Source organism: Cololabis saira, chromosome 1 (genome assembly GCF_033807715.1).
Source record: "Cololabis saira isolate AMF1-May2022 chromosome 1, fColSai1.1, whole genome shotgun sequence".
In the NCBI taxonomy this organism is placed as follows: domain Eukaryota; kingdom Metazoa; phylum Chordata; class Actinopteri; order Beloniformes; family Belonidae; genus Cololabis; species Cololabis saira.
In genome coordinates this window covers 53,682,312-53,826,490 of record NC_084587.1, presented here as the reverse complement: position 1 = coordinate 53,826,490, position 144,179 = coordinate 53,682,312, and the positions used below count along the sequence as shown (strand labels likewise).

At 41.9% G+C, this 144,179-nt stretch overlaps 1 protein-coding gene across 1 annotated transcript; it reads right to left on the bottom strand.

Moving 5' to 3' along the window:
• Positions 1-48,047: 48,047 nt before the first annotated feature.
• Positions 48,048-109,353, bottom strand: LOC133447351 (protein jagged-1a-like). Its single transcript, XM_061726027.1, has 26 exons — positions 109,069-109,353; positions 106,738-107,040; positions 95,731-95,788; positions 89,644-89,901; positions 88,120-88,180; positions 87,607-87,737; positions 87,283-87,402; positions 83,066-83,179; positions 82,877-82,990; positions 81,380-81,493; positions 81,044-81,090; positions 79,556-79,729; positions 77,530-77,680; positions 76,242-76,406; positions 76,016-76,129; positions 75,787-75,900; positions 73,706-73,819; positions 73,513-73,629; positions 71,523-71,550; positions 70,891-70,976; positions 69,572-69,685; positions 65,325-65,434; positions 58,330-58,572; positions 56,867-56,998; positions 53,062-53,212; positions 48,048-50,046 (listed from the first exon to the last, which is right to left on the bottom strand). The coding sequence occupies exons 1-26, from the start codon at positions 109,180-109,182 to the stop codon at positions 49,520-49,522; spliced, it is 3,774 nt and encodes a 1,257-aa protein (XP_061582011.1). The 5' UTR covers positions 109,183-109,353; the 3' UTR covers positions 48,048-49,519.
• Positions 109,354-144,179: the final 34,826 nt, after the last annotated feature.

Sequence of the window (144,179 nt, the reverse complement as noted above, 5' to 3'; positions counted from 1 at the left end):
CTTTTTTAATTTTCTCGACAGCCACCAGGTTTATGAACATCTGCACCTCAGAGTTGGATCACCAAACAGACGTTTGTGCTGTATAATAAAATCGCTGCGAGCCGCGAGTCCCCTCGCGCTGACTCCCGCTTCCTGATTCAAACGTCTGACGACCCCGCCCCCCGACCAATCGGTGGCGCGGAGGGTGGTGACGTCGGAAATAGTCCCGGCTCAGCCCCGTATAGAACCTCGCTGAAATGGTTACAGAAAAAAGTATCGGCTTGGAGCGGCTCTACCCGTCTCAGCCCTAGTGCGAAAGGGCAAAACGGGTAGAACCGAGCTGAGGTGATACTAGTGCAAAAGGGGCATTAGGAAAGTAGTCATTGATAAGTCTTTGATGACTTAATAACCCATCATATGTTCATCACCTATTACATATTTAACTGACCGCTATCTTATCATCAACTAATCAAAAGATTATGCGTAACATTTTATCCCAGAGTTAATCATTATGCAACAGTTAACAATAGTCTCTCACATTTTCGAATTACTTATTCAAACATTTTATTACTGCAACATTTTTTCGAATACTATTATTGATAACTTTCTCCATTCTTGTATTTTCAAAGAGGCAAGTTACTGATGCGTCCGCTCCTGTGGATATCCTGCAACTATTTAAAAAATGACAGATTACAGGTTAAAATCTTAATAAATAAATACATCGTTGAACATGTTCATCATGTATTTGCATTATTTACCATTGAATTCATTTCAGTTCAATTCAATTTTATTTATATATATATATTACAACAGAAGTTGTCTCTAGGATCTTTCCAGAGATCCAGAACATGACCCCTGAGCAAGTATTGCATAAACCATAACACTGGCAGGTAAAAAACTCCCATTTAAGAGGAAGGAAACCTTGAGCAGGAGCTGGATCAGAAGGGGGGGACCTCCTGCTGAAGACCAGCCAGGTAGAGCAGGAAAAGAGAGATAGGAAAGAGAGAATGAAGAACAGAGAGAGTTTTACAGGGACCAATGTAGTGAAGCTAACACTGGAGAGACGTGGTCTCTCCTGCTGATTCCTGTCAGCACTCGTTCTGCTGCATTCTGGATCAGTTGGAGGATATTCAGAGAATTACTTGGACATCCTGCTAAAAACACATTACAGTAATCCAGTCTAGAAGATACAAACGCATGAACTAGTTTTTCTGCGTCACTCTGCGAGAGGATTTTCCTAATCTTTGCGATATTACGGAGATGGAAAAACGCTGTTTTACAAACCTGATTAATATACGTTTTAAACGACAAATCCTGGTCGAAAACAACACCAAGGCTTCTCAAAGTTGCACTGGAAGCCATCACAACACCACCTAATCCCTTCCTAAGAAGCTCTGGACCAAAAATGATAACCTCCTTTTTATCTGAATTTAGAAGCAAAGAATTTACGGACATCCAGTCCTTGATGTCGCTAAAGCTGGTCATACACTGTGCAATATTTTAAATCGTTTGATTCAGCCCCATCTCACACTGTACGACTAGATCGCGGAGTTCAAGAGTTCACAGCCCACGATTTATGGTCTCTGTAGTGTGTGCACAGAGCACACACTAAAGGCTGATTTATGGTTCCGCGTTACACCAACGCAGACCTACGGCGTAGGCTACGCGGCGACCCACACCGTACGTGGAAATGCGGTCTTTTTTTCTGCTATTAATACATGATTTGAAATGTGAATTTGCAACACTTAAACTACAAATAATAGTTTTACTACACTTTGGCCAAATCAGTGTATACTTGTAGTACAGTATGCGAATTCGGAAACGACCATAGTCTTCACTACTGAGAGCTGCAGGAATGCACGGCTCAACAGAGCTGTGAATTTCAGCTCTAAAAATGTCAGTATTCTTTCCTTTGAGCATACTGAATACAGCTGCACTGCAGGATGTTTTTCCTCTTCTTTTCTGTGGGGATGATTAACGTCTTCCCTCTAGTGGACTGAGAGGAGAACTACACCATCCCTGCTTTCCTGCATCCTACTGGGTTTCTGTCAGAAAGCTTTAGTGTGTTAAGGTCTATATTTTCTTTTTTATATACATTAACAGAACACTTCCCCAAATAATTATTTTTATTTGATAATGTAAGACTGAAATAATTGCTGAACAATATGTTGGTTACTGGCTTCTATTTCTCTTTTGTTGTTATTTGTATAATTGATGTTTTCTGTAATGTGTCCTTGATTGCTGTGAAATACGCCTATAAATAAAATGTATTCTTCTTCTTCTTCTTCTGATCATTTATTATCTTGATGGTCACAAAACGCTACAGGTGAGATCAGGCTGCATCTCTTTAGATGAGTTTAGATTTCCCATCCTGTTCTGTTTAAATCAGACATGGTTGTGTGGGTGTATATATATATGTGTATATATGTGTATGTAAATGGACAGTAACAAGTACATGTGTATGCTTCGTGCAGAAACATAGATAATACATAAATAATGTAGATATTTCTGTACAGATGAATACAGGGACTCAGGGTCAATAGTGATTATATACAGGGAACTAACTGCACATGGCAATAATCACTCAAGTATCTACTAATTTATACTTAGGTATACAACAACATATATTTATAGTGTGTACAATTCTCACTATTAATTTATGTAACTTCTGAATACGTCAAGATTTATGATATGGTCATTGTTATATAACAGCAAAATTAAAAGGGCCATCAGTCAGTACTAAAAAAAATATAGATAAATACTATAGTATATAAAACATTTACACGGAACATAAAATAAAACACACAACTGATTAGAACCAATAAATAATTAAAAATAGCCTACACATGCACACACACGTTACAGATAAGATACAAATTGAGAAATGGGGGAGAGTTGGGGTTAATCAGTGTTCATCAGGTTGTGTTATATTAAACTCTCAAAGAAATGTTGCAAGTTCTTGATATCAGTTTCAAGCCCCCAATCATCTGATCTGAGAGCTTTTTATTCGGTCACAATTTAAATGACAAATTCCAGCATTACATAGTCAGACCAAAAATCTAAATATTTTGGCCAACATGTAACTAACATGACCAAGCATATATGACATATAAACAACTGCAAATAAATCACCCAGAGAGTAAGGTGATAAACAGTAGTTTAAACAAAAAGTCAGAGAATTAATCTGGAATTAAAGTAATTAAACCTTCATATATGGTCACATATGGTTTGTTTAGTTTTTATATGTTTTAAGGATTTTTTGAAAGTAAGAATTCCATTAAAAAAAAAGTAAAACAGTGGAGTGCTATCTGAAAACCAGTCTGTGGATGAAACATTTGGGACATTTACTTTATAAAAGCTGTTTTTTCGTTGTATAAGTTTTTTAATGCACTTTATTTTGATAGGCTCCCGGTGTAGTCACGTGACTCGCATAGGCGCCCGTGTTGCTGCCTGCTTTCAAGTTTGTTTACAATCACTGCTACAGAACATATATTTCTGAGAAACAATATCCGTGCCAGTAGATGTATATTAAAGTTTATTTATTTTACCATCTAAGAGTGGTGTGAGGTGAGCAGCAGTGAACACCGAGGGTAAATGTTTCAGGCAGCTCCTGAACCTCCTAACCCCGGCTCTATCATCATGGCTGCAGGCAGCAGCTGCAGCTGAAGGTGAGGACAACATTTACATCATCCAGGTTAGCTCTGCTCTCTGTTGGCTTTTATTTATTTTAACTTTGCTATGAAAGGAAAGTGAGTTTTCTCCCTGAGTTTTGTAAACAGGTCGTTGATGCGGGAGGACAGTTTACTGAGACAGTTTATGTCACTGCTGGCTGCACTGGCCTTTCAAAATAAGTTGTACAAATCTGTTTATAAACTAATCTTATCGTGTTTAGACCTTTCCCCCTGATTATATTTTCTCTAAAACGTGAGGTTTTTATTACATCCTTCTACGTGAAATGTTCCTTAATCATTGATAACCTCCTCAAGGAAGAGCTAGTTTGATCAAACTCACATCTTTGATAGCTCCATTCTTCCTGGTGCTGCACTTTCACAATAAAATCCTTCAACTTGGATAGAACTTTGTAACTCAATCGAGCTGTTGTTCATGCTATGTTGTTGTTTGATCTGGTAAAAGGCTCTATAGTTTATTTGTATTGCACAATTCAACACAAGGTAATTCAAAGTGCTTTTATCGAGATTGGATTAGATTCAACTTTATTGTCATTGCACACATCAAAAGTACAGGGCAATGAAATGCAGTTAGCATCTACTCAGAAGTGTTTATGCAGTGAAATAAACACACACACACACACACACACACACACACACACACACACACACACACACACACATATATATATGTACATACTGCAGATTAATAAATAACTGTTGTTATAAGGTGCAGGTCAGATATGAATGGAGTTGGCCTATACAGTTACTTATAAACAATATGAATGATATAATAATATATATTATGATATATATTATGAACAGATGAGATGTGATTATATGATTTACACAGATTTGAATTACAGTATATACATGGGCGATTGCAGTATTTACTTTTTTTACATCAACATTAAAAGCAGCAAGACACAATTAAACAGTAAATAACAAATACAATTATGAGAAAAGAGGTAAAATAATAAAAAGCAAAAGTAAGAGCAATAGAGTACAGCAGGTAAGTATTTAATTTAAGAGTACGCTTAAACCTTAAACCCAGTGATGTCTGACAGTAATAACCTCCATCCTGTCATTTCCTTCCTCTCTTCGTTGCTACATGCACCTCTCCTGGTGTCTCCACAAGTCAGATCCTCGTGAAGAGGATTGGAATTTGGGAAATATTTTAAAAACTTGCACACAAGTACCTGCTTACTGTCAAATATCTCACATCAGAGACAGTAGAATCACTCTTGTTGCTTTGGCCATGCTTCTCTTTATTTTGGAGAGATTTGACATTGTAAAATATTGATGAAATTGACCCCAAAATATCTCTTTCTTGGGAAATAAAGACAAAAGCAAACAATAAAAGAACACACGGAACACTTTTTAACCAATACTGTGGGGAAGTATCATATGTAGAAATTAAAATATAGCCATTCTAAACATTTGTTTTCTTTCTAAATGAAATTGAACTTTACAAAAAGACCGTCCCCAAATTCCTTGAAAATCTGTTCAAAAATAGAGATTTAAAGAGTTGTTACTCCACAAGTTGCTGTAGTGTACATGAAACATGACCAGAGAGCCGGCATTAATCCTTGGTGTGTTTTTCCGTCAGCAGCTCAGCCGTCAGTCATGGGTCTGCGGGACGTCTGGAAGAACTACAAAGTGCTGATTGTGATGGGCACAAGTCTGGGACTGATCCACTGGGGCTGGTACAATCTGAAGTCCAACCCTCTGCTGCACAAGAACAGGGAGGAGTACATTCCTGAGCCCGGCATCGTCGCCTACGTTTCAGCCCCTGCGTCCTCTCCTCCTCCTGCTGCTGCCGCCGCCAAGAGCAAGTAACAAACCGAGGTACGGCGTTCCTGGGATCACCTGTAGGGCTGGGGATCGATTCAAATGTCAAGAATCGGTTCGATTCCGATTCTTAAGATTCACAATCGATTATCAAGATTTGATTCGATTCGATTCCGATATTGATTTGGGTTAGTGTTATTAAAACTGTTTTTTGAGCTGTTGCATGAATTATATGACTGTGGTTCTGCAACATATTACTACTAGTATTATATTGAGATTAAACAGCAAGTATTGCAGCTAATGATGCTGTAAGGACCAATCAGCTCCCAGAATGCTGATAGAACTGCTTTCAGAAACATCGTGGGTCAGAATTACCAAACAGATCCAGGGAGGAAACAGACGGATGAAATCGGTTTTATTTTTTCCCACATTCCGTTTTTATTTGTTCCATTTTTGGTCTATTTTGGTTTTTAATTTTTGAGCATTTGGTTTTTAGCATTTTTTGCAAATGAAACCCCAAGACATTATATAAAGTAATGAAATATAAACAATTTATGCAATTATAACCTAACACTTTAATGTTTTCATACCTTTAAACATATTTAAAGGCAAAAACATGGCACCAGTTATTCTCGTGTCCAACAAAACATTCCTTTTTTGGGGATAAACAAAAAAATAACCAAAAGTTGTAATGTAATGATGAAAAAAAAACAAAAACATAAATAAATAAAAGAAAAAAAGAAAAAAAATCGATCTTTAGACATATGAATTGATTTTTAGGAATTAATATGAGAATTGATTTAGAATTGGGAAATCGATTTTTTCAACACAGGCCTAATCACCTGCAGCAACGTTCTCAGGGCATCAGTCTGCCAGAGGTGATGCAAGGTTATTAGTACTGGACAATTCAACAACAAGGTGATTCAAAGTACTTTACAGATATTAAAACATAAATAAAAACCATGATTTAAAATTTAAACGAAAAAGAAGGGATCAAAATCAGATAAAATCAGTAATTAAAATATGATCAAGTTTCTAATCAAGTCTAAAAGTAACAGTGCAGGTTTAGAGCTTCACTCAAATGCAGCTGAGAACAGCTGAGACAGATTCCAAACATTTCTGGATGTAGTTCCTCATGTGTCCACTAGATGTTGCACTGTTGCTGTTTTGATACAAGATCGACCAAGACTCCCCACATAAAGTTTTAAATAGTATAAGACAGAAAGAGAAGGGGAGGGGGGACCCACTTTAAGTATTTGTCTTTATTTGCAGCGTTATACACATACAAGGGTCCAGAGGTGGCACCTTTTTCAAACAGAAACCAGAGCTAAACCTAATTAATTACATTGTGGAAGAAGAGTTTTGTTTTCTCACACTTTACAAATACAATTAGCTGTAACTTGAATGCAAAAGTACACTTACCCTTTTTCCAATAAATATTTTCTAGCTGTGTGTTTATCCAACTACTTATTAGGAATTAAAGTTTCAGTGACTAATATTTGGATAGATCTAAATGAGATGTGGAAGTAACAAACAATTAACTAATACAAATGGAGGTAAGGACAAATAAGTGAACAGTAAAAATGGGTATAAATTGAAAGAAAAACAAACATTGAAGTAAGTAATGGCATTGATATGTCACATATACAGTATTTGTTCTGACATAATGAATATAATCTTCTCATTTCCTCAGTGCTGTAGTCGGTCATTATTCACCACTAGAAAGCTGCTGTTGATCCTTTTAGAAAGTTCCCCTTAAATGTGAAAAATACATGACTGGAAAAATATTCCAGTCATGAAAATGCTTCCTAATAGGATGATATGTATGTAGATTAAACTGTGTTGCTCTAAAGACTGGATAGTAAAGTAATCATTCATGGCACGTAACTTGTATTTGTGAGTTCCAGTGAGGTGGAAATGGAAGGCGGTGACATTTTCCTTCTGTTATGTGTCAACCAGCACTAAATGTTCTGGCTTAAATGTATTAAATGTAAATGTAGTACTAATAAGCACCTCGTAAGTTAAAATCCTGAGGTGTTGAAACAATATTTTGAGGTGAGGTCTTTCTTTGCGACTGGGTACAGCAGATACTGTTTCTAGGGCTGGGGATCGATTCAAATGTCAAGAATCGATTTGATTCCGATTCTTAAGATTCAGAATCGATTATCAAGATTTGATTCGATTCCGATATTGATTTGGATTAGTGTAATTAAAACTGTTTTTTGAGCTGTTGCATGAATTATATGACTGTAGTTCTGCAACATATTAATACTAGTATTATATTGAGATTCAACAGCAAGTATTGCAGCTAATGATGCTGTAAGGACCAATCAGCTCCCAGAATGCTGATAGAACTGCTTTAGGAAACATCGTGGGTCAGAATTACCAAACAGATCCAGGGAGGAAACAGAGACGGAGGAAATCGCTTTTTTTTTTTTTTCCCACATTCCGTTTTTATTTGTTCCATTTTCGGTCTATTTTGGTTTTTAATTTTTGAGCATTTGGTTTTTAGCATTTTTTGCAAATGTAACCCCAAGACAGTATATAAAGAAATGAAATATAGACAATTTATGCAATTATAACCTAACACTTTAAAGGAGCTTGAGGCTCCTTTTAAGAAATGAGACTCTCTAGCGCCACCCTTCACCACGATGGCCGTCGGGGGTACTGCAGCCAACAGTGAAGCCGGCACGGGAGAACGGGGAGAACGCTCATGCAGCGTCATGTGACGTCACATCCACAGCCCAGCGCGGGAAATTCGGAGTCCGAATTGCAGCACATTTTGCAGCACACAGCCTGTTCAAGGCAAAGGAGAGATACACTAGAGGAAACATTCTTTTGGGTTTGGAACGCTTCATCTGACATTATTACTAGAAAACTTAAAACGTTTACGAATTTTTTTCATAAATCCTGCCTCAATCCTGCCTCAAGCTCCTTTAATGTTTTCATACCTTTAAACATATTTAAAGGCAAAAACATGGCACCAGTTATTCCTGTGTCCAACAAAACCCTCCCCAAAAAAATAAAAAATGGATCTTTAGACATATGAATCGATTTTTAGGAATTAATACGAGATTCGATTTAGAATTGGGAAATCGATTTTTTCAACACAAGCCTAACTGTTTCCCCAGGTTATTGCAGTAACTGTTTCCTGTTCTGCTGCAGAGGAGTCAGCATGAAGACTCAGAGCTGGCTGAGGAGGAACTGGCTGTGGGCGGCCGGCGGGGCCTTCCTCTCCATCCACCTGGCCACCTGGATCCTGCAGAAGGCTATGAAGAGCAGCGTGCGCTCCGAGGTGGCGCTCAAACACAAGCCTGTCGAGGACAGAGCAGACTGACGTTTGTGCAGATCGCTGGCCGGACAGGACACGAGAAATACTCAGCCACCATGAACACAACTCTGCACTGAAGTTGTTCAAACATGACTGTTGGACAGTTGTTGTGATTTCTCCTCTATTATATTTAATGGTTGCTTCTTTGTTTTATTTGTAATCTATGGTAAATTTTAGTTTTCTATCAAGAAAACAAAGAAATAATACTAAATGTCGACAAATCTTAACTTGATAAGCAGCTTGTATTGAGCCATGCACTTCCTGATGATAATGTGCACAAACCATGGGCGCAATTTCCACTGGGGACAGGGGGGACATGTCCCCCCCACTTTTCAAAATCGTGTTTTTGTCCCCCCCACTTTTTACAGTTTAAAAACTAACCGTAGGCTCAGCCTGTAATTGCGAATCATCAAGACACCCTGTGCGACGGTACTGACGGCCCGGCAGCCCCGCAACCCCTCCCTCCTCCCCTCCCTGCTCCCCTCAGAGCTGCTCAAGGCTGATTTATGGTTCTGCGTTACACCAACGCAGAGCATACGACGTAGGTTACGCAGTGACGCGCCCCGCACGCCGTAACCCTACGGCGTAGGTTCTGCGTCGATTTAACGCAGGACCATAAATCAGCCTTCACAGACAGACAGCCAGGACGCGGCAGCAGCAGAAATGACGACAGCTCAGTTTAAAATCCATTTTTGCAGCGGGACAAAAAAGCAGCAGCACTGCTGTGTTGCAGGTAGCCTGTTCAGAGATGAGTAGCCAAATATTACTCAACTTAATATGTTGTAAATGGTTAGGTGATTTTGGTTTGTTTATAAGGAAAGGAAGGAATGAACATGATCTATTTTCATATTTCATAGGAGAAATATGTGGAAACAGGTGCAAGTGAAGAAGTGCAGGCAGGAACCCAACCATGTTAGCCCAAAAGTGATTGTAGAACAGCATGTCAGGAACAAAACCTTAAGATCAAGAGTAGTGTTACTGTGAATTTCCTTGGCTCATTTATAAACAAGGAGTCAATGGAATTTTATGTTTTTTCTGTGGCCAAGCTTTTGAAAATGAAAAATTAAGCCTGGTCAAGAACTATGTTTCTCCAGAGGCCTGCAAGTAAGCCTGTAAAGCTTGTATACTGTCTTAAGGTAAGAGCTGATGTGGCATGTTAATGTTGTGTTGTGTCAAAAATAAAGGATGCCCAAAGAGAAAGAGGTCACAAGATTAAAGACTCTTTTTTATCATTGTATAGCCCTAAACGAAAATAATAATAAATACATATATCAGGAAAAAAAAGTTAAAAAGTGTCTAAAAAAGTAAATCCATATTAAAATTGTCTGATTGTTTGCATTCACACACACGTAGTCTTACAAAGCCACACTGCACATCCACGCTACAGCTACATGCACAAATTTACCATTCCTAATTGTGTCCCCCCCACCTCTGAAACTAAAGTTTCGCCCTTGGCACAAACACATCAATAAAGTCAAAATCTCCACATGAACAATATGAATTCATACTAAGTTCTTTTCATTTGATTTTATTTATTTTTGTTGTTTTTTCTTTCTTTTTCATCTGGTACAAATATCTTCAATTCAATTTTATGCATATAGCGTCTATTACAACAGAAGTTTACTCTAGGATCTTTCCAGAGATCCAGAACATAAACCCCCGAGCAATTATTACATAACCCAAATCATAAACTGTTACGCTTTTATATCTTATTTATATTTTATATCTGTCAAGGTAAAAGACATTGACGCTGTGTTTGTCCGGAGACTGAAGAGCAACACGCTCCTCTGGCAAAACCGGAGAGGTCAATAAATGTTCACCTTTGGTCTAAGCCAGGGGTGTCAAACTCATTTTGCTTGGCGGGCCGGATTTGACCAATTTTTTTCTCGCGGGCCGCACGCTCAAAATAACAAAAACGGTGCGGAAAATGTTTTCTCTAATTCTTTTTACTATTATCTAATCCAATATCAGTTTAGTTAATTTTAAAGGAAATATGCACTTCGTTTACACTCTAATTACGTAAAAAAAAATTCTTCAGGATCTTTTCTTGAAATTTCTCATTTTTTTTTCAAATTATGTAAGATACTTTTAATATCATTATACAAAGATAAACAGAAACAAGTATGTTTTTTTTATAATTCGCTTTTTTATAGGAAATTTAATTAAAAGCAAAATCTTTCTTATTACATCCGAGTGTTTCTTTGTGATTTAGAGATTTTTCCAGTACAATTAAGTGTATTTATTTTTAAAAATTGGCGCGGATATTTACCCCAGTGTGCCGAAAAAGTCAGCACTTCTCTTTTAACTGTTTTACTTTGTCACTATCCTCGTATTCAAAACTGAAATTCTCCGAATAAATATCTTCTATCATCTTTTTTAGCAGTGATATTTTTCCTGCGAAAATATATAATAGTAGTCAGTTAATAAAAATAAACGACCGTCTACAAAGAAATAAAATCGGCAAATGCATTCTAGAAAACTAAAAAACTGTCAAACTGCTCTCTTTGTGGAATAACGATGGGTTTGTAGAAGAAATATATTATGGGATATGCTGCGATTCATGGCAATTATTTATGCCTTCCTTTTTAGTAAATTAACATTTCGTTTTTTTGCGTTGGAAATTTCTCGCGGGCCGCATGAAAATCTCTCTCGGGCCGCACATTTGACACCCCTGCTCTAAACCATAGAAATAGAATCAGAGGATGTCTCAGGATGTTGAGACGAGCCAAAATATGTATCCTGTTGAATATAAAAATCAATAACCAACGTTTATAGCCACTAGACCCATGTTTATTGTTGAAGTCATAGAATAGTCAGATAAATCACCAGAAGTGTCTGAAGGGCATCGTGGTGGACTGTAATGGAGTAAAGGTTGAGCAAATGCTGTATAATACCTTTAACCTGGCAGCTCCAAACGCACAGCTCCGACGGAGATAAATATCAGAAGATGTCAAGGTTTAGAAAATACGTTGTCTTCCTTTGAACTTTTTAATAGTCTCTTGCCTTTGAAGTGACTCTTACCTGAGGCTGCAAACATATGGAACCGGCTTCACCCACATGCAGCAGCAGATGTTGATGGGTAACAGCACCGTTAAACAGCCATGACTTTGTTAATGCACTCATTCAGTCATCGTTCCAGCTGCGCGGAGGGAAGTACAACCACATGCAGGTCCGAAGAGTCAGCTCAGAGCAGAAAGGAGATCATATCCATCAATGAACACCATGAAAGCTGGTCTGAGTTGTTCTGAAGCAGAAGGACCGCTGAAGTTCAGCAGGTAAACATGTTCACCTGTAGCTCGCTGGTCAAGACGGTGGGAAGAAGCGGGTGCAGGAAGATTCTGGGAACAAACCTGATGGTCAACTGGGACCGAGTTCCTCTGCCGCCCCCCCGATGTCCAAAACTATGTCGTTTAGCTGGACTGGTGATTCTAAATTGCTCAGAAATGGGTCGTGTTGGTCTTTTTTGCCTCTCACCACCTTCCACTGGTGAGTGCAGCCAAAGGAAAGAGTTGCATTTAAATGAACATCAGCCTCTAAATGAAACTGCGGCATTTCCTTTTATCAGAGGTGTCTTCAGTATTCACATTCATTACTCAGGTAGAAGTATAGATACTAGAGTTTAAAAATACTCCTGTAGAAGTTGAAGTATCATCTCAAGTTTTTTACTTAAGTAAAACTATAAAAGTACTGGTTTCAAAACTACTTAAAGTATAAAAGTAAAAGTAATGTAAGGGGGAAAAAGCCATTAAGTACAAAAGCCATTGAAAATGAATGTATCTTAGTATAATGCAAATATATTAAAGAAGCATATATGTGTACTATTGAGCATTAACGTGTTAATATAAATATATTAAAGAAGCATATATGTGTACTATTGATTAACATGTTAGCATTAACATGTGTTTCAGAGAGCAGCAGATATGATGACTAGTTCCTAAGTATTGTAATGGTGCAAAAAGTCAAACTTCAGAGGCATGTTATCATTTATCCTAACCTTTATTGGAATGTACATCCAAGTTTAGTTGCAGGAATCTGAGGGAACGGATGTAAGACCAAAACTGGACAAGAACATCTGAAACAACCACAACCAAATTCACTCTATCCGGATGGAGCAATTTAACTGGATAGTTTTTATTTAAAGGCCCAAATGAAATAGAGTAACGAGGCTGTTTTTAAAATGTAAGGAGTAAAAAGTACAGATAATTGTGTGAAAATGTAAGGAGTAAAAGTAAAAAGTCGTCTGAAAGATAATTACTACAGTGAAGTATAGATAACCAAAAGTTCTACTTAAGTAAGGTAACGAAGTATTTGTACTTTGTTACTTGACACTTCTGCCTTTTATGCTCCACGAGTATACGGCTCAGACATGTGGCAAACAGTTAAAACAGTTAGCACACGAGCAGGTTAGCTTTAGTTCCTTATTTCCACCGCCACAAATGCCACTTAAAGCGGCACTATGTAACTTTTCCACCTTAATATCATATTTCATCATCATCATTGTGATGGTACATCAACTTCCAACAGGTTTAATGAACCTCTCTCATGGTCTGAGGGGTCTGTATCGCCTTCACTGGCACTATGTAACTTTGAGGAGCATGGTAGGAACCCTGCCACACTAAAAAACTACACATTTTTACGACTTTGACTGCTTTACGGCATACGTCACTTACCCCTCCTTCCCGATTCGCAGTCGAGACGAAAATGGGCGGGGCGTGGAGCGCAGAGCTCAGGAAAAGCTGGTAACCCGTTGCTGCGTTGTGGCTGCAGCAGCTCCACACAACAGACGTGGGGAAAAGATCGCTAATGGTTTAACTTTTCACCGCTTTCCTGCTCGGAGGCAGAACCACGGAGACCAAGTATCTGATATAACAGAGTAAAAGAGTAAAAGAGTCGTCGGCTCGCTTGGATCGCGGCTGTAACGACCAAACATAACGTTCCTCAGTAAACAAACAAACACGCACACAGACGGGCGTCGGATCAAAACACGGGTTTATTAAACCACAAACACAAAGACCGGGGTCGGATCATTCATACGGGTTTTATTCCCCACTTCTCCAGCTAAACGCAGTTGCTGGCCAGCTCTCTGCAGTGCGATTCATTTTGTTGAGGAAAAAATATTAACTATCTGATTTGTAGCTGCAGGGGAAAAAAATAATCTCACGAGGAAAAAAAAATATTGCTCACGCCTCGGAGCCTCTTCAAAACAGTCAAAAGAAAAGAAAAGAGAAGTAAGAGTAATACAAAACATGTACTGTATGTTGTACTATTATACTAATTTATTGAAACACATGGCGAGTCAAACATTTACCAAAGCAGCTGCCAAACACTCCTAAACAAGGTAGTAAGACGTGGGTTGTGCAGAACTGCGGCAGTAAATCCTTCTAAAGAGTGGAGCTCCGACGAGGAGCTCCATTCTTTAGTAGGGATTTCATATGGATCCAGACCGTTAATAATCATTATTTTCTCCATATACCGCTCCCTGGCTTCCTTGTTTAAGGTATCCCGGTAAATTCCAGTTCCTTTCCAGCAGTTTAACATCTTTTTTTTGCGTTCCGTCTGTTCACTTGGTGAAACAGAAAAGCGTCCCGTCTTCTCTCAAAACAAATGCAGCGACAGGACAGGAGTTTTCCGGCAGTACGCGCTGGTGCTCATGGGAAACGTAGTGTTCTTTCTGGTAAAGCACTACCGCTTTTGTCCAAAAGATGCCGCCAAACTCAGAAAAGCTGAAAGTTACGTTGAGCTGCTTTAAAGGGGACCGGATTAAATATCTTTTCTCTTTTTTCTATTTTCTTTTTGTTTGGAATCACATGTCAACATTAACTACATCTTTGTCTCATAGTTACTTGTTTCAACACAGTGCTCCAATTAGTTTTTTTTCCATTCACAAAACATGTTATAACAGAACACGTGAACATGGGTGTTTTCTATTATAGTAATACAAGAATATAAATACTTAAGCAAATCTTGTTTAAAAGAGGTAAAAGAAAAGAAAATTAAACAAAAGCAGGGCGTTTCAGGGAAATATACATTTTCCATTGCTCCCAGATGTCTTTGAGTTTAGCTGCAGCCTCATGGAGAAAGTAATTATGTCTATCACAAATATATCATAAATTATATTATACCATTCATCTATAGATGGGATGTCTGATTTAAGACATTTCTTTGTTATTGCTTTTCTTGCAGCTAAGCTCAGTATTCCAAATAAGTGTTTAGTTTCAGAACTTACAGTGGTTGAACATACAAGCCCAAGGAAGAGTTCGTCCCAATTAAATGCAACGTCCTCCCCAAATATCATCACTAGCTCTGTGTGAATGTTACGCCAGAAAGTATTTATTTTTGGACCGGCCAAAACCAGGTGGTAACGATTGTCTTCCTGGGAAAGACACGTCCTCCAGCAACTGGAGGAACCAGAATAGTGACCGTGTTGAGCCGGTAATGAGACACTTCCGGCCAAATGATCTCCATGTATTTGAGCTTGTGATCCTCTACTGAAATTCACAGGATTTTCCCAGGTATCTTCTACAAGACAGATGTTGGATACCCTGTCCCATTTTTGTTTTATGTATACAATATTTGCTGTTTTAATGTTTTTAAGTCCTCTATAAAGTCTGGAGATGATCTTAAACCTGGATTCTGACCTGTAGGCACTTATGAACACTTTTAATAGACTGTTTTCAAATGCCTTTGGCTTTTTAACATAGAGCTGTTTAGGTGATGGCGTACCTGGAGAAATCTAAATAAGTCACTATTGTTGAGATTGTCTAGTCTTTTCAACATATTAAAGTTCGTGCAACGATGTGCATTACTTTTCTCAGTCAAAAGTGTTACTGTGGCGACAATAGACGCCAAAAAGTGCACCCCCCCTTCATCTGATTGGTCCATATTTGATAGTTCCTATTTTCTGCCATAACCTTTGAATAGTTTGACATAAAGACTCGTGGGTGGTGTCATCGGACTCGGTTTTGAGTCCTTGAACATAATTGGTTTAAATTAGCCCCGCCCCTTCTTCTGATTGGTCGATATTTGATAGTCCCTATTTTCTGCCATATTTTTTGAATGGTTTGACATAAAGAGTCATGGGTGGTGTCATAGGACTTAGTTTTGAGTCCTTGATCTTTGTGGGTGAAAATTGCACGTGCGAGGGCCCGTTCATCATTGCTTGCAGCTTTAATTAGTCTTTTGTCTCCTAAACTTGCTTGAATTGGTACTGTCTCTAATACATTTTCTTCAATTTCCTTCCATCTTGCCTTGTAATCTGAGTCACACCAACAAACTAGGATCCTTGGCCAGGCCGACATATAATAGTCTTTTAGACAGGGGAGTGTCAGTCCACCCTTGTTTTTGGACAATTGAAGAGTTTGGAATCTTATCCTCAGCTTTTTCCCTTGCCAGATGTAATGTGATATTAATTTATCCCATTCATTAAATTGTTGAAATATTTTCATTATATTAGGGTGTTGAAGCAGACGCCAACTCAAAAACTGTGGCACAAAACTGCAACATCCCAGACCCAGATCAGAGTGGGATTACCAGCTATATTCCCCCCCTTCTCCTCCCTTTTCTCTCTTTTGTCCATGTTGCAGCATCCTTTGCCGGACACCGGAACCTGCAGTGTGGGAGTGAGGGGGGCAGGGTAACAGCCCGGGCAGGCGGGGGAGAAGGTTTGTCCGTCAAGACTCCTCTCCTTGGCCCTGCCCCTTTTCAACCCTTCCCCGACCCTGCACCCCAACCTGGGACCTGATGATTGGGCCGGAGCTTCGGGAGCTGCGTGCTGGCCTGCGGTCCCCACCCCTGGTCATCCCGTTGCTGCTTCCACCTGCCTGCTGTGCTGTTGCCGTCCCTGACCCACCAGTCTGGCCCTCGGCAGGAGGGTCCCCCCCTACGAGCCTGGTCCTGCTCAAGGTTTCTTCCCTCCTAAAGGGGAGTTTTTCCTTGCCACTGTTTGGCTTAAGGTTTTTCTCCCACAATGGGAGTTTTTACCTGCCATTGTTTATGTAATAACTGCTCGGGGGTCATGTTCTGGGTATGGGTCTCTGGAAAGCGTCTAGAGACAACTCTGTTGTATTAGACGCTATATAAATAAAATTGAATTGAATTGAATTCATCTTAACCCAGTCTTACAACAAGCTTGATGTGTTTGCGCTTCATTTGCAGTGAGTAACACAAAGCTGTCAGTAAAGAGGCACGTGAGTCAGAAGGGAGGCTGGCAGACTCCCCAGACCAGGCTGGTATGAGCAGCACGGTACGACACGTTAGAAGCTGTACAGTAGTACTGTATGTCCCGTCAAAGAATTTCATTAGCTGAAAGAATTTAGTGAACCCTTGTAAAAAGTTTGCGTGCGTTTTCTGACCTGTGATTGACGAAAGCCTCCGGGGGAAAAAGCTTGACTTTCTACAACCCGGCTCTGAATTCAATCCTACCTTTGATGTTTCAACACCATAAATCACATTCCATTCTTGATTAATGTCGTCCCAAGTCTCTGTGTCAAATCACATCATTTTTGACGTGCCGGACTGTCAAATCTTACACTAGAACGGCACTGAGGTACGCAGGCATCATCCATCCATCCATCCATCCATCCATCCATCCATCCATCCATCCATCCATCCATCCATCCATCCATCCATCCATCCATCCATCCATCCATCCATCCATCCATCCATCCATCCATCCATCCATCCATCCATCCATCGCTTCAGGCAGAATGCAGGAATGATTGTAAAGATTCCAAAGAGGTGTCAATCATCCAAATAGGTCAAAGGGGCCGTGTTCGTACAAGCCTGGTGACAGTCACAGTTAATACGCGCTTGTTGAGGGAAGTGGTATTTCATAATTACTCATAAAACGTCCCAACGCCTATGGGTGCTCAAATAAAAGAAGAACCAGATCCCATGGAATCACGTTCCATAGGTTAGATATCTATATCCACTGTTGATTATAAGTCATTGAATGACATTTTCTTTAATTCAATTCAATTCAATTTTATTTATATAGCGTCTAATACAACAAAAGTTGTCTCTAGACGCTTTCCAGAGACCCAGAACATGAACCCTCGAGCAATTATTACATAAACAATGGCAGGTAAAAACTCCCCTAGTGGGAGAAAAGTCTTAAGCCAAACAGTGGCAAGAAAAACTCCCCTTTAGGAGGGAAGAAACCTGGACCAGGACCTGGCTCATAAGGGGGGACCCTCCTGCTGAGGGCCAGACTGGGGGGTCGGGGACATCAGCAGCACAGCAGGCAGGTGGAAGCAGCAGCGGGATGACCTGGGGTGGGGACCGCAGGCCAGCATGCAGCTCCCGAAGCTCCGTTCCAATCAGCAAGTCCCAGGTTAGGTGCAGGGTCGGGGAAAGGTTGAGAAGGGGCAGGGCCAGGGAGAGTAGTCTTGAGGGACAAACCTTCTCCCCCGCCTGCCCGGGCCGTTACCCTGCCCCTCTCACTCCCACGCTGCAGGATCCGGTGTTTTGCATTTAGAGATGCTCTTCGCCACTGACAGAGGATGCTGCACCATGTACAAAAGAGAAAAAAGAGAAGAAAAGGGGGGGCCAGCACAAGAAACTACAGAAGCGACTCTGACACACTAAAGTTTACACTACCTAGAGATTTCCCACCAGCTAGAGGTTTACTAAACACTAACTATAGGCTTTACTAAACAGAAAGGTTTTAAGTTTAGTTTTAAAGGTGGAGGTGGTGTCAGCCTCCTTAACCCAGATTGGAAGTTGGTTCCATAGTAGTGGTGCCTGATAGCAGAACGCCCGCCCTCCAAATCTACATTTAGATACTCTAGGAACTACGAGTAAACCTGCACTCCGAGAACGGAGAGCTCATTTTTACACCCTTAGTAGCACATACACAGTATATACATAAACATGCATATGTGTATTTGCTTCCACCCTCTGAAAGCTGGGTTAAAACTTGGCTGAAATTAAACAGAAGCTGAAACAACATTGCTGTCTCCGATTCTCAGGACAATTCCCCCCATAAAACTCAGCGTGAAGCTTTATTTTCTGCAGATCACAATACAGACTGAAGCCTTGTTCTATGATAAGCTCATGTCCGCGGAAGGAATCAAATTAGCTTGTTTTAAACTAAAAGGCAAAGCTCTTTGAAATTCTCTCACAGTCGAGAATAATCCTGAGAAAGATGCGATCTTCGAAGAGCCTGAAGACCAAAACAATAAAACATTCTCTGACAAAGCAGCACAGACCTAATGGCCCTTTCAGGCACCATGTATGCAACCATTAAGTGAAATGTGTTCCCTCCGGGGAGGTTTCCACTGGGACCAGCGATGAGGCTGGAATGGTCGGATCTTCTGCTGATTTATCTCTCCACAAACATGTTCCTCTGGTGTGGACAGTGTAGCTCCACATGCTCCTTCCATGCAACGTTCATGTGTCATGTTCATGTGTGTAACCATGTGTCTTAAATCCTCCGCAGCTGCTCCTACAGCTTAAATCCAACTGTTTCCAGGTGAATCACATGTTTAAAGTCCCCACAGGAGTTTTGGACATTAAGGACTTTATCTGCGCAAGGAGAGTCTAAGGTTACACAACCCAATATTCTGTGCCGCTGTTGATTGGTATGGAGTTGTACACACGGTGTGTGATACACCACACAAAATCATCTGGTTTACATGCACTCAAGAGAATAAAATTGTCTATTTCCAATTGTTTAATTTTAGTGCAGTTGTATGATATGTTGAATGTCAGTAGTCATACCACCGTATCACACCAGCTAGGTGACGCTTCTTAAGAATAGTCATATAAGCCTTGAAATTAAATCAAAATAGTTATTTTAACATGAAAAAAAATCCTTATGATTTGAAGGGCCGTAGGATAACATTTTAAAATTGTCTTCACAGCTAAGAGAAGCTACAAGCGGAGGAGTACGATGTCACCCGAACTCTGCAGCACTCGGACCAGCTGGAGGCTGGAGATATTACTGCATCCTACTGACAAATAACCCAATCATGATGGAACAACGGCATGCGAGAGGACGTTTCTACGTTTGGCAGGTTAGAAAGGTAAAAGAGGGTTGTTCTCAAAACTTGATTGGGTACAGTAACTTCAGAGATACATTTGGGTCAGGAATGGCTCAAGCATTAGTCGAGAAAGAATGACAGGGCAAGAAGAGTAGAGGGGAGCTTGATAGCTGAAGGCTTTGTGTTATCCAGGAATCCTGCCCTTTAAAGACAAAGAGACTTAGGGCCAAATCCACTAAAGGATTGCGCGGCTTTTGCGGCCGCTAAACCGGTGAAAATGAGACAAAAAGAGAGCGTCTAATTCACAAAGCACCCGCAAAGGGCGAATTGCACCACAAACTGTGCTGCCAAGCAAATAGTGTCATGGTGCGCCTGTGCCATTTGCATGCATGTAAATTAGGTAATATTGATACAAAATTGAACAAAATTGCCCCCTTTCTATGCAAATAAGCCTCATTGAAAAAACCGTCTAATTCACAAAGGCCAGCGCTATTTTCCACACGCAAAAATAGTGGAGCAAATACCGTCTTTTCGAAGTGTGTATTAACTGCGCGCAAACTCACTCCTCACTCCTGCTCTGTCTCTGTTTCTCTCTCTCTCCAATATCATTCAAGCCTGTGTGATACTGAATGATATTAAGGGTGAAATCTACAGTCAGACATGACTGTAGACAGTCAGATCAAGTGGGGTTGTGGACTTATCTCGGATTTAAAAATAAAAATAACAGGACGGAGCTCAGGATTCATCCATACATAAGGGGCTGCTTTATTACAAACAATTCCACCATATAAACATATAAATCTAGAATGTGTGTGTTTAACAGCTGACCTGTAGGTGTGTGTAGCAAAACAAAGAACATGAATTACCGTCAGATCCTGATCTGATCCCGATCCGGTGTTAATGAAGTTACCGGTGCTGTGCCTTGTGCGTAAATGCGCACAGCCTCTTAACATTTGACATTTCATTAGCTTATGACATACATGCGAAATACTAGAGAAGTACAAATACGTGAAAGTTGAGGCTGTTGTGCTCTCTGCAGTTTTCATTATGGACCAATCTGTGTGCAGAAATATGGAGAACACTGGAAACAGCTCCGCTCACTTACTCAGACAAGCGAAAATTGCACTCAGCTGCAAAACTTTATGGGCGTGTTTGCGCCGGCATATCATTAGAGCAAAATCTTTTGTGAATAGAACCTTAAAGCGGGGCAAATTGCGGGGGCAAATTGCGGGGGCAAATTGCCGGCACAAATGCGGCACAATTCACAGCGCTATTTGCGGGCGCAATCTGTTCTTTGTGGATTTGGCCCTTAAAGACAAAGGGTGCAGGACGCATCTACCAGACATCCACACAGACAGGTGGAAGCAGCAGTGGGATGATCAGAGGGTGGGACCGCAGGTCAGCGTAGCTCCTGAAGCTCTGGCCTGCAAACATGCACAGAAGAGAAAAGGAGGGGGCAGACCAGCACAACAAACTACAAAAACGATGGACAACAATGATGGCTATGAGATATCTATAATTAATAACTGAGAAAGGAAAGAGAAGGAGAGATGATGGGCACCGCTCAGTGGATCATGTCCGTGCCCCCCTGCAGCCTAGCTCTATACCAGCATATCTACCACAAAGCTACTGTATGTTTGAGACTAACTATTATAGTCTTGTTCTATAGCTGAAGCTTTGACTACTGACTCTAACACACTAGAGTTTACTTTATTCCTTTACTTTATTTTTTAATGATGAATTAGTTGTATTGAAGTTATCAAATGTGGACACCATCTGACCACGGGACAATTTTTTCACTTTGTCTAATTGAATTTAAATTGACTGTTGATCCTGTTCATATATGTCTTCTTCTTTGAACGACTGAGGTTTAAGCTGAATTTGTGGATGGGACGGACACCAGTTGTTTCCGACTGTTCTGGAAGGGTTTCCATGCCAGACTCATGTCTGTTTTTAATGTCCACCCAAATATCACTTAGATCTAATAATGATCTGTGGCTTCTCTGTCTTGTCCAATTTGTTTAATGATTTATGTTCTGTAGAAGACAAAATATTCAGTCTTTGGACACTTATAATTAAATAGTCACTTTATGTTTGCATGTTTCTTAGCTTGATGAGCCTCCATCCATCTTCATTCCTGAGAAATTCAGCCTTTTTACAAAGATTCTTTTAACCCAGTCATGTCACTAATGACCTAATTAGCTGCAGACGCTCCTGAGGTGTTTCTTTTTCTACCATTTACTTTTCAAGACTTTGATGAACTAATAAAACTAGTTCTTTAGTTGTTGTTTTTTTTTTTTTACATCTGCAGGACAGCCAGTCGCCTTCTACTATCTGATGCCTTGAAATACTTTAGTGCGTCTTCATATTTCAAAAGAGTAATACATTGATATGTTTGTATGCCAATTAACATCTATTGTTCCATGCACATCGTTATAAATGATTACTACACCAATACAAACAAAGTAATTAAACCCCAGTCTGCAGTCTAAAACGTGAAATGTAAGAACAAAAAAAGCAGGTCAGAAATAAATAAATCAATACGTTTAATGTAAAAAAGTCTGGGACATGAAACTTTTCTATCCATAATGTATTTGTTTGGTCAATAAGTTAACAAGGTTACATAATGACACTGAATCAGAGATTAATTACTGTTGCTCATTTACAGACATTGATCCTGCTCAGACCTGGAGTCACATGGTGCCGCTAACTGATGCTAATCCCAGAGCTAAGTGCGTCTGACATGTGCGATTTATTACATGTGCCTCCAATCCCGTTACGTTCATTTGGACCAGTAAATCAATACAGCATTTATGAAGCGACTGCGGACTCTGCACAAAATTTGATTATGTGTCTTGATGATATTGAGGAACACGGCTTGGGCATCTTTTAATGGATTTTTTCCTAAAGTGTGTTTTGGGATATTGCTCCCATTCATATACCGACAACATCTTAATGCACAGTGATAGCACTTATAAAAATGGACTCTCCACCTTATACTGTATAGTGTAATTCATTTGCCAAGAAATATGAGACACAAGTAGCTCAAACAGAGAACTTTTCAGGGGCTGAGATTTTTTTTATTTTATTTTTTTATTCAGACACAGCTGCATCAGTCCTGAATCTAGAAAGTCATTTTTGTATTTCATTGGGTATCAAAGTTTATCCTGGACTTTGAGAAAAGAAGAAGAAGCTTTATGTCACATGATCCATTGTTTTCTGAAGAGTGGGTTCAAAGCTTCTTGTTCTTTGTTCTGAGCACAGCCATGTTGCTGGGAAAGCTGCAGAAAACGCTGCAGGAAACGCTGCAGGAAACGCTGCCAGCAGACGTTCCACAGCAGAATATCCACTTTCACAGCTGGTTTGATGGAGAAATCAGACATCACTGCTGCGTTAGCTGAAGCTGGAGGAGAACCAGCTGATGATTGCTGAGTAATGCTGGCAGCATCCATCCATCCATCCATCCATCCATCCGTCCGTCCATCCATCCATCCATCCATCCATCCATCCATCTACCTATCCATCCACCTATCCATCCATCCATCCACCTATCCATCCATCCATCCATCCATCCATCCATCCATGATCCATCCACCTATCCATCCGTCCATCCGTCCGTCCATCCGTCCGTCCGTCCGTCCGTCCGTCCGTCCGTCCGTCCATCCATCCATCCATCCATCCATCCATCCATGCATCCATCCATCCATCCATCCATCCATCCATCCATCCATCCATCCATCCATCCATCCATCCATCCATCCATCCATCCCTCCATCCATCCATCCAGGGTTCACCTGGACAGGTCACCAGTCCATCAGTTACGTTATAAGAAATAAATGTAACGCTTTATATAACCTCTCGTTGTCATGGATGTGAAATCAAACAGCTGAGACCAAGACAGTTTTTTACAGAAGAGTATTAGGGCCATGCAGGAGAAAAGATATTTGAGAGGGGAAGATTTTTTTTTATTATGCACTTCGAGAAAAAAGTCGAAATGTCGAGAAAAAAGTCGAAATGTCGAGATTAATGTTGAAATACAATTTCGAGAAAAAAAGTTGAAATGTCGAGAATATGTTGAAATACAATTTGAAGAATAAAGTCGAAATTTCACCTTTTTTCTCAACATTTAAACTTTATTCACGAAATTTTGACTTTTTTCTCGACATTTCGACTTTTTTCTCGAAGTGCATAATAAAAAAAAATCTTCCTCCTCTAAAATATTATTTTTATTTTTCTCCTGCCTGGCCCTAATACTCTTCCGTAGTTTTTTAACCAGGCTCTAAACATGTTTATTTCAGCTCTAAGTTGGACATTTGGGACAACATGGGAGTTAGTGGAGATTGACTGGCGTTTGCAGCCTCCAGTGGTCCGTCAAGGAAATGCAACAAATCTTAGCTCTGCATGAGCCTCAACCTGGAAGTTTAGATGCTCGGCGGTTTATAGGAACCAACCTGTGGAGAAATGGTTTTGGTACTTGAACAACTATTTGCTGAAACAACAGCAGCCAAGTGGTCTATCACTCCAGCGTTAAAGGGGACATATTATGGCATTTAATGTATATTTTAAACAGGCCTTGAATGTCTGAAAAACAATCTAAAGCTTGTTTTTTCTACATAAATCAGAAATTCAGCCTGTGGGCCGTGTCTATAGTTTTACCGCTTCTAAAGCCTTTTTCTGTGCTTCATTCTAAGGGGAGGGGAGGCTATGATAATGAGGCTCTGCGCTGATTGGCTGCTTGAATGACGTGTAGCAGGGGAGGAGACAAAGCGTCGCTCCGGGGAGAAGAGCAGCGGCTGCGTAGCAAAGCGTGTCCACGGTTCTGCGTTAAATCGACACGTACCCTACGCCGTAGGCTCTGCGTTGGTGTAACGCGGAACCATAAATCAGCCTTTAGTCACCTCGTCTTCACACAGGAAGATTGAATTTAATTCTAAACAGGTACACCACAGTTATTTACTCCGATTCCTCATCATTTCACTTCTTATGTTACAAGACAAATGAATCATGTTAACTGTAAAGAAATCACAACACTGAATTTTCACAAATGGCAACTTTATTGTTAAAATATATAAATAAAATGTATGCACTATTGCTGGCTCAAGGAAGGACCGCGCGTCTTCCGAATGTGTCGTTGAACAGCTCCAGGTGCATTGCTTGGCAGATCTGAAACCACAGAAGAAAAATGTATTACGGTACTGTAATGAAATGTCAGGAGGGTCTCTGTGCCTGCCGGTCTGGATGCTGCAGGGAGGAGTTCCATTACCTGATTGTGAATCACTTGCACCTGTGTCAGCTAGGAGAGGAATAAAAGAGGTCTGTGAATGGCTGGACGGAGAGTGGGGAATACTTCAGTTTCTGTTCGAAGCTGCGGCACCAGGCTGGGAGGGTGCGGATCGCAGCTTTTATTGTGCCGGCCTCGTCTGGGTTTGTGGACTTGCATTTCGTGTGGCAGGGTTGTAGGGTGGCCATTGGTGTGCCATAGCTGTTAGCCTCTAGTTCTCAGCCTGTTGCAGGGGTCATATTGCCATTTTTAAACAAAGCTATATTTTCTAATAAAGATTATTTTGTATCCTATCCCCATGTATTTGTGTGGTTGATTAACATCCTCTTGCTCTCATACCGGACCATACCGGTTTAATAAAGGTGGTGGCAGCTTTATATTATCTGTAAAAAATATATATATAATCTAATAAACGAATAATTATTACACTGGCGGCAGTGGTGGGATTCAGAACTAAATATGTCAGAGGCGGAGAATGATTTATCACACTCAGGATTAGGAGAAATGAATGCAAGTGGAAATAACCCCTCTAGCAGCATGGGTGCCCCGCTAGCGCCCTTTCCAGCTAGTGTAATCCCCCGTCCTGTGTTCATGCCTGAAGTTTTTTCTGGGGTGGGCCGAGAATGGTCTGATTGGGTGGAGCAATTTGAGCTAGCCGCTAGTAATGGGTGGGACGAACCTGTCAAACTGAAATTTATGGCATTGTTGGTGTCCGGGCATGCGCGTGACATGTATAACGGTGTTTCTGCTGAATCAAAAGCTAATTATGCCCGCTTAAAAGCAGCTCTGACTACATGTTTTGAGCCCTGCCATAGTGATGAGTGGAGTAGGGTTGCTTTTGTGGAGAGGAGGCGGTCCCCAAATGAGACTGCCCAGGAGTTTGGAAATGCTCTGCGTAGGCTAGTGGCAAAAGCTTATTCCTCCGTGGATGATCACACTCGAGACCTGTTGGCCAGAGACCAGTTTGTGACCCATTTTAGCACTGGGGACTTCCGTATTAGCCTCCGTGCTGCAAAGCCCAAGACGTTAGAGGCTGCAATCCACTTAGCTGCTGAGATGGAGCTCCTTAGAAATTTGGAGCAAGCCCACTCCGTTCCTGATGCGAGAGTAAGGGAAGTAAAAAGCACCAATGAGACTGACAATCGTTTTGAGGCCTTATTGGGAGCAGTAGAAGGGCTGCGTAAGGAGGTCAAAGCCATGCAGTCTGTAGTACAGGTGCGGCAAACTCCCTCTAGCACAGTGGCTCCACCCACTGCCTCTTCTAGTTTTCCCAGGCACCCTGTTCTTGTGGCCCCGTCCACTTCCTCCTCTACTTCTCCCAGGTGTCCCGTTCTTGACACTGGGGGTGGTTCAGGAGGTACTTTTGGGCGTAGAGCCCATAACCGTGCTCGAGTGTGTTGGGAGTGTGGGTGTGACCGACACCTGCGCCGTGACTGTCCATATGTGCAGGGAAACTAGAGGGGGTGGGTACAGCGGGCCAACTGCCTGCCCCCTCACTTTTGACTCAGACTGTGGCCTCAACCAAGAGAAAGGGCAGCCATGTAGCTGCCAGAGTGGGGGGGTTTGACCTCCAGGTGTTAGTAGACAGTGGAGCTGATCGATCAGTAATCCCCAAGAAGCTGTGGATGTCAATTACCAAGGGGGGATGTGAGCTGACTGAGTACCCGGGGAATGTATCGGCTGCTAACGGGGGGGGGCATGTGCATATCAGGAGTGTGGCAGTCAGTTTGCCAGTTCGACTCCCTAGCACTAGTAGCAGAGTTCCTCGTTGCTGATATTCCCTCCTCTGATATCCTGCTGGGCTTTGATTTTTTGTCCAAGTATGGGGCGGTGATTGACTACAAGGAAAGGGTTTTTCGGGTGATGGGGAAAACCTTACCTTTGTTGTTCCAAGATGATTTTGCAAAACCACGTACTGTCGTGATAAAATCCGACACCGCAGTTCCACCACGAAGTGAGGCTTTACTCCCTGGCGTGGTCACAAGCCCACTTGGTGAATGTGTGGAAGGTATATTGGAACCCTCAACATCATTGCCTGATCACTGTAGTGTTATGGTGGCCCGGGTAATTTGCCAAGTTGAACAAGGTGTTGTCCCAATTCGTGTGATTAATGTCACTGATGAGCAGCTAGTGTTGCGGAAGGGCATGAGAGTCGGTACCCTGCATACAGATATTGAGGTGGGAGGAAGCTTGGGGGAGGCTGAAGGGATTGATAGGAGGGAAGACTTCATGCCTTCCTGGACAGTAGATTCCCTTGTGAAACAGTTGGGGCTAGACCGGAAGGGGTTGGGGACTTCAGAGCAGCAAGCTATCTGTGATCTGTTGTACAAACATTTGCCAGTCTTTAGTACAGGAGATACAGATCTAGGGAGGACCCCCCTTGCGAGACATAAGATTGATACTGGCACTGCGAATCCTGTTAAATTACATCCACGTCGTGTTCCCCTCCATTTACAGGAGGAGTGTGCAGAACACATAAAACAGATGCAGGCAAGTGGTATCATTCAGCCATCATGTAGCCCTTGGGCCGCCCCGGTGGTCCTTGTGAGAAAGCGGGATGGGAGCCTGCATTTCTGCGTTGACTATCGTAAGCTTAATGATCTCACCAGGAAGGATGCTTATCCCCTCCCCAGAATTGACGATGCTCTCGACAGCTTACATAAAGCTTGTTGGTTTTCAATGCTTGACCTCGCCAGTGGGTATTGGCAGGTTGAAATCGATCCTAAAGACAAGCATAAGTCAGCATTTGTAACGCGGCAGGGACTGTTTGAATTCAATGTGCTGAGTTTTGGCCTGTGCAATGCACCAAGCACTTTTCAGAGGCTCATGGATGTAGTTTTGGCCGACTTGCAGTGGACCACGTGCTTGGTCTACCTCGATGACATCATTGTGTTTGGTCGCACATTCCGGGAGCATTTGTTACGCTTGGATGAAGTGTTGTGTAAGCTGCGGCAGGCCAACCTTAAAGTGAAACCCTCCAAGTGTAACTTGTTTGCGACTCAAGTGCAATACCTTGGCCATATCATTTCAGCAGAAGGGGTGAGTGCAGATCCAGCCAAAATACAGGTGGTGAAAGAGTGGCCTGTGCCTAAAAACCAAACGGAGGTAAGGAGCTTTGTTGGGCTAGCTTCATATTACAGACGTTTCATGAAGGGGTTCGCAGAGATAGCCCGCCCCCTGCACCAGCTGACTGAGAAGGGCAGACGTTTTAAGTGGTCAGAAGTCTGTCAGAATGTGTTTGAACAGCTGAAGACCAGTTTAATTTCTGCCCCAGTGCTTGCCTATCCAGACCCTGCAAAACCTTTTATTTTGGATACAGATGCCAGTGACGCAGGCATTGGTGCAGTTCTGTCGCAGGAGAGTAATGGTGCCGAGCATGTGGTAGCATACGCAAGTAGAGCTTTGACGAAGCAAGAAAGGAAGTACGCCACCACTAAAAAGGAGCTGTTAAGTATGGTGACTTTTATGAAGTACTTCAAGCATTATTTGCTGGGGAAAGAGTTTATACTGCGTACTGACCATAACTCACTCAGGTGGCTGCATAACTTTCAGGGCTTGGAGGGACAGTTGGCTAGGTGGGTGGAGCAGTTGGCCAGTTTCCAATATAAGATCAGACACAGGCCAGGGAAAGCACATGCTAATGCAGATGCCCTCTCTAGGCTGCCAGCATTTGGAAGCTCAGGCCCAGAGTCTAGTCAGACTGAAGCTGCGGGACAGCCCCTCCCAGGTCCAAGTGTGTGTGCTGTGCAGGAGGGGAGGCCCAGAATACAGGCCAGTCAGGAATGTGTCGAAGATGAAATGGTGAAGGCCCAGAATGAGGACACAGAATTACAGCAGTTGATCTATAACAAAAAAAGGGGGCTGGACCTTCCTGAAGATCCAGCACTACAAAAATATGCTACTGTGTGGTCGCAATTGCAGATGAGAGATTCACGGTTGGTGAGGGTGCCTCCTGCAAATTCAGATGCTGCATCTCAGGTGCAGGTTGTCCTCCCCCAGGCTTTGGTCCCCAAAGTTTTGGCGCAGTTGCATGATTCCCCCACTGGTGGCCACTTAGGGGTACAGAAGCTGCAGGGGAAGGTGAAGGATCGCTTCTATTGGTTGGGGTGGTTCGGGGATGTGAAGCTGTGGTGTAGGCAATGTGTAGATTGCGCCTCCCGGAAGGTTCACGGTCATCCCCCTTGTGCTCCCCTTCAGACATCAGGTGTCTCCCGACCACATGAGAGAGTAGCGCTCGACATTCTAGGCCCTCTGCCAGAGACAGCCAGTAAAAATAAGTATATTGTGGTTATAGGGGACTACTTCTCCAAGTGGACAGAAGCATTTCCTCTGCCAAACCAGGAGGCTAAGACTATTGCTAAGGTGTTAGTGGAAGAATGGGTTTGTAGATTTGGGGCTCCACGTAGCATCCATTCAGACCAGGGGCGGAATTTTGAGTCAACTCTGTTTAGAGAATTGTGTCAGCTCCTAAATATCCACAAAACAAGGACTTCCCCATACCACCCACAGTCAGATGGTCTCATTGAACGATTTAATCGCACATTGCTGTCTATGTTATCACTGTTTGTCGAGGAGAATCAGTCTAACTGGGACACTCTTATACCATACGTAATGATGGCATATCGCAGCAGTGTGCATGCCAGTATAGGTTTCACCCCCTATAAGGTGTTGTTCGGACGGGAGATGGTTCTCCCAGTGGACATAATGCTTGATGTGGGGGCTGGAGAGGGGTTCCCTTCAGTTAATCCTCTCACAGAGTGATGCAGAAAAACTAGTTCATGCGTTTGTATCTTCTAGACTAGATTACTGTAATGTGTTGTTAGCAGGATGTCCAAGTAATTTGCTGAATAGGCTCCAGCTGATCCAAAATGCAGCAGCACGAGTACTGACAGGAATTAGCAGGAGAGACCACGTCTCTCCAGTGTTAGCGTCGCTCCATTGGTTACCCGTAAAATTCAGAATCCAATTTAAAATTTTATTACTTGCGTATAAAGCCCAAAACGGCTTAGCTCCGCATTATTTGCAAGACCTGATAGTGCCTTATGTTCCTGTCAGAGCTCTCCGTTCTCAGAGTGCAGGTTTACTCGTAGTTCCTAGAGTATCTAAATGTAGATTTGGAGGGCGGGCGTTCTGCTATCAGGCGCCACTACTATGGAACCAACTTCCAATCTGGGTTAAGGGGGCTGACACCACCTCCACCTTTAAAACTAAACTTAAAACATTTCTGTTTAGTAAAGCCTATAGTTAGTGTTTAGTAAACCTCTAGCTGGTGTTGGTAAATCTCTAGGTAGTGTAAACTTTAGTGTGTCAGAGTCGCTCCTGTGGTTTCTTGTGCTGGCCCCCCCTTCTCCTCCCTTTTCTCTCTTTTGTCCATGTTGCAGCATCCTTTGCCGGACACCGGAACCTGCAGTGTGGGAGTGAGGGGGGCAGGGTAACGGCCCCTTTTGGGCGGGGGAGAATGTTCGTCCCTCAAGACTCCTCTCCCTGGCCCTGCCCCTTCTCAACCTTTCCCCGACCCTGCACCCCAACCTGGGACTTGATGATTGGGCCGGAGCTTCGGGAGCTGCGTGCTGGCCTGCGGTCCCCACCCCTGGTCATCCCGTTGCTGGCCCCCCCTTCTCCTCCCTTTTCTCTCTTTTGTCCTGCAGGTGGCCGTGGGTGGCTTGTAGCTTGCATTACGGAGCACAAGTCTTTTCCTGACCCTGCACCCCAACCTGGGACTTGCTGATTGGGCCGGAGCTTCGGGAGCTGTGTGCTGGCCTGCGGTCCCCACCCCCGGTCATCCCGTTGCTGCTTCCACCTGCCTGCTGTGCTGTTGCCGTCCCTGACCCACCAGTCTGGCCCTCGGCAGGAGGGTCCCCCCTGATGAGCCTGGTCCTGCTCAAGGTTTCTTCCCTCCTAAAGGGGAGTTTTTCCTTGCCACTGTTTGGCTTAAGGTTTTTCTCCCACTAGGGGAGTTTTTACCTGCCATTGTTTATGTAATAACTGCTCGGGGGTCATGTTCTGGGTATGGGTCTCTGTAAAGCGTCTAGAGACAACTCTGTTGTATTAGACGCTATATAAATAAAATTGAAATTGAAAATTGAAAGTTAGTGAGTATGTTGGCAAATTAGTGGAGACATTATCCACTGTAGTGGAGGCAGTGAAGAAGCATCAGGCCAAAGCTTCTAGCCAACAAAAGACCAATTTTGATGTCAGAGTGAACTTTCAGTATTACTCTGACGGGGAACTTGTGTGGGTTCTAAACAAAGCAAGGAGGAGAGGATTGTGCCCCAAGCTTCAGAGACGGTTTAAAGGCCCTTACAAAATAATAGAGAGGGTCACAGAAGTGTTGTACCGAGTGGCACCAGTAGGGGGAGGGCCAGAGACTGTAGTACATTTTAACCGTCTTAAACCCTATCTGGCTTCCTCTTTAGGGCTGCCATCAACCCAGGATGATGGGGAATCAGGCCCGGTTCAGATGGGGAGTGGTCTGGCGGAAGGGAGCCCTGCTGATGCTCGCCTGCAGCGGCCGCCATCATCGCCTGATCCTGCTGGGAGGGGTCCTTCTGACGCTCGCCTGCAGCGGCCATCATCACCGCCTGATTCTGCTGGGAGGGGTCCTTCTGACGCTCGCCTGCAGCGGCCATCATCACCGCCTGATCCTGCTGGGAGGGGTCCTTCTGACGCTCGCCTGCAGCGGCCATCATCACCGCCTGATTCTGCTGGGAGGGGTCCGGCGGATGCTCGCCGGCAGCGGCCGTCATCACCACCTGATTCTGCTGGGAGGAGTCCTGCTGATGCTCGCCTGCAGCAGCCGTCATCACCGCCTGATTCTGCTGGGAGGGGTCCGGCTGATGCTCGCCTGCAGCGGCCGTCATCACCACCTGATTCTGCAGAGAGTGGCCCTGCTGATGCTCTCCTGCAGTGGCCGCCATCACCGACGGCTTCTGCTAAGCGGGGCCCTGCTGATGTTCGTCAGTGGCGGCCATTGCCATCTGATTGTGCGACACCTGCTGCACCACGGGATGCCAGTGTGACCCCGGAGGAACAGTGCGGTCAGCACTTGCTCCCGCCAGAGGGGGGGAGCTGTTCGCCTGGATGCGCACGGGAGGGACGCCCGGTGCGTGAACGGAAGGCACCTGGGTGGTTAAAAGACTACGATGTGGCGTGTTAACTCGAGGGCGAGTTCTCTCCGTTAGGGGAGGGAGGAGTGTAATGAAATGTCAGGAGGGTCTCTGTGCCTGCCGGTGTGGATGCTGCAGGGAGGAGTTCCATTACCTGATTGTGAATCACTTGCACCTGTGTCAGCTAGGAGAGGAATAAAAGAGGTCTGTGAATGGCTGGACGGAGAGTGGGGAATACTTCAGTTTCTGTTCGAAGCTGCGGCACCAGGCTGGGAGGGTGCGGATCGCAGCTTTTATTGTGCCGGCCTCGTCTGGGTTTGTGGACTTGCATTTCGTGTGGCAGGGTTGTAGGGTGGCCATTGGTGTGCCATAGCTGTTAGCCTCTAGTTCTCAGCCTGTTGCAGGGGTCATATTGCCATTTTTAAACAAAGCTATATTTTCTAATAAAGATTATTTTGTATCCTATCCCCATGTATTTGTGTGGTTGATTAACATCCTCTTGCTCTCATACCGGACCATACCGGTTTAATAAAGGTGGTGGCAGCTTTATATTATCTGTAAAAAATATATATATAATCTAATAAACGAATAATTATTACAGTACTAATAGAGCTCCGGAACCCGGGGCTCCTCGACGGTCCAGTCCGTGAGCAGCCCCCGCAGCTCCGTATGCGGCCCCGGTGCTCCGGAGCTAAGCTAAATACTTAGCCCATGCAAAGATCATACAAATATAAATAACATAAAAAATTAACGTCACTTACCGCTGACTTGTGTGCAGTTACCGGGTCCGTGCTGTTGGAACTGATCCTTTTATGAGGGTAAATGTCGATGCAAAACCTCATTTTAACTGTCCCTCGCTGTTCAAACCAGTGGAAAACAGTCACCGCTGCTGAACAATGGCGGAAGCTGGAGCCGGCGGAGAGAGCTGGTTGTGGGCGTGGTTTCAGCAGCGGAGGCCGACCTATGGAAATCTGCTCCTGTCGTGACGTCACGACAGGAGCAGATTCTAAACGGCTCAAAAAAACCACATGACACTGGGGGATTCTGCCGGGCGGGGGTCACAGACCTTGCAGAAATTCATGGGATTTCATCTCCCCTGTGTTGGCAGGGTGAGGGGAGACCACTTTATATATGTTAAAACAAGAAGAAACGTGTTTTTCATAATATAATATCCATCATGAAGTTCACAACCAGCATTAGAGGCATTTTGCTCTGTTGACTTTAGAAAACAGTCAACTCCAGCGATCACATGACGGGTCTCTGGTATCAGCCTAAGAACTATTTTCATCTATCAGTGCTGGATGCACTTTACAATTTATAGAATGTTTGTTATTTAAATTAATACAAATCCTCATGATTTAGGGTATTTATTCATGATGCTATGTTTTTTTTTCTGTGAAAAAATAAAGAAAAGATTTTGTACAGTTTTTGACAATGAATAAATACGCCAAACGTTAATAAAGAGGCCATACAAACTACACTTTTAAGGCTAACCCTTGTGGCTCAAAAGTAATTCCAGAGCCGAGTTATGACGTTCTGTGGAGAAAATGAAAATAAATGGAAGTTCAAAGATGTGTTGTGTTATCCATCCATCCATATTCTATACACGCCGTATCCTCTGCAGGCTCCCAGGGGTCTGCTGGAGCCCGTCCCAGCTAATTACAGAGAGGCAGGGGTCCACCCTGGACAGGACGCCAGTCTATCGCAGTCGTAATAATTTACCTTATTAATGTTCTGCCCCTGATAAATAAACCCCAGCCTGACAAATACCACATCCCTCACAAAGTAAACACATTAAAACATCACAGCCTGTTTGCCCATCAAGCCCAGTGGCTTTAAAGCTTTTCAAGTTGGTTTTAATCTGATATCAATTGACTGAAATCTGATTGGTTCCGGAGAGGGGAGGAGGAAGAGGAGGAGGAAGAGTGTGTTGGGGGTTCCAGACATGCAGCTGGATAATGAAGGGTTATTACTTCTGTTCCAGATAATAAATAACTCATTTTCTCAATCTTCCCTTTTCATTTACCCTTTCTTGCGACTCACAATAGAAGACAGAAGAGCTGGCTATAGGAGTTGTTTTCTTATACGGCCAAGTTTGTTCGTCATCCAAACACATGACAGATTGAGAGCAGGACTCAGTCGCAGCCTTGCACACGTCTCTGCAGCCCCCTGTTGCCCCTAAAGTCCCACAGTAACAGTGTCTGCTCCCAGATCACCCAAATATCATCATCCAATAAACACAAACACAAATCATGAACATCTAAAAATCCAGATAGAAATATTTAACATAATTAGTCTGCTTTTCTCATGATCAGATTTCTCTTGTCCATGTCTGTGCTAGTTAATGATTTGGTTGATGATCATCATATTGATTTATTTTGTTTTACAGAGACTCGGCTGCAGCAGAAGGATCATGTTAGCGTCAATGAATCAACTCTAACATTTAACCATTTCAATCTTCACATTCATTTTACCGAGGAGGAGGAGGAGGAGGAGGAGGAGGATGAGACATTTTCAAGTCGTGTGTTGCGTATCAGACCAAGACCCAGGATTACCTTTAGCTATATCGAGTCCTTGACTCAATATTTTTATTGTTGTTATGAACCTGCACTCCTTCTTTACAGCGGATGCTCCTGATCTTTTTCTTGTTCTCTCCTCATTCCCGTCCCCTCAATCCCCAATCTGTCAAGGCGGATGTTCCTCCCCTCCTGAGTCTGGTCCTGCCGGAGGCTTCGTCCTTGTGGCAGGGTGGAGGCTAGCCGTAGCACTAGCCCTTGCTACACTGGCGCCCAACGTGGGGCAAGGGCTAGTGCTACGGGGGTCACCCGACAGGACAGAGGACACAGGGTTTCGTGCAGGAAACGGTTTATTTACCCCTCTTTCACCCAGACACACGTGTCAGCGCCTTCCTCCCAGCAGACCTCTTGCTGGTGTGCAGCTGCTCCTTATGAAGGCAGGCAGGGTGGAGAGGCCGATTGGGCACAGGTGTGCCCAATCGGCTGAGTGGCTGCTCCTCCACCCTGCCACAGTCCTGTTAAAGGGGAGGCTTTGTCCTGGTACCTGCTCAGAGGAGATTGTTTAGAGCTGTCTGTCTGTTGATCAGATCAAGTTGGAATGGGCTGAACTGTATTCTTGAGGTGCCTTGAGATTCAGCACTACATGAATAAAGCTAAATAGAACTGAATTGAATTAAATGATCATTACTTCTCCCTAACCTAATAGATCAGACCCACATCTGGAAAGACGGTTGAGTCTAGAAACAATCCAAAGGGTCTCCCATGCAAGGACCAGTTTAGTCTGAGACTGAATGCTTTTGCTGTAACCTGTCGGCAAAACAGGAAGTACATCTGCAGTACCTCGCAAAGGAATGATTTGAGTGTCGTCTTTCAATTTTCAAAGATAAAGTCAAAGGGCCAGTCCCAATACTCCCCCTACCCCTACTTTTCAGTCCTACCCCTAAATTTTGTGCGTTCCCGTGAGGGTAGTGGTGTCCCAATTCCTCTTTGCATGTAGGGCTAGTGGACATAACGAGGGTAGTGTGTATGAATCTAACCCTTCACAGCGAGGGTTTTCAGATACTGACTCGCTGACCGAGGGCCAGAAAAATTTCCCAGAATGCTTTACGTCATCATTTGCAGACTGAATCAAACAAAAAAACATGGCGGACATTTCTAATTTTTAGTGAATAAAATCAATATTTTGAGTTAGTTTCTGTGTAAAAATGCGTTTTGATTACATTTCTAGCAAGAAATATATATTTTACTTTCATAATATTCACTCAGTGAATGTACATAATCACTTGCTTGCCCGTTGTTGCAAAGTTTTTTCAGACCTCGCCAGAATAAAGGCTGAGTTCAGCGTTACACCAACGCAGAGCCTACGGCGTAGGTTACGCGGCGATGCGCGCCGTACGGTGTGTGTCGCCGTGTAACCTACACCGTAGGCTCTGCGTAGATTTAACGCGGAACCATAAATCAGCTCCCGAGCCGGCGGCTCTAGATATCCCCCGAAAACATCAGATCAAATTTCTTAACAGGCGTTATTTGGATAAACTGAGCCCAGGTTGAGGATCTTTACGGTTACTTTTACACCTGAAAAAATATTAAAACTTAATATTAACATATTAGCATATTAACAGCGCTACAGCTGAAATTAAAACAGCTTTTAGCTCTGGGCTTCCTGATATGGTGTGACGTTTGTGCAAACGTAACTACGCAGTCGCTTACGTACCTGAACGTAAACCACGCAGTGACGTAGCAAGTGGTGTCCCAATCCCTAGGGAACATTACAAGGACCTACGCCTGTGGCTTCATTTTTAGGGCTAGTGGTAGAAAGTAGGGTGAACATTGGGATTGGCCCTAAGTCTTTAATTGTTGATACAAAAATTGATTTGAACGATAGTTATTCCTCAGCTGCAGCCGTTTAAACTCTCTACATCCAGATTACAATGTTGCTGCTCTGTTGTCATTGCATTAGCCCACCCAGACAGCCGCGCTGCAACGATAGACAGATTTGATTGGCTCCCCGTGGCTATTAGGATAGTTAACACTCTCCAACAGATAGTAGTTAGATGTACCTGCAAAGTAAATTTAAATTAGCTGGCAATACTACTAGATTGTTAGGCTAATTTATGCCATTCCTTCTCTGCAAACTCTTCCTGTTACCTTTGGTTACTGAGGTGGGTCTTTGTGCCCAAATACACAGATCCAGGATTTCTTTAATGTATTTTTTCATGTCAAGCTCAGTACAAAAGAGTGAAAGGTATCTCATTCCACCAACAAGTTTGAATCATTTAAATGCTGTATTTTTGCACCGGGCAGCACTCAAAGTCCTTCCAGTCGTTGGGGTAAGAGCTTTGTCCTGAAGCCACATTCATGTCAAAAGATATTTCCTGTTTTCTCATATGTGACTTCATCCACTGTTGCCATTTACTGTTGGTGAGCAGTTTGTGGTTCTGGTCTGGTGGCTGTAAATCTTACGACTTGGAGATGAAGAGATGCTCATGGCCATCACTCTTTTCCTAACGGCTTTTCTCATGTGGCTTCTGACCAGCAGATGTTGGTGAAGGGCAGATTGTGCAGAAAAGCCTGCTGGGAACATTTCCAGCAGCATATAATAGCTTGTATTGCTAATTTACACATTTTAGTGTGGATTCTGTCTTTTGCATTTTAACCCATAAGGGCCCCACTGCTTTTAAACGTCCTGAAAGTTTCCCTACACAGTCCACTTCATCTGTGCTATGGACCCCGTATTTTTTCCTTTTTTTCCATTTTCTTTGCCATTTTCTTTCGACAACAATCATGATTAACAACCAGTTCATTAAATATGCTGATGGTTCCAGACTGAACATTTCTGCTCAGAGGATGTCGTAATATTGTGTGCTTTTTCTCACATGACTTTCCTCCAGGTTTCGGATCCCTGGGGCTGATTAGGACCGCCGCAGACCAAACCAAAAGTGGAGAAAATGGATCTCAAGCAGTAATTTTTCTGTCAACACAAGCAATCAGTACAATTGAGAAGAGTGGACCAGGTTGAGTTCAGACCAGTGGAAAACGCCGGCCCGCCCAGACCGGTCTGAGTCCCTTCAGGAGGAAAAGGTTGCTGGTTTCACATCCTATGGCAGCACTCTCTTTGACAAAGAGTCATTAAATGCTGCTGAAGTTGAAATATCACTTTTCTACATCGTTTGGCTTTGAGGAAGCGTGTTTTCTGAGTGTGACTGGAGGCAGGCGGCGGTGCAAACACCCGGGTGGACAGAGCAGCATGTGGTAGTCATTACAGTAACCGAGACGCAGGCACTTCTACACACACACAACTGGAATTTATGGTATGTTGTACAGTCTCTGCTGTTGATTTAATATTTGGACAAGATGGTTTGGCTTCAAAACTAACTGTCTCAATTGATAAGCACTTTCAATTATAAAGAATTCAAAGCAAAGCAAAAGCTTTTCCTTTGGACTGTGGTTATCAGTAAAACTACTGTAAAACCATACTGAGTATAATTATATATGATATTTATCTGCAACTATAATTACAACAACAGCATTTTAAAAGGAACCCCTTAATGGAAAAGACCGTCCCAAAGGAGGTGAAACAGTTAGAGATCAGCAAAATGAAAACATCATGATTCTTTATCAGATATAACACAGAATGATCTTTCTCAGCTTTGGAAGTGAAGTGATACGTCCAGATCAGCTGCAGGGCCCAGAGCTCCTCGTTATGCATCTATTGACAGGAAGACTCCACACATTTGGTAGTCAACAGGAACAGATTTGCAGTGGCAGCATCCTCAAGGCAATAATTTACTACAGATTTTAATATATATATTATTTTTAATAAGAGAAGAAAATATTAACGTCATCAACCCCCCTGGGGCTCACACCTAGCAGTGCACGATCAAACACATGAAAAACATACAACATACATCACACATGCATCATTCATACAGGACAGATTGGTACAAATTTAAGTAAATAAGTAAAAACCTTGCACTCACTTGAACTATTAAGGAGACACAGCAACGGGTACGAGGGAGCTCTGGAACCTGTTGGTCCTGCACCTCAGTAACATCTGCAGCACAAGCTCCAAGCAGATTTCATTTCAATTTCAATTTACTTTATTTGGTAAGGGACAATGTACATCAAGCAGCATTTTTTTTAAAGAAAAAAAAATGTAGATGCACCCAGATTGCAGCCATAGGCTGGTTTCCATCGGTAGTCCCCCTGCCAGATGTAATCATCAAAAATCATACAAACAACAATAAGACAAGATGACAAGATGCAGCGGCCTTCTTCAGGGTTCTGATTTTGTTAATTAAAACTTCTAAATATGTATACTGACTGACAACTTCTACTGGCTGGTCATCCATAAGCAGTGCAGGGATGACTGCAGGATTCTTCTTCTTCTGAAATCCCTCCACTGCAGGACCAGGGCCAGATTAACACTTGGCTGTACCCTGGGCAACACCATTTAAGGGCCCCGTCATCACGGCCACAGAATCACCATAATCTGTAGTTTGATAGTCAGTTTGTTTAATGTAATATACAGTAAATATACTCAATACCGTATTTTGCCGACCATAAGGCGCACCGCATTATAAGGTGCAATAATGGGTCTATTTTCAAACATAAGGTGCACCAGGTTTTAAGGCGCATGATTAAACATATATAAAGCGAAACAAAACAGTCTGGTAAATCTAACTTTATTCAACTCGTTCACAATAACTCTGAATATCATTCAGTATTTCAGTATTTCAGTTCAGTAACAAATACAGAAAAATACCTCACATTTTAAATCAATTATCTTCCACAAATCCACCAATAAAAAGAGGAGGAGGTAAGCGTCGTACTATGTCCTGTTCTCTGATTGGTTCATCGTTGCCAGTGAGCGTGTACACCTGAAGTTAGTGTGATGTGGGACAACGTTGTTTTCCAACATTTGATGATAATTGATGATGATATAGATTTGAGAATTGGGTTTACGTTAAAAAACTAATGTTGGCTTGACGTCTAATTATAGTAAAGTAATGTTGACTAGATGTTGGATGATGGTTGCTTACCAGCGCTACATAATTAGTTATCTAACATTGTCTGACGTTGCAACCCGTATCCAACCAAGACTTCATGTGTCTGAACGGTCCGACCATCAAGCGGAGCGGCTTCGTCGCTACCAAAGTTGCACTAAAACTGCACTATTTTTGAGTGCAGCTTCAGGACAAAATTAATGGAACGCTGTGTTTCTGTAAAAGGTATCAGTTTATAGAACAATCTGGATACAGAAACCAAAGAATGCAAATAAACATTACATTTAAAAGAATAATAAAAGCCAGTTTGATGAAGAAATATCATGATTATTAAGTTAGGTGGCTTTTCTTTTTTTCTCTCTCTCTTTTTAACACCATTGTCATATTTTTTTTCTTTGAATCAAAAAATAATACAACTATCTGTGTTTGATAACAGCTATTTAGTGTTATTTAAAAACTTTGTTGTAGTTTAGTTTTTTGTTTGTTGTGTTTTTTTATTACGTTTATTGGAAAGTGTTTTTTTTTTTAAATTGCGTCATTTGTAATTTGTTCTTTTTTATTATTACATTAATTGAAATTTTATATCTTAGGAAAAAGGGACAGATAAAATAACCTTAGTCTTCTTTCTGTTCCCTTTCATTCAAGGAAAGAGATTTGTTGTAATTATATTGAACTGTTTTGTTTTTCTTTTAATGAATGAAATAAAGAATAGAATATATAAATAAAATTGAAATTTTATTTTATTTTAGACTTCAGGGTCTTAACAAAAAGCTCAAAATACACAGCAGGTAACCAATATAAATCCATCAACATACATAAACAAATAAATAAATAAAGTTTTTGCTAAGATTTGCTTTGTTGGCCCCGGGGCCTCTTGTGCACTCCAGCACACACTGACGTCTTAAATTACCAAAGCCGTAGCGGCCGGGACGGAGCGGAGCTTTGAAGCCATTCTTCTGCAGCTGAGACCTGATAGTTTCACATCTGTTGGTGTTATCGGCTCTCGGGTCGGAGCGTTGAACCACCAACCTCCATTCCCATCATGCCTTGCTCCACAGACGCTCCGCTCCCTCTGCTCGCCGTCTGACTTCCACACTTTAACCTCTCAGTGAAAAACATAAACCTCTGGCTGTGCCTGCCAGGATCACGTTTCCTCTCTGAATGAGAGGAATTTAGCGGCGGTGGGCAGATGTCGGCAGCTCAGAGATCATGTTAGGTCTAGTTCGCCCGCGGCTTTGAAACTGTGAGAGCACTGAATCACATTTCATGTCTCGGACCATTGAAAACATACACACATGTCAGTACTGCAAAAGAAAACACCAAAAACTCCAGCAAAGTGTGTGTGTGTGTGTGTGTGTGTGTGTGTGTGTGTGTGTGTGTGTGTGTGTGTGTGTGTGTGTGTGTGTGTGTGTGTGTGTGTGTGTGTGTGTGTGTGTGTGTGTAGGGGGACAAAGCGATGCGCAGAAAAAGACAGAGTGTGTCAGTGTGAGTTTGCAGGAGACTGTGACACAGAGGTCGGGGATTATACAGTATTATTATGTTCAGGGCACGAGAGGCAAGATTTGCAACCAAAACTGGGGAATAAAAGATGAAATAGGCCGGTTGTTTGTCTGTTAAATCGTACCCATACAGCCTCTGTTCATTTACATTTAGATTCCAGTAAGGGTTGCCAACTCCCTGTAACATAAATAAGGGACCTCTCATCCTCAGGGCCGGCCAACCCGATGGCCTTCACCTTTCTGGTGTGGTGAATTTCTTTAGCCCCTTTTTTTGTGAGTGAAACCATTTTTTAACTATTTGACTCGAACCTGAATTGAATTAGATGCATATTTTTGAATGTCATGAACACATGGAAAACAAATTATTATCCAGCAATTCACTTTAATACAAAATAACAAAATAAACTGAATAAAATAAGTATATTTCTTAAACAGAAACCTGTCCTGGAATTGTATAAATTAATATAAAACAATAGAAAGAAAGCAGAACATCCATTCTGTAATAGTGCACATTTTTAGTGCAATAACAAAAGTGCAAACAGAAAGTCTGTAGAAAACTTGTAAACATATTTGTGCCTCAAAGGCCATGACTGTAGCTACAGTTGTAGTTAAACAGAAAACAATAACTTATGAACTCAATGCCATTTTCCATTGGCATTTTATGACTACCGTATTTTCTGGACTATAAGCCGCTACTTTTTTCATAGGTTTTCAACCATGCAGCTTATACAAAGGTTCTATTCTGGGGATTTTTCCACCGCTTGGCGCGCTCTAACCGGAATTAGAATCAAAACTAAGACAAAATAAATGCAAAGAAGAATACGCTACTTGTTCTTTAGCAGATAGAAGTAGGTAGAAGCAGATTTCAAACAGATAAATAGATAAATAAATAGCGGTTCTTTTCTCTTGGTTCTGTCCCGTTTTAATCAGCAAAGTTGCTGCCGTGTTAAAAGACACTGTTAGGAAATGATCTATTTAGGTACAAACATGTACATCATTTACAGTTCAAAATCCTTCTGTACATGTAGTAAATATCTAATCTAACAACATAAATATCTGCGGCTAAATATCTTTTTTTTTTTTTAAATAGATCAGATGCGGCTTGTATGCAGGTGCGGCTTATAGTCCAGAAAATACGGTATTTCACAGTAATACGGGACAAAGTGCGTCCCTTTTCAGCTCAATACGGGACGTACTTTAGTTTATATATACGGGACGATTCCGTTTTTCAAGGGTCAGCTTGTGTTTGCCACTGAGAATCATCAAGGTTACATTAGTGCAGAAAAATGCTCATAAACACCGTCTCCCAATGAGCCACGCTGAGGCAGCGCGTTGGGAGGATGTGGATCCCTCCGTGTGTTGGTTTGTTTTGAAGCAGGAGTGTACGGTGGCAGAGACCCGCCATTGCTGAAAATAAAAGTAACGCTGCAAACAGAAACAAACGCTGCTGCAAATAAAATAAACGCTTAGCAAACAAAAAGAAACACCGCTGCAAATAAAAGAAACGCTGCAAATAAAATAAACCCTTCTGCAAATAAAATAAACCCAGCTGCAAATAAAATAAACGCTTAGCAAATAAAATAAATGCTGCAAACAAAAAGAAACGCCGCTGCAAATAAAAGAAACGCTGCAAATAAAATAAACCCCGCTGCAAATAAAATAAAAAAAACATGCAAATAAAAAAGCCACAACGGAAGTGAATTACCGGGGACTATTTTTGCTGATGTTGCACATTAAAAATGACACGTAGCGACGTTGAACACTAACCTTTTCACTTATTTTCTCGTTCGTTGTTCTTCTTATTCCTCGCTCTTCTTATTTCTTCCTTTTCACTTACGTCCTCTTCGTCTTCTTCTTCTCCTCTCACGTAAAAAACACTGGTGCATCAGCAAAAATAGTCCCCGGTTATTCACTTCCGTTGTGGCTTTTTTATTCGCGTCCTTTTTTTTTTATTTGCAGCGGCGTTTCTTTATATTTGCGGCGTTTCTTTTTTTATTTGCAGCAGCGTTTCTTTTTATTTGTAGCGGCGTTTGTTTTTATTTGCAGCGTTTCTTTTATTTGCAGCAGCGTTTCTCTTTAGTTGCAGCGTTTCTTTAATTTTCAGCAATGGCGGGTCTCGGCCACCGTAGGACTGGACATCAGGGCAGGGATTCCTGCAGGGAAAGCAGTCCTTCACGGTGTTAGGGTTGTTTATCTGCTGGTTCTGCTCTCACGTGTCCAAACAGAGCAGCAAACAGCCAGAAACAGTGTGGCAAAGATAAAAGTTGTAGAAACTGAAACAAAGCAACCTCTGTTCACAGCCTCTAACAAAAGCCCCCATTAACGTAATGTTTGGGTCAAAAGAGCAACAAACCAAAACCTGTGGCAAATAGCAACCAAACACATACGTGCATCAATTATCAGTTCTATTGTGGAGAGTTTTGAGATGTCTGGAGGAAGAACAATGATCCCTCAGTGGCAGAGCCGTCAGCTGACGGTGTCCAGACATGAGCAGGAATTATTACTGCAGAACAGGGACTTATTGTTCACGGAGCTGAAATGAAGCAGGATTAAGTGAAATTAGATTATACTGGAAGTGTTTGACAAATCTAAATCAACCATCAAATATGCTTCTTGAAGCAAGATGATTCTTTGTGAAGCTTTCTACACCAGACAATCACCTAAGTCATGTCAACATCAAATCAAACTGAGATGAGCTGCAGAAAAAAGATGTTCATTTTGAAAATACATATTACTTATATAAATGTAATGGGCTTGAATTGAGCCTTCTTAAGCCATCAGGACCACCTCAACCTGTTTTTTTAACTTTAGCCATGTTTTGATAGAACATTTCCTTGAACTGTTACCTGGAAATTATAGGGAAAACCACACAAAGTCTGTGTATGTGTGTAGATGTGCAGCATACTTGTATTTCAATGCTTTCATTAACATTTTGTAAAAGGATGGAGAGACTTTGTGATCATGTTCGGTCATGAGAACTGGGCAGGTCTGAGGTCAGAGACGCACCGCAGTCGAATCGTTGACGGGAGGAAACCCAGACGAGAGCGAGCCGGTCTCTGTGTGGATGTCAATGACTACGTTTCCATCAGTCAAAATTGGGGTTATTGCTAATATTCCGGTTACTGAAACATTGGGAATATTCCGTTTACATGGTAATTAATCATTTGGGATATCTGGATCAAACCAGCGACGCGCGGAGAACGTCATGACGCAATTCCCATCATTTCCGCTTCTTCTTCCTGTATCCAAATTCAAAACAAATGCTGCTTCACGCAACTTTTCTCTCACCTTCTTGTAAATCTGTCTATCCCGGTACTTTCTACCGTCTACAAATGCAGAAATGTTCATATCCTTCATTACATTTATGAAGTGATTAGTCTCCTCCTGGTCTTGGTTTCTCCGTGTTTATAAGAACTTCCTGGACTCAAAAGACCAGGATTCCTTGTGAACAGAGCATGAGCAGAAAACAAATTCCTGTTCCGTTTGATGGGGATATTCCGTTTGGTGTTTACATGACCCAATATTCGGGTTTTAAAAGGAGTAACCCGAATTTGCTCATATTCGGGTTTTTAAAAACCTGAATATGAGCAAATTCCGGTTATTAAAAAAGGGGTTATTGGTGTTTACATGGCCGTGCAAAACCGGGTTATTGCCAATATTTGGGTTTTAAAAGGGTTATTGATGCATGTAAATGCAGTCAGTGAGCCATAAGTATTTTTAACCTTTGTTGTAGAAAAGATAAACCTGGATTTGTAATGCTGATCACAAATAAAAGCACACTGGAGCAGGGAAACAGATGAACCTGATTATAATCTGGAATATTTCAGTCTCAAAAACCTTTAAAGGAGACCTATTAAGGCATTTAATGTATATTTTAAACAGGCCTTGAATGTCTTAAAAACAATCTAAAGCTTGTTTTTTCTACAGAAATCAGAAATTCAGCCTGAGGGCCATGTCTCTAGTTTTTCCGCTTCTAATCTCTTTTCTGTGCTTCATTTTAAGGGCGGGGAGGCTATGATAATGAGGCTCTGCGCTGATTGGCTGCTTGAATGACGTGTAGCAGGGGAGGAGACAAAGCCTCTCTGGGCAGAAGAGCAGCTGCTCCGTGAACAAAGCTTGTCCCATGCAAGCGAGCGTCAGCGACAGAATCAATTCCATTGCTTTTTTTTGGATTGGATTGTCCTAACTGACCGTGTGTTTAACGGTTTCAGTGTGGACAGAGAGCGTCCGATGTCACGCAGCTCGACGCGAAAGTCGGACGCTCTCATTCAGTTATGACACGGTGTCAACGGATCTTAAAGCCTGATTTACGGTTCTGCGTTAAATCGACGTGTACCCTACGCCGTAGGCTCTGCGTTGGTGTAACGCGGAACCATAAATCAGCCTTTAGTCACCTCGTCTTCACACAGGAAGATTTAATTTAATTCTAAACAGGTACACCACAGTTATTTACTCCGATTCCTCATCATATGTTACAAGACAAATGAATCATGTTAACTGTAAAGAAATCACAACACTGAATTTTCATAAATGGCAACTTTATTGTTAAAAAAATAGGAACATAAGTTGTATATAAATAACATATATGCACTATTGCTGGCTCAAGGAAGGACCGTGCGTGTTCTGAAGGTGTCGTTGAACAGATTCAGGTGCTTGGAAGATCTGAAACCATGAACAGAAATAAATCTATTACGGTACTAATAGAGCTCCGCTGTGTAACGAGTGAGTGGCTCCGTTAGGGAACACTGGAGCTGCTCACCAGTCCGGTCCGGTGAGGAGCCCCGGTGTGTGGCCTCCGGTGCTCCGGAGCTAAGCTAAATACTTAGCCCATGCAAAGATCATACTTGTATTATGTCACTTACCGCTGACTCGTCTGCAGTTGCCGGGTCCGTACTGTTGGAACTGATCCTTTTATGAGCGTAAATATCAATGCAAAACTTCATTTTTACTGTCCCCTCGTTGCTCAAACAGCCACCGCTGCTGGCTGAAGCTCCAGCCGGCCGAGTTGGTTGTGGGCGTGGTTTCAGCAGCGGAGGCCGACCTATGGAAATCAGCGCCTATTGTTACGTAACGACAGGCGCAGATTCTGAACGGCTCGTAGAAATCACATGACACTGGAAGATTCAGCCGGGCGGGGGTCACAGACCTTGCAGAATTTCATGGGATTTCATCTTTCCTGTGTTGGCAGGGTGAGGGGAAACCACTTTATATATGTTAAAACAAGAAAAAACATGTTTTTCATAATAGGTCCCCTTTGTGATCATATTCGGTCATGAGAACTGGGCAGGTCTGAGGTCAGAGACGCACCGCAGCCGAATCGTTGACGGGAGGAAACCCAGACGAGAGCGAGCCGGTCTCTTTCTGGATGTCAATGATCCATAAGTATTTCTGTGCCTTTTAACCTTTGTTGTGGAAAAAATTAACCTGGATTTGTGATGCTGATCACAAATAAAAGCACACTGGAGCAGGGAAACAGATGAACCTGATTATAATCTGGAATATTTCAGTTTCAAAAACCTTTAAGAGTTCTCTCCGGGTGTATATAGCATCTTTTGTAATAATGTCAGATATATTCTTATGCTGCTTTTATTGGATTCTACTCATCTTAATGTATTTGTAAAGCAATTATTGTTGCCTTTGTGGATGAAATGCGCTATAGAAAAACATTTGACTTATTTTGTCTTGCCGGTTCTGTAAAGCTTGTATTCAGGTGTTACAGGCTCAGACCAGCACTGACCTTCTGTCCTTGTTCTCCGTGCTATTCTTGAACGTGGCACATTATTGTTATTACAGCTCACTTTGTTTTCTTTTGTGAGCGTTTAAAGACAAAATATAGGTTTTAGCCATTAAACAGAACATGCAAACGTTTTCGCATGCCTGTAGTTCATGACTTGATGGTAAAATACTGTAAAACTCGTAGGAGCCAAAGGTGAAAGATGTTGGGTGGGATTTCCCACGAGTTCACCAGCACCATCAACACAGACGCTTTGACTTCTCACCAAGTTACAACCCTTGTGAGATATGTTATAAAACCAGTGAAACTTCTGCTCCAGTGATGTCATCATCAGTCAGTCTTTGTGCAGCAGATGGATGCTAAAGCGTCTGAGGGCTGAGCTTTGGTAACAAATTGCTTTAAACACTTTCTTCTGGATCGGAGTCCCACTGAGACAAGAGACATGAACAGGGATTGTAGCATTTACTCCTGGATTTACTGAATTTTGATCATTTATGTATGAGAGGTAAAATATGTTTGGTGTCCTGGAATGCCCTGAATTCAACTTTTCATATTAATTATGCTCATGTATTTGTTCTTTTTTTATTTATTTATTCTTTATTTTATTATTTATTCTTGTTTTTGAATTAGGACATTTTCAGGCCAAAGGTGGAATGAAGGGAGAAAAATATTTTTTTTGTCCTGAAATGCCCTGAATTCCAAAAACACAGCTTTAATCAGCCATGCACCTGCTGTTTATCATAACAAATGTAACTGTGAGAGAGGCGCTAGTTCACACGGAATTTTGCTCCCGTGTGAGGCGAGACTTATTTTGAGAACTTGCGGGCGGGGGGGCGAATGGGCCCTCACCCCTCCGCAAGGTGCTGAGTAAAAAAGGTATAAAGACGGGACAGCCGGAGGTTCGGGTCAGAGTCAGCTGCGGGTCTAGTGCACGACGCCCAGCGGGTTTTCGGCTACTTTGCCAGGACTGTCCGGCTCTCCAGTCCTTCTGTGTTGAGGTAAGATTTTCTCCCAAAACAACGTATTCAAGTAGTCATGAAATTGAGTTAGCATTGAGAGCAAGGCTCGTAGCCAGGAGTTTTACTACCTAAAGTCCATACACTTGAAAGTGAAACATACAAGAAGTAACCTTTTTTTTTTCTTTTTATTCCATCATTAACTGAATCGGACAAATGAAATCAAATCTGCTTTCACAGCCTTATTGTATCGTGTTCAACAGAGCAACATGTCACATGACACTGCTGTGGCGCTCACACCGGACTCTCTTCAAGTATTTTACAACGATGCAAAATCCGGAATTCATATTCCTGCACATGGAAAGAGACACCAGGGCTGTCAGACTATTTACAATGTACAAAAACACAATCTACACGTGAAAAGATGCATCCCTTAGAGAATTTGTTTTCAGTAGCAAAAGCAGTAGGTCTACAACGGGGAAGTAAAACTACTCAGAGGAATCTCTGCTCTTCTTCTCCATTCTTTTTCCAGAGGAAAAAAAAAAAGTATAAACTGCTTTTTTAATAAAAAAAGCATAATACTCCACGTGTGGCCTGTTGCACGATGACATCTGGAATGGGATCCAGCCCCCCCAGCGACCCTGAACATGCTGAAATGGGTGGGAATAAAAATATGACTTTTGCGACTGCGGAGGCACTTTTTCTGGTGAATTATGGCAATAAGATCCTACTCTGAGCTGTAGTGTTCACTCATTGTGGGAAAGAAACCCAAACATGTCCATTTGGACAACGGAACCACACGCGCTGAAAGACTTGCGTGTAGTTCTGGTTGAGTCTGTTCCAGAAACGATCAGCTTTGCAGCGTTCGCCCTAAAACACCACGGAGCTGGAGGAACTGGGGTTTAGTGCTGAAATATGAAGGAATTGTTTGACCAAACTGAACATCACATACTTGTTTGGGATGATTAAACGCACTTTTACAACTCCAACTCAACTATGTTGGTTTGTAATAAAAAATAAAAAAAGACCCTGCAGCAGCAACCGTCCAGCACTTACTTATCCCTTTCCATTTGGATGAAAATCACTTAGAACCAACAATATTTAGCAAAAGAAAGGCATGAAAAAAAAAAAGAAGCAAAAAAAAAATGCCCAAATCCAAAATGCTTAAAAAATAAACTATTCTTTCAAGGACAATTGTGGCACTGATGAAAAACATGAATAAAGATCATTTCCATCGAAAACTTAGGGGACGCTTACAAAGCTGTCAAACATTCAACTCATAAATAAAAGGAATATTTTAGGGTTCTTGATGATTAAATTAACAAATCAAATATAAAGTGATTAATTCAAAGAACATGTACATTTCTATACAGAAACATTCCACATGGACAGTTCTTGGCGCTGGCAGCAGCTGCTGCAGCGGGAACGCTCCAGCGCAGACGGAAGGCTTTCTGGAGAGAGTCAGTGCTGGAAATGATCGCAGCATCTCCACGCTGGAGATCCAGCCAATCCAAGAGGACCAGCATCATTCAAAACATAAATTAAACAACAAAACAAACAAAAAAAACCCATCTCGGAATTCATTTCTGTACAAAAAGAAAGTAAAAAAAGGCAACAAGCGATCAAAATGTCCTGAATGGGTCATAAAAATGGTCCGATCTCCACGTCGGCTATACAATAAACTCCACCCTGTTGATGCTCTGCGACTGGAGCCTCCGGTTGTTCTGCTTACTAGTCCGGTTGGAGGGTTTGCTGGTCCCGTGCTGGCTGAGTTCCTCCCAGTCCACCAGCGAGTACGCGGGCGGGGCCGGGGGGAACCGGGCTTTGTGCAGCCTCTTCTCCACCTCCTCCTCGTCCGACTGGCTCCCAGAGTCCGACCTCCGGGCCTTGGCGTTGACGGCGTTCTTGTCCTCGTACAGGTGGTGCTGGTGGTGCTGGTACTGGCTCGGGGGGGGTTTCTGGATGTGGTTCTTGATGTGGTTGAGCTGCTCCCGGGCCGGGACGCCCCCGCCCACGCTGCTGTTGTGCAGAGCGTTGTTGTCCTCGGCCGGCGCCGGCAGCGCTGCAGACGCGTGGGTCCCGACCCCCGCCACGGTGCTGGGCTTCCTCCGCCTCCTCAAGCACCACAGCAGCATCACGCTGACCGCCACACCCCAGACGATGGTCACCACGGAAACCAGCAGGGGCAGCAGGTGACCTGGTGGACGGAGAGAGGAACGGAGGTCAAGGACTTTCATCATCGTGAACCATCACTGTTATGGGAGTATTAACAGCCAGAAAAGCTGCCACTGTGCACACGGAGGATTTCCTCCTGTTGGTTCTGTCTAAACCGGGGGTCGGCAACCCGCGGCTTTAGAGCCGCATGTGGCTCTTTAGCGCCGCCCTAGTGGCTCCCTGGAGCTTTTTAAATGTTTGACCGTTTTTTTATTATTTTTTTTTTCTTCATTTTTTTCTTCTTTTTTTTCCTTTTTTTCCCCTTATTTCTCTTTTTTTCTTCCTTTTTCCTTTTTTAATCTCGACATTACGACTTTTTTCTCAAAATTTTGACTTTTTTCTCGACATTTCGACTTTTTTCCCAAGATTGTACTTCAACATTAATGTCGACATTTCGACTTTTTTCTCAAAATTTTGACTTTTTTCTCGAAGTGCATAATGAAAAAAAAATCTTCCCCCAGTTCTAACTAATATAGAAACATGCAGCATGTGTTGTCTTCATTCTAAGGCTGATACAAGACTTTTCATTTTTTGTGGCTCCAGACATATTTGTTTTTGGTCCAATATGGCTTAGGGCCAGGCAGGAGAAAAAATATTTGAGAGGGGAAGATTTTTTTTTTTATTATGCACTTCGAGAAAAAAGTCGAAATGTCGAGATTAATGTTGAAATGCAATTTCAAAAATAAAGTTGAAATTTCGAGAATAAAGTTTATTTATGAAATTTTGACTTTTTTCCTAATATTTCTACTTTTTTCTCAAAATTGTATTTCAACATTAATCTCGACATTTGGACTTTTTTCTCAAAGTGCACAATAAAAAAAAAAAAATCTTCCCCTCTCAATATGTTTTTATTTTTCTCCTGCCTGGCCCTAAGACTCCTGTAAAATGGGAAGCAGCTTTAAACGTGCTGAGCTGCTCGCACTCACGGATGACACACGTGAGAGTAATTTTTGTTTTAACTTTACTTTTTCAACAGTGTTTCAGGGTCGTTGTATAACTTACAGGACCGCAACAGTCAGTCTGCTAAATATTAAGTCTGCCTTGACAATCCTGATTATTTTGGGAGCAAACATTTGAGGATTTCAGACCTGCTGATGCAGCACATTTGATTTCCATTTCAGTTTTTTCTGGGGTGTTGACTTATTCTAGTCATGAAATGAATAAAGTGATTTTTGTGATTTTACTTATTTAAAAAAAAAAAAAAAAGAGACAAACAGCAAAAAAAGAAAGTACAAGTAAATGTATAATTAACTGAACAAAATATCTCCTCATAACTTGCTATTAGGGGCCTTTTTTACAAGATAAGTTGTATTGATATTTGCGTATGAGCTGGATAATCATCAAAGAGGCGAGTCAGGAACAAACCAGCGTCAGCGCGTCCACCAGAGTCAGAGACGTGTGGATCAGGTAAGACATCACTTTAGCTTCATTAAATTCAATCATTACTCTTTTTTTTGATAAGTTGTCTCATTTTCCTTGTTCTTCAGGAAATCACGCTGAAAGTGTTCCAATCATTGTGATATTGATGTTATTTGACCACGCACTTCAATTGGAAAGACATTTACTACTACTTTTTTATAGTTATCTTCATTTATTAAAACTGTTAGTGTTAGCCAGAATCAGGACTTCATTCACATCTAGTTTGCTCATCATGGGGCAAGAACACTGGATATAAACCTAAAAATAAAAGAATGTCACATATGAAGAAGTAAGATGCAATGTTGTGCATGAACGAGTTCAAATGAACACGTTCATTTCTGTGAGAACGTTGAACTGAACGCAACGTATTTACAAATAAAGAACTTGTACGTGAACTTGTTCTTTTCTGCAGATCATGAACTGGAATTTGAACTGTTCAGATTATGTGAGTTTCAGCTTCACTGTTTAGGTCCAATTATTACGGAATAATCCTTCTCATTTCACCAGCGGGCGACACGCACATTTAAAATAGCCTACTGGACGAGCCCGTTGCAGTCTTTACGAATGTAAGCAGATTTATGGTTCCGCGTTAAATTGATGCAGAGAGAGCCTCGACGCGCACCATACAGTGCACGTTGCCACGTACCCTACGCCGTAGGATCTGCGTTGATGTAACGCGGAACCATAAATCAGGCTTGACCAGTGAAAAGAGAGACGTTGCAGACGCAGCATCATTATCTGTGGGAATTTTACACATCGTCTCCCAAAGAGTCCGATGGTAAAATCTAACCTTTCTGTGCAAATTTTGTCCACCTGCGCTGAGAAAACAAGTCTGAACGTCTGCCTCGTCAACTTCAAATTGTAAACGTCATGTGGAGTTAAAGCATCCGTCCAGTGTGAGAAAATATCTGCAAGTCCTTAACAATCAAAAAAGTTTCCAGAAAGACCAAGAAGAGCCAACAGCCCCAAACGACCCCAGTCACACTGCTGCACCTTCAGGGGGAGGATTTCCCAGAAACAGGTAGACAAACTGATAAGGGACTACATTGTTGGAGATTTACAGCCTCAGTAAAGTTGAAAAGCCAATAGAACAGTACATGATAGTTTACAGCAGGGTCTCCAACCCTGTCCTGCATGTTAGATGTTTCCTTGCATCATCACACCTGATTCTAATTAATGGCCGTCATCAGCTTGTCATCCAGGTCTGCACAAGTCTGTTAATGACAGTCATTTATATCAGGGTTCTGAGGGGAAATATCTAAAACATGCAGGACTGGGTCCTGAGGACCAGGGTTGGAGACCACTGGTATACGGTGAACAGTTTTAGGATAGGGGGGGGGGGCGTTTCATTCGTACTTCTCACCTAAAAATATTGAAATGAACTGAATTTGAACTAGTTCAAAGTGGAAATGGTGAACTATGAACGTGAACTATTCATTTTTAAACTATGTGAACTGAACTCTGAACTAGTTCATGAGAAGTAGGAACTTGCACAACACTGGTAAGATGTCATAGAATCATTTCCAGGTCTGTTAAACATCCGTAGATCCATGTGGAAGACTCAGGTCCAGGTTCTCACCGTGGGGGATGTGGCCCTGGCGGCGCTGAGTCCGGACCTCCACGATGGCCCCGATGATGCTGCTGTTGCTTCTCCGTCTGCCCACCACGTCCATGATCCGGTCCGTCACGTCCTGGACGGAGCTCAGGCCTCTCCTCGGCTCGTCTGTGGACTGACACGGTCCCAAAACAATTACACCAGGAAACTAACGCCTGTGGCCGCCAGTTCCAGCCTGCAGCCTTCAGTCCTGGTTCTGACAGCTTTACACCAGTCTGGGTCAGTTTAAAGAACATCAAAGACCTTCATCCATCTCCATGATCAATCGTTGGTACGGGTTTAATTTATTTTATTTATTTATCACGGATACCCATTAGTCCTCATTGCACACATAAAACAATAAAATACAATCCTTACAATTAAAACATACTGTAACTAAATCTAAACAAAAATGATCTGAGATTTGATGATTCAAATTGCAAGCACAGTAACAAGTGCTTGCAATCTGGAGCAGGTGATAAAACAACCAACAAGAGTAGTCACTAACAGCAATGGTGTAACATCATCCACATTAATAGATCACATCTATACTAACGCTGGAGAACAATGTTCAAAAGCAGTATCTGTACCGATAGGCTTTAGTGACCATAATGTCATAGCAATCTGTAGGAAAGCCAAAGTACCAAAGGCTGGACCAAAAATAGTATTCAAAAGATCATTCAAACTATTTTGTTGTGATTCATATGTGGAGGATGTTAAAAATATAAGCTGGTCTAATGTCCTTAAAGAGAAGGATCCAAACTGTGCTCTTGAGGCTTTTATGAAATTAATAACTCCAATAATGGATAAACACGCACCTCTTAAGAAGGTAACTGTAAGAACTGTTAATGCACCATGGATCGACAAGGAGTTAAAGAAATGCATGGCTGACAGAGACAGAATAAAGAAGGCAGCAATAAAATCTGGTGATCTCTCGGAGTGGCAGTTGTACTGTAAAATAAGAAACGAGGTGACTAAATTGAATAGGAAAAAAAAGAGATTATATTATACAGCAAGAATAAACAGTATAAAGCATGATGGTAAAAAGCTATGGGGAACCTTGAACAACATTATGGGCAGAAGCAATACCCCAATACCATCCTATATAGAGTCGGAAGGGGCACTCATAACCAAACCACTAGAAATAGCAAATTACTTTAATGATTATTTTATAAGTAAAGTTGAAAAACTGAGGCAGGAGATGCCAAAATCTAATTGTGATGCTTCCTATGCACACATTAGAGACAAAATAATGAAGAACAAAAAATGTAAGTTTGAACTATGTAAAGTTAATATTGCAGAAGTGGAAAAATTATTGTTGTCCATCAATAATGACAAGCCACCTGGTAGTGACAATATAGATGGAAAACTTTTAAAGAATGTAGCTGCTCAAATTGCTGCTCCAGTTTGTCACATTTTTAACTTAAGCTTTGAATGTAATATCTGCCCACTGATATGGAAAGAAGCTCGGGTGATACCACTCCCAAAGAACACCAAGAATGCCTTCACTGGTTCTAATAGCCGACCAATAAGTTTGACACCAGCTCTTAATAAAATCCTAGAAAAAATAGTTTTCAATCAAATACAAGATTATTTTACTGTGAATAATTTGATAAGTGAATACCAGCATGCTTATAGAGAGGACCACTCAACAGCCACAGCACTTACTCAAATGACAGAAGATTGGTTGAGAGAGATGGACAGGAAAAATCTGGTGGGAGCAGTACTATTGGACTACAGTGCAGCCTTTGATGTAATTGATCACAGACTGCTAATTAATAAACTCAGGTGGTATGGTTTCACTCCAACAACGACTGCATGGATGGAGAGTTATCTACACAATAGAACCCAAAGAGTGTTTTTTAATGGCAGCTTCTCAGAGATTAGAAATGTTGAGTCTGGAATTCCACAAGGAAGTTAATTAGGTCCTTTACTCTACTCTATATTTACTAATGACTTTCCTCTCGTGCTGGAAAAAGCAAAAGTGTCTATGTTTTCTGATGACACGACATTATATGCACATGCACCCACAGTAAGAGAAATCAGTGAAATCCTAAATAAAGAACTGACTGCAGTAGTAAGATGGGTAACTAGTAACAGACTCGCTTTAAATATACAAAAAACAAAAAGCATTATCTTTGGCACAAATTATTCACTGAGTGTTAAACCCCAGTTAAATTTGATGTTAAAGAATGTAAATGTTGAGCAGGTCAAAGAAACAAAGCTCTTGGGTCATCTTGACAAACAATCTGTCATGGACAAGACATACAGATGCAGTGGTTGCTAAGATGGGGAAGAACATATCAATTATAAGAAGATGTTCAATGTATTTAACTCCACAACTGACCAAAAAGGTAATTGAGACACTTGTCTTGTCAAACCTAGACTACTGCTCAGTGATATGGTCTGGTGCAAATATGAGGGACCTGGGAAAGCTGCAGCTGGCTCAAAATAGAGCAGCTCGGCTTGCTCTCAAATGTACATTAAGGTCTAATGTGAATGAGATGCATGTCAAGCTCTCCTGGACAAAAGTCACGGAGAGGCTGACAATGTCACTCCTTGTATTCTTAAGGAAAATTATATTGTCAAAACATCCCATCTGTCTATATAATCAACTCACATTATGTTCCGACACACATACTTATAAAACCAGACATGCCACAAGAGGTTGTTACCAACTGCCTAAAGCAAAAAAGGACTCTATGCAAAGTACTGTGTTGTATCGAGCCAGGTCATCATGGAATGCACTGCCAGAAACCATCACCAAAGAAAAAACAAAACTGGGTTTCAAGAGGCTACTGAAATGTCATCTGATAGCCCATAGTAATATATAGTAATATATAATAATATATAGTAATATATAGTAAAAATATAGTAGTATATAGTAATATATAGTAATAGGTAGAAGGCACACGACGAGGGCACGGCCAGAAACACATACATACACATACACACTCACAAATGATGATGATTGTTGTTACTGTTTTATTTTGTTTTACTCCTTAAGTTGATGTATGAGATAATTATTTTTGTCTCATTTTATTTATTTATTACTATTATTGGGTAGTATTTTTTTTCTGGTTGTTTCTGTTTTTTGTTGTTTTGTAATTTTACTTAATTGTTATCATTGTTTTAATTATTGCTGCAATGGTTGCAGTCATCATTAGTGTAAGTTTTTCCTTATCATTATAATTTGTATTTTAGTTGAACTTTTTCATTACCGGTACTCAATGTGAACTTACGGGTGGACCCCAGGAAGATTAGTAGCTGCTGTGCAGCTGCTAATGGGGATCCAATCAAATAAACAAATAAACCCTTAAATTGTTGAAACCAGAACCAAACAACCAAAAATATTCTATTTTACACACTCAGAATAAACCAAGAATTTCAGAATAAACCAACTAAAACTGACTTCATTGCTAAGTACTGCTTTTCCTAATTTATTTTTGAATCTAGCGTTATTGTTTATCATGGTTAAATGTGGTGGAATCTTATTCCAGTTTGTTACTGCTCTAAACATCGTAGCCTCTTTAGTGCGTTGGTTCTTGGTGGAGGAAGAGGAAAGTAACACCAGGAGCAGATCTGGTTGCAGAGCCATGTTGAGTATTGATGGGTTTTACATGTGATAACAAATTGATAGGTTTACCAATATTCCAGATGTTGAACTAAAATGTTACCAGGCTCCACGCCAGCCTTTTAAGCCGTTTAAGTTGATGTGATGCAGGTTTAGAAGAGGATCCACTGATGTGACATGATGCATCTGTTACTGAGGTTACTGAGAGACACTTACGATGGCCACGTGGATCTCGTTGCGGGTCCCGAGTGACGGATCGCAGGTCACGGAGACGAAGAAATCAGAAGTCAGGTTCTGGACCACGTAGAGACCTCTGAGCTCACGACAAACTCGCTCCACCGTCAAACCCTGTAGCGGTTACACGGTTAAATACGTTAAATACAACAACACACGTGCTCAGCGTGCTGCAGATACCGAGATACTGCGAACCCATGGATTTAAATGTGCATTTGCCCAAATATGAAGTCAGGATTATTAGAAACAGTACACCAAAATAAAACACCGTATTTTCTGGACTATAAGCCGCTACTTTTTTCATAGGTTTTCAACCATGCAGCTTATACAAAGGTGCAGCTATTCTGTGGATTTTTCTTCCACCGCTCGGGCGCTCTAACCGGAATTAGAATCAAAACTAAGACAAAATAAATGCAAAGAAGAATACGCTACTTCTTCTTTAGCAGATAGAAGTAGGTAGAAGCAGATTTCAAACAGATAAATAAATAGCGGTTATTTTCTCTTGGTTCTGTCCCGTTTTAATCAGCAAAGTTGCTGCCGTGTTAAAAGACACTGTTAGGAAAGATCTATTTAGGTACAAACATGTACATCATTTACAGTTCAGAATCCTTCTGTACATGTAGTAAAGTATGGAGGATTTTTTGTGCCAAAATACATAATTAATTAATAAAAATGGGAATGAAATATATCATTAATTAAATGTGTCATTAATTAATTAAAATTAGAATTAAATATGCCATTAATTAATTAAAATACAATTCATTTTAAGTAAAAAAATATATTTATTATTTCAGCATTTAATTAATTAATGACACATTTAATTAATGATTTGGTGTTGCTGCGTGTGAATCATGAAATGTAAAACTGTCAGTTTCACTCGTCAAACTCAGTGGGCGGATTCCAAACACCTGATTGGTTCCCCTGCACATCAAGTCAAGGCAAATCCAATCCACATAATGGATTGTTGCAGGGCTTGTGAACACGTTACAATAAACTAGGTGGCAACACGAAATCCTTAATTCAATGTGTCATTAATTAATTAAATGCAGTTTTACATTTCATGATTCACACGCAACACAAAATCATTAATTAAATGTGCGATATTAATTAAATGCTGAAATAATAAATATATTTTTTTTACTTAAAATGAATTGTATTTTAATTAATTAATGACATATTTAATTCTAATTGTAATTAATTAATGACACATCACATTTAATTCATTAATGATATATTTAATTCCCATATTAATTAATTAATGATGTATTTATTTATTTAATTTTGGCACAAAAAATCCTCCATAGTAAATATCTAATCTAACAACATAAATATCTTCGGCTTGCATATCTTTTTTTTTTTTTTTTTTTTTTTTTTAAATAGAGCGGGTGCGGCTTATAGTCCAGAAAATACGGTAGATGTGATAAATGGAGTCCAGATAAACGGACCTTGGCCATGATGTCCTTATTGAAGGTGAAGGTGATGTTGGCGCAGCGGCTCTCGGGGTGACACCGGGCCTGGGCCGGGGCCGGGGCCGGGGCCCGCTGGGCGGGGCCCCAGCACTCCCCCTGGCTCGGGCAGGGCTCCACGAAGCAGCGCTCCTCCCGCAGGGCCACGCACGTCTGCCCTGCCGGACACTCGGCGCTGCCGGTCCGGCTGTGCAGGCTGCAGGGTTTAGGTCCACACCACAGCTGGAGACAGAGGTCAGGGGAGCTGTGAGAGGCTGCACCAGCACCATGGACTTTCCTCAGGTCCTACTTCTAATTCCATTCAGTATCCCTGCTCTAGGATCATGTTAAGCAGCCTCAGTTCTGTCAGCTGTATTTTTTAACAGTATTTTGCTACTTTATAGAATAACATTTCACTGACAAATCAGCTGCTTTCCAGTGTTCAATGTTGAAGTACAAAATAGATCAAACTAATAATAGTTCCAAAAGCATCCAGGAGCCACATGCTACATGGGGACTTCCATTTCAGTCTTCTGCTGCTGCAGTTGTTCTTTCTCTTACAGACGTTACCTGAACAAGACAAATGGTGCTTTTCCACTAGTACCTCCTGAGCCCGACTCGATCCGCCTTGGTGCCTTTCCCACCAGGGGTCTAACGTGCCGAGTAGATACTTTTCTGTATCTATTCTGCCGAGGTTCTAAGCTGCTGAGTCGGCTGTATCTGACATCATCACACTACAGGCCACCGATTGGTCGGGGGTTGGAGTCAGACGTCTGAGTCAGGAGGAGGAAATCAGAGAAAGAGACTCTGACGGATTCTGGTTCATTTTATTCAACAGCAACGGCAGCAAAAGTCTGTTTCATGATCCAACTCTGAGGGTCAGATGTTCATAAACCTGGTGCTGAGGAGAGAATTAAAAAAGGGGATGTAGACGGAGATAAGGAACGACCAGATCTACCAGGAGCTCTGTCTCTTCATAGCTGCTCACGGCTCCAGCTGACTTTTCAGCAGCGCAGAGACAAACTAACAAAATGTAAAAGTGTAGCCGCTTGAAGTTTCTCTCTCTCTCATTTTTTAACTTGATATCAAACACAAGCCACAGACCCAGCAGCACATCTATCATCTCCTCCAGGTTCTACATCTTTAGTGTTGTTGTCTTCTTCCTTTAGATACACAAATACGTCACAGCAGCTTCTCCAACCTCCTACTAGTGGAAAAGTGCCAAAACAGTACTTTTTCTCATTGTACTGATGAAGCATTTTGACCATTTGGCCCCCCTGCAGGGACACAACGACGCCTTGCAGATTGCTCAAGCCCCCCTTATGCTCATAGACATGCGGGCTCCAGTTCCTGGGGACCCCTGCCGGGACATTGTCACGCAAGGTCCGGCGTTCTGCATCCCTGCCGAGACTTCCAGCCCCCACAGAGACAAAGAACATATACGGACTTCCTGATCACTGGGGTGGTCCCAAAGCTAAAAGTCCCACCTCTCTTTACTGGGCTGGTTTATTCCTGTAACTTTTGTATAAAAACCCTTTGGACAAAGCAATTTGTGTCGACACACCAAATACAGACTCGATCTGCGATGGTTATGTCGACCGCCGGCTGAACTGATTAAAACCTCTCTATACCACGAGCGGACTTCTGAACTGGTTTTTGATAAATTCTACAACAATTTGGCGCTGCGACCCGGATTGACAATAAACCTTCGACGGAAACTCCTTTTCCAGACCAACGACACAACCAGCGACTCTATCTAAATTTTCAAAGGTAAGGGATCCATTTAAATCCCAAATTATTGTTTCTGGACTGTTGTCGAAAGTCTGTGAACTGGAGTGCCAGAGAAAGTTGACGTTATCCTTAAATTTAGGTAAGTCCGCTGTGTGGTTGTGAAGGTTATATTTTTTTATTATTATTTTGTGTTATTGGGAAGGTTATTGTAGAGATGTTTTAGGAATGCTGACAATTTCATAACACTTGAATTTGATTGTGTTGTGAGAATGTTCTGCTTCTCCTGCCTTAAGAATCTGACTCGCTCTTCTAAAAAAAGGTTTAATATCTCGGGTAACATTAAAGAGAGAAATGGCGCCATGGTTGGTCTGAGTACCAATAAAAAGATAGTCCAGGGGGACTATTCTTATGCATATGCAGGACGTGGGGTCCGTAAGTGTTGGAACACTGATATATTTGTGAGAAATAGACGTGGGGATGACACGCTCTCCCAAAATGGAGTATATTTCATTTCTGCAAGAATCGACTCGCTCTTCTTTGCATCAACAGGAATGATTTATATGCTCAGGTAGACTGATAGTTGGAAAGTTTTTGGGAAGTTTTTCAGTTCTTTAAACACATGTATGGTAATCACGGTACCGATAGTTTTATTTGTTAGTTTTGTTTGTTACTTAGTTAGTATTAAATATTGTTAAAATAACTAAAAAGCACTTCAAACTCCCTCAGATTTGTGGAGGGATGAAGGTAGACGCCGTAATGCAGAATCTCAAATAGCTTCGCTTACTGATCTAAATAAAAAGCTGATGGCTAGAAGGATTTAAAAACACAACGCAGACGAAAAAGAAATTAGAGAACCAGTTAAATGATAAAATCAAAACCTTTATCCGGTGAAACTGATTAAAGAATCAAATGACGATGACACTTCTGATGACGACTGGATTTTACAAAAATCCAAGATCTGTTGCCTACAAAATTTGGAGCCAAATAATGGTAAGAGATTTTAAATTAATAAACAAAATGGCTAGAGGAAACAGCGGTTAAACTAACTTTGCCACATGATTTGAAAAGTAAAGTACTTGATGCGCAAAGTACTTGATGCTTGTAGAATTCCCTTTTAATCCCACAGCTGTTGCCAAAATCACACCAGAGCAAGCTCAGACTTTTTTCACAGTATTTATTGCCTTAACAGTTCAAAGGGAAAATTGATAATCCCAGGGAACTTTATGCTAAAACAATTTTGACAGCAAAAGAGAATTGTGGTCTGTCACGAGATCAGATTGATGGATTCCCTCCAGGGTACATGCAAAATATATATTTGCTAATTGCCCTCCACAAAGGGTAGGCCTGGATAACGCAAAAAAAAAAGAATCTGAAATGTATGAAAATACTAAAGTCTTTTTCAAAAGTGTTTCCTACACAGGTTGAGCGCTGAGAGGAGGCGCAGAGGAAACAGCCAATGATCGGCTCCCATTGGGGTGAGCCAAATCAGAACATCCCAATTTACATAATCTTATCCTGCCTATGGTAAAATTCATCATGTAAGTGCATGGAAATCTGTCTGTGGCCTACTATAACGTCTCTGAATGCATGTATAACTAATCTCTAACTAGAGGTGTCAAGTAACGAAGTACAAATACCTCATTACCTTACTTAAGTAGAACTTTTGGTTGTGTATGCTTCACTGGAGTAATTATTTTTCAGACGGTTTTTACTTTTACTCCTTACATTTTCACGCAATTATCTTTACTTTTTACTCCTTACGTTTTAAAAAACAGCCTTACTCTATTTCATTTCGGCCTTTACAAAACTATCCAGTTAAATTGTGCCATCCGGATAGAGTGAATTTGGTTGTGGTTGGATGAGAAGTATAAACATATTTGGTTTGTACGTGTCTGCTCTCTGAAACACATGTTAATGCTCAATAGTACACATATATGGTTCTTTAATATATTTGCATTATACTAAGATGCATTCATTTTCAATGGCTTTTAGCCTTAATGGTTTTTCCCCGCTTATATTACTTTTACTTTTATACTTTAAGTACTTTTGAAACCAGTACTTTATACTTTTACTTGAGAAAAAAATAAATAAAATAAAATAAATAAATTTTGAGTTGATACTTCAACTTCTACAGGAGTATTTTTGAACTCTAATATCTATACTTCTACCTGAGTAATGAATGAGAATACTTTTGACACCTCTGTCTTTAACACTCGTCCTGACCTTTCCTGTTTTCCTCACTGACGGCTCTGCTTATAAAAATGGAATACCATACGCAGGTTATACAATTTGTGATAATTCTTAATTGTTGAAAGCGCCCTCCATCTCCAGCTCCACCCAAGTAGATGAAACTATATACTGATCAAAAGGTAAAACTGTTACAATCTATACAGATTCCAGATATGCTTTTGGTTGTGTATATTGTATTTTATAGATTTTATATTTTTGGGCGAACCAAGGATTTATTTCATCCTCGGAGATAAATGTGGTTAATTGATTGGTGAACTGTTACAAGCCTGTCAACTACCTTCATCTATTGCTTTGTTAAATGTGAAGCCCACACCCAGTCCAACCCTGTTTTCACTAGGCAATGCTTCAGCTGACCATGCAACAAAAGAAACTGCCAAATTTGGCTTACCTGTCTATGTAAAACTTTGCCCTTCTATACCCGCTAACGACCTGGTTTCTCCTAATGATGTAGCTCTCCTACAAGAAGACTACTGAGGTGAAGAAAAAACGGATTGTAGCATTCCCATGGTTGTAAAAATGTAAATAATTTGTGGGTCAGCAACGACGGCCGCGTTGTTGCACCCACATCCTTGTACACGTGAATAGTTGATCACAGTTGGCAATCACAGATGAGAAAAAGGGGGAATGTGTCAGATAGTGTTGAAAGACTGATAAGCTCCAAGATTTGCATCCTATAAAAATATTGCAAACATTATCAACACTTCCCCCCACCGTGATTTTTTTTGAAGCTCTGCAAATAGACATTATGTGAGGGATATGAAATTATTCTTGTATGAAAATGTTCATGTATGAAAATGTTTTTGTATGTGCAGAGAATTTTAAACTGGACTTAAATGGACAATGTTGACACCTGTTAACACCCATTAGGAAGCACAAAACTCACGCTTCATGAAAGGATTATGGGTAGACCTATGACCATACCAAGCAATTCAGTTCTGTATATATGAAGAAGATGGACTTCCATGCCATGGATGAATCCATGATATCATTCTGTTGTACTCTAAACTTTTGCTGTCCAGTCAATCCACAGACAAGTAAAAGCTGTCCAGTCTCCTCCTAGTAACAAACCGTGCCATAACCTCCAACCCGGCAACTGGGTCTGTGTCAGGGAGTTCCGACGGAAAAACGCCCTGAAACCTCGCTGGTCTAAACCTCAACACGTCCTGCTCACCACCAACACCGCCGTCAAGTGTGAGGGGCGTCTAACCTGGTTCCACGCATCCCACTGCAAGAACACAACTCCTCGACCATGCAGCGGAAACCAGCCGATTCCTTCTTCTTCCTGCCCGGAAGTAGCTGAGCTCCAGCACCTGGGACCTCTGCAGAGGAGCAGGGGAGCAGGGGAGCAGGGGAGCAGGAGAGCAGGGGAGCAAAGGAGCAGCACAGGCCAAACTGTGACTCCACATGCTCTCCTTCTGAAGAACCGCTTGTTAAGCCTAAAACAAGCCAAAATCCACTATTATAGCTACCTTGCTACAATGGTTAATCGCTGTTCCATACCTCTACCAAAGGATGTTTACTGGATTTGTGGCGTGAAGGCTTGTGAATATCTTCCAAACGGTTGGTCTGGAATATGTGGTCTGGGCCATGCGGTACCAGCCATGAGAATCGTTCACATTGTTAGAAGAGAATTGTACACACACACACAAACACCATGGACAAGATTTTTTGGTGCCCTCGTTCCAAATTACGGAGTCATGGCAGCTTTGGAACAGATAAGAGATTTATCCCATGCAGTTGAAGATTAGCCAACACCACTGCAAAAGACATGCCTATGCTCTCACAAGAAATGACTGCTTTAGGGATGATGGATTTATTAGCTTCTCAAGGGGGAACTTGTGCTGTCATTAAAACTGAATGTTGTACATTTATACCCGCAATGCCACAGTCCAAGAAATAACGCATCACTTGAAAGATATTGCCAAAATGTTACATACACCTGTCATAAGTAGTTTGTTTCATTGGTTTAAAGAACAGTTAGGACACGTTGGTTACTTGATATTTGAATTTGCTTTGTTGGCTTGTTGTTATTTGGTTTCCGACCACATGTCTAAGGTTTACTTGCAAACACATGTATCACTCAAACTATTACTAAAAGGTTTACTTGCAAACACATGTATCACTCAAACTATTACTAAAATGATGTACTCCACTGTAAAAAAAAAAAAAAAAAAAAAAATTGTGAATTGATGAAGCATTTTGACCATTTGGCCCCCCTGCAGGGACACAACGACGCCTTGCAGATTGCTCAAGCCCCCCTTATGCTCATAGACATGCGGGCTCCAGTTCCTGGGGACCCCTGCCGGGACATTGTCACGCAAGGTCCGGCGTTCTGCATCCCTGCCGAGACTTCCAGCCCCCACAGAGACAAAGAACATATACGGACTTCCTGATCACTGGGGTGGTCCCAAAGCTAAAAGTCCCACCTCTCTTTACTGGGCTGGTTTATTCCTGTAACTTTTGTATAAAAACCCTTTGGACAAAGCAATTTGTGTCGACACACCAAATACAGACTCGATCTGCGATGGTTATGTCGACCGCCGGCTGAACTGATTAAAACCTCTCTATACCACGAGCGGACTTCTGAACTGGTTTTTGATAAATTCTACAACAGTACATAAACGACATCACTCATGAGATGAATATGTTTCGTTTGATACGTAAAAAGCAAACAGCTTTAGGCAACAACTCAGCAGTTTTGCCAAAGTTTTCATCCACAGATAAACAGTCATTACTCAAACACAATCCTCTGGTATGTGATTGATAATTAGGTGATTGTCTCCTTTCAACATCTCAATCATTTGCAGCTATCTCTGGAAACAAGTTGGATTAAACAAAACAATGTTATATATTCGTCATTATTTCTATGAAGCTTTTTCAGCAGTTTAAAATTTGACCGCTGTACTTTTAATATTGCACTCTGGTTGTGCTCATTTTTGTCGTAGTAGATTTAAATTAATCTGTCGTATATTATTTCAATGTCCACATCTCACTAAAATCTAGAATGGTTGTACCTTTGTGCAGGTGACTCTCCCGTCGTGGCAGCGGCAGCTGTTGCAGTCGTCGTACCAGCTGCTCCCGTCGGCCACCGCCGCCCCGGCGTGCAGACAGGTGCGCCGCGCCGCTGCAGGACAGAGAATAGCATCAGCACGCTGAACACACACTAGTCTGTGTGTGCTGCTGACGCCCCCCCCCCCCCCACCTCTGGTCATCCCGCTGCTGCTTCCACCTGCCTGCTGTGTGCTGTCGACGTCCCTGACTCCCCCAGTCTGGCCTTCGGCAGGAGGGTCCCCCCTTATGAGCCTGGTCCTGCTCAAGGTTTCTTCCCTCCTAAAGGGGAGTTTTTCCTTGCCACTGTTTGGCTTAAGGCTTTTCTCCCACTAAGGGAGTTTTTACCTGCCATTGTTTATATAATAATTGCTCGGGGGTTTATGTTTATGTTTATGTTTATGTTTATGTTTATGTTCATGTTCTGGATCTCTGGAAAGCGTCTAGAGACAACATCTGTTGTATTAGACGCTATATAAATAAAATTGAATTGAATTGAATAGTCTGATCATCAGGGGGGGAGGATTTACACGAGGATAAGGCCTGGATCCTGGATCCTAACTGCACCGAACTGTAGCTACCGAAAAATAAATGAATGACTGAATAATCCATCAAATGTTGACCCCAGTCTCTTGCAAAGATACAGTCATGAACCGAGCTCCCATTCAAGATGTGGCAAAAAAAAAAAAAAAAAAGATTTTCCGATTCTAAATCGATTCTAATATTAATTCTTAAAAATTGATTCGTATGTCTCGAATGAAAGATTTTTTTTTTTTCCCCCCATCACATTACAACTTTTGGTATTTTTGTGTTTATGCCCAAAAAAGGATGTTTTGTTGGGCATGATTTGTAACAGATTTAGGTTTTCGTACTCATCACTGTAGTCTTTATGAGAGTGTTGGCTGGTCTTCTTTGTACAATCGTAGATGGGAACACTGGTATTGTTTTCTTTATAAAGCCATCTTGTCGGACTTGCCCCCTTATTTGTGTTCTCTCTTGGTTCCTAAAGTCAACACCAAAAGCTGTAGTCTCAGGCACGATAGATGGATAATGTATACTATTCCTCGTACGCGGACTGTTTTTGGGGAAAGGGCCTTCAAAGCATTTGCACCCTCGTCCTGGTATAAATTATAGAGTCTTACAGCATCTTTAGCTGCAATACTTGCTGTTTAATCTCAATATAATACTAGTATTAATATGTTGCACAACTACCGTCATAAAATTCATGCAACGGCTCAAAAAACAGTTTTAATAACACTAACCCAAATAAATATCGGAATCGAATTGAACCAAATCTTGATAATCAATTCTTAGGCCCCGTTTAACTTTTTCGGTTACACAGAGTTCATGTGTTATTGTTTATTGTGTGAAACTGATGTGTAAACATGTATGATAATGTTTTGTCAGTTACATGCACACAAGTTAAGTTGCATATAATTTAATGGAACCTAAATAAACTATTCATTCATCATCAAAGGTTTCCCACTTTCCATGTCACAGGTTTTTTCATCAAATGACTTCAAGGACCGTAGATAGATTAGGCTCATCAAAATGTAGCTTTTAAACGAAACAATGGTCACCGTGGTAACCGTGGTAACCCAACCTAACGTATAAAAATGAAGATGTGCTAGCCATTACTATTTTGTAATTACGATCTAGGTACATTTCTCTGGGAACATTCTAGTGACATCTCGGGGTCTCCCAGACTTCAGGAGACACGTTTGACGGATGTCACGACTGATGGGACAACGTTGCTTTGAGCAGAAACTAATTACTGCTCAATTAGAAACAACTCCAAACTAATAGTTTGTTAGTTGTAGCTGGTTGTCAAACTTGACTTTATGTGTAAGGTGGAGTCACATTCCCCATCACTTGCTCTACACCATCTGCGTACAGACAGGTTTCAGAAGGACTTTCGTCCCGACTGAATGAGTTCTCCTACGAGTCTCACATTTACAGTGATCCCTGGTTTTTCACCGGGGGTTACGTTCCAAAAAGAACCCATGATAAGTGAAATCCGTGAAGTTGCAAGCTTTTTATATTTTTACAATTATTATACAAGACTTCAAATTGTGGAGATCAGCCCCACCGCGACCCGAATGATTGGATTTGAACGGGAGAAAATGAAAAATGATTATTAAAAAAAATACAATAAGTACAGTAGGACAAATTGTGACTGACGTGTATTTCCCTGCTCTTCTGATGCTGCTGCATCCTGACTCGCTTTGTAGCGTCTTTGTCTCCTAAATCCCACGGTGCAGGTGTGTTTTTTCCAGAGAAGAACATAGTTATGGGTCGTTGTTGTCGCTCTTTTTTCTTCTGGGCAACAAGATTCTTATAAACCGACATGTATGGAGCTAGAACAGTCTCATAATTGACAAATGCACAGGACAAGTTTTACAAATGCACAGACCGATTTGCAAATACACACACCGTTTCACAAATGCACAGGACAATTCACACGTGCGTAGGACAAGATATACAAATGTATTTCTGATGCACACACAAATATAACCTGATTTACAAACGTTTGTTTTGTCTGTGAGCTGCGCTGGATTTGTGTGTGAGTTTTGAGACTCCTCTGACGTCCCCCGATCTACAAATAGGTTTTTTTTAACACGGAAGGATCTGCAACCAATCAGATTAAAGGGGCGGATACACCTGCTGTTTGAACTGCGTTCGCTTAGAAAAGTGATTAATATTTCGAGTTGGTAAGATAAGAAATCCTTTAATAGTCCCCCAGAGGGGAAATTTCCATTTGGTGGAGTAAAGATAAATAAACAGCAACAGGAGATAAAATATAAATAAACAGGATGGAGAGGAGGTCACTGTTCTGATTTTCTTGTGATCTTCTTGATAAAGAAAACAGCGCGATCAGAGATGGTTTGTGGGGCCGTTCAACCAGAGCCGTCAGGAGACTGCACTCCAAGTCCTGCCGATGCAGCAACTGATGATGAGAAACAGCGGAGATATTTATGTATTTGAACTACAGGTGTCTTTCAGGAGAACGAGCCTGTTGACGGGGTGAATATTGCTGCAGGTCGTTCTGGCTCTGGTCAGACACCAGCTGACCACAGTGACCAGACGTGGAGGTCAGAAACAAGCAGCTGTTATCCTCACATTTATGATGTGACATTGTCACCACACATAGACAAACGTGTCAAAACAGCGGCGGCAGATCAACACAGTCCCGGTACAGAGTCAGGCTCATGGGAAGATGCAGCCGTGATGATGCTGGTCGGGGTTTAGTCCACCGATCATCACACATCTGAGCTGATACAGAGGTTCTTCGGTTATCAGTCGACTGATACCGACTTTACTCCAGATATTTCGGTAAATTAATCTCCTGACATGTGCGTGCTGCTCCACCTGGAGCTGCAGCTCGTCCCGTCAGGTAGAAGGATGACGGCCAGCTCTCTGCTGCATCTGTCTGGTTCTGAATCAGCGCGACAATCCCAAGTAACACATAGTCAAACCAAACGGAGCAAATACATAAATATCTCTGCTGTTTTTCATCATCAGTTGCTGCATCGGCAGGACTAAGAGCTCTCCAGTCCCAACGGCTCTGGTTGAACGGCCCCACAAACCATCTCTGATCGCGCTGTTTTCTTTACCGAGATCTCAAGAAAATCAGAACAGTGACCTCCTCTCCACCCTGTTTATTTATCTTTTATCTCCTGTTGCTGTTCATTTATCTTTACTCCACCAACTCGAAATATTAATCACTTTTCTAAGCGAACGCAGTTCAAACAGCAGGTGTATCCGCCCCTTTAATCTGATTGGTTGCAGATCCTTCCGTGTTAAAAAAAACGTATTTGTGGATCGAGTCACATCAGAGGAGTCTCAAAAGTCACACACAAATCCAGCGCAACTCACAGACAAAAAAACGTTTGTAAATCATCATTTGTAAAACTTGTCGAGCTGCTGCTGAAGCTCATTGGCCGTTCTCAGCATTGTTGCCATTGTTTAGCCAATCAGAATGCAGAACACGATGCAAATCCGTGAAGCAGCGAGACGTGAAAGGTGAACTGCGTTATAGCAAGGGATTACTGTACAGTAATAGCTCTGCATTTGTGTCAGTAGCTGCGACCGAGAGCTGTGGCTGCAGAAACAAACACGCCTGGTGGACAAAGACTCTAAACTCCCCAAACGTGTTCAATTCATTCAATGCAGTGAATATGTGATTCCCAGAATGGACGGCAGAGACAGTTACCATGGTGGCAGCGGGGGCCGGTTCTCTCTGGAGGACAAATGCAGCGGTAACTGTTGATCTCGTCAACGCAGGTGGAGCCGAAAGCACAGGGGGAAGACTGGCACTCGTTTATGTCTGAAACAAGAAGGGTGGCGCTCATAAGGGTTTGTCTTTTGACCAGTCCCTCTGTTACATAAAAACACGGCAGGAGCCGGGAAGCAGTCGTGTTTATTAACAGCACTTTGGGAGAGGCCGGTCGTCCTAACACTGTCTGCTCTGACCGGAGCTGAGAACGGGAGGCTGTTGAATTTTAACAAATCATGTCAGACAAATTGAATTAAAACCTCAGGAAAAATGTGACAACTAGTGAAAAAGCACATTCTGTATCTGCTTGAAGCTAAAACTAGACCTGTGTTGGAAAAATTGATTTCCCAATTCTAAATCGATCCTCATATTAATTCCTAAAAATCGATTCATATGTCTAAAGATCCATTTTTTTTTATGTATTTTTTTTTTTTCATCATTACATTACAACTCTTGGTTATTTTTTTGTTTATTCCCAAAAAAGTAATGTTTTGTTGGACACGAGAATAACTGGTGCCATGTTTTTGCCTTTAAATATGTTTAAAGGTATGAAAACATTAAAGTGTTAGGTTATAATTGCATAAATTGTCTATATTTCATTACTTTATATACTGTCTTGGGGTTACATTTGCAAAAAATGCTAAAAACCAAATTCTCAAAAATTAAAAACCAAAATAGACCGAAAATAGAGCAAATAAAAACGGAATGTGGGAAAAAATAAAACTGATTTCATCCGTCTCTGTTTCCTCCCTGGATCTGTTTGGTAATTCTGACCCACGATGTTTCTGAAAGCAGTTCTATCAGCATTCTGGGAGCTGATTGGTCCTTACAGCATCATTGGCTGCAATACTTGCTGTTTAATCTCAATATAATACTAGTATTAATATTTTGCAGAACTACAGTCATATAATTCATGCAACAGCTCAAAAAACAGTTTCAATAACACTAACCCAAATCAATATCGGAATCGAATCAAATCTTGATAATCGATTCTGAATCTTAGTAGTGCCTATTAACAGCACTTTGGGAGAGAACCAGAGCGGCTGGTCATCCTAACACTAACGTCTGCTCTGACCGGAGCTGAGAAGGGGAGGCTGTTGAATTTTAACAAATCATGTCAGACAAATTGAATTAAAACCTCAGGAAAAATGTGACAACTAGTGAAAAAGCACATTATGTATCTGCTTGAAGCTAAAACTGATGCTTGGATGTTTTGATGAGCTTCCTAGAGTACGTCTAACCGCGTTAACACTCACTGATCCTGCAGTCCGGGCCGGCGAACCCTGCGGCACACTCACAGCGATACCAGTTGTCCCCGTCCACACAGGTGCCAGCGTTGTAACTGCAAGAGGACACAGTTGATGACTGACATCTGTGCTACACTAAGTTATACAAATATGGCAAAAAAAAGGAGCAAAATGTGTCTGGTTTCAGACTTCAGTGAGAAGAAACCGTTCCCACAGGGAAAAACAACAGAAAAGTAAAGACAAAGCTGGGCTATAAATCACGAGTGACCTCACTGAGCTGGAATCCTCCAGCCGAACAATCTGAAACGCTGTTTTTCAAAGATATGGGGTTGCCTAGTTCTCACTTTGTGGCTTGAGGAGAAGAGAGGGAACCGAGAAGATAAAAAGTAAAACCAGCACAAACTGTTGGTTCATTCTTCTTGTGGTTCCAGATTTGACAAAAAGAGAATAAAGCAGCCTAAAAGGAATGTGGATATGATACTTGATCTCTGTAAACACTCATCATAGTGTCCTAATAAAACTCTATTTCATCCAGATCAAATGAGTTGGGCTTTTTTTCCTCCCTTTTTCTTTTTTAAAATCAAAAAAGATAAATATTGCAGATCACAAATGCACTGATGGTACAAATCAGTTCTACTCACCAGGGATGAGGACTGCAGTCGTTGGTATCTGGGAGAGGTAGAACAAGAAAAAGAAATGAATAAAATGCTGATTAAGACAAGTCTTGCTAGCTCTCTTTTGTCCAAAGACGGTCCTGTAAATGAAAACGGTCCAGATTTACTGTCCAGGTAGGAGATTCCTCCTAAATGAGCTCAGAGCGTTAATTGTGGGTGGTCGTGTTGAACGGAGACAGCTGCTAAAACCATCCGTCAGTGAAGTTGGAGAGCAATGTTGCCATACTGAAGCACCGCATCCATCCAGTCACACATTACTGCAGCTTCTGCAAATGACTTATGCACAGAAAACAAGACCAATGTCTGTAGAAAACAATCCACACACTTAAGAGGTTCTACTTTGGGTCGTTTGAGGTTTTGTTAGAATCTAACCAGAATCTTGAGACTCCACAAAAAAACAGCAATTCTTACAAACATAAACAAGGAGGCATTTCTCCCCCAGGGAAAGATACCAAGAGGCATTGTGGAATAAAAAAAAAAAGATGGACGTTTTTAGTTTTACAGTTTTTTACACTGGTCCTCTCGCAGAGTGATGCAGAAAAACGAGTTCATGCGTTTGTATCTTCTAGCCTAGATTACTGTAATGTGTTATTAGCAAGATGTCCAAGTAATTTTACTGAATAGGCTCCAGCTGATCCAAAATGCAGCAGCCCGAGTGCTGACAGGAATCAGCAGGAGAGACCACGTCTCTCCAGTGTTAGCGTCGCTCCATTGGTTACCCGTAAAATTCAGAATCCAATTAAAAATGTTATTACTTGCATATAAAGCCCAAAACGGCTTAGCTCCGCAATATTTGCAAGACCTGATAGTGCCTTATGTTCCTGTCAGAGATCTCCATTCTCAGAGTGCAGGGGGCTGCATGCTGGCCTGCGGTCCCCACCCCTGGTCATCCCGTTGCTGCTTCCACCTGCCTGCTGTGCTGTTGCCGTCCCTGACCCACCAGTCTGGCCCTCGGCGGGACGGGTCCCCCCTTATGAGCCTGGTCCTGCTCAAGGTTTCTTCCCTCCTAAAGGGGAGTTTTTCCTTGCCACTGTTTGGCTTAAGGTTTTTCTCCCACTAGGGGAGTTTTTACCTGCCATTGTTTATGTAATAACTGCTCGGGGGTTTATGTTCTGGGTATGGGTCTCTGGAAAGCGTCTAGAGACAACTTTTGTTGTATTAGACGCTATATAAATAAAATTGAATTGAATTACTTATTTCTAAAGATAAAGGAAGCTCTGAAAACCTTAACAAACCATGGTTTACTGTAGAACTTAGGAAATCTGCTTTAAAGAAAAACAAGCTATATGAAAAAAAGGTATTTACAAAGTCCTAGTCCTTTAAATTGTGCTACATACAAAAATTATAGGAATAAATACAACCATCTTATTAGAAATAAATAAATAAATGAATGATCTATGGAAAATATTAAAAGAATTACTCAACAAGAAAAAAAAAAATCATTACTCCATCCCAGTCTACATTTCAGGATGGCGCATTAGCGATAACAGACCCTACACAAATTGCTAATAAATTCAATGATTTCTCTATAAATGTGGGTCCACGTCATGCAAAACATATTGAAAATGTTCATGCTTCTCCTTCTAACTCTATAAATGAAGGTTATCCCTCTTTAAATAATTTTGAACCAATAAAGCAAAGATCAATTCTCGCCAAATACAGTAAATTCCAATTGTCCCTGAACGCACCAGGAGAAATAATTGGCAATTTCAGAATTCCGACAGTCCCTAAATGCACCTCCACACGTCATAACGCAGTGTGCACTGCGTGGCTTGCGTGATATATTCGGTGACTTTTGGGGCACGTTTAAGGGGACAAAAAGGCAAAAAAGGTCCTCATTTTCGTCTGAAAAAAACGAGAAATTTCTACAGATACAATAGGGCCTTCGCACTGTAAGTGCTCGGGCCCTAAATAATAATAATAATAAACGCTACAGATAAATTGGCCAGACACTCACTGTGGCTGCAGGTGATTCCTTCCCAGCCCTCCTTACAGATGCAGCCGAAGGATTTCCCATCCACCACACAGGTCCCTCCATTCTCACAGGGGTTTGGCAAACAGCTGCTGTTCTTTGCTGGAAATCCAAAAAAACATGGTCAGCCACCCAGAAGAGGAGAGACCCCCCCCAGCCCGGAGCCCGTCCCCCTCACCGATGTTGCAGGTGGAGCCGTCCCAGCCCGGCAGACAGAGACACGTGAAGGCGTCGCCCTCGTCAGAGCAGGTTCCTCCGTTGTGACAGGTCGCCTCGTCACACTGACTTTCCCCTGGATCAACAGTTTCCAGTGAGCCAAAACCAGAGCATTGTTTCAACATCAATCACAAAACAAGTGGACGGCTTGACGACATTTAAAGGTAGGGTCCCTGATTTTAGAGAACTAGCAAGATTTGAAAGTGGCACCTCCTCTAAGCCCCGCCCCCTCCTGCCCTCCCGTAAGCGCTCCGTCCAAAGCCACGCCCCCACAAACTTTAGGGGAACGCGCATTTTCAGGAGTCCAGTTTGGACATTTTGGACAGCACATTTTCAACAAAACTACCCCATGTCTCATTCACCTGTAAGCGAGGCCGGTTTTAGGGGGGGGCAGGGGTGACCTGTGCCCACCCAAACGTGCATCCTGCCCACCCAATCAAAGTTATGGGGATCCTTTATTTTTTTATAATTTTATTTTTTTATAAATATAAAAAAATATCACAGAATATCTGTACTGTTTCTGATTGGGTGGGCACTGCACATCATTTTTAGACACAACAATGAACGCATACCGCAAAAGTCTCAGCGGAGGAACCCAGCGTCCCAGCAAAATGAGACAACAGAGAAGAGCTCAGAACAGCACACAGAGCGCACACTAATGGCTGATTTTATGGTTCCGAGTTACACCAATGCAAAATGGTGCGCGTCGCCGCGTACCCTACGCCGTAGGCTACGGCGTAGCCCTACGGCGTAGCCGTGGCAACAGAGCCTGCAGCAGAGCACCGCAGCCCCCGCCACCGGCGCACCGCTACTGGTGGTCTGCCACTGGGGGTCCGTGGCAGACCACCAGTAGCGGACAACCTGCGCCGCAGAATCGCACTTTGGCTTTCTCTTTTTGCCTTTTTAGCTGGGCGAGCCGTTACATCCGACGTGACAGCCCGGCCGTGAGCCGGCGGTGAAGCCGGGAGCGGCGGGGGCCCTCCAATGTCAGGGCGCGGTTTCCAGTTGGTCTGGAGGAGCGGGGGGAGGGGGGTTACACTGGGACACTCTGAGCCGAGGAGGACCCGTGGGACGCGGACACGGGGGCTGGAAGCTGCAGGAAGCAGAGAGACGTGACGAGTGCGCGCATGGGACGGAGGGGGGCGTGGGCGGGACTCTGATTGGTTCTTTCCCTCCTGCAAATCCTCTGGTCCTCTGACCAATCCGTGCCATTCGGAGCGCAAATAACAGATTGGTCAGAGTTTTTACAGGATTAAAGCTGTCAGAGAGGTCAGATTTTTTTCTTTCCTTTTTCTGAACACATTATTCACTGGCTACTCTCAGGATGGACGGACCATTTCACCCAGTATAACAATACATGTTTTTGAATACGATTACAGACTATACCTTTAAATAAGAATTTGAAAAAAAGAAAATCCCATCACAGGCTAAATCTTTGCGTTGTTCGGAGTGGCACTATTGTTCAAAATCCTTTTATTCATTTGGTCTTTTAAAAGGAACTTTACTTAACTATTTTTCAAAGGCCAGAACGATTCAAGACAAGGATCACCCACATTTTCCTTTAAAGAAGATGCTTTATAAAAACTATAAACAGTTATTTGCTGGAGAGAATATATTTGGGTGTTTGAAGGGACTATCAACACAAATGATCCCTCATTCACCACTTTGACTGGGGCTGTCTTAGCTTTGTTCTGTGAACATTTGCTAAATGTGCAAGACATCCCGGATCAAAGTGTGACTATCCAGCTTTTCTGTCTTGGCTGCCACACAGCTTCACATAAAGCAGCATTTTTTTGTACCCCAGAAGTAGATACTGTCAAATTGCAAAAAGGTTTTCAAAGAGGATCAGCGTGGAGGTGTGTGGAGAGGAGAGGAGTGGGGGACTCCAACCCTAAACCCACCTGCTTTTAGCCAGCATGGCTGAAAATGATGCTCTTTATTGTATCACCATGGTGTTTTGACTAAAGCGTGACATTATATTTCATTAGGCCTTTAGGAAACGTTGTTCATTGTTTAAAAAGACGTATCTTACACCAAACTTACGTGAGTTACAGGTCTTTCCTTTCCAGCCACTGTTACATTCACAGTAGAAGTCGTTTAGCAGATCTTTGCAGACGCCTCCGTTCAGACAGGGAGCTGAGCTGCACTCGTCAATGTCTGGATGATGAACAAACCAAATAAATACATTAAGAGCATGTCCTCATCGTAATGTCGGTGCTAGAACAGCTGAGGATGAAGATGAAGAGGAAGAGGAGGGCGGAGCAGGACTCACTCCTCTGGCAGGTGGGCCCGTCCCAGCCCTCGGCACAGATACACCGGTACCGGTTCACCTTATCCAGACAGGTTCCTCCGTTCAGACAGGGGGCGCTCTCACAGTCATTTATGTCTACAATCAAGAAGGAATCTATTACGTTTGGATCCAATATTTATTCTTTGAGTGTTTCTCCGTATGAAAGGCTGCAGCAGACAAACAGAAACAGAAAGCGCTGTGCCCTCACTCTCGTGGCAGTAGGTCCCGGTGTATCCGTCCTCACACCAGCAGCTGAACTGGCCCCCGGCGTGGCTCCGGCAGCGCCCGTGGGGCCCGCACACGCTGGACGAGATCAGACGCACCCCGGCCGGGGCGCTGGGGGACTCCACCGCCACCGTGCAGCTGTCAATCACTGAGGAGGGACGTTTGAAATCAGTTCTATTAAACTGGAATAGTCTGAAAAAGTCTAATCCAGCGGCTCCAGGATCCACAGAACCTTCACACATGTATGAATTACAACTTCAACATGAATGTTATTGCACTACACTGCAAAAACCCAAAATCTTAACGAAGAATATTTGTCTTATTTCTAGTTAAAATGTCTCATTTTTAGTCTCATTACACTTAAAACCAGAGTCATTACCAGAAAAATAACTTGTTATTTGCCAATTTTCACCTGTTTCAAGTAAATTTTCACTTGAAATAAGTAGAAAAATCTGCCATTGCCATTATACTTATTTCAAGTGAAAATTTACTTGAAACAGGTGAAAATTGACAAGTTATTTTTCTGGTAATGACTCTGGTTTTAAGTGTAATGAGATTTTTTGACTAAAAATGAAACATTTTAACTAGAAATAAGACAAATATTCCTGGTAAGATTTTGAGTTTTTGCAGTTTAGCTGTTATTCTTAAAACAATTACACTTTTAATGATTTAGAGAATAAATCAGCTTTTAAATCAAGAACATACAACTGTACTCAGATGTTTTGGTTTCTGCCCAATAGGAGGTGAACATTTTACAGACAGAATAGACTGTTTATAAATGTGACTGAGCGGGAATAAGAGCAGTTTAACAGTTTTGTGTAAGTGCAGTGTTTCCTCTACATTCATTCAGCAGTGGCGGCCCGCCACTGCTAAATCATAGCCGCCACGCCTGAACATTTTTTTTTCCGCAAATGCACCATCGCCGCATCTCCACCTTCACAGCAGAGCCTGTGTGATGATGAGCGCAACGGCGGGGGGAGGGGAGGGAGGCAGTGGGGTGTTTGGGGGATCCTATTGGCGTTAATTACCCGTGAGGGGGATCATCTTGCAGCATGTATGCTGCTAAGCATCAATGGGCCACCTCTGGGAGAATTTCCCTGAAGAAATTCCTAGAGGAAACACTGAAGTGTGTGAGTGTGTAAGTGTGTAAGTGTGTGAGTGTGTGAGTGTGTGAGTGTGTGAGTGTGTGAGTGTGTGAGTGTGTGAGTGTGTAAGTGTGTAAGTGTGTAAGTGTGTAAGTGTGTAAGTGTGAGTGAGCGTAGAGCACAGACCTTTGCAGGGCGTGACGCGGCAGTGATCCTTCAGCAGAGAGCAGTTCTTTCCCTCATAGTCTTCAGGACATTTACAGATATAGTCCGTCTCCAGGTTGTAACACTGTCCCCCACTCTGACACGGACTGTTGACGCAGTAATCGATATCCAACTGGACAGAGAAAAGGAAAGAACAACTGAGTGAAAAATTATACCGTTTCTTGTCACCATGGTAACCCACCTTAACATTTAACCACCTAAGTCCTGAGCTCCCGTTCAGTATTTGGCAGAGCTGGTAGTAACGAGTTACATTTACTCCGTTACATTTACTTGAGTAAGTTTTGTACTTTTAGGAGTAGTTTTGAATCACTATACTTTTTACTTTTACTTGAGTAGATTTGTGAAGGAGAAACTGTTCCTCTTCCTCCGCTACATTAGGCTACGTTGAGCTGTTACTTTTCTTTTATCCCTTTTATCCACGTACGCGTCAATCTCATGACATCACTGGGTGATTCTTTGGGAAAAATGTTTTTACATGTTTTGTCACATTTACACAGACTCAAACACACACAGAGTTTCTATGAGTTCATGTTTGTTCTAGTTCTGCCTGGTTAAAAAAGAAAAGTACAAAGGCTGGAAATTTTGTGCTACTTGTGCTCAATTTATTTTTTTTATTCTGTTATTTTATTATTTATTAAAGTACTTGAATTTACTTTATTATTTTAATTTAAGCTATTTTTTATTTTTTTATTAATTTTTATTTATTTTATTGATTTAATTTGCCTGAAGATGATTATTTTGTACTTTTGTCTGTTTGAATGGTTGTGTTAAAAAAATAAATCAGACGTTACTCAACAGTTACTCAGTACTTGAGTAGTTTTTTCACCAAGTACTTTTTTACTTTTACTCAAGTTTGGACTTATTATTTGACTACTCTTTACTTCTACTTGAGTCATATTACTCTGAAGTAACAGTACTTTTACTTGAGTACAATTTTTGGCTCCTCTACCAGCTCTGGTATTTGTATCTCTTGTCGCGTCAGACCTCCTAAATCATAAGTAAATATTATGGTATAGAAAACCAAAGATGGTAAAAACATCATTAAATGTTTGATTTCATATTATTTCATTAGTTTGTGATTTTCAGGGAAAGCTGATGGATTAAACATCAGTATCATGGCAGGAATCTTCCAGCACAGCTTTTAATCTAAAAGGCTTTTTCCACACGGTCCTGTATTGTGTCACGTTAAACGGCGGTGTGTTGGGACGACGGCTGACACATCCAGGCTCGGCTGTAAGGGCCTGACAGAGACACGGTGTAAAGCTGGGAGAGTTATCGCTGGAAAATAATGTGAGGAGGAAGAGGAATGACTGAGTCTGTGCAGGAACTGGAGCCAGAACAGACTTCAGTCAGAGATACAGTTTACCGCCAGTATTTATAGAACAGATAGACCTTCTATGCATTTCATCATATATATATATATATATATATATATATATATATATATCATATTTGCTTTTTGAAATGAGTAGTTTATGCAAATCATTTTTTTTAACCATCTACAGTTCATTATTCTGGAGCAGTTTTTTTTTTATTGCACATGTAAAAGTTAATCACAGTTTACTTTCCAAATGCTTTTTTTTTTTTTTTTTACCAAATTTATTTGGTAAAATTTTGCTGCACTTTACAATAAATCCACAACTAAAGTTATTTATTTCTTATTCATTTCCAGGGCAGTTTATTTCAATTCCTAAATTAAATTTTTTCCTTTTTTGGAAAAACCACTAACGCTCATTTTACAAATCTTAGTTTAAGTTTGATTATTTTGGTTTCTCCCCATTTGGAAGTCATCAAAGCCCAGCAACTATGGTTTTGCAAATGTTAGTGACGCATAATTGTTGACTGGATTTAAATGTAACATAAAGGATCAGTCGTAGCTCGTACAGTCATTGTTGTGTCGAAGCAAAGATGGAAGTTTGTCCAGAGCTCTAGTTTCTGTTCTTATCCAGCAGATTACTAAAGGTACCGTGTCTTAACAACAGCTCACCTGACAGACGTTTCCAGAGAAACCCGGAGGACACAAGCAGTGGAATCCATTCACTTGGTCATGGCAGCTGCCGCCGTGGAGACACGGCCCGCTGGCACACTCGTCCACATCTCTCTCACAATGAGTCCCAGCAAAACCTGGAGCACACACACACTTATATCCGTTGACCAGGTCCTGAAGGAGAGACATGATAAACACACATTACTATTCACCATCTTCCAAACAGAGGCTTATTATTGCTGTTTGACAGGCTTTTGGCTGCTTTTCCATTCCACTGTTTTAGCAGATTTTATTAGATTTTTTTAGATTATTTGTTCTATGAAATGCTGATTCGATGATAACGATGCCTTTACAACTAGCAACAGAAACGTGCCAGTTAAAATAACCCTAAATCTGAATATTACACGGTAAGGGGTGTACATTTCTAATAGAGATCAAAAATCACATTCAGAAAAGCCATTTCAGGTTAGAACTGAATATATGTTGGCTGAAACAATTACTGTTATCCCAGAGTGCAATAGACCGACATCGTACAACGGAGTATTAGGGCCAAACTAAGACAAAAAAAAAACATTGGAAATTACGAAAATAAAGTCATAATGTTGCGAGAATAAAGTCTAATAGAATAAAGTCTTAATATTATGAGAATAAAGTCGTAATATTACGAGAATAAAGTTGTAATATTATGAGAATATAATTCATTAGAACGCTAACAGGAAGAACATCTTCTCCCTGTGTTAAAATTAGGAATATTGAGCATCTTGTGAAGTTATATTTATAATATATTTAATATTACGACTTTATTCTCGTAATATTACGACTTTATTCTTAAAATATTACGACTTTATTCTTAAAATATTACGACTTTATTCTCGCAACATTACGACTTTATTCTTGTAATTTTATGACTTTATTCTCGTAATTTCCAAATTTTTTTGGTCTTAGTTTGGCCCTTATACTCGTAATACGTCGTAACATCGAAATAAATAAGTAATAATAATAAATAACTATTTTAAGGCTGACAAGAGTCAAAAATGTAATTACACTGATAATGTGGATAGGGTTTGTTGAACTATGGAATCATATAAAATCATATAAAATCACAAATTATACCTATATTAAGTGTACTTTACAATATAAGCCATCTGAGCAGCTCTGTAGCAAAGCCTTTTCCTTCAAATATTTGTGAGTGTAACACTTCAACATGACTTACACTGACTTCTAATGCTACACATGAAAACACACGCGTTCGCTATCAATGAATTTACATACTGCAGTTATGGGTTTTGAAAACAAAAACTACAGTAAATAAAATTCCCTGCTTTTTTGCACTGCTACTTACTCCATGATACTTTCAAACTGAGCTGTGAATACTAACACTTATACTGCAGATGTAATATAAAAATAATTGCGAGAAAAAACCCCGGCAGTCTAGGAAATGTGAACGTTTGCAGAAATCAGCCGTTGCCATGGAGACGGAAAGCTCACCTTGCACGCAGCTCCGTGCTGACACTGGCCGTGGCAGTCGTTGATATCTGTACAGGCACATGACAAATGAGCTCATTTCAAAAGGTTTCCAGTTACGCAGAAACATAAAAGAAGCTGCTGGGAACTTCCTCATCAGTCTACCTTTGCTCTATATTCAGAGATGACGACGGTTTCTTGGCATGGGATGTTTAAAAGCTGATAATAATCTGACGTATAACTCAAAACTAAAGGCGATTCATTCATCCTTCCAGTTAATATTTATTGTTCCTGGCGGATGTTCTTGCCCCGTCCACCTCCTCCTGGTTCCCCTGATTGTGTTGTTGCAGATTTACTCACTGGTCTCACAGTTCTGGCCGCTCCACCCGGGCAGGCACTCGCAGAAATATCCTCCTATCAGGTTCCGGCAGGAGTTGGCGTTCACACACGGGTTGTCATCACACTCGTTAGCATCTACAACCAAACGGCAGAGAGATCAGATCAGGGAGGTCAAAGCTCTGCAGTCTGGGCCTTGCATTGTTACAACTAAATCTCTTCATCCAAACCAGCTACTCACAAATGATGTCAATTGATTTGTAGGTCATTTTATAAAGATCTGTGTGTTATTTTGGTGCAAACGCAGACAACACAGTTGGTCACTGACGTCTGGCAACAAGTTCACATTCTTTGTTAAAGGAGGTCTATAAGGTACTTTGTTTTTATGTCATTACTGGCTGGATCAAGACTCAAATGCCAATAACCACGCTGCTGAAAATATTTTCAGTTGCTGGAAGGTACATGCAAGACTCAATAACCATCTCGTGTCTGTGGTTATGGAGCCAAATCAACGCCAAAAGTTTTGCTAATTTGAAAATAAAATTGAACCTGAAAATTCTTTTTTACAGTTTAATTTTTTTTTTTCAGTATCAGACTTTTGGCCCCGATCTGGCGTAGGGGGCGTGGCCTTAACTGAGAGGGGCGTGGCATCATGAGTGACAGGCGGGGGACGTTCCTCAGTCATGTTGCCTTCAGGAAACGTAGGTTGCAGAAGCTATCAGTAGAAGTATGATTCAACACGGTATATATTCACGTGATTGGCAGTGGGAAAAACATTTCTGTTTAAAAAGCTGTTTTAGACCGTACTTGGTAGTATGTGGAAGTGGGAAATGTCAAACTTTAAAGTGTGGCTGTTGAACTGTACAGTCAGGCATAGTTTATTGCTTTTATACTGCGATTGGTGCCAAGTACGGTTACATCATGTATTTTAGATATTTATTCATCTGTTTTATTATACTAGTTGTGTGTGTGACTGATTCTGTGAGCAGTTGACCACTCTTAAATTTCCTTGGGGATTAATAAAGTACATCTATCTATCTATCTATCTATCTATCTATCTATCTATCTATCTATCTATCTGGAAAAAACACCAATTTTCACCTGTTTCAAGTAGATTTTCTTTTAAAATAAGTAGAAAAATCTGCCAGTGGAACAAGATTTTTTTGCTTGTAGAAGATAAATCTTGTCCAATTGGCAGATTTTTCTATTTATTTCAAGTGAAAATTTACTTGAAACAGGTGAACATTGGCAAATAAGTTATTTTTCTGGTAATGACTCTGGTTTTAAGTGTAATGAGATTTTTCTGACTAAAAATAAGACAAATATTCCTGGTAAGATTTTGAGTTTTTGCAGTGTACCAGCTGATGGAACTAAAATCTTTTCTGAGTCACTCGCATCTACAAATGCTACTTTGATCCTGGTTTTTTACTTCTGGGTTGTAAAAATAACACCTGAAAAGGACAGCTAAAGTGAAGCTGATTGTCAAAGTTGATGATGCTGATGTTTGTGGTTGTGACTGACCGATGAGGCAGCTCTTCCCCGTCCACTGAGGAGGACACAGACACCTGAAACCGTTGAGCAGGTCCTGGCAGGTTCCTCCGTGGCTGCAGGGGCTCAGCAGGCACTCGTCTACATCTGAGACACAAATAAAGTCTTCAACGACCGGTTGAAGGAGGACTGGACCAAAGTAAGAGTATTTTAGAAGCTCACTGATGGAGCAGGAGGGGCCGGTCCACCCGGGGGAACAGAGACACTCAAACCCCTGGCTGGTTTCTGCACAACTCCCTCCGTTCACGCAGGGGCTGGACACACAGGCGAACTCCGCTGCAGACACAAGAGCAGACGCTTCAGCTTACGCAGAAACCACAAACTTTTACACACCCCTCCCCTAGTTTTCATTCCCTTTATTAAACAAATATTCTGACTTTAAATCACTGTCTACTATGATCTGGTGCATTCGGTTAATAAGAAGTATAAACTTTCATTAGGGAGCAAAACGATCAAAGTCTTTTTTCATGTGCAGCATTAATAGCATCCCAAAGGGAAGCCAAACAATGTCCTCCCATATAAGTGATAGTGTGGATCCTGCCCCGGCAGGAGAACGGGAAGAGTTTGTGGCCAGAGCTTCCATGAACGAGATCATAAGTCTGCTGTAAGAGAAGAGTAGACATGAACTCTGATGTTTAGTAGACTACTGGTACGGTTGTTTTTCAGCCCTTGTGCTGTCTTTGGGTCAAGGAAGGAGGAAGGGAAGAAGGGAGGAAAGAAGGAAGGAAGAAAAAAAAAGGAAGGAAGGGAGAAAAGAAGGGAGGAAAGAAGGAAGGAAGGGAGGAAAGAAGGAAGTAAGGGAGAAAAGAAGGAAGTAAGGGAGAAAAGAAGGAAGGAAGGGAGGAAAGAAGGAAGTAAGGGAGAAAAGAAGGAAGGAAGGGAGGAAAGAAGGGAGAAAAGAAGGAAGGAAGGGAGGAAAGAAGGAAGGAAAGAAGGAAGGAAGGAAAGAAGGAAGTAAGGGAGAAAAGAAGGAAGGAAAGAAGGGAGAAAATAAGGGAGGAAAGAAGGAAGGAAGGAAGAAAAGAAGGAAGGAAAGAAGGAAGGAAGGGAGAAAAGAAGGAAGGAAGAAAAAAAAAGGAAGGAAGGGAGAAAAGAAGGAAGAAAAGAAGGAAGGAAGGGAGAAAAGAAGGAAGGAAAGAAGGAAGGAAGGGAGAAAAGAAGGAAGGAAGGGAGAAAAGAAGGAAAGAAGGAAGGAAAGAAGGGAGGAAGGGAGAAAATAAAGAAGAAAAGAAGGAAGGAAGGGAGAAAAGAAGGAAGGAAAGAAGGAAGGAAGGGAGAAAAGAAGGAAAGAAGGAAGGAAAGAAGGGAGGAAAAAAGGGAGAAAATAAGGGAGGAAAGAAGGAAGGAAGGGAGAAAATAAGGAAGAAAAGAAGGAAGGAAGGGAGAAAAGAAGGAAGGAAAGAAGGAAGGAAGGGAGAAAATAAGGAAGGAAGGAAGGAAAGAAGGGAGGAAAAAAGGGAGAAAATAAGGGAGGAAAGAAGGAAGGAAGGGAAAAAAGAAGGAAGGAAGGGAGGAAAGAAGGAAGTAAGGGAGAAAAGAAGGAAGGAAAGAAGGGAGAAAATAAGGGAGGAAAGAAGGAAAGAAGGAAGGAAGGGAGAAAAGAAGGAAGGACAGAAGGGAGAAAATAAGGGAGAAAAGAAGGAAGGAAGGGAAAAAAGAAGGAAGGAAGGAAAGAAGGAAGGAAGGGAAAAAAGAAGGAAGGAAGGAAAGAAGGAAGGAAGGGAAAAAAGAAGGAAGGAAGTGAGGAAAGAAGGGAGAAAAGAAGGAAGGAATGGAGAAAAGAAGGAAGGAAAGAAGGGAGAAAATAAGGGAGGAAAGAAGGAAGGAAGGGAAAAAAGAAGGAAGGAAGGGAGGAAAGAAGGAAGGAAGAAAAAAAAAGGAAGGAAGGGAGAAAAGAAGGGAGGAAAGAAGGAAGGAAGGGAGGAAAGAAGGAAGTAAGGGAGAAAAGAAGGAAGTAAGGGAGAAAAGAAGGAAGGAAGGGAGGAAAGAAGGAAGTAAGGGAGAAAAGAAGGAAGGAAGGGAGGAAAGAAGGGAGAAAAGAAGGAAGGAAGGGAGGAAAGAAGGAAGGAAAGAAGGAAGGAAGGAAAGAAGGAAGTAAGGGAGAAAAGAAGGAAGGAAAGAAGGGAGAAAATAAGGGAGGAAAGAAGGAAGGAAGGAAGAAAAGAAGGAAGGAAAGAAGGAAGGAAGGGAGAAAAGAAGGAAGGAAGAAAAAAAAAGGAAGGAAGGGAGAAAAGAAGGAAGAAAAGAAGGAAGGAAGGGAGAAAAGAAGGAAGGAAAGAAGGAAGGAAGGGAGAAAAGAAGGAAGGAAGGGAGAAAAGAAGGAAAGAAGGAAGGAAAGAAGGGAGGAAGGGAGAAAATAAAGAAGAAAAGAAGGAAGGAAGGGAGAAAAGAAGGAAGGAAAGAAGGAAGGAAGGGAGAAAAGAAGGAAGGAAGGGAGAAAAGAAGGAAAGAAGGAAGGAAAGAAGGGAGGAAAAAAGGGAGAAAATAAGGGAGGAAAGAAGGAAGGAAGGGAGAAAATAAGGAAGAAAAGAAGGAAGGAAGGGAGAAAAGAAGGAAGGAAAGAAGGAAGGAAGGGAGAAAATAAGGAAGGAAGGAAGGAAAGAAGGGAGGAAAAAAGGGAGAAAATAAGGGAGGAAAGAAGGAAGGAAGGGAAAAAAGAAGGAAGGAAGGGAGGAAAGAAGGAAGTAAGGGAGAAAAGAAGGAAGGAAAGAAGGGAGAAAATAAGGGAGGAAAGAAGGAAAGAAGGAAGGAAGGGAGAAAAGAAGGAAGGACAGAAGGGAGAAAATAAGGGAGAAAAGAAGGAAGGAAGGGAAAAAAGAAGGAAGGAAGGAAAGAAGGAAGGAAGGGAAAAAAGAAGGAAGGAAGGAAAGAAGGAAGGAAGGGAAAAAAGAAGGAAGGAAGTGAGGAAAGAAGGGAGAAAAGAAGGAAGGAATGGAGAAAAGAAGGAAGGAAAGAAGGGAGAAAATAAGGGAGGAAAGAAGGAAGGAAGGGAAAAAAGAAGGAAGGAAGGGAGGAAAGAAGGGAGGAAAGAAGGAAGGAAGGGAGAAAAGAAGGAAGGAAGGGAGAAAAGAAGGAAGGACAGAAGGGAGAAAATAAGGGAGGAAAGAAGGAAGGAAGGGAAAAAAGAAGGAAGGAAGGAAAGAAGGAAGGAAGGGAAAAAAGAAGGAAGGAAGGAAAGAAGGAAGGAAGGGAAAAAAGAAGGAAGGAAGTGAGGAAAAAAGGAAGGAAAGAAGGGAGGAAAGAAGGAAGGAAAGAAGGGAGGAAAGAAGGAAGGAAGGGAAAAAAGAAGGAAGGAAGGGAGGAAAGAAGGAAGGAAGGGAAAAAAGAAGGAAGGAAGTGAGGAAAGGAGGAAGTAAGGGAGAAAAGAAGGAAGGAAAGAAGGGAGGAAAGAAGGAAAGAAAGAAGGGAGGAAAGAAGGAAGGAAGGGACAAAAGAAGGAAGGGAGTGAGGAAAGAGGAAGGGAGAAGGAAGGAGAGAGCAGGAGGAAAGAAGGAACAGGAGAATTAGGTCATATTGACCCAAAGACAGTACCAGGGTTAATACACTGTACACTCAGGACATTTCTGAGTCCTGTTAGAAATGAAAAGGCAAATTATTATCTATTTATTAGTATTTTCAGATTAACGGTTGTGAAGGAACACAACAGTACATGCAACGATCAAAGGTTTTGTGGAAGACTTTGTGATTACAGCTTCATCTTTATTCCTCACCAGGTTTTGGGATATTTTGTATATACAGTATATTTTATACCTACAGTACACCCACAACGACCATTGTAGTAGTAGTCCTGGCCTTTCCACGGCTGCTCATGTGGCAACAATCAACCCACCACACTGTTTCCCGTCCTGCTGTCCTCTATCTGGTTTACCAACACACTACAATCACTCTACACCCATAAATCCTGAATAGGAGCTTCAGATCGAGCCTCGCAGCAGGGTTTACACTGCAAAAACTCAAAATCTTACCAGGAATATTTTCTTATTTCTAGTTAAAATGTCTCATTTTTAGTCAGAAAAATCTCATTACACTTAAAACAAGAGTCATTACCAGAAAAATAACTTGTTATTTGACAATTTTCACCTGTTTCAAGTAAATTTTCACTTGAAATAAGTAGAAAAATCTGCCAGTGGAACAAGATTTATCTTCTTATTACAAGTAAAAAAATCTTGTTCCACTGGCAGATTTTTCTACTTATTTTAAGTGAAAATATACTTGAAACAGGTGAAAATTGATGTTTTTTTCCAGTGATGAATCTAGTGTAATGGGATTTTTTGACTAAAAATTAGACATTTTAACTAGAAATAAGAGATATTTTCTTGTTAAGATTTTGAGTTTTTGCAGTGTAGGCTCTTTAGTTAACTCAACCCTCCTCCCCTCACCGATCTGACAGTTGACCCCGGAGAAGCCGTCAGGACAGGAGCAGTGGTATTTGTCTGGTCCTGTGTTGCTGCAGGTTCCTCCGTTCAAACACGGCTGACGCGTTCGGCACGTGTTCAGGTCTGCAGGATGAAGAGAGACACTTCAGCATCCTCGTAAACACATGGACTTTCCTGTCTCTTTAGGAGATACATTTCTTTCACAAGCATGCTGGTACTTTTGACCTGTTGTACTTACAATTCCATGTTTTTATTTAATGTCTAAAGGGAAAAATATCTGGTAAATGACGGACTTCAAGCTGCCAGAAGGGTTTAAGATGTCTGTACCTTTGTCACACAGCTGTCCTCCGTAGTTGGTGTCGCAGAGACACTGCCAAGGCTCCAAACAGCTGCCATGAACACACCCAGGATGAGGGATACACTGGTCGCAGTATTCCCCCTGCCAGCCATACAGACATCTGACACACCAAAACAAAACACACACAGTCAAATATGACTATTATGACAGTAAATGAGAAAGAAAAAGCAAAACATCATAACTAAAAAAAACAATTGTTCACATCTGAAAATAGTTCTCTATCAGTGAGTGTGAGTAGTGCATGATGCGTGATTTTTGAAGAAGTTCACTGGTTATACATTTAAAAAGGAGAGAAGAACTGATGAATATACAGAAATGTAGAACAGTTCAACTTTGAGTAAAAATCATTACATACCACATATAGTGTAGAGTAAATGTCAGTAAATGCTAAGTCTTGCTACCACCTGACCAAGCCAATTCACTACAATACAAAAATATGTGTCATTGTGTTGCAGAAAACATCGTTACGTGTGTGTTCTCACTTGCACTCTCCAGGAACTTTGCAGGATCCGTGTTGTGTACTGCAGCTCTGCCTGCAGATTGCTACAAAGACACGCAGAGACAGAAAACACATCACATATCCATGAGAAGAGAAGAATGTGGATCTCTTGAGAAAAAAAAATAATAAAAAAAAAATAATAATTTAGTCATACGTGTCCTCATTTCTAACAAATATCTGAATGCATGAAGGCACCAACAGGAAGACACGTCTCTTCCAACTCAAGTTAACATACAAATCCCGGCACAGCACATCCAGGTGATCGCCGCGGCTTCGTGGCGCTCGAAACCCGGAGACTGCATTGGTGGGGGCTGATAAGAGGAGGGGCCAAGGAAGGCGTTGAGAACGAGGGAGGTGTGGTTATCAGCAAGTGTGTGTGTAAGCGGTAAGTCCGTGAACTTCTTTGAACTTCCTACGTCCTTGATGTTATCAGTCGGCTCGGTCAGTTCTGAAAACAGGTCCACAGATGTTCCTGGAGAGGGGAGGGTTAGTGGGGGCAGAGTCCCTTGTTTACATTCCACCAGGGAGATTGTGACTAGAGCGATCGGCCAAACCGCCCTGTCAAGGCCAGATTATAGAATCAACAATTATATTGCAAACAGAAAAATTCAGTAATTTTCCGTCTGCTGTAGTCTCTGGTTCATCAATGGCGACTCCAAACAGACGAATTTGTGATCAATTCCCGCCAAGCCGAGCTTCCAACTTCTCCAAGGTCTTCTCCATCTTGCCAATGAGCTCAAAGGCCACCGCCAGCCTGCGATTCTGTTCAAGAATCGCATCCAGCTTACGGCTTTGCTCCCCCAGCGTTAAAGTCTGAGTGTTGATAGCCGTGCTTATCCCATCAGCCACGTCCGGCAGCTCTGAAAGAGCCAAAACAGCTGTCGACGACTTACGCGTTTGTCGGTAGACCAGGAATCCCCCCCCCCCCCCCCTCCGATTAGGAGAAATCCTGCTATCATAAATCCAATTATGAAGGCATCTTCAACATCCTCGACAGACAGGATCGCCAAACACAACGGTTTCCAATATTTGTAGGAATCCATTGTGTATCTAGCTAAAAATGTCCCATCGGGGCAAGAGGGCTCCCTTACCCCCTGACTTCTTGTCGCAAAAATTTGGTCAATTGTGCTGAGAGAACAGTCAATCAATTCCATGATTGTAGAATTTCGGAGGAGTGAAAAGGAGAGACTCTGAAGACGAGACAGGACAAGAGCAGTAGCAGGGCAGATAGATAAGGGAGAGGAGCAGAAAAGCGTCCGTCTTCGCCGAGAGCCAGGAGAAGGTAAAAATAGGTTAAAAAAAAACAAAAAAAAAACATGGCACCAGTTTTTCTCGTGCCTAACAAAACATTCCTTTTTTGGGCATAAACAAAAAACATACCAAAAGTTGTAATGTAATGATGGGAAAAAAAAATATGTCGATCTTTAGACATATGAATCGATTTTTAGGAATTAATATGAGAATCAATTTATTGGAAAATTGATGTTTTCAACACAGGCCTACTCACCCGCACTGCAGTCCGGTCCGGACCAGCCCTCCAGACACGTCTTGTTGCCATTGTGGTCGCACTCGTAGTGGCCGAAGAAGTCGTCCCGTGGCCGGCAGAACTTGTTGCAGCCGAAGCCGTAGTAGTGCTCGTCACACATGAGGCGGACCTGGAAGTGGAACTGAGCCACGGGGCCATTGTGCTCCAGGTTCTGCCACTGCCGGCCGGGGTTGATCATCCCAGAGTGGAAGGCTTTCTCAATCACCGCCCCACCAACACCTGTTAATACAACCATTTCAATCAGTTCAGCATTTAGGCTCACACCTTACACTTTACACTCATTTCATCAGTTAGAATACGGCAGAGTATCAGGGCCATGCAGGAGAAAAAATATCTGAGAGGGGAAGATTTTTTTTTATTGTGCACTTCGAGAAAAAAGTCAAAAATGTCGAGAATAAAGTCGAAATTTTGCCTTTTTCTCAACATTTCAACTTTATTCATGAAATTTTGACTTTTTTCTTTCAAAGACTTTTTTCTCGAAATTGTACTTCAACATTAATCTTGACACTTCGACTTTTTTCTTGAAGTGCATAATGAAAGACTTTTTTATCAAATAAAAAAAAAAAATTTAGTGTGAAACAGTTCCCTATTTTATCCAAATGTTTTTTTTAACCGATTGTTTTTTTAAACACATTTGGATCCTTTGCATTGCACTACATTTTATAATCATTTGTAATTTTGTACAGGAGAGATTTTTGATGGACTATTAAGAGTAAACAGGCTGGCCTTTTTATTTTGTATAATTTTATTCTATATTTTTATTTTGCTGTGCAAAACTGTGTTGTTTAATAAACTATATTATTAAGGATTTTTTATCAATCCAACAACAGAGAAATTATCATTGGAATTGTCCAAATACTAATTAGATTAGCCGACTAATTGATAAAATAATCCGCCGATTAATCGTTTTCAAAATAATCGTTTACCCCCAGCTCTAGTTAGCAATTCAATTCAATTTTATTTTTATAGCGTCTAATACAACAGATGTTGTCTCTAGACGCTTTCCAGAGATCCAGAACATGAACATAAACATAAACATAAACCCCCGAGCAATTATTATATAAACAATGGCAGGTAAAAACTCCCATAGTGGGAGAAAAGCCTTAAGCCAAACAGTGGCAAGAAAAACTCCCCTTTAGGAGGGAAGAAATAGCAGTATATTATATATTGATATTATATATATGGAAAAATCTTCCTTCTCTAAATATTATTTTTATTTCTCTCCTGCCTGGCCCTAATACTCTTCCGCACTTATAATGTGTCATTACAGTTGGTTTTTTTTAATGTAAAAGAGTTGAAATACAGACAACCAGACTGTCCTCCAGAGCCTTTGGAAATGCAGAGCTTATCTGTGGTATTTCACCGCTGGGGTGGAAAGTGTGGTCAGGCTGAGGTGACAGTGTCCACCTAACCGCCCGGCAGCTTGAACAGAGACAGAAAACCAGAGACTCTCCAAGTGGGTAACACCACGGCTCTGCAAGCAAACGGCTACACTTCACACCATCATGTCAAATAAGGAAATGTGCCAAAAATGGCACCATGGTAGCAGATCAGAAAAATAGCTCTGCCCAAAAATAGAGAAAGAAAAAGTTCCTTATGTGAGATTTGAGCAAACATGCAAACCTGGCACTTCATTGATGAATCCTGCCTGAGAGGAGCGAGTGAAACTGACACTGAAACTAAATACGGCAGGAACGAAATTTAAACTTGTAGTTCAGGTACGAGTTTTAATCCTCATCTCATTTTTGCTAATCTTGAATGAAACAGTGCAGACACTTTAACCCAGATACAGAAACACAGTCAGTCAAATGAGCCTGCATTAACCCTTGTGCTGTCTTTGGGTCAAGGGAGGGTGAAGGGAGAAAAGAAGGAATGAAGGAAGACAGAAAAGATGGAAGGACGGAAGTAAGGAAGAAAGGAGAAAAGAAGGAAAGAAGGAAGAAAGTAGGAAAGAAGGGAAGAAGGAAGAAAAGGAAAGAAGGGAAGAAGGAAGGAATGGAGAAAATAAGGAAAGAAAGAAGGAAAAGCAAAGAAGGTAATAAAGGAATGAATGATGGAAGGGAGGTAGGAAGAAAAAAAGAGTAAAGGAGGGTAAAAAAGGAGGAAAAGAGGAAAGGAAGAAGGAAGGAGAGAGCATGGCAGGAGGAAAGAAGGATAGAAGAATTGGGTCATTTTGACCCAAACACAGCACAAGGGTTAACAGTAATTAAAACTGATAAAAATGGGAGACAAAGTAGAGAACACTAAACAAACAGGAAATGGTAGTTTGTTGTAATGTTGTATTGCATTTGAGTATTTACATTGAATAAGGCTTGGAATACCACCGGTACATGTTAAATCTGTGTACAATGTACTAATACTATCCCTAATCACAGACTCATTCATGAACAGCTTAACCGCTCAAGGCAGCGTTTCTGAGGGAAGTTTTAACTGTCCATGTAAAAGCAGACACGGCTCACTCCACTTCACACTTACATAAACTAAACACGGCAAAGTAGAACCAGAGTTGAAGTCATCTCTTTCCGAGGAAGGTGTCCACCTAGAGCCACGCTCAAAACAGCTAGACAGTCAAAGTTCCTCATAACGCAAACTCATCGTGGAGGTTTTGTCTCTATAAACACTTCCTTCACATTAGGAGATTTTTCACTAATCTAAAGAGTTTTCTTTTTTGTTTCTTTCTTTGAGTTGAACAAAAACTCATAAAACCTCTGGACTATGATCCTGAAGAGACAGCATTCAGGAAGGTTTTACAGATGCAGCGGTGACGGGTCCAAGTGTCAGGATTAACTACTGTATAAAAGAGGAAGAGTTTAGTCTGTCCAGCCGTTAACAGATGCTGCCTCACCTTTATTTAGAAAATAATTGATCAGCTGAAAAGAAAAAATTCTAGTCACGTTGGCCTCTCCACATCTCAGTGTAACATATTTGGAAGGATTCAGGGGTCAGAGGAAGTCTCGCTGAGTCCCTGCTTAAAGGCCAAGGTGGGAAGAGACTGTTGGCCCCGTGGAGCCGTGAGAAACCCCCAATGACCAATATCAACAACCACCATCTAAAGATTAACTCCTCATGCAGGAGATATTATAAATATCTCATAGCTATCGTTTTTGTCCATCGTTCCTGTAGTTTCTTGTGCTGGCCCCCCTTTTTTCTCTTTTGTGCATGTTTGCAGGCCGGAGCTTCGGGAGCTGCGTTCCAGTCTGGCCCTCGGCAGGAGGGTCCCCCCTTATGGTCCAGGTCCTGGTCCAGGTTTCTTCCCTCCTAAAGGGGAGTTTTTCTTGCCACTGTTTGGCTTAAGGCTTTTCTCCCACTATGGGAGTTTTTACCTACCATTGTTTATGTAATAACTGCTCGGGGGTTCATGTTCTGGGTCTCTGGAAAGCGTCTAGAGACAACATCTGTTGTATTAGACGCTATATAAATAAAATTGAATTGAATTGAATTGAGTCTGCTTCTGCATCCCTACATATAACCGTTACTGTGTTATGAAAGAAGAAAGACAAACATCAGAGCGTGCCATTCACCCAACTTCCTCTGCATTTGTTTCAGTTTAGACACTGAAAATGATCCCTAAGTACTTCCATCCATTCCTCCTTTATCAATAATCCCAAAAAGGCTCATGAGGGTTTTACTTCACAACCTGTATCTGATAAATAAACGCTCAAATCACATTTTTTTTAAATGCAGTCATTGTTGCATTTTATAAATCCTCCCAACTTCTCTCTAATAACAAAAGTGCTTTATTTGGTATTTGATGTGCAGCCAAGAGTCCGTAACAATCTGCAATGAGGCACGGGTCAATGTTGAAGAAGAAAGAATATGATTTGAAGTCCATGAGAAAAGTTTAAAATATTTCTGCTGAGCCGTCAGAACACACATGGATGAGCAGGTTTTCTACACATGTGTAGTAATGTGGCATCTGTGATATAAGTTATACCACTCTTTGATACTGTTGAGAGAGGGTGAAGCAAAGCAGCGAGATCAACTACATTCCATGCAAATAGCTCAGCAAAGTCTGTTAACCTTCGTTTGTTTGTGAATGCAACAGTACGTCAATCAGAGATCAACTCACTGGACATAATCACTAACACTAAACACTCAGTTTTCTGATTCTAAATCGATTTTGGTATTTATTCCAAAAAATTGATTCATATGTCTAAAAGATGATTTTTTTTTCTTTTTTTTCTCTTTTTTTCTGTTTATGCCCAAAAAAGGAATGTTTTGTTGGACACAAGAATAATTGGTGCCATGTTTTTGCCTTTAAATTTGTTAAAGGTATGAAAACAATGTTTTCAGTTATAACTGCATACATTTGTCTATATTTCTTTGCTTTATATACCGTCTTGGGGTCACATTTGCATAAAATGCTAAAAACCAAATTCTCATAAAGAGGAAAAAATTAAACGTCCTCTGTTTCCTCCCTGGATCTGTTTGATAATTCTGTCCCATAATGTTTCTGAAAGCAGTTCTATCAGCATTCTGGGAGCTGATTGGTCCTTACAGCATCATTAGCTGCAATACTTGCTGTTGAATCTCAGTATTAATATTACTAGTATTAATATGTTGCATAACTACAATCATATAATTCATGCAACAGCTGAAAACATTTTTAATAACACTAACCCAAATCAATATCAGAATTGAATCGAATCAAAGCGTGATAATCAATTCCGAATCTTAAGAATCGAATCGATTCTTGACATGTGAATGGATCCCCAGGCCTGCTCTCCACGTATGGGAGGTTGCGTCTCGTCTCTGTTCACACTGACCCAGACCATTAATGGAAAGATGAGCTAACAGAATAACACAGGTGGCCACGAGCTAGAGGCACTTAGCTTGTCGATGCTAAACTGACGGTCAATATTTGCTCTGTCCTGGTTCGGGTCATCAGCAATCCTTCTGCTCTGTTTGCGAGCCCGATGGTTTTTGAACAAACTCTCCAAATCTCACACAAAGACTCGGTAACGCAGCTCGGTTAGCAGGCAAACACATTTTTGGTTTCATGTTTGGACTAAAAGTGGGATCAAATGGGCCGTTCTTGTGCATCGCTGCCGGCCCTGAAGACACCTGGGCCGAGGTCTGACCTCACACCGGGCCTATAATAGCTCCCTGAGGGACGCCAAATACAGCACCCAGCAAACACTCTCTAGCTCCGACCGCGCCGCTGACCGCGCCGCTTACCGCGCAGCTGACCGCGCCGTGTTAGACAGGAGCTCCAACAGAGTAGCAGCTTCCATCAACACACACACACACACACACACAGTCAGAAAATGGACTGTAAACACGTTCTCAAGTCGGCGCTACAGGTTTTGTTCTGTTACTGCAAAAATATCAGAGGAAGGAATAAAATTATAACGTGTATGTAAATATGTATATAAAGACAGTTGGCATGATTTCCTTTTCTTAACCCTCGTGCTGTCTTTGGGTCAAAATGACCCAATTCTTCTATCCTTCTTTCCTCCTGCCATGCTCTCTGCTTCCTTCTTCCTTTCCTCTTTTTTACCCTCCTTTACTCCTTTTTCTTCCTACCTCCCTTCCGTCATTCGTTCCTTTATTACCTTCTTGGCTTTTCCTTCCTTCTTTCTTTCCTTTTCTCCATTCCTTTCTCCCTTCCTTCCATCTTTTCTCCCTTCTTCCTTACTTCCTTCATTCCTTCTTTTCTCCCTTCACCCTACAGCTTTTTCATTGATGCATTTTTTTTGCCCCATTTCCACAAAAGCTTTTTGAATAGGGATATTTAGATAAGGGTTTTTAGCAAAGATGGAGACATAAAAGAAGAGAAAACTAGCAGGGTATGCAGTAAAACTCCATGAATTGTTTAACTTCAGCAGTTTGGACATGATTGTTTAACAAGATTTATACTTTACATTATGTCGATTATATGCCATTTTGTGAATCTAAAAAACTCAACAGGATCTTCTCATTTTGCTGGTCAGAACTCACATCTGCATGAACCCATTTGAACTTGATGATGATGATAATAATAATAATAATAATAATAATAATAATAATAATAATAATAATAATAATAATAATAATAATAATACTCACTGCCAGAGGAAGAGTCATTGTTGAAGTCCAAAGCTTCCAAGATCAATGTGTACGACCTCTGCACGCAAACACAAAACAGACAAAAATTAAGCAAAGCAAATCTTACAAATATTGTTCCTTTACATTTAACTTTCCCAGCTTCTTATGGAGTGTTTTCTACATTTCCACCCATGAAAGTTAGTCTTTGCCCACCGTAATGTTAGCAACACTCTGAAACTCTGTCTCCCTCAGAGACATCTAGTGCTGTAATAACTGACAGACCACAGCCTGTGTGTGTGTGTGTGTGTGTGTGTGTGTGTGTGTGTGTGTGTGTGTGTGAGCGTGTGAGCGTGTGTGTGTGTGAGCGTGTGTGTGTGAGCGTGTGTGTGTGTGTGTGAGCGTGTGTGTGTGTGTGTGTGTGTGTGTGTGTGTGTGTGTGTGTGTGCGCTTAGTGGTACACCTGTACACCAGGTTATTTGTGCTTTCATTCATCAGCCACTCATGTGATAAGTGCGATGCATAAACTCAGTTAGTGTCCGTCGTTCAGGCTTATTTGATTAGTTCTGAACCTGCTGATCTCTTGGGATTTTCAGCGACAGACTCAATAGTTTACTGAGAATAGTTGGAAAACAGACTAGTTGCAGCTGAAAGAAAGGCTTTGTTAACAAGAAAAGCATTCTTTAGAACAGACAGACAGAAGAAGACAACACTGTGGTCAACTGAGCAGAAAAAGAAACCGGAGACTGCTGAGAACAGTCTTGTCAGTAGTGAATAGCGAATAAGAGAAATGTTGTTCTTAATGTTTTGCTTGTGATGGCAGGTCAGCATGCAGGTGCAAAGAGCAGGAATCTACTGGACTGATGTCAGCTGTTCAACAGCAACAGCAGTTTTCTCTGGGACACACTGAGCATCTTGACACCAACAATCCCGGTTCGAACGATAAAGCTTGAGTGCTTGCTGGCCTTGTTCATGGTCAAAGTTTACCATCTTCTAGTTATCAAAAAAAGTTACTAGTTCTGACACCAACAAATCACAGTTGAGTTCTGAAAGAAAAGGAGGTTAGCAACAAGATACATTTGTTTAAATCATTTCTCCATTGTGTACAAATCCCATTTTTCACAATGAACACTGTGGCAGGGTGGAGGAGCAGCCACTCAGCCGATTGGGCACACCTGTGCCCAATCAACCTCTCCACCCTGCCTGGCTACATAAGAAGTGGCTGCACACCAGCAAGAGGTCTGCTGGGAGAAGGTTCTGCTGGTGCACGTGTGGCAGTGTGATTGAATAAAGGAGTTCCTGCACTAAACCCTGTGTCCTCTGTCCTGTCCGTCGGCCCCAGTGGCAACGAGCTTGCTACAAACACATTCTTAGGTCTAAGGCCTTTTTTTATTATTTAAAAAAGGGAAAAGAGTTCAGTTGCTGCAAGTCTGTGTATGTCACCAGCTAATATTAGTCTTCCATGAAAAGAGCTGAACACCAACACCCCAGCAACTCCCCAACCACTGCCAAGAATAATCAATAATGATAACAGTTGTCAAAGTCTGGCATTTCTCTAGCTTATGAGGATATTAGGTCATACCTACTGCATCAAAATTAAGACTTCGTATGTGCAGGTTCAGTTTCAACCTGTGAGGTCTTGGGTCCTCCTGTCCACATTTATCCAACCCTGCTGATGTTGGAACAGCAGCTTGACAAACTCTGACCTAACGACACTCAGCTCTGCAGGAAACCAGAGTCCGTCCTGTAGTTTACAGACGGGCGGCGACCTCGGCCTGTGATGTCCGTTTATCGAGCGCTCAGCGCCGTTGACAGGATTACTGGATGGCGTGACGGCAACAAACTTTCACATCATTTTTCCTGCGAGATGATTCAACTAAATGTGTCATTAAAAGGTGGTTTCACTCAGGAAAAGATAAGATGAGGCATTACATACGCCTTTGATCCTAATGGCGTGTGCAGCAGGGTTGCCAGGTTTTCATGCCAACTCATCCACAAAACAATATAACAGTTCTGTGGGCATCGAAAATGAGCGCGAGGATTTCTAGTTGGACGTTCAAGCGTGTCCTGTCTCCAGATGTTTATACCATCGCTACATAACTGTCACCAATGCAGAACCAAGCTGACAGTGCAGCTGTTACTGAGAGCTTAAACCTTCAAACATTTGGGAAATGATTTGAATTATCAGGACTAGATAAACACGACTCTGAAAACTGTTGGCATTTAACCTGCTGCCAAATCCTCATCAGCAGCGTTCCTGTGCAGGTGAATTCCCATCCTCATGTTTGATTGAGGAGGTGGAACTGCTTTCTCTTGCTAAAGGCTGGATGTGGGAAAATGGCCTGTGAGAAAGGAAATCAGAGCCAAGCAACATGTGGAGGCAGGTTGGGAGTTGCAGAGCTGAAAGCTTTTTCCTCATCATGTTCCGTTTGCTGGTTTATCTGATGCGTCGTCCAGGCCGACTCTGACTGGGAGCGTTACGAGTCAGATGCACATCAGGCATCACCGGCTGTCAGAGGAAACCTGGAACATTCAGTACTGCCCGAGGAGATCACAGCCACACTTTGTTTCCCGAAAAAACAGTGGACATGTGATTTCATCAATAACCATTAGAGTTTTGAAAAAGGTCTCAGAGCTCAGATCTCTTCAGATCTCAGAATGACCCAAACACAATCCATCAATGCAACACCACTGACTCGGGCACAACTTTCACTTGTATAGTTTGCCAGCCCTCCAGAAGTTATTTTAAATAAATATGCCTTATTTTTGTTTTACTTCTAAAAGTTACCAATAAGGTATACTATCGAATGCATGCCATTTTCAACCTGAATGATAAAAAAATAAAATAAAAAAACCTGGTTAGGAATAGCACACGGCTCCTAGGTTGCACCACTAATAAATCAGCAACCCTGCCTCACGCTGGGGAACCTTTGGGCAAGACACTGCATTTTTAAGTTGTACTCAGTTGTCTGTTGGTTCAAAAGATGCAAAATTTCAGGAATTTTCAAAGCTGGCGATTTTCCATGGTAATAAACTGGGAATTTGCAAATTGCAAGTTAGCCATCAGCAGTGAACTGAAATTTAGTGCAGAAAGTTTACATTACTTTTACAACATATGATAGACATAAAAATCTTCTCTTTATGCGATAGGCCTTTCAATTATTATTATTAATAATGTGTTGGTTTTTTATTATGGGCATGCCAAGTAGTGGCATGACCATATTGCAATCGTCCAGAATGGCCCAAATGGCAATTTTGCTAGCATTTTGCTAACAAGCTAAAGTCGCAAAAGTCCCACTGCGCACCAGCTGGTGTACAGCATGACCCCGCTCTGATGTGGAAAAGAAAAACCCCCCAAAAGTCAAAACACGGCCCAAAAAACCTGAAAAATGAAGGCGATATATTAGTATACAGAAAAGGTTTCCCTTTTCTTCCTAATTATTCCGCACTCTTTTTTTGTCCGTTAATACGGCCCGAACCGGAACGTGTACCTATGCATGCCATACATCGTTGGATGCAGTTGGAGGCATTACTTTTCTCAGTCAAAAGTGTTACCGTGGCAACGCTAGATGCCAAAAAAGCAAAAAAAGGCGAAAATTCGGACGCTTATTGCTCGGCCGAACTTTATCGTAGAGACATCGTTCAAACTTTCAAACACTCGGCCCGATTGGAACTAACGGACCGTACAACCTCATTATTCCAATTATTACAGTTTTTGCGATATTGACCTTTCATTTTTTTTTTTTTTTGCCCGTTTGACTTTGGACGCTTGTTGCTAGGCAACAGGTTATCGTGGAGACATCGTACAAATGTTCCCCGACTCGGCACGCTGTGGAATTCAACATATTCATATTTCATGAAGCTGCGATTTAAGGAAATTTTATGTCAAAATCCAGGCCAAATGGCCCCATTCATTCGAATGGGGTTTTTTACCACGGTGAAAAAAAAAACCTATCCGTTAACGTAGCCTGAACCGGAACATGCACCCATGCATGGCATACATCGTTAGATGCGTCTCCATCGTGCCTCGATGGGGATTACTTTTCTCAGTCAAAAGCGTTACCGTGGGGACGCTAAACGCCAAAAAGCGCGCCCCATTAATAACTATTGGGAGCACAGGAATGAATGCAAGACAACCATAAACACCTCAAACTGACATAGAACCACCCCGAACACAACCACTACAGCCCCAAACCAAAGCAGCGAGAGGGGTCGAATGGGCAGTAGGGCATGCCCATATCAAAATTTCCTGAAATTTTCTAGTTGATATTGTTATTATTACCGTTGCTGTACTGTTTCTGCAGCAGTCTCTAGTTTATGAGCCTGGTCTCTACGTCGTTCACTCAGCTTCTCAGCTCAGACTGCAGCGTCTCTTTCAAGTCCACCGCCAGGGTTTTCCAACACACTCTGGGGACGTTTTCTGAGGGCTTAAAAAAGGCCCAGTTTCACACATCTGTCACAGATTACAGGGATTCCTGAAGAACATGAGAGACAGCACCTGACTCGTACAACACACACGTAGTGCTCATATGCACCAGTCCAGATTTTGTCTCGAAGCATCAAAATAAGAGCATTAAAGAAACATATAGCAAGCAATACTAATAATCGGAAATTAGAAATAAAGGCCCGCTTCCAGAACAAACCAGCTTCTAATAAAAGGCTTGGTGCCCATAGTCAGTGCTCTTCAATCCAGTAGCTCAGGGCCAACTGCCCTGAATGTTTGGGTTTCTCTGCACCAAGATGCTGCATCATCATCATCATCATCATCATCATCATCATCATCTGCACATGTCCGTTAATTTGAGTCAGGCATGCTAAAGCAGGGAAACATGTAAAACATGCTGGAAACCTGGACCAAAGAACACTGCCCTAAGAAGGCCAAGGTCATTTTCAATGAGCTAATAAGGTTTCCGGAAAAAACAACAACAACACATTCCCTGCAAGACTGCTGGTTTCCCAGCTGTCCATCCAGCTGGCCGGGCCTGCACGGACCAACGGTCTGTGTTTGTCGGTACGCCGACACCCTACGGGTGTCTGTGGAGGTGATTAACATCATTTAATCCAACACAAGCCTCAGCAGTAACCACTGATGCACATACAAACCTCACAAATATTTCCCGTCCTCCTCATCATTTCTCCATTTTGAACCTAGTTTGAATCTACGTGCACAGCAGGTCTCCAAGCTGGTTTGGCAAGTTATCTTGAAATAATGAAATAAAAAGAAAAGAGCTTTTGCCTGCTGTTCCCCTTAGTCGTTTGTTATGATGAGAAGGTTCAGCTCTATGAACATCCAGCCGCCCACTACGCCGCCCAACTCATCCGATTCCCCTCAGGGCAACGCCACCATTTGACTCTTTTTGTAAAGAATTATCATTTTAATTTAGTCTGCATTCTGACTTTACCATGGACGTTTCAACACCTTAAGGTCAAGTTTGATCAATGCAATATGCTTCAAAAGTCAGTAGATAATCATGATTTCAAAGTTGACCAAAATAATTATAATAGAGGGAATGAGCATGACGTCACAGATGAGACTTCACAGCGGGTTAAACCACTGAGTGGCAGAAAGACTGAGTGGCAGAAAGACTGAGTGTCAGCGTAAACTTTCAGTTTGACCAACTGGAAAACATCTAAAATGGGAAAGAGCTGTTGTGCGATCGACTGTACTCATAGATTTAGCAAGAAATCAGAGTTATCGTTTTACAGACTGCCGGAAAATAATCTTAAGAGAGACAAATGTATCGCTGCAATTCACAGAAACAACTGGATTCCAGGAACCGAAACGTGGATTTGTGGTTCCCATTTCATATCAGGTAATGTTGGATTTTTGGGTAGCTAACGTTAAGCGGTCAAATCATAAAGTTCAGTGTCCTCATCACTTTAATTTCTACAACAAATCCTGCCACTGGTTCTTAGTAACTGTACCAAATATTAATGTCCATGGACCACTGGTTCTTGGTAACTGTACCAAATATTAATGTCCATGGACCACTGGTTCTTGGGGTAACTGTACCAAATATTAATGTCCATGGACCACTGGTTCTTGGTAACTGTACCAAATATTAATGTCCATGGACCACTGGTTCTCGGTAACTGTACCAAATATTAATGTCCATGGACCACTGGTTCTTGGTAACTGTACCAAATATTAATGTCCATGGACCACTGGTTCTCGGGGTAACTGTACCAAATATTAATGTCCATGGACCACTGGTTCTCGGGGTAACTGTACCAAATATTAATGTCCATGGACCACTGGTTCTTGGTAACTGTACCAAATATTAATGTCCATGGACCACTGGTTCTTGGTAACTGTACCAAATATTAATGTCCATGGACCACTGGTTCTTGGTAACTGTACCAAATATTAATGTCCATGGACCACTGGTTCTTGGTAACTGTACCAAATATTAATGTCCATGGACCACTGGTTCTTGGAGTAACTGTACGGGTCACTGTCAAGTCCAACTGACTTTAATTTAAGCAGATAATCGTCTGTTATCCCGTCTTCTCCACTAGTTGCAGCCATTTCTGCTAATGTTTCACCACTCAGTGTGAGTAAGGGGGCTGGTCCAGTGGGGAAGTGACGTCAATGCAGACCCCTATAGTGCATTGTCCCCCTTAATCAAGCAGCCCTTTAGGGTCCTGTGTGGTGCACAACATAACCCCGCTGGGGGACTCAGGACACTTGCTAGAGTCCAGGAAACCAATCACAAACAGCATACATGCAGTTTAATAAAGATGGGAGCGGTTCAAGCCAGTACCTAAACCTAGAGACGATGATGAGACAACTTTCAGTGACAAAGATGAAAGATACGTTACATTGAAAAAAAAAGATGAATTTCATTTCTATAATAATTGCTCGGGGGTTTATGTTTATGTTCATGTTCTGGATCTCTGGAAAGCGTCTAGAGACAACATCTGTTGTATTAGACGCTATATAAATAAAATTGAATTGAAAATTGAATTTCAATCCATTAACGTTTTTACTATTGAAATAGCCCCCCCCAACTAATTTATCCTGTACATATGAAGAATTATTGTTCTTTTTTTGATTGGTTGGATAAATGTTTCTTCTTCTCTACAGTTTTTGTACTTGTAGAGCAAATATTCAATTAAAAAAAAAACATGAAACAACAACAGGTCTTTGATATCAAAGTCAGCATCAGTTATCAGGTGGTGTGTGCGTGTGTGTGTGTGTGTGTGTGTGTGTGTGTGTATATATACACACACACACACACACACACACACACACACACACACACACACACACACAGTCACACACATATATATATATATATATGTGGGTCAACGACAAATAAGGATTTTCAACAGGTCACTTTAAAACATTAAGAATGTTGTGTACACATAAATTCATATAAAAATTTTAAATGAAGTGATTTCAGAGTTTTTTGTCAAGATGAATTGGCACTAGCCTTAAAAACGGTCATGTGGTGCAACCATGATTCATATTAAAATTAATTAATTTCCTTAACATCTTGACATCTTTTTTTCTTTAAGTTTTCAGTATTATACAAAAATGGTTGTTTTTTTTAATTATCGCACCACATGATATTTCATAAAATGGACGTCAGTCAAACATTGTTTGTATATTATAACGGAAATATAAATATAAATGTGTTGCAATCTTACACACTACAAGACAGTTCTGAAAGCATGCCAGATAGGGAAGAAGATTGATTTAAATACATTTAGAGTGATTTTAAAAAAAGTTTTCAAAACAAGAATCATGGTCGTACGGTCGCACCACATGACATTTTGACGCTCAAAACAACAACAAAATCTCAAATAACTAGTAAAAACAGTTTAAGAAAACTCAAATATCCTATCTAAAAAAAATTGAATATTCTGGGAATCTTAATCTTAAACTGTAAACCGTAATCAGCAATATTAAAATAATAAAAGGCTTGCAATATTTCAGTTGATTTGTAATGAATCCAGAATGTATGACATTTGTTTTTTTAAATTGCATTACAGAAAATAAAGAACTTTATCACAATATTCTAATTTTCTGAGACAGTCCTGTATATAAAAAAATAGATAGTTGCATTTCAAAACTGCACCCAACTGTTCATCTCCGCACACTTGCACCTCCCTGCTAAGACGATGCCCTGGTCGCTGCTGGTTATGTTCCCCCCATCTACTGTATATCCCCCTATATCTGCATCCACATCCCAGCTCTTCACCCCCAGCATCGTCCCATAAGCCCCGGCTGCAGCTCGGCCCGAGCTTTAGTTACCGTAGAAACCCGCTCATGTAAACCACCACTAGCTTCAGGAGCTGGAGGGGAAGGCAATAAGGAGAAAAATCTAAAGTAAAAACCAAAAGCACAAGGCACCAGGAGGGAGAGGATGAAAAACACAAGTGAAACAAATGAGTCATATTTTAAAAGAATGGGATGAACAGTGGTGGAGGTCTCAGATGAAAATGCTGTGGGTTTGGCATGACATTACACATCTGAGCTGCCGTCACAGCTCCAATAAACACAACTGACGCACGGAGAGAGGCTGTTTGGACCAGTCCTGCTACTTTAGACTAAGGAGTCAAAGGAAAGCGAACAACAACAGAAACCTTATCCTGCCTCCCGACCACGATGGCTTCATTTAACATGCCAGTTACCAGGGTCAACAGCAGGAATGTCCTTCAGCCGGCAGAGCAGCGCCACCAACAACGGCCCTTTATCCCCACCACGCTGGAAGGTCAGGGGAGGAAACTCGGACAAAAAAATATAAAAAATGCACAAGAAAAAAAGAAGCCGAAACACTGACGGCGGCGGTGCTTTGTAGTTTTGGGAAGGAAACTGCAACAATCACTTAAAGAATACGTGAGAGTCCAGTGGTTGTCTGCTCCTGGGAGATGTGCGCTCACATCAAGCCGACCCTGAGATCAGGTTGTGCGTAAAACCAACCCCCTCAAACTCCACCAGGACCAAACTGCATAAAAATAGGAACTCTCCGAGGAGCCCGTAATATCGGCCCAAGCCGGCAGATTTACGGCTGTGGTCGGGGAAAGCTATTAGACAGTAACCAACGACCATAACTAACAACTGTCTCACAATTACGGCTCAGCAGTGATATTAAAACTTTAGGATATTTTGATGTCACAAAAAGAAGTAAGAATAAGGAATAAGTGCAGCGCAGCATGACGAGCGGTCCAGTGCAGGATTACAGGAAACGTCACCTGTCCCACTCCAGTCCCACAGACTTTTATCGGCATCATAAAAGGTTCCATTTAATGGATGAAAATGAAACCTTTTCCACCCACATAGATAATCCCACATTTGGCGTGAAGCTGACCAAAGTGGGCAACTGCTCGCGGGCTCCCCAGGGTCCCTCAAAATATTTACTGTATGTCCCACGGGTTTGGTTTGGGTAATAGGACATAAAAACCTGGACTTCCACAGCCAGCTGTTTTAGTCTGAATAAGTGGCTCCAACACAAGGTCCATTTGTAATCTCATCTGAGCTTCAAGCATCAGTACAGTGAATACGTTTACATGCAGTCAAAATTGGGGTTATTGCTAATATTCCGGTTACTGAAACATTCAGAATATTCCGTTTACATGGTAATTCATCATTTGGGATATCTGGATCAAACCAGCGACGCACGGAGAACATCATGACACAATTCCCGTCATTTCCTCTTCTTCCTGTATCCAAATTCAAAACAAATGCTGCTTCGCACAACTTTTCTCTCACCTTCTTGTAAATCTTCTATCCCGGTACTTTCTACCGTCTACAAATGCAGAAATGTTCATATCCTTCATTACATTTATGAAGTGATTAGTCTCCTCCTGGTCTTGGTTTCTCCGTGTTTAGAAGAACTTCCTGGACTCAAAAGACCAGGATTCCTTGTGAACAGAACATGAGCAGAAAACAAATTCCTGTTCCGTTTGATGGGGATATTCCGTTTGGCGTTTATATGACCCAATATTCAGGTTTTAAAAGGAGTAACCCAGGGGTCATATTGGGGTTTTTAAAAACCCCAATATGAGCAAATTGGGGTTATTCAAAGGGGTTATTGGTGTTTACATGGCCGTGCAAATTCGGGTTATTGCCAATATTCGGGTTTTAAAAGGGTTATTGATGCATGGAAACACAGTCAGTGTTCCCCTGCAGACGGAGTCTCCTCAGCCATCATGGAGACGGTTGGAGATGCAGGAATCACCTCACTGTACAATATGATAAAGTCCAAGACACAAACACAAACCACCCTCTACTTCCAGGAGAGAGAAAATGACTGACTGAACATATGGTCGGGGAAGCAGAAGAAACATCAAAAACTCTGAGGCCACGTTTACACATAGCCGGGTATTTACAAAAACGGATATTTCCCCCTTTACGTTTTGAAAAATATCTTTGTTTACACGAACCCGCATGAATATGCTGTTAAGATGCTATGAGCATCCAAACCTGCAGGGGGCAGTGTAACGAGAAGATAAAGTCATGCTAGCCAATCAGAATCCTGGAAAAAAACATCAACAAATGACACGTGTGAAGCCTGAATAATATGGTTCTGCATTAAATCAACGGCGTAGCCTACGTACGTACGGTGCCGTCGCCGCGTACCCTACGCCGTAGCTCTGCGTTGGTGTAACGCGGAACCATAAATCAGCCTTGACTGCCAGTTACTTCCAAGACGGAACCAGAGTCTTTGGTTTGAGGTGACAGAGAAGTGGAGTTACTTTTAAGTGTGACATTATAATATAAAACAGGTAAAATACAAGAAAATATTGACGGTGGCCAAACTAATTGTAAATACAGGTCGCACACATGACGCTGGTGACATTTCTGTTGCATAATGTGACGTTCTGAAGCCCAAATCTCTGTTTCCCTCCGTTTACAAGCAAACGTGAAAACAGAGTTTTTGAAAATCTCCACTTTGGCCGGAGTTTTCAAAAATGACGGCCAAAACGCATGAAAACACCACCGTTTTTGCTCCCTGTAAACGGGGCCTAAGATAACTCAACCTTTTCAGAAGGAAACAAAAAGTAAAGTAGTTTGGGACTCACCGGCCATGCAAAGCTGAATGGCATCACGATCTTGGCTTTGTTGTTGTGAGAAGTGCTGAAAGAAAAGCTATTCCCACCGAGCACGGGTGTGGAGGCCACGCCGAAGCTGCAGGGCCCCACCGGGGAAACCTTGATCTGGTATTCCTTTAGACAGACCCGGAAATAAGTGTCACATTGGTCCGCAGTGCAGCGTCCGTCTGCCACGCTGCCAGATCCATCGCAGCAGGCGCCGCTTTGCAGCTGCCCCTTTACATTCTGCATCCACGAAATCTGGAGCTCAAAGTGTCCCGAAGCTGAAGAAACCTGCAGAACGAACAAGTGGACATGTGAGAAAACAGCAGCCAACAGGACACATAGATTACAAACAGGTATCATGTTGTAGAGAAACTTCAACTGTTTCAGGCCAGTTTGGTTTGAATGGGACTAATCAGGCCCAGTCTTTGTCTACATGGCCTCAAGTCTGAATATCTTCCTAATGTTTCACAGTTCCCAACCCCGGCTTTGACATGGAAGTGCTCAGAGTAGCAAATACTGAATATAAATTTAAAAACTGGAGTATACAGAAATGTACGGAGCCACAAGTCTGTCCAATTAACCAATTTTCCCAAATTGCTGCCACCATGCAGCTGCAGCAAAGATTCATCTGTTGTTTTGGTGTGTGGTCCATCAGAAAGGTCCTATGCTGCCCAGCTAAAACTATCCCCACCTATCGTGGTGAAGTATTGAAAAAGAGAAGGTTCTGGTAAACGGCCCTGTGGAGCTGCAGCTCTCTGACTCAACTGTGCGTGCAAAAACACTCAGTGAGGAAACTGAGGCTTGAGCATCCTCATTTTAACTCTGTAGCACAAGTCAAGGTAAACAGACACCAGATTTCAATTACGCCATTATGTGATGTAAGGGCCCGAAATCTTCCTCCTTTCAGACTGCATGCAATTTCAGTTCAGTTCACACAGGAGAAACAGGCTCTTTATTTGACTTTAATTCTATCCAGCATCTCTACACGGAGACCTCTGATCATCTAGAAACACCATCAAGTGCTCCAGAGCTGCAGCTCTTTGCTGACAGAATGAAGACTTTCAAAAAGCAAAAGTAAAACTAAAATGTTCCACAGAAAACTCATCCATAGACTTTTTTGAGGCATGAAGACAAGGGATTTGTTAACGACTTAAATTGCCCATGAAGAGACCATTCATGATGTAACTGTAGAGACGGCAGGCATCGTTGGGCAGTACAGGCGTTTGCCTAATTCATCTTTTATGAGCCTCAATAAGCCAGTTTATTGTTTTTATTGGCTCCAGCCTCCCGATTCTTACTTTAGCAGGAGCAGATACGCTTATATCCCAGTCTACAGCTAAAGGTGAGAGGAAAGTGAACCCATCTGACCTAAAGGTCCTAAAGGTCCCCCCAATTTCTGAAAAACATGAATTGTCCCCCCCAATAAAAATACCCTAAATTATTCAAAATTGAACAAATGTATTTTCAGACTTAAAGGTTGAATATGTAGAATATTTATTAAAAATGTATTTCTAAAAAAATAATACATCCACGGTGCGTTTGAAGTGTACAGAACTTTTTTTTTTAGAACTGTTTACCACCATAACTGTGTTAAAACATGAACAGTTAGTTTAAACAACTTGTTTAGGGCTCCATATTTCATCCATATATCAATTGATCGTGCATAAACTAGTCCCATAGGATAAAAGGAAGATGGTGAGAAGAATTTGAGATGAGTAGACACTACATGCCCAAAACCCTTAAAATTATGATTTATGAATATAACAGTTAAGTAAGCAGTGACACACACTGTTGGCTGTTTAGGACAAATAAACAAGAAAGGTAAGCACAATAAATTATTCCCTGTGCAGAATTTTTTGGCGAGCCTTTATGGCATGGTATGAGTTGCATATTGGCAAAAAATTTAAAATTAAATTCACGTTGGTGCCCCCCCCCCCAATCCTGACATCAGATCTGCATATATATATATATATATATATATATATATATATATATATATATATATATATATAAGCCCCATCCACTGATTTCAAACCAAAGTGAGGGTGCCATGCTGGAGCTGGAGCTGCAGCTGCAAACGGTGCAGACACCCGTGCAGCAGCACAGGGGACATGTGCATGCAGCAGCGGGTCCGACGGGTCTAATTATCCACATGAAGCCGCAATTGACACTGATTCGTGTCATCAACACAAACAAACAGGCGTCAGCTCAACCTATCCGAAGAGAAAAGTTGTGGTTGGGGCAGATGTGCCCTGGTCGGTAGGGGGTCGGGAGGGGTCGGGAGGGGTCGGGATGAGTCGGCGGGGTCTGCCCTACCTGGGCGCAGACACACAGCAGCAGCAGCTGCAGGATCCGGGTCAGGATCCGGGTCAGGATCAGGCTCATCCCCGCAGTGGTCGCTGCAAACCTCCGCCTCTCCAGTGGGGACATGCACGACCGGAGACGCCGAGCCGCAGCTTCTGCTCTCCCAGCAGCTCTGCACCAAGTCCCGGCTGTAAAGAGGCTCCTGCCTGCTCCTGGAGGCTTTTGTCCGCTTGTCTGTTCTCTCTCTGCAGCCTGTCTGCTCCTGCAGCTGGATGATCCTGGCCGGTGATCGGGCTGTGATCGGGCTGGCACTTGCCCTGCTCCCGGAGGAGGCTGGGTAATATCCCGCTCCCCCGGCCACGCCCACAACCAGGCCACGCCCCCTACTTAATATTCATGAGGGCAGTTTGTTTACAGAGAAATCGCACAGAAGTGGAGAAGTGCTTTCACACACAGAAGCCAAAAACTCCCAAAACTGGCATGAAAGGAGTTCAACATCTCGATGAGAAATATACAAGCTGAGGATAAAGTTAGTCTCAGTCTAGTGTGTAATACTGAAATAACGCTGCTGCCCACAAAATTTCAAATCTAGGTTCTACCAAATACTGAGGCTCAACATTCACAATGAATGGAGTATCTTACTTACTACCTGTATCACAACCACCATTTTTCCAGAGCACCACAATATCCAGTTGGTAATTTACTTCACTTCACCTCACTGTTTTAATTTGTCCCTTGAAGGGGCGATTAGGTTTGCAGCAGATATAAACATTCAGCACACATTCAGACAAAAAACATACATGCTGCAGAGAAAAACTACATCAGATGCACCGAGTTCCTAGCCCACAGAACACAAGGAGGGAGAAGCAATAAAAAGGCAGACTGAAAAAAAAAAGCTTTAAAGATCAGCATAAATAATTTTAAAGGGGACCTATTATGGTATCTAATGTCTATTTTAAACAGGCCTTGAATGTCTTAAAAACAAGCTTTTGATTTTTTTTTGCTAAATAAATTAGAAATTCAGCCTCAGAGCCATGTCTTTATCATCCCATTCTCTAACCTCATTATCTATGCAGGATTCTGAGTGGGCGGGGCTATGATAATGAGGCTCTGTGCTGATTGGCTGCCTGAATGACGCGATACACCGCTATGAAAAAATGGCGGAAGCTCCGGCCGGCTGAGTTGTTTACACCGTGTCCTAATAACTGCATGCAATGCAAGCGAGCGTCAGCGACAAAATCAATTCCATTGCTTTATTTTGTATTGGACTGTCCTAACGGTCCACAGCGCTGTGCGGCGCGGCGTTGAAAGCCGGTTGAAAGCGCTGTAGGAAACGGTCATGGATGAGGAACGGCTGATACAGTTAGTTGAAATGAGAAGTTATCTCTATGATTCCTCCTCATTTCACTACAAAAACCTCAATAAAGTGGCAGCTGCTGGAGGGAGATGGACAGAGAGCGTCCGATGTCACGCAGTGCTACGATAGTCGGACGCTCGCATGCAGTTACACGGTTTTATAGTTGTGGGCGTGGTCTGCATTTTGGTTACGTAACGAAAATGCGCCGAATCTGAACGGTTCGTAGAAGTCACATGACACTGGATGGCTCATCCGGGTGGCTGGACAAACACTGCAGAATTTGGTTGCTTTCCTCCTTTTCTGAGTTGGCAGGCTGAGGGGAGACCACTTTATATATGTTAAAGCAAGAGAAAACCTGTTTTTCATAATAGGTCCCCTTTAAATAAATTTCAACAGCACAGGTGGCAGCATGGACCAGGTTCTAACCACAGCCACAATTACCTCCTCTTCCTTGCAGCGTTCAAAGCCTTAATGGAGAGAGGCGGAACAGTTATGCGAAGGCCAGAGGGAAGAAGCTTATATTCTTGGTTAATAGGGTGAGTATCGTCCCTGCGAATGGATTAACAACAATTCATCCTTCTCGATTTGAAAATCCCACAGGGTCTTTGCTCTTTTACTCCCTACCGCCCTTGGAAGTATCTCCTGTCTTGACTAAAGGACTTTTTACGTTGTATCAATTGAATTCAAGTCAATTAAGTTTTATTTATATGGAATGTATTACAAAACAAATTGTTTCTATGTGCTTATCAGAGCATGACTCCCAAACAACCACCAAATGAAGCAATGACAAGTAAAAGACTCCCCTAGCAGGAGAAAACCCTTAAGCCAAACAGCTGCAAGGAAAAACTCTAAATGGGAAGAAACCTTTGGCAGGACCTGGCTTACAAAGGGGGACCCTCGTACTGGGTAGAGGAGGAAAAGAGGAGGAGGATAGGACAAAGAGGATGAAGAAGAGAGAGAAGAGAAGCACAAATGTAATGTCAATATTACATGACAAAATATTTGTAGGAATTATCCACTCAGAGCTCTATGTTGACTATTATGACTGATACATGTTTAGTTGATGTACTACAGAGACGACTACATAAGCAGATGTAGACAGCAGACACTGAGGTGGTCAGAGGGGGGCTGCAGGTCACGATATCAGCAGGCATCTACCAGACATCCACACAGGCAGGTGGAAGCAGCAGTGGGATGATCAGAGGGGGGGACTGCAGGTCACCATGCAGCTCCTAAAGCTCCGGCCTGCAAACATGCAAGAAGAGAAAAGGGGAGGGGGCAGACCAGCACAATAAACTACAAGAACGATGGACAGCAATGATGGTAATGAGATACTTATAATTAATAACTGAGGGTTGATCCGAAGAAAGGAGTGTTTACTAACACTAACTAGTGGTTTACTAACACTAACTAGATGTTTACTAACACTAACTAGAGGTTTACTAAACACTAACTAGAGGTTTACTGAACACTAACTTTAGGCTTTACTAAACAGAAAGGTTTTAAGTTTGGTTTTAAAGGTGGAGGTGGTGTCAGCCTCCTTAACCCAGATTGGAAGTTGGTTCCATAGTAATGGTTCCTCATAGCAGAAGACCGCCCTCCAAATCTACATTTGGACACTCTAGGAACTAGCAGTAAACCTGCCCTCTGAGAATGGAGATCTCTGTTAGGAACATAAAGTGCTATCAGGTCTTGTAGATAACGCAGCGCTAGGCCATTAAGGCCCTTACATGCAGGCAACATAATTTCAAATTTGAGTCTAAATTTGAGGGTCAACGGAGGAAGGCTAACAAACTATCAGTTCAATTCATAAGTCCTCTCAAAGCACTTTACACAGAGGAAAAGTCCAATACAGTCCAATCACATTCATCAATTCTAATTCATTCTGCATAATTCAAAGTGCATGTAATTCCAATTCATAAGAACAGCCTAGCTAAGACACCCAACACACTGCATCAAACTTTCACTTTGTTGCAATCCCCCATCCTGAGCAGACATGATGTGACAGTGGAGAGAAGAAAAAACCTAATTAAGAAACCTAAAAAACCTTCAACAGACCAAGACCCACGGAGCGCGGCAGTCTGACCAGCAATATCTGTCTATAAGACACAAAAGATAGTGATGTTAATTTTAATAATTATGACGAACGTACGGAAAAGGTCCAGAGAACAGAGTGAGGGATGTTCCCAGTGTATCTTGGAAGGTAGTCCAGCATTCCCCATCTGCAGCAGCACAACTAAAGGAATTGTTCAAGGCACCTGAGCCAGCCTCAACTAAGCTTGATCAAAACAGAACGTTTTAAACATAATCTTAACGTGAGTGTGTCTGCTTCCCAAACACTAACTGGGAGTTGGTACAAGAGAAGAGCCCGATAGCTGAAGGTTGTGCTTTCCGTACTACTTTCAGGAACTCTAGAAATCACAAATAACCCTGCACCTTAAGCCCTGCTGTTGTGTGTTGTGCTGTTGTGCTGTTCTGAATTGTAGACCATCTTTGCACAGTCTGCAGCTGGAGTCTTGTCCAGCGTTCCAGACTTCAGCCTTGTTAGTCTTATGCTCAGGACCTGTTCTCATGCTCTGTTTCTGTCCAGCCTTTCATAGCTACTTGAAGGACTTCTCAGTATTAGAAGAATGATTTACTTCCTTCAATCAGTCCATGCTGTACATGGTTTCCTTATTTTTTGGTCATCCTTCCACCTCCTCTTCCTAACTAGGTTTCTCCTGCTTTATACATTGGCCGTTTTCAAAACCTCATACTGCACTTTTATATAGTATACAGTATGTACTGCCTACTAGTCATTACTTCAAAGTACGCCACTATAAAAACAACTATGCTACGGCACAAGTTAAAGCCAATTTGGTGTATTGCATTATGGAATGTGGTTTGCAAGCTAGACAGTTCAGCTGAACACTAATCATTTTCCAAGGAGTATCAATTAATTCAGGTACTCCTGACCTATTGCAGATTGTGAAATTGTTCAAATACTACATACCATGTGATACATTTTGGCAAATGAAATATGCACTAGTAGCCTACTATAGTATGCTGTTTTGAAAATGGCCACTCCCTAAGCAGTTCATCAATGGGAACCAGTTTTTGTTTCTTGGGGGGGCTTTGGGGAAGATGTGTGATGATAAAGGAAAAAAATGCATAGGAATACCAACACAAGTCAAAAACATGTCATTATGAACAATGTTTTGAAAAAAAAACCCACATTTGCCAAGCATGAGCAGTGAAGGAATGAAAGGAGGTGTTAGAGGGGAGGATGGGAGGAGGGGAGTTCAGGGGAGGAAGGGGGAGGTGGCTGAGGTGGTTGATGTTTCTTCATGAAATAGAGCCTGAGCGACAGAACAAAGGTGGCCTCCTTTTTATTCTCAAATTAGAGCAGCTGGGATCTTTTCCCTTGAGGAACCCAATGAATAGATTATTGGACTGCGGTCACTGAAAGGGAGACAAAACCCTCCCCAACACAAACCCCGCCTCCCTCCCAACCCCTCAGTCTCCTCATCCTAACTACCTAAAGTGCCCAACCCCCCTCCACTGCTGCGATAACAAGACTCCACCAGATTTGAGATCTAAATGTTCTTAATTTTATAGCCTAGATAAAATCCCTAAGCTTGGTTAATATTAGAAAAATCCTGTTCAAATTAAAATCAGCGAATTAGAGGATGCTGTTTTCTTCCAACCTGATGTAATTTCCTCATTGGCTTACTGATAATTTTAACTTTGCATGCTCAGCTTCCGTTATAGAGATTTCAGAAAAATAAGCAATTTAAGGCAACACGTGGAAGAAGAAAATCTGTTCATTTAACGCAATTTTCCTCTAGTTTTTAAGTTTCTTTGAGAAAGAATGGAGCACTACATTGTGATACATATCACAGCAACCACAAAAATGGGACATTTTCTTTGTGAAAACATGCCCAAAATTATCTATCAATTTTCAACAGGTGAAATTACCAGCTTGAAGGAAAACTACCAGAATCTTTACAGTGTGACATTAATTGATAGGGAAAAAGGTTTGCGTGATTTTCTTCAGATGAGTCACCACACACAGCATTGTGAAATGTTTTAATTTTAAAAGTGAATGCAATCCAAGTGAGATTTATCTGCAGGGGGTTTACACGTGCACACTGAGAACAAAAAAGCTTTGAAGACAATATTCCTCATTTTTACGGCTACTTGTGAGATTATCCATCAAAAGCTGTTTGTCAAGTTCAGTACAAATCTTTGGCAAAATCGTGTCATAACTCACGTAAGAGCACTTTATAGCGTGAGATCAAAACACAACCATATTCAGAAGGAAAGCCGTGTTATTCTCTTTGAGTAAGGCGGTGGCAACACTGGGGAAAAAAGAATTGCATAAAGGATATAATGGATTTATAGGCCTGGTAAGTTCAGCAAAAAACAAAAAAACAAAGAGATTTCATAATCTATCAGAATTGAATAACCAGGAGATAAAATTTATAGTTTGAGGTCTGTTTTATTTTCACTCCAGACTACCACATCGTGTCAGTGTGTCCTATGTCAAGTAAATGCTTATTAGTTTAAACTCACATGGAAATACAACTGGAAGGCTTGTTTTTGTTACTTTGGAAATGATTAATGATTAATTATATCCGCAGATTCTTTATCTTGGTATCCAGTCCCCTCTGTATTAGACCACAATGTTATTAAAGAAGGGGAGAAGGGGCAACTAAAGCTTCATTGTAGGGTTGGAAACATGTAAGGGGTGTTAAGTGTGGTGCAATTTGCAGTTTATGCCACTAGGTGCCAACGCATCTTATTGTTTCCATTTGTAGCAGAGCTGTTTAAAACACAGAACCTGCAATGATACAATGATATGTTCCAAGCATCCATAGTTTAAATGTACTAAATTTCAATAAAATAATTACAAAAAAGTTGCAGTATAAATTAGGGTGCATTTGTTATCACTTTGTACATTACAAAACATATTTTGTTGCGAAATTGCTATTTTTAGGGCCCGAGCACTTACAGTGCGAAGGCCCTATTGTATCTGTAGGAATTTTTTCTTTCTTTATTCTTTCTTCCGACGAAAGGAGGGCCCTTTTGCCCCCCTAAACGTGCCCCAAAAGTCACCAAAATTTGTGTTATACATCAAAATGTGCGTCTCCATCCTGCGACAATGCGCATTACTTTTCTCAGTCAAAAGCGTTACTGTGGCGACGCTAGACGCCAAAAAGCGTGCCCCCCCTTCATCTGATTGGTCCATACAGAAAAACTTTGTGCCTCAAGCCCCACAATACGGTTTGACGTACATCCACGAAAATCGGTACACACCTGTATCATGTCGCAACTTAAAGAAAAGTCTCTTGGCGCCATGGCCGAAACCGAACAGGAAGTCGGCCATTTTGAACATTTTGAATTAATCGCGTAATTTTGGCACAATTTATGCCATTTTTTCGGCAGTTAAAACGGTGCGAACCGTAAAGTGCACCCAGGTGTGTTATAAATCAAAATGTGTGTCGCATTACTTTTCTCTTTCAAAAGCGTTACTGTGGCGACGATAGACGCCAAAAAGCCCCTCTTCGGTCCATATTTGATAGTTCCCCAAAAGTCACCAAATTTTGCACCCAAGCCAGGCTTGGTGATAAATTTGATATTTCATGGTTTGCATTAACGGGCGTGGCCTAACAGCTCAACAGCGCCCCCTAGAAAACTGAACAGGAAGTCGGCCATTTTGAATTAATCGTGTAATTTTGTCGCAATTTATGCCATTCCTTCGGCAGTTAATACGGCCCGAACCGTAACGTGCCCCCAAGTGTGTTATACATAAAAATGTGCGTCTCCATCCTGCAACAACACGCATTACTTTTCTCTTTCAAAAGCGTTACGTGGCGACGCCAGACGCCAAAAAGCGCGCCCCCCTTCATCTGATTGGTCGATATCTGATAGTTCCTACTTTCTGCCGTAACTTTTGAACGGGTAGTGATAAAGACATGTGGGTGGTGTCATCGAACTCGGTATTGAGTACTTGACCTTCATTGGCCCCGCCCCTTCTTCTGATTGGTCGATATTTGATAGATCCTATTTTCTGCCATAACTTTTAAATGGTATGACATACCGAGTCGGTTTTGACTCCTTCACCTTAATTGGTGCAAATTAGCCCCGCCCCTTCTTCTGATTGGTCGATATGTGATAGTTCCGATTTTCTGCAATAACTTTTGAATGGTTTGACATAAAGACTCGTGGGTGGTGTCATCAGACTCGGTTTTGGGTCTTTGACCATAATTGGGGCAAATTAGCCCCGCCCCTTCTTCTGATTGGTCGATATTTGATAGTCCCTATTTTCTGCCATAACCTTTGAATGGTTTGATATAGAGAGTCGGGGGTGGTGTCATCCGTTAAATGTCCAGGCCTGAAGACTCTACATGCAAGTCATACAAGCTTCCACTGCAGCCTGAACGTGCACAAGGGTGCGAGGGCCCGTTCATCGCTGCTTGCAGCTTTAATTCATTTTATTTTTGTGTCTAAATGTGTTTTAACAACAGCTTCCTCTGTTGTGAGAAAAGAGAGGAGAGTATTTAAGCGGTTGATGCAGAGTGATTTACTAAGCATATGGTTTGCAATTTAGTGACAATTATGCCATTACTTGCGGTAGGGGATGTGGCTGAGGTGGTATAGAGGTCCTCTTCCAACTGGAAGATCAGGGGAATGCTTCAAACCTCTCCATATGTCCTAGGCAAAACTCACAAACCCTTTATCATCCTTCAAATGTTCCTCACTGTAAAAGTATCGATTTTGAAGAACAGGTAATCAGGTTAACGGCTACATGGTCTATATTTATGATAATTTATAGGTTCCTTATAAGCCTTTTTTATCAAACTCTGCTGCTCCTAGCAGACGGCTCTGGTCGTTGTCTCAAGAGTTTATTGCATCTGTCACAGCAGTTCATGAACCTCAACCAGAGAACTGGACCATTGTCATTGATCTGATTTGAATTTTAACAATGAGGGCTAATATTTTTTTTCAACTAACAAAATAACTCATCTTCAGTGTCACATAACGTTTTTCAGAGATTTGTGCCAGATTTGGTGACGTAGATTGGTTGGAGGTTTGAAGCCTGATGAATTGAGCTGGAGGCTGCCTGAATTAGGAGCTTAGTTGTGAAAAATAAAGCTACAGTTAGCCAGGCCCCATTAGCCTGAGCGGAGCCACCTAGAGTAATAATTAGAGGTTCCTCAGCAGAGCCCGCGCAGCTGGGATTCCCACCTGTTGCCACCCCCCCAATACCTCATAATGATTGTGTCTGTTCCCAGGTCACCCATATTTAATCATTCAAGAAATAAGGGGGGAGTAAAACACAAAAACCTAATAAAATCTAGATAAAAAAATGAAACTGTACATAATCAAATTGCATCTCAAAACTCACAACAGCTTTTAATGCGTGATTTGTTTCTTATCCTTTATCTTTTTTTTATCTCTTATCTTTTTTATCCTGTAGTTTTTTATTTTAATTTTCTTGATCTCGATGTTTTATCTTTGTGTCTGTGAAGCGTTTTTGAGATCTTTTAAAAGCACTCTATAAATAAAATGGATTATTAGGGCCCGAGCACTGTTGGGCCCTATTGTATCTGTAGGAATTGTTTTCCTCGTTTTTATTTTCGTTTTTTTCCCTACGAAATGATGGCCTTTTTCCCCCCTAAACGTGCCTCAAAAGTCACCAAATTAGGCACCAAGCAAGGCCTGGCGAAAAATGTGATATTTAATGGTTGGCATTAATGGCTCAACAGCGCCCCCTAGAAAACTTTGTGCCTCAAGCCCCACAATACGGTTTGACGTACATGCACGAAAATCGGTACACACCTGTATCATGTCGCAACTTAAAGAAAAGTCTCTTGGCGCCATGGCCGAAACCGAACAGGAAGTCGGCCATTTTGAATTAGTCGTGTAATTTTGGCGCGACTTATGCCATTTCTTTGTCCGTTAATGCGGCCCAAACCGTAACGTGCACCCAGGTGTGTTATACATCAAAATGTGCGTCTCGATTCTGCAACGACGGGCATTACTTTTCTCAGTCAAAAGCGTTACCGTGGCGACGATAGACGCCAAAAAGTGCGCCCCCCTTCGTCTGATTGGTTGATATTTCATAGTTCCTATTTTCTGCCATAACCTTTGAATGATTTGATATAGGACCGTAATATTGATTTAGTTTGTCTTACAGAGACTTGGATGCAGCAGGAGGATCATTTTACCATCAATTAATCAACTTCCAATCAACTATTTAAATGATCACATTCCTCATACCACATGTAGAGGAGGAGTTGGAGCAATTCTTAAAAAACTGGTTGCATAGATTTAGGATTACCTTTAGCAGTTTTGACTCCTTGGCTCTTATTCTAACTCATCCAAATTGGAAGTTACAGAAAGCACATTTGTTAGTGGCTGTGTAAGGTCCACCTGGCCTTTATTCTGACTTTTTGTCTACATTCTCAGACTTTCTATCTCAGTTAGTGCTAAGTACAGAGAAGGTTGCTGAAGTGGGTGTTTTAAACATTCATGTAGAAATTGATAATGACAGTTTAAGTATTGCTTTTCATTCCTTATTAAAGTCAATTGGCTTCTCTCAGAATGTACACAGACCTACTCTCTCTCATAATAACATCCTTGATTTAGTGCTGACTTATGACATTGAGAGTGAACAATTAACAGTGTTTCCTCCTAATTCTGTGTTATTTGACCAATTTTGATAAAATTTGAGTTTAAGTAACTTTATTATACAGCATCTGAGAAGAGATGTCTTCCTAGTAGGCGTCTTTAAGAGGATGCTGTATCTAAATTTAAGGGGTTGATTTTATCATTATTCTACTCACTGCCATCTGCTGGTCCAACGGGGGCCATCTACCTGAATCCTCCTCCTGCACAGCTTGATTATCTTGTTGATGGAACTATTGCTTCAATGCGTACAATGTTGGACAATATTCCCCCTCTGAAAAACAATATGATCAGCAGAGGAGGTTGGTGCCCTGGTTCAATTCACTACTGCAGGTTTTAAAGCAAACCTAAGAAAGCTGGAAAGAAAGTGTTTTTACAATAATTTGAACAACTTCAACTTAGTGTGGAAAGGCAGTCTGAAGATACAAGAGGGCCTTTTGCAAAGCCAGAACTGCTTATTATTCATCCTTAATAGAAGATAATGAGAACAACTCCAGGTTTCTCTTCAGCTCTGTAGTAAGGCTTACCGTATTTTCGCGACCATATGGCGCACTGTGTGGAAAGGCGCACCCTCAGTTTTGTGTGTCATTTTTGGTTTTAAAACACACATACGGCGCACCGACCCAAAAGGCGCCGTCTACGGAGACGGAGCTGCACAGACACGCGTTGCAAAACACACACGCGCTAAAAATACAGCAGAAGCAAAACTTAGTTTGATATTTTATTTCACTTTTCACATCAATCAAACCCTTCAAAGGTTCATATTCTGTTTCTGCATTAAAGAATTTTAAAAAACCACCGGGTTGCTGCACAAACCTGTCTCAGCCACTGATCATCTCCTCATCCATCCAGCCCTTTTCATTTCACTCTGGCTGGAAAAGTCTCTTTAGGGAACGCTTTTCTTTTAAAAATCCCGACCGCGGCGGTCCCGGGTCCCGCTCCCCGTTTGCTCCCTCGCGCTGGGGTCCCGGTCCCGGTCCGCCCCCCCCCGCGCTGGTCCCGCGGCGGACCGGGTCCCGGTCCGCCCCCCCCCCGCGCTGGTCCCGCGGCGGTCCCGGGTCCCGCGTCCCGCGTCCCGGGACCCTCGCGCTGGACCCGCTCACACACACGCGCTGTCGGGGAGCCGGTACCGGGGTTTGTATCCGACAGGAGCTCCGTTAATTCAGCTGCGCCAGTCCGAATTTCCAGACCTGTCTCCTGTCCCCCTCTTTTCATTCACCCTTATAATGACTCCGGCTGGAAACCTCTTATGCAAAGTTTTTCTTTTAAAAATCACCATAAGTTTCTGTCCATCAGCTGCGCCAGTCCAGCACCACATAGCCTACATGAGAATCTGTGTGTCGCGCCGCAAATACACACACGCGCATGTCGGGATCTGGTACCGGGTTTGTAACCGACAGATTTGGCTGCAAATCTCGGAAAGTGAAGCTGATCTGACCTGAGACAGACCCCAGAAATCTCTGCTCTTAAAGCGGCCGGGAACCAGGTCATCGGACCCGCTTGGGGAACCAGGAAGTCGGCTGCAGCAGCGACCATCACCGCGCTGCTGCAGCCGCTGCTTTAACCGGGGAATGTGGACGGTTCCGACCGGCCGGCGCTGCAGAACACTCACACACAAGTGTGCTTATTTAAATAGAGCGGAGCAAAACTTAGTTTGATTGTATTTTATTTCACTTTACACATCAAGCAAATCCTTAAAAGTCTTCATCATCTGTTTCGCATTAAACAGCTCAGTGGATGGTCTCATTCAGCTTCACCCGCCCCTTTCTCTTTTTACCTTCTCATGGTGGCCGACCTGACATTACCGTAATTCAGGTAATAGACACGGCGCACCGTTTCTTAAGGCGCCCGGCACATTTAAAAAAAAAAAAAAAAAAAAAAGTTGCGCCTTATGGTCGCGAAAATACGGTACTAAGAGTCTAAGCTGGGTCGAGCCGTGTATTCCTTCAATTCTCAGCAGTGATTATTCCATAATAGTCCTCACTTACAAAATGATTTCTATTAAATAATCTTCACTAACAAAATGATTTCTATGAGACCTTGCCTGTAGCAACCTTTTAGCTTATCATTAAACTCTTCAGCAGCTGCTTGTTTTTCTCCTATGATGAGAATAGGCCACGCCTCTCCACCATCAATAGGCACAACTTCAGGAGGGACACTTGGATCCTTAACTGTCTCTTTGGTCTCACACAAGACCATCCGTCGATTCAGTCTTGCATTGAAATTCTTCCCTCTGACACGCACTCGTCCCAAACACTTGACAGTTTCAAGGCTTTCTTCCACTTTGCCGATCTCCACGTCTTCTGGGACAATGATCATCAAGGCATGCGTCACTTTATGCAGTTTTTACCCGAAATCTAACGTATTTGACCTTTTTTAAAGTTCAGTTTTAGTTTATTTGTACCCAAATAGAACCTCTATACTAAGTAGGCAATAAAAAAAATCACATAAGTCAGTATTTATAAAAAATAACGAATCAACCATGTATTAATGATTACTGCAATGAATAGTGCACATGTTGAGTAAACAAAAAAAATAGTAAAATGGAAACAATGCTGTAAACACTGTAGGCTGAAAACCTTCAATGAGAAATACCCCTATTCTTTCAGGAATATTAATTAATACTCAAAAGTTTTGTTGTTGCCCAATACCAAAAATAATAAATAGCTTTTCAAAAGTTATTGTTGTAATGTAACAGAAATCACTCTCTGTTCGTTGCTTGTGTGTGTGATGAGGCCTCAAACCAGAATGGCTCCCTCAATCCTCGGTGAGCAAAGTACATGAACGATGTTTTCTGCAGCTTTCCACAGTTCCACGGTTGCAGGTACCACAGCAGGTCAGAAACGTAAGCAGTCCAGCTGTCCTCTCATCCCATGTTGCTAGAGAACAATCGAGTGCAGCTCTGATAGATGTAGCTCTATACTGGTCTCCTCTTTGTGTCCTCCAGGCGAAAACAACGGATGAACCACCTCAAAAGTCCAACTGTGTAGTCAAACTTGAGTTTAGCACGATCTGCTCACGTGTAATGAATAGCAAACCAAACTCTCTCAGCTGACGCCAGCCTAGCGTTAGCCGATAGCCGTTAGCCTAACCGTTAGCCGTTAGCCGTTAGCCTAACCTTTAACCGTTAGTGTGAGTTGTGCTCTTGATAGATTGTTGTATAAACTCTCTACAAACACAATAAACACACTGGTTTGTGATGGCTAACAAAGCGTTGGTTTAACGCAGAACCTTAAATCAGCTTAAGTGGGAGTGCTAAACAGGAATTAAAAAAGTTCCTCAGAAACAGCTAGCTAAAATAAGTAATTTCTTCACCCCCATTAATGTTGCCAGCTGTTTTAAGTCTTCTTCGGTCAACAAGGACAACTCAGCTAGCCAGGACTTTTCTTCACCGCCGGCACTAGCTCAGCCCAGACAGTGAAGAGGATCTTCAAACGAGCCAGGTTCTGCTGCGAGTGTGACGGTTGAAGGAAGCGGTGATGGTGGGTCTCCAGTCTCTCCAGAGAGCAGCTCCTGCATCTCAGCGCCTCCTCCACTAACACGGAACCTCTGTGGTTTTCTAAAGTTTAGTTCGCACCAAACCAAAAACATTTAGGGAATGTTTCTTATGGGTTCTAACATTCCCAAAACGTTAAGGGAACCAACCAACTCAAACGTTCTCTTGCGGTTGCACTATACCTGCACAAAACGTTCCCGTTTGGTTGTTTTTGGTTGTTCTGACTGTAACCAGCTCTGATTAAGTTTTAGGCCTAACATATAAAAGGTTTGCAGTCACTTTAAAAATCACTAAAAATGATTGTCACCCTGCTCGACAGTTGACGAGCTGCAACAGTTGGACCAGAGTCTGGGTGACCAGGAGAGGAGGAACCAAATGGTAATTCAAAGGCATTGTACAATGGCATTGTGCAATTGCATTAATTCAAATCATTATAACTGAACTGACTTCTCTTACGAAATGTGATTGTACCAAAAACTAATGGGATTTCCTCCCGCCATCCTCTGGTCCCCTGTGTAGCTGCTGGTGGCCTGGGTTCGGGTTTCTTCCTTGTCGGCTTCTGGCGTGGTTGTGCCCTATCTCCTCCACTGTAGTTGCATTTTAGGTAAAACCTTGTTCTCACTTTGCACACACACAGTTACACGGACATACACACCTGTTCACTCAACAACATACTCACCCCACAGTTTCGGGGACAGATAATCGTAGTAGCCTAGCCTTGAATCAGTTTTAGAGACCTGAAATGGTTGTTGTTTGTGTCTCTGTCTGTTCGTTTGTTTTTTCTCTCTTTCAGATTCCAAAGGCCGGTGTGTCCGTTGTGTGTTTTCCTGTGTTTCTCTCATTTCAGATTTGCAGCGGATGCCACCCCTCAACACCTCCCCCCCGTACCTACTTTTAAGAGCAATTTTTCTGTATTAGTTACAACTGAAAAACATTCAGTTATTGTGAATGAATTCAACTTACCTGACTGTTTTGTTTTGCTTTATATATGTTTTATCATGCGCATTATGTATGAAAATAGACCCGCTCATTGATATTGCGCCTTATAATGCGGTGCGCCCAATGGTCCGCAAAATACGGTATTGAGAAAATTTACTGTGTTAACTTAGGCCCTGTCCCAATACTCCCACTACCCCTGGTTTTCAGCCCTACCCCTAAATTTTGCGCGTTCCCGTGAGGGTAGTGGTGTCCCAATTCCTCTTTTCACCTAGGGGTAGTGAAGAAAACGAGTGTAGTGGCTATGAATCTGTCCCTATGGATCGAGGGTTTTCAGATGCTCACTAGGTGAACTAGGGCCAGAAAAATTTCCCAGAATGCTTTTCATCGTCATTTGCGGACTGAATCAAAAAAAAAAACATGGTGGTCATTTCTTATTTTTTAGTGAATAAAATCAATATTCTGAGTTAGTTTCTGCATAAAAATGTGTTTTGATTACATTTCTAGTGAGAAATATATATTTTACTTTCATAATATTCACTCAGTGAATGTACATAATCACTCGTTTGCCCGTTGTTGCGAAGTCTTTTTCAAACCTCGCCAGAATAAAGGCTGATTTATGGTTCCGCGTTACACTACGGCGTAGGTTACGCGGCGACACGCACCGTATGCCGTAGGCTCTGCGTCGATTTAACGCGGAACCATAAATCAGCTCCTGAGCCGGCAGGCAGGCAGAAACCCAGTGAGGGAGGGCTAGTGGAAGAAAGTAGGGGGTGTATTGGGATTGGCCCTTACTCTGCCTCACGTAATTATTGTGCGTAATGCTTTGTTTTTGCTGAACTAATTATTATTTTCGTTTTGGAGTGCGCAGCTCAGCACACTTGTTTCTGGGAGTTTGACACTTTTTTCATGCTGTACATTTGCATAATGTTTGGATTTAAGTGTGCACATGTTGAAGCTGTCAACACTGCATATATTGATGTTTTTAGCAGTTTGCCAAATTTCGGTTTTTGTGCTCAGACGTTATTACTCCCTTTGCAACTATTGGGTTTTCATAATTAAACAGGCGCGCTCACCCTAAGCTGTGGTCATCGGTATGTGTGGGTGCGTGTGTGTGTTTATGTGTGAGCAACCATGTGTGAACACACAAATATTTTTATGACATCAAAAGTATGTGGTGTTACTACAGTCGAAAGTAAACTGTGATTGATGCATTATTTTATGCAAAGTAGGCTATAGCAAGGCTGATGATGGGGGCGTGGTCTTTGAAACGGTTGGGGGGCGGGGCTTGAAATAGTGATTAGCCACAGGGCCCATGGTGCCTGAATGCGGGCCTGGAGACAGCTGTGTTACGAGCTGCAAACTTTAGCTTTAACTTTAGATAGCATGATGATCACTGTAGAAAAGGCTCCAAGATTTCAATCGTTGTTAAATTGTGTTTACTTGAGTGTTGATTTGTGGGATTTATTGGCTTCCCCTGTATGTGAGTGACGTCACAGCGAAGTAGTTGAGTTGATGTTCTGTTGGGTTTTCTTTTCTTTCTTGGGTGTGTTCGTGGACCACACCAATTATTTTGTCAAATAATTGCTACAAATAACTTAGTATAATGTTAATAAATATACCTACAATCCTTTAGTTTAGTTTATACTGTTTTATTATCTCATTGTTTTAACTCAATGTTATATTTAAATGTTTTAGTCGTTATTTATGGTCTATTTTATACATTCTATTGTTTTATTCTCTCAGTTCCTAATGTCTTGCTCTTTATACCTACTTTTAGGATTTTACGTTATACTTTTAAACTCTTTTAGTTAATTAATACGTTTTATGTAAAGTACTTTGTGTTGCATTTTTATATATGCATGAAAAGCGTTATATAAATAAAGTTTGATTTGAATATACTGTAACTATATATATATATATATATATATATATATATATATATACACACACTGTATACTCACCATAACACTCACGTGTGCAAATGTTTGGTAATACCTAACCAGAACCTATATTTCTACCCATATTTCTAATATGCTTATGATGATAAACTTTGATGTGGACACCAAAGGAACCTTTTATAGTGATATTGAACCAGGAATGTGGGGGCACCTTTAGGGGGGGGGGGGTCATTGGCCATGAGTGCGAGGGCCCAATCAATGCTGCTTGCAGCTTTACTTTTCATTGGATTCCTACCTGTGCAGTGCTTTATATTCAAATTAAAGGACACTCCATGCAAGGGCACCGTCGTGTATGGATCTTCTGGGGCCTGTATTAATCCCTAACATCTTCAATTCCAAACCCATGATGACGGCAGATGGCAGGTTCTCTTGAAAGGTGCTTTTATGCTTATTTAAGTAGGGTCAATAACTGCTTCTTCATGACTGTTATGATGTGGGATGTTAGGGCAACTGCTTTTTGAGGTCGTTGAAAGATTCAAGCCTCAGCAATTTCTTCATTAATTTTCTATACCCACTTCATCATTCGCTCTCCTGCCCCTTTGACCGTTATCATGATCCTGAGGACTGAACTCTGCTCAATTGCCTGCTGTGAGGTTGACTTTGATAAAGACTTTTACTAAACACTCCGTGCCGTTGTGCTGCATTTGGTTCCGCCACACACCCTTGTCAGGGGGCACACTCTGGAAAGGTGGCCAGTCAATCGCAGGGCCAAATACTGTATGTAGACGAAGAACCATACATGCTCACAGTCAATTTTGAATCATCAGTCAACCTAACGCGTATGTTTCTGGACTGTGGGAGGAAGCCCACAGTCCACCTGTACATGGTGCAGTATCCTCTGCCGGTGGCGAAGAGCATCTCTGAATGCACAACACCGGAACCTGCAACGTGAGAGTGAGAGGGGAGAGGGGCAGGGTAACGGCCCGGTCAGGCGGGAGAGAGATTTGTCCGTCAAGACTCCTCTCCCTGGCCCTGCCCCTTCTCAACCTTTCCCCGACCCTGCACCTAACCTGGGGCTTGCTGATTGGGCCGGAGCTTCGGGAGCTGCGTGCTGGCCTGCGGTCCGCCCCGGTCATCCCGCTGCTGCTTCCACCTGCCTGCGGTCTCCACCCCTGGTCATCCCGTTGCTGCTTCCACCTGCCTGCGGTCCCCAACCCCGGTCATCCCGTTGCTGCTTCCACCTGCCTGCTGTGCTGTTGACGTCACCGACCCCCAGTCTGGCCCTCGGCAGGAGGGTCCCCCCTTATGAGCCTGGTCCTGCTCAAGGTTTCTTCCCTCCTAAAGGGGAGTTTTTCCTTGCCACTGTTTGGCTTAAGGCTTTTCTCCCACTAGGGGAGTTTTTACCTGCCATTGTTTATGTAATAATTGCTCGGAGGTTTATGTTCTGGGTCTCTGGAAAGCGTCTAGAGACAACTTTTGTTGTATTAGACGCTATTGTCATGGTTCGGTTTAGTTAGCACCCAAGTGCAGGAGAGCAGGAGCCAGGAGTTGCAACAAAAAATAATTTATTCCACCAAAAAACAAGAACTAAAAGCGCTGCTTAGCAGGATCTAAAAAGGCAGACCAAAAACCAGAACTTAAACAGGATCAAACTTGACATGCCACATGGAGGGAGGAAACAGTTCGGTCCGACAGGGGACAAAGGAATGACAAGACAAGATATACTGAGGGGATAACGAGACATGACGAGACACAGGTGCAGGCACAATCAGGGCAGATGGGACACAGGCGGGGTAAGACAGAAACTGAAGGCCGGGGGGAATGTCAACCTTGACAGAACCCCCCCTCAAGGGACAGATCCTACATGTCCCACACGGACATTCCACCCAGGGCGGGTGGAGGGGGCCGTCCTGGGGACCAGGCAGACCGGCGAGACAGCTCGGGGGGGCGTCCCCGAGGCCTAGGCCTGGGTCTTGGCGGGGGGCGTGGCTCGGGAACTTGACGTGGCTCGGGAACTTGACGTGGCTCGGGAACTTGACGTGGCTGCGGAACTTGACGTGGCTGCGGGGGTGCCCGGGTCCGGGGTGCCGGCTGCAGGGGTGCCCGGGTCCGGGGCGCCAGCTGCGGGGGTGCCCGGGTCCGGGGCGCTGGCTGCGGGGGAGCCCGGGTCCGGGGCGCTGGCCCCCCCTCAAGGGGCGCCGGCCCCCCCTCAAGGGACAGATTCCAGATGTCCCCACAGTCCACATCCAGGGCGGGCTGGGGGGGGACATGGATCCTCGGAGCTGGCTGGGGGGGGACACGGGTCCTCGGAGCTGGCTGGGGGGCGACACAAGTCCTCGAAGCTGGCTGGGGGGGGTCCGGGACCATCACCGGAGCAGGGGCTGATGTGTCCGGGACCACCACTGGAACAGGGACAGGTGCGTCCGGGACCACCACTGGAACAGGTGCGTCCGGGACCACCACTGGAACAGGTGCGTCCGGGACCACCACTGGAACAGGGACAGGTGCGTCCGGGACCACCACTGGAACAGGGACAGGTGCGTCCGGGACCACCACTGGAACAGGGACAGGTGCGTCCGGGACCACCACTGGAACAGGGACAGGTGCGTCCGGGACAACCACTGGAACAGGGACAGGTGTGTCCGGGACCACCACTGGAACAGGGACAGGTGCGTCCGGGACCACCACTGGAACGGGGACAGGGGCAGGAGCTGGAGCCGGAACAAGCTGGGGCTGGGGCTGGCGCTGACGCCGTCGTCGTCGCCTCCCCTGAGCCTGCAGGCTCCTGGGCCCACCCAGAGCCAGGCCTGTTCCCCAAAAGGGGTCCCAATACTCCTCCTCGGCCCAGCGCACGTTCTTAGCCGCTTCACGGCAGAGGAAGTCCAATAGGGTGAGGTACTCTCCCGCTGGGTCCATCTGGTCGGTCCGTTCTGTCATGGTTCGGTTTAGTTAGGACCCAAGTGCAGGAGAGCAGGAGCCAGGAGTTGCAACAAAAAAGGATTTATTCCACCAAAAAACAAGAACTAAAAGCGCTGCTTAGCAGGATCTAAAAAGGCAGACCAAAAACCAGAACTTAAACAGGATCAAACTTGACATGCCACATGGAGGGAGGAAACAGTTCGGTCCAACAGGGGACAAAGGAATGACAAGACAAGATATACTGAGGGGATAACGAGACATGACGAGACACAGGTGCAGACACAATCAGGGCAGATGGGACACAGGCGGGGCAAGACAGAAACTGAAGGCCGGGGGGAATGTCAACCTTGACAGCTATATGAATAAAATTGAAAAAATTGAAATTGAAGCCAGAGTACTCGCCACAGAAAAAGCCACACAAGCATGAGGAGAATACACGAACTCTATACAGCTACCTGCTGGGCCCAGGAGTCGGAACAGGAACCCTCTCATGAGGAAACAGTGCTTAGTCACTGTACTGCCCTATTTTATAACTGAACTGTTTTGAACAGGATCCGGGCATCTCTCTCAGACCCCTAGAAGAAGGATTTTATATACATTGGGTCTGGCATGAGATTAAGAAGCATAATTCAAATAAATCAAAACCATTCACGATGAGGACCAGATCATTTATAAGACTGAAGTTATGCCTTTCATCCTCAACAAATACTTTGAATCCTGCTATTTAAAAAAAAACAAAAACTGCAGACAGCGGTTGCAATTAACTTCACAAACTTTACATTTTTTAGCAGAAAACTGTCTTGGAGCTGAGAATCACATGGACAACAAGGGAGTCTGAAAATATTGATGAAGCACAGCAGTGGTTTGGTTATAGAGCCAAGTTTAAAGTAAGTGATTCCAAATTTAGAATAATAAACAATACATGACATATAACCCCTGTTTCATTACTTATTTAACAAAAATTATAGCCACATGTTTGCAGCCAATAGCAGCCAAGAGCTTGCAATAAAACACACTTGAGCAGTTTGGTATCATCAAATGTGGACACTTTGATTAAAAGACCTTTTGGACACTTTGTTGCTCCGGAGCATTCAGGTGTGTTCATATAATTCCAAGGAGGTAAGACATTAGCAATGATCTTAGAGAATCAATCTGGCAACACTATACTGTAGATAGAAAACCTTTTCAAAAGCAGAACACATCAGTTGAAATCTTCCCTTGAGTGGACATCCCAGTAAGTTTTCCCCGAGATCATGCAGTGCAATGCTTGGAGGAATTACAAAAACCTAAGTGAATACCAAACATAACATATCAGTGCAAACCATTCTTCTTAATTTTCACTTGTTTTGTAGCCGGAATATTGTGGACGCTGTGGTTCTCTATCACTTTCACAGGCATGCCTAGATGAAACCATGAAGAATATTAAAACAAAAATCCCCACTGTCTGCATGACTGCCACCCCTTTAAAAAAATGTATGAAGCCATTAATATGTCATATCTGTCATATCTGAAAAAAGTGTTGTTGTCATTAACTTTAAAAGAGAATCATTTCATGCATAACTTTCAGAGGCATTATCTTACCACTTAGTGATCATTTCTATTATATAACAGGTATAGGAACACAATTTGTACCTCTTGTCATTTACAGTATAACCTCAAATGAGAAAATATAATTGATTTGCAGTTTCACTTGTGTAACACTACAAAAACTTTTGTGATGGTAATATTCATGAATATAGTTTTTTATAAAATGCTTTGCACTTATTAATATGCTAAATAAAAAAAATAAGAAAGATATATATATATATAACATGTTCAGCATTGTACAAAAGTGCCCACATACACAGCCCCACAACATGATCTCAATGAATCTCCAAACAGGCTGAAAGTGCAAAAAAGGAAGATACAAGAAAGCATTAGGTGAGAAACATATAAGGGGGACATTATGAAGATCAGTAGGCTATCTTGCCCAAGGACACACCGACATGCAAATAGTGGAAATACGGATCAGAGTGACATGAAACATGACTCCAATACTACAGTCCTGAGCTACAGCCCCACTCTCACTCAACAAAACACTTCAGAGGTTCAAAGTGTGTTTGTTATTGGGTTTTAATGTTGTAATTCTGATATCAGATGGTGATAAATAAAAACAAAGACTAAAGCATTTCTCCTTCTGGCCATTATTTACTGACTGCCTTGCTGTCTTTGAGTTTGTTTGAGGGAAATGTAATTAGATGAAGCTGCTCTTTACTTTGTGACATGAAACAGCTCTGTTAAAACAACAGAAGCCTTTGCTTGATTTACTAATGTTAAAGTAAGGCAAGTCCAAACTCAGGCTGAAACTTAAATGTAATTAGTTTTCATAGTCCCTCCGGGTAGACGGAACAAAGTATCATCCAGCCTCTACTTTATGAATCGAGGCTGTAGATGTCTGAATCAAAGCTTCTGTTGTTTTAATCACTCTGATTTATATGTAGGTTGTTTTGTTTTCAGTTAACAATGGTACAGTGTCTGCTTTTGAAAAGATTTACAGTTATGAACAATAGAAATTTTACTTTTGGTATAAAATAACCTTTTTGGGTGTACCGATACACTTATTCTAACATTCAGAATTATGATTCAAATAGTAATTCAAGAATTGATAATGGATTAATAGTTGATTCATGACTGAAATCATAGGTCACCAATGTTAAGATCAAAAGTAACACAAGATTATAAAATGTGCTAAACATCTGAGGAAATGAACCTGAAATAATGCTGCCAATTTATGCACCTGGAAATCCCAACTGGGTCCAATCTGTATGTTTTATGAAGACATGTGCACAGTTTAGGTTTGCAGGCCAGAAGTTACATAAGCTGTTGCACCAGTATAGTGTTCACTTGAAATTTAAATTGTTGCAGTTGTTCTCTTTTCCAATCCAGCAAACTTTCAACCAATCAGCTCTCATCTTGCACACAGCTGGCCTTATTCACGAAACATAAGAGAGGAACTAATGTTCCCCGTAAACTGTTTGCAGAATTAAATTAACGTAATCATAATAACTATAAGTTTATTTGTATAGCACTTTTTAAAACAATGTTACAAAGTCCTTAACATCGCAGCAGAGAATTGAAGCCAGTAAACAGATGAAAAAAACTATTTGTGTGTTCCCTTCAAAGGAATCAATGTCCCTTTGTGGATTAAGAAGGTATTTTGAATTGAACTGAATTGAAAGAAGGTACTGCCTTTATAATGAAAATAACCCTCCCAACAAAGTTAAAAAGTTCTATGAGACTTCTCTCCAAAACAACGAGGAAGAAGATGTTGACTTCTAAGAAGATGGACAGAAACATCTTAAGTTCTCACCCTTCTTCTCCTCTCCTTTTCCCTTCCTCTCTTCTCCATTTCCATTTTTATTTCTTATAAATATCTCATAGCTATCGTTTCTGTCCATCGCTCCTGTAGTTTCTTGTGCTGGCCCCCCTTTTTTTCTCTTTTGTGCATGTTTGCAGGCCGGAGTCTCGGGAGCTGCGTTCTGGCCTGCGGTCCCGGTCCCCCTCCCACCCCCGGTCATCCCGTTGCTGCTTCCACCTGCCTACGTGGATGTCTGCTGTGTGCTGCTGACAGTATTTCTCGAAGTCTAGGTGTTTCCATTACAGGTCTTTCTTTGCTTTATTTAGGATTGAGCAATTTGCAGCTCAAAAATGTAATAAAATCCATTAAAGTCAAGGAGACACGTTACACTTTTGTTGTAAGTCTCGCAAAACTTTGGTTAATTCAGTTTTTTTAAACCTCTAAACTCATAAAGTTCATACTGAATCTATCTTGGATCAAATAAAAAAGACAAATAAATGCCAAAATCTGTCCAAACATATCATTAGAATACCACAGGTCTTAACTTTGCTCTGCTCCGGCTCCCTCCTCGCTTGGTTTGGGAAGAACTGACATGTTCTTTATGTAATCTCAAAGGGATGGGAAGCCTTAGAGTCCCAGAGATGCTGTGATTAAACATTGGTGAACTAAATGTAATATGTGGAAAAAGACCAACTCTCAACCAAATTCAAAGCTGCTAAAATCTGAAACCACTTTGCATCTGTCAGTCCAGTGTGAAACAGCATAACACTCATGACATGTACATGCAGCAGCATGGCATTGATCAGCAGCATTAGCTAATATCATTTACAGTTCAGAGATGTCAACTTTAATGCAAAAGGTGCACTTATACCTTCAAGCAAAGTAGGCTTCCTTCCTTTATTTATTGTTTATTCATTTCAATCTCCTCTTTTTTCTTTTACGACTTTTGGTGCCAAGACTGGCAAAACTAAAATCAATGTATATGCAATTTGAACTTGTGGCAGATGTAAGGATTCTTGTGCATACATATGTGGTGAATGTGTCCTCCAGCCCTCCTGACTGTCTGATTTAACTAACTTTACTGGGACTTGACACTGACTCTGTCAGAGAGGACTATGTGGCAGGGCGCAAGATTGGGGCATGGTCTGCAGGGGAGAGAGGGAGTGCGGGGGAATGGAGCGCAGCTGATGGTGCACAGGTGTGTCTAATCCCTCTCTGTGTATTTCAGTAGTGTAGCAAGGCTAGTGCTACAGGGGTCGACCGACAGGACAGAGGACACAGGGTTTAGTGCAGGAACTCTTTATTCTCTTCTTTCACCCAAGACACACGTGTCGTCACCTTCAGCAGCTTCCTCCAGCAGACCTCTTGCTGGTGTGCAGCTGCTCCTTATCGAGGCAGGCAGGGTGGAGAGGCAGATTGGGCACAGGTGTGCCCAATCTGCTGAGTGGCTGCTCCTCCACCCTGCCACAGACTAAAATCACAGTGAAGTATATAATGACAAAAGACAGTGATGGATTAAGTGTGTGTGTGATAATGCATTGATTTTTCTGTAGCTGTGTAAACCTTATTTAAATACCATACAGTATCTTTTCTATTGACACCCATGGGTTTTTACCAACAAGACAATGCAATACCACACGTTTCACACTTTACAAAAGCATGGCTCAAGAATATTTATAGATTAGATTTAGACATTGTCATCTTGGAGGATAGAGTTCGGCCGCCCCACACCATCACAGGGCCTCGGCCAAAAGATGTGACTATGTTGGTGCAACATTCAGCATAGCATTCCTTGTCCTTCTCCATACACATGATCCAATTGCTGTAGGCAGAATCTGGAATCACTGAACATAACGTTCCCCCGCATGTTCAGGTTCTAGGGCATGGGTCTTCAACTATATTATTCAGGGGGCCACATCTGCAAAAAGACTGTATGGAGAGGGCCGCACTGCGTTCACGCACAAAGCGCGCACGCGGAAAATTTGGGGGTTTTCAAAATGTATTTTGCACTCAAAGACGAAGATTTATGTATATATAATATATTTTTGCACAGGAATGAGCAGGAGAATATATCTGTCTAGTTTACATATGAATTATGTATTAATTGTCTCCAGATTTAGTCATTGTGAATGTTAACTATAATATTCAGATAAGGAAATATTATTTTAAATGCAAGTTCATTTTGAAACCATGCATTGTGCAAACTTAATGAAGTTGATATTGACCTACTTTTAATAAAACGCCATAATGACAAAGCACCACTTTCCACCAAGATTTCCTTATTTGAATATTATATTAAGCATTGAGCACAAGCATTTCAGTCCATATTAGCCAGTTTGATGTTATAAATAAGGAACCAAAATATTAACCATAAGCTCCTTTATTTATGACACATCTGTGCATTAAATCAGCAAAACAAAACAATCGCATGAAATTATAGGAGGCTTAGAAGTTCATCTGAAATGTAAAGTCCTCATTTAGAGATTCAAATTAAGAAAATTTCCTAGAAGCCTAATGATGTAAACAAGTCCTCTATAAACGGAGGTTAATAACAAATAATGTGACAAACATTATCACTGCAACACTGGCAAAAAATCAGAAGTAGTAAAAAACATCTCTAGCAGAGATTAACATGTACAAACACTGTCCAACGAATCATTAACCAACTGAAAAGACTACCAAGCATCTTAAACTTTTATTAATTAACAAAATGCGATATGGAAACCATGTTAGTTTCGCTTACTTCGTGAAGTAGAAGACGGCGTACTAAGAACTGACAGGGTGAAGAAACAGTCTTCCTTGGGAGTCGTCTTCTTGTGGCCTTTCTCCGACATCCCCCGTTACATGGAACTTTGCCTTGGGTTTGGAGATGGTACTGGGGCTCACTCCAACCAATACCACAACTCGGTTATGCAGAACATCAGCTTGAAGTTGTCCTGGCAAGGGCCCTATACAGATCAGTTAAGCGTGGCCCGCAGATTCTTGGAGCAGACACCTCCGGACCTCTGTAGCGGGTCCATGCTCACAGGTGATGATTAGCAGCAAAAGGGAGTACCAGAGTCCAAAACAAGAGGTAATAGCAACAGCTAAATCAGCTGTTTCGCACTTGTAGAAAAGATTTTTCATGGGTATAACCCACATACTCAGCTCTGCTGCTCATCCCGCAAATGCATGTTCTTTACAGATGTGTTGCCTTTAAAAGTTAAGTTTACACATACAATAAACAAAGCGATATTCACACTGTAGCAAGGCTAGTGCTACGGGGGTCACCCAATAGGACAGAGGACACAGGGTTTCGTGCAGGAAACGGTTTATTTACTCCTCTTTCACCCAGACACACGTGCCAGAACCTTCAGCAGAGCCTTCTTCCAGCAGACCTCTTGCTGGAGTGCAGCTGCTCTTTATGAAGGCAGGCAGGGTGGAGAGGCTGATTGGGCACAGGTGTGCCCAATCAGCTGAGTGGCTGCTCCTCCACCCTGCCACACACACATTTTTATTTTTGCTAATATTTCTCCAGGACTCCAGAAATTTGGTGGGAGCGTGGATTCATGTGTTGCAATATGCTTCTATTGTAGGTAAGATATGTTTGTTTGACTGATGATTAATTAAAATAGAATGAAAAATGTATACATCCATTATCACTACCCACTTCAGTCCTATTGAGGGTCACGGGGGTTCAGGTGGGGCCCATCCCAGCTGTCTTTGGTTACCAGGTTACCAGTACATATATAAAGAAACAAACACAAGAAGGTTTATTTTAAGAATTCCTAATTAGCTTTACATGTATGTTTGCAGACATGGAGGAAACTGGACTTCCTGTACAAAACCCATTTAAAAAGTGTCCCACTCAGGATTTGAACCATTTAAACACTCTGGCTGTGAAGCAGCAGTGGTAACTACCAAGACCACCATTCTGCCCATAAACAGGGAAAATAAAATAAATATGAACACAATTAAAATGAAATAAAAAGTTCTAGGCAATGGGAAGTGTTGTTCTTGCCATGCGTGGGCTGACATTGGCAGGGATGAATCTGGACAATATCATGATTGTTGCTATTTTGAATGCTATCCAAAGTGATTCCAAGTGTGGATTCACATCCTTAATCATCTTTGACAGGCATCGGTGGAATGAACAACAATGTCCTGAAGGAGTTTCAGGTGTGAACTCAAGTTAAACAAGAGAGGATGATTCACCTCAAATGACCCTAGCATTAAAAAAGGAAGATAAATAAGAGCATGTGGATATATTGGCTTTACTGTATTGACCAAACTGTTTTATTTGAGATATTGTACATTTTGCCTTTTTAATAAGAGAACAGGGACAACAGATTAACATATTTTTTGCCAACTAAACAAGAATAGGAAATACAGTAAAATAAATGAAAGACATGTTTTTCATTCCAAAATCTCACAGATGCTGGAGATACATTTACCAATTTACAGTCAGCTGCTTCCAGCATTCCTGTTTCATCCTGCATCAGATCTATCACAGTCTTTGTGATTCCCACAGGCAGCCCGCCCTGGCACGCACACCTTCCTCACTCCCTCAGTATGCTTAAGATGAGTGGAAGGACTAAAATGTTAACTTAATAAAATGGGAGAATCAACCTTCTGTCCTGCCTAAGGATGTGTATCCTTCCCAGAATCTGCTGTGGCTGCAGACACAAGCCCTCTTTCTGTGTCAGCATTCCCACCAGCTGTAATCACATGATGGATGACTGCATGGGAACTGGAATCTGCAGGCACACAAATATAGAAAAAACTAATAAAACATAGTGAAACGTTTCGATTTATAAAACAGAAACTTCATCATGCCTTCCTCTTGAGAAATGAGCGTGAGTCAGACATGCGCTGCTTTACATTAATCTGGTCACAAATGAACATTTATGGACAGACAAAAACAGCAATGATGGGAAAACTGTGCATTGTATTATTAAAGGGGACCTATTATGGCATCTAATACCTATTTTAAACAAGCCTTGAATGTCTTAAAAACAAGCTTTTGATTGTTTTTGCTAAATAAATTAGAAATTCAGCCTCTAAACCATGTCTTTATCATCTCATTCTCTAACCTCATTATCTATGCGGGATTCTGAGTGGGCGGGTCTATGATAATGAGGCTCTGTGCTGATTGGCTGCCTGAATGACACGATACACCGCTACGAAAAACTGGCGGAAGCTCCGGCCGGCGGAGTTAGTTGTGGGCGTGGTTTCACGCATCGGAGGCCGACATATGTTAATCACGTTTTGGTTACGTGACGAAAGGGAGCAGAATCTGAACAGCTCGTAGATCCACATCACACGTAACGACGGGCACGGTTCACATAGGTTGGTGTATCGCGTCATTCAGGCAGCCAATCAGCACAGAGCCTCATTATCATAGCCCCGCCCACTCAGAATCCCTCATAGATAATGAGGTTAAAGAATGGGAAGATAAAAACATGGCTCAGAGGCTGAATTTCTAATTTATTTAGCAAAAACAATCAAAAGCTTGTTTTTAAGACATTCAAGACCTGTTTAAAATAGACATTACATGCAATAATAGGTCCCCTCTAAGTTGGAATGAGACAAAGGGAAAACTGTCCTGTGGTTTCACACATTGCAATTTTAAATTGGCTTTGGGAACAATGGATGCTGTGCTTCCTCAGTACAAAAGAGGTGAGGCACACATTTCTAATGTACTGCACATGCCATTTGTGCATGTGGCATGTGACGTTCATAGATCTGCAAGGGTGCCATTTATGATGAAATGAGAAATACAGTGCTGGAGGTCTGCTGCTGCCACTCACAACAGTTTTCCACAGCATGGCTCCAGAGTTTAACAGTGTGGATGCTCAAGTGTTTCAGGGAAGTTGTATTTCTTGCAAGATCTGCAAAAACACTTTCACAAGATCCATCTTGCCAGGCTCCAAGCCATGAATCTGATCGCAAAACACAAACGTTTGAACCAGTCAACCACCTGCAACATATCCAGAGCGTTTGCGTGCAGTAGAGCTTTTAGCTTTTAGCATTTTTTAAAACATGTTGCTTAATATCAAAAATTAAAAATTAACTTATATTTGTTGAGGAAAGAAAAAGGCGGCCTGTTGTCCTGAAAACCCTTCGGCCGGGGCAGGTGAAGTAAGTAAAATGTATTTATATAGCACCTTTCACAGAGAACGAAATGACACAAGGTGCTTAACAAAAAATAAAACATCAATAATAACACAAATCAAACACCACAATAAAAGTAGAAATACGATAAAAACAAGACAATACCGATAAAAGCTCCTAGAATAAAAGTACATCAAATCAACACGGGGGTCATAAAACAACCGTCTCACTACTGATGTTTAAAAGCTCGGAGAAACAGGTGGGTTTTAAGTTTGCTCTTAAAAGCATGGATGGAGTCCAGCAAACGTAGAGACGGAGATCGGTCCAGAGCCTCAGTGCGATGCCTGGAAGGAGAGATTTGCTCACGTCTTAAGCCGAGGACACACCAACCCGACGTCGCCCGCTGTCGGCCGACTGCTGTGTCGCCTCACGTCGCCTGTGTCGGGCTGGGTCGGGCTCAAAAAGAAGCACTTTGACACACCGCAAAGACGACACCCAACGGCCAACTAGCATGTACGTTCTGCGCAGTCTGCGTTTCAATCTGCTGCGATGTTTTCGGAGAAGAGCCGCCGGTCCAGGGGAGCAGCAGCAGCCGGAGTACAGACGTGATCGCCAGGTCAACCTGCCGTCGTCCCTGGGACAAACCTGCAGCTCTGTGGAGAATTACTGCTGGCTGAAATAAATCATTTAGGAAGATAAATGTTGGTTTAATAGATGAAATCTAACAGTTGTAGCTATGCCTGTTAAGAAATTTGCTCCGAAAATTTCAGGATTTCTGCCTGCCGGCTCGGGAGCTGATTTATGGTTCCGCGTTAAATCGACGCAGAGCCTACGGCGTAGGGTACGGCGCGCGTCGCCGCGTAACCTACGCCGTAGGCTCTGCATTGGTGTAACGCAGAACCATAAATCAGCCTTTATTCCGATGAGGCTGCAACAACGGGGAAAACGAGTGATTATGTACATTCACTGAGTGAATATTATGAAAGTAAAATATATATTTCTCGCTAAAAATGTAATCAAAACGCATTTTTATGCAGAAACGAACTCATTATTCACTAAAAAATAAAATGTCCGCCATGTTTTATTTTGGATTCAGTCCACAGATCTGAACAGCCAATCACAGAGTGAGCTGTTTGACCGACGGCCGACGGCGATTCAACATGTCGAATCGGCTGAAAAGCTGCCGACGGGCGGCCGACCTGTGGCGACGTGCGGGACACACCGGGGAAACTAGGCCGACAGACGCACCGACGCTCATCGACGGCCCGACGGCCGACAGTCGGCTTGGTGTGTCAGGGCCTTTAAAGCGGGTACGAGGGACCATGAGCTCTGGTCACATGATCTCAGCCTGTAGGGCAGTAGGTCCTGGATGTAGGAGGGGCCGACCATGCAGAGCTCTGAAAGTCAGCAGCAACATTTTAAATTCAAACGAAAAGGGACGGGGAGCCAGTGAAGAGTTTTTAAAATTGGGGTGATGTGATTCCTCCTATCAGAGCAGGTCAGCAGCTTTGCTGCAGAATCTTGGACTTGCTGAAGACGAGACAGTTCTTTCTTGTTTAAGCAAGAAAACAAACTGTTGCAGTCGTCCAAGCGAGATGACACAAAAGCATGAATAATTAGCTCCAGATCATTTTTAGAAACAACTGTTCTTAGTTTAGAGATATTCCTTAAATGGTAAAAACAGTTCCTCATCAGTTAACAAGCAATATATTATATATTCATTCACATTTTTGGAAAATAATCATAAGAAACTAAAAGATAAATTCACTCTTGGTTCATGTTTCAATATCAGCAAAGATTTGTACAAGAAACAACAAGTGGGAACGTTATTCAATATTAATGAAAAGGAAAAACATCAACATGTGAATGAACAGAAGAATCATAATCATAATCTAATGTTTTCTAATGTTCCTTATCAAAGGCTGATGCTGACTAACACAGTTCAGGTTTATTATCATCATCATTTATAACTTTGGACAATAACAAAACCATTAACCTTTTGTTTTTTTACTTAATGAAAGTAAACATGGGGCAGGGCTATCCCTAACATGTTAATTACACAAGAATGCTGAGCAACTGCAGCATTCCTGGATGATAGAAATGTATTACAGGAGCGAGACGAGACGGAGCAGAGCCAGATGTTTTGGGTGTGGCGGTGCTGACGGGAAGGGATGCTGGCAGTGATCCCAGCAATCATTATTTCTCCTTTTAGTATGTCAAATATTCTCAAAAGACGTTTAAAAGCATTCCCACACAAACGTTTATACAGCTACAGCACTTTGACAGTACAATTTGAATGACACATGCATATCTATCATCTTCTGTGACTTTATGACTATACATTTACTTTTAAAATGATCTCAGATGGATTTTAACACATTCCCAGAGACTAATAAGTGTCACAACACTGAGGCAGTATTTCATTCATCAATTCAGATTTGATTTCATAGAAGGAAAGATTTACCACAATATTACAACTAAGCGGTTTTTCAACAACAACAAACAGAGAAACGGCAAAGGCAGACAGACCACGGTATCATAACACTGATCCCCGGAGAGGAGAGGAGAGATGTTATTGTCTGAGGAAGCTTTACATTATTCATTAGGCTGATCCATGTCACTACAAAGAGATCCTCCTTTTTCCAGAGTGTCTTGGGTGCAGACTTTACTGACTTTCTGCTCAGCTCCCTTAGATATTCATCATAAACCTTATTGTAACATTTATATAAATGCATCAAAATATTTCAATTTTGATGACCAGAAATAGCAGCATGCAGGTTGGATTTTTTACTAAATATATGCATGATATTTTGCTACAATATGGGGATAAAGGCTATAGTGGTGTACTATTCTTTCCCCTCGCTCTCATATATATATATATATATATATATATATATATATATATATATATATATATATATATATATATATATATATATATATATATATGTGTGTGAAGTTTGACAAAATCAATGAAAAACCTTTCGAGGAGAGGAACAAATTAAATAAAAAATGGCCAATAAAATTGAAGAATCCAGAAAGCACATCATTTACATATTTAGTGCAATACTTAAATAACATTCCATTTTTCCATCTATGTGGCAGCATGACATCTCCCTGTTATATTCAGGCTGACATTTAGAATCTTTACAGCTGATTTTAAAATGTCATGAGCCCTCAGGGGACCTTCTTGTCAGGGGACAGGAAGGCCAGTTAGTTTATTCACAGGAATTCTGGGATAACAGTCATTTGATTCAGTAGAAGTGGAGAGCAGGTTGTAGCTCACTAAAGAGAGATATCGCTATTAATCAGTCTTTTATTTCTTCTTTGATGGATGCATAATTGTCAAAAATCGTGTGCTTAAACAAGTTATAGTAAATGTTGTGAAGGCTTCTGTTGTCAGATAAAAGGACATCTGAACAGAAAAGAAGCCCAAATTTCTTATTATGATTTAGTCAGATGTATTCAAGGAAGGACAAAAGACAATAATATATACGCACATATGAGGAAATCAGATTTATCCTGTAATTCAGACACCACTTGATCTTTGTTTTGTGGATCATTATATTATATATTGGATATTATATTATATTGGATATATTATATAATATATATATATATATATTATTAATATATTATATATTATATATTATAAAATAAACAAAGGATTAAAAAGCCAAAAAAAAAACATAACACAAATGCTGCATTAAACCACTGAAATAAAACTGGGTGCCTCATGACATAGGAACGTAACCTGGTGAGTAAATCCGACTTCCCTGCTTTACCTCAGGTTTAATATCTGATCAAAGCAAACCTGAGGTTCTAAAAGGTTCTTTTATGGGTAACTAATGTTCCTCCAGAAGTAAAACTACTGTATGCAAAATATACATAACAGCCAGATGACAAGTATCAGCAAGTTCAAACTGATACGGTTGGAACCAGAAGTTTACATACACTGCAAAAAGACGGACGGCTGATTTCTTTAGATTTTTCCATGATTTCAAACAAGGAAGCATAGTGTTTGAAGCGTGGCCTTAAAATACATTCCCAGGTGTGCCTTCAATTAACTCACATGTTGTCAGTTAACTTATCAGGAGCTTCCAAACCCATGACATCATCATCTGGACCTCTCCACGTTATTTAACCACATAGTACTTTTTGTGTATGTAAACTCTTGACATCAAAGAAAGTAATGTAAAATTATCTAAGAAATTATCTCTCGCATATAGTAAAACGAAATAATTTTGGTAATCCTGACTGACCTGAAACTGGGGAGGTTTAGTCTGATTTAACTTCAGACAGTTAGACATTTAATTGTATGTCTTTTTGCACAGTGTGAGAATGTAAACTTCTGGTTTTGGACATCATCACCAAAAACAGTCATTATGCTCGGACCTTATTTGCTACAGTTGAAAGGCTAACAAACCCTCCTGTGTCAGTGGCAACTGAACTTCATTGCACTGTGGCCTGCAATGACTTTGCCAAATTCTTCACAAACAAAATCCAAAATATTAGACCAGCAGTTGTTACATCAGCAGCAGGTTCAGGACTGTGTCCACCGAAATACGGTTTAAACACCATGACAGTTTCACCCCATTCACAGCAAAGACCTGGAGGACATCTTACGTTAACTGAACTTCTTTTGCTGTTTAGACATCCTGCCAAAGATTTTTCTCAAAAAGGTTTTAAAGATTTTGTAGGCTGACCAGTACTGGTGGTGAACTTGTCCTTAATGTTAGGTGTGTTGCCAGAGTCACTGAAAACCGCTGTAATTAACCTCTCCTGAAAAAGGACAATCTTGACAAGACACAAATGAACAACGCCAGGCCGATCTCAAATTTTCCATTTTCTAAGCAACACTACCTTACTTAACACCTAGCGAAAGCAAACAAACTTACCAGCATGGTCCCAGACAAATATAATTAAAATAGGCCACTCCCACTTCCTTATATAAACTTCCTCTTCCTGGATTTTCTTCTCAAAGTCTGACTTGGAATCTAAAGCCCCATTTCCACTGAGTAGTTCGGGATGGTCCGGTATGGTTCAGTACAATTTAGAATAGTCCAGTCAATTCAGGTGAGCGTTTCCCCTGCAAGTCAGACCACCACGGAGCATTTGGGGTGCCTAGCAAGGTGTCATAGTAGTGCGAGCAAAAAGCAAAGCTACAATGGAGGTGATCCACCTAATATTTGTAATGCTTGGCCTTTGGTACCTCAAGCTCCAAGCTTCACTGGCCAAACTGAAACTTACCTACAATCTCTGCATGCCTCAGAGCTGCTGAGGCTGCCAATCTTGGGTTTCATCTCTTCTTCTTGATGGATTTGGAACCACCTCCCTAACTATTGCATCCTTACGTCCCAAAAACAGCTCTATGCTAACCTTGGAATGCTACTCTAGTTAGTGTAAACTCTAGTGTGTTAGAGTCAGTAGTCATAGTTGCAGCTATAGAACAAGACTATAATAGTTAGTCTCAAATATAGCTTGGTGGTAGATATGCTGCTATAGGCTTATGCTGCAGGGGGGCACCGACATGATCCACTGAGCGGTGCATCTCACCCTTTCCTTTCCTCTCCTTTTCCCTTCCTCTCTTCTCCATTTCCATTTTTACTTTAAATATCTCATAGCTATCATTTTTGTCCATCATTCCTGTAGTTTCTTGTGCCGGCCCCCCTTTTTTCTCTTTTGTGCATGTTTGCAGGCCGGAGCCTCGGGAGCTGCGTTCTGGCCTGCCGCTTCATCCCGTTGCCGCTTCCACCTGCCTACATGGATGTCTGCTGTGTGCTGCTGACCTCCACCCCCCCACTCCTCTGATCATCCCGTTGCTGCTTCCACCTGCCTGCGTGGATGTCTGCTGTTTGCTGGTGATGTCCTACCCCCCCCTCTGGTCATCCCGCTGCGGCTTCCACACGCCTGCTGTGCTGCTGATGTCCCCGACTGCCCCAGTCTGGCCTTCGGCAGGAGGGTCCCCCCTTATGAGCCTGGTCCTGCTCAAGGTTTCTTCCCTCCTAAAGGGAAGTTTTTCCTTGCCACTGTTTGGCTTAAGGTTTTTCTCCCACTATGGGAGTTTTTACCTGCCATTGTTTATGTAACAATTGCTCGGGGTTTATGTTTATGTTTATGTTCATGTTCTGGATCTCTGGAAAGCGTCTAGAGACAACATCTGTTGTATTAGACGCTATATAAATAAAATTGAATTGAATTGAATTAAACTCCACTGTTAAACTAGATATTGGTAGATGCAATGTTTTGTTTTGTTTTTTTTTGTTTTTTATTTTGGATCCCCATTAGCGGACGCAAAACGCCAACTAGTCTTCCTGGGGTCCATGAAAATTAAAATACATTCATATAAAAGCACAATTATACATATATATATACTTCCTATAGTACTTTACATTTTAAATGTATGAATGC

What these genes read in the sequence shown, in the direction of transcription:
- LOC133447351 (XM_061726027.1), bottom strand. Translation starts at nt 109,182, where the DNA reads ATGTCCCCACTGGAGAGGCGGAGGTTTGCAGCGACCACTGCGGGGATG. An exon ending in GGGGAAGAGCTGCCTCATCG is followed by an intron (nt 81,494 to 82,876) that starts GTCAGTCACAAC and finishes GTTTGGTTGTAG; the next exon opens with ATGCTAACGAGTGTGATGAC. An exon ending in GACTGCAGTCCTCATCCCTG is followed by an intron (nt 70,977 to 71,522) that starts GTGAGTAGAACT and finishes GTCCTCTTGCAG; the next exon opens with TTACAACGCTGGCACCTGTG.